This window comes from Phacochoerus africanus, chromosome 11 (genome assembly GCF_016906955.1).
Source record: "Phacochoerus africanus isolate WHEZ1 chromosome 11, ROS_Pafr_v1, whole genome shotgun sequence".
NCBI classification, from domain to species: Eukaryota; Metazoa; Chordata; class Mammalia; order Artiodactyla; family Suidae; genus Phacochoerus; species Phacochoerus africanus.
In genome coordinates, this window is record NC_062554.1 from 41058462 (window position 1) to 41162719 (window position 104258).

Genomic DNA, 104258 nt, shown 5'->3' on the forward strand with positions numbered 1-104258 from the left:
ACACACACACACACACACACACACACACACACACAAACACGCGCGCGCGCGCGCGCGCACGAAGTTATTATAAAGTTTCTGCCAGTCAATTTTAAATCTTAGATGAAACTGACAAATTTCTAATAATTTTCAAAAAAAAAACAAAAAAAACAAAAGGAATAACCACCCAAATCTGAAAACCCTGTATGTATGAAAGAAGCTGAATCTATAATTAAAAGCATTCCTTCAAAACACACACACAACATCTGTGGGATCAGATGGCTTCAACAATGAATTCCTGACATTAACAAAGAAATAATCCTGTCTTATATGAACTCTTCCAGAGCATAGCAAATGAGAGAACATCCCAACTCATTAAATAAGGCAATAATCTTGACACCAAAACTGTGACAACAACATCATAAGAAAAAAAATTAAAGCCCAATCTCTCTCACGAATATACATGCAAAAGTCCTGAACATGGTATGAAAAAAATTCCACATGCATATAAAAAAATGTCATGATCAAATTCACTTTACTCTGGCAACACATGATTGGCTTAATATTAATAATTGTAGGGAGTTCCCATCATGGCTCAGCAGTAACTCACCCAACTAGGATCCATGAGGACACGGGTTCAATCCCTGGCCCTGCTCAGTGGGTTAAGGATCCAGCGTTGCCATGAGCTGTGGTGTATGTCACAGACACAGCTTGGATCCTATGTTGCTGTGGCTGTGGCGTAGACTAGCCACTGTAGCTCCAATTAGACCCCTAATCTGGGAATGTCCACATGTCATGAATGCAGCCCTAAAAAAGCAAAATATATAATATATTAATGTAATTTACACATGAGCAGAATAAAAGACCCATGTAATAATTTTAATAGATATAAAAAAGCATTTAATAAATTTCAACACCCATTCAAAAAAATTTTTTTTAAATCTTTTTAGGGCCACACCTGCAGCATATGGAGGTTCCCAGGCTAGAGGTTGAACTAGAGCTGTAACTACCAGCCCACACCACAGCCACAGCAACCCCAGACCCTTAACCCCATGAGTGAGTCCAGGGATTGAACACGCGTCCTCATGGATGCTAGTCAGGTTCGTTAACCACTAGCCACAATGGGAACTCCCAAAATTTTTTAAAAACTCAAACTAGGAATAGAAGGAATCTTTATCAAATAAGTGGAATTTATAAAAAGCCAACAGCATGCTTAATGGTGAGATATTGAAAACTTTTCCTCTTGATACTGGGGAACAATGACGCCACTATCACCACTTCTACTCAGCATTGTACCAGAGATCCTAGTGTGACCCGGCAAGAAAAAAAAAAAAAAGGTAAAGTGTTGAAATAAAAGTCGTCATTAACAGATAACCTCGTGTATACAGAGAACCTAAAAATATAAGCTATTAGAATTAATAAGCTATTCTTACAGGATTTGTATAAAAACCTCCATTTCTTTCTACATGTCAAATACAAAGGGAATTTTCGTCAGTTCTCTTCAAATTATCTGTAGTCACTGCCAACCAAATCAAAATCCCTAAAGATTTGTGTGTGCATGTATGAAATTAACAAAATGATTTTATTTTATCTTTTATTTATTTTTATTTTTGTTTTTCAGCCTCCCCATGGCGTATGGAGTTCCCAGGCTGGGGATCATTGCAATTCAGGATCCTTTAACCCATTGTGCTGGGCCAGGGATCAAACCTGCGTCCTGGTACTGCAGAGACACCAATGATCCCGTTCTGCCACAGCGGGAATCCCAATAAACAGGTTTTAAAGTTTATACAGGAGTTCCCGTCGTGGCGCAGTGGTTAACTAATCCGACTAGGAACCATGAGGTTGTGGGTTCGGTCCCTGCCCTTGCTCAGTGGGTTAACGATCCGGCGTTGCCATGAGCTGTGGTGTAGGTTGCAGACGCGGCTCGGATCCCGCGTTGCCATGGCTCTGGCATAGGCCGGTGGCTACAGCTCCAATTCGACCCCTAGCCTGGGAACCTCCATATGCCACGGGAGCGGCCCAACAAATAGCAACAACAACAACAACAACAACAACAACAAAGACAAAAAAAAAATAAAGTTTATACAGAATTATAAAAGATCAAGACTAGCCAGGACATGTTGCTATGGCTGTGGTGAAGGCCAGCAGCTGCAGCTCCAATTCGGCCACTAGTCCAGGAACTTCCATATGCCACTGGTACGGCCATAAAAAGAAAAAGGAAAGATAATACAAAAAGACTAGCCAAGACAATCTTGAAGACATTCAAAACCGGACAATTTATTGAACCAGAAATCAAAACTATAAAGCTACATTAATTAGGATGGTGTAATATTGGTACAAGAAGACAAACAGGCCAAAGGAAAAGACAAAAGAGCCCAGAAACAGACCCCCCCCCCACCCCGTCCCGCCCCCCCCACATAGACATTTTATGACAAAAGCATAGCACTGGGAAATGCAAAATGTTTTCAATAAATGGTGTGGATTGGTCCACTAAATGTGTAAAGTAAAACAGTGAAACTTTTGGAATAACACAGAATATCTTCATGACCTTGATAATAATTTCCTCAATAGGGCATGGTAGCAACTATGCCTGAAGGAAAAGACTGATAAATTGGACTACCTTAACATTAAAAACTTGTTTTCAGTTGAAGATCTCAAGAGTGAAAAGCCAGAGTGGGAGAAGATATAGGCAATGCTTATAACCCAAAAGGTTCCATAACAGGAATGTATCTTTTAAAAATTCCTATAAATCAATAACAACAAGGGAAAATAATGGCCAAAAGATTTAAATTGTTATTTCACAATACGTATATTAGGAAATCTTTAGGACACAGGTGTGGACAAAAGAATGTTGCCCCCACCAAGCCATCAGCCACTGCAGCCACCCCTGAAGGTGCACCCTGAGGGGAATTCAGGACAGAGAAAAACAGGACACTGGTACTAGATAATTAAGATCCATATCTAGGGAATAATTTCCGTGACACTCCTCCCCTTCGTAGAAAAACACTAAAATCATTACCTGGTAATGTCTGTTTTTTTGTGTGATTAGTGGTAATCTTTTGATGTTCTACTACATGTTTTTGTTGTTGCTGTTGTTGTTGTTTTGTTTGTTTCTGTTTTTGTTGTTATTGTTTTTCCCCAGGAAAAACTCCTAGGTATTGTGATTCCTCCCTTACCTCTTTGGAACCGTTCCTTAGGACTGAGAGTTGTCTCCAGGGCCATAATCCTCAGTAAGTTCCTCAAATAAAATATAACTTGCAACTTTTAGTTTGTGCATTTTTCTTCAGTTGATTCAGGAAGTACACATTAAAATGATACCATCACATATCTACCAGAATGGCTGACAAAATCAAATCTAGACAAGGATATGGGACAATTGGAATTCATAAACTGCTGGTGGGAGTTTAAATCAGTATGACTGCTTTGGAAAACTGTTTGGCAGTACCTGATAAAGATATCTCTATTCCTATGACCCATATATTCTAATGATCCAGTAATTTCATCTATAATTCCATACCAACAGAAATGCATTCTTGTGTACATCAAAAGACATATACATAAATATTTCTGGTAGCATTACGTAGTACGCAAAAACTGGACACTCTCAAATGACAGATAGCAGAATAAACTGTAAGATATTCTTTTTTTCTTTTTAGGGCTGCACCTGCGGGATATGGAAATTCCCATGCTGGAGGTTGAATCGGAGCTGCAGCTGGTGGCCCACACCACAGCCACAGAAACACAGGATCTGAGCCTCATCTGCAACCTACACCACAGCTCACAGCTGAGTGAGGCCAGGGATTGAACTTGCATCCTCGGGTTCTTAACCCAATGAGCCACAATGGGAGCTCCCTGTAAGATATATTCACTCAATGAAATACAGTTAACTGAGCAAGGGAAATGAATAAATGACAGCTACAGTTAATTCCTCTTTCTATCTCGATTACATCCTAGCCCTTCATTCAATCCTTCTCTTGTTCCTTCATTATTTAAATCTTTCCGTAGTTATGTACCCATTTCACACCTTTTTATTGTGTAGTTGATTTACAGTGTGTCAATTTCTGCTGCACAGCAAAGTAATTCAGTAATACATACACATTTCCTTTATATTATTTTCCATTATGGTTTATCTCAGGATTAGTTTCCTGTGCTATACAGTAAGACCTTATTGTTTATCCATTCTACATGTAATAATTTGCATCTGCTAACCCCAACTCCCTTGGCACCCACAGTCTGTTCTCTATGTCTGTGAGTCTGTTTCTTAGATAGGTCATCTCTGGTTCCACCCATATTGCTGAGAATGGCGTTATTTCATTCTTTTCTTATGGCTATACACACACACACACACACACACACACACACACACACACACACATCTTCTTTATCCATTCATCTGCTGATAGACACCTTTCTAAAAGTGGGTAGGGTAACAATGAATTTATATGCTCCACAGTTCTTAAAAGAGATAAGAAACCCAGCAGAAAAGGACTGCAATTCCAGTTAACCAGGAAAAGGCTAAACCTTGTCTCCAGGGAATTTATGCTGAGGTCAATTACTCTCCCAAACTCTCGAATCATCTCAGGCAAGGGTTGCTTTGGTTCCTCTTCCCACTCCACCTCTTCACCCTTCTTTCTCACAATCCTTTAAACATGTAAAACCATTCTTAGCCTGAGGCAGGCTGTGGACGTTGCAAGAAGCCACGCTGTACCTAAGGCAGCCCCCACATTCTCCTTGATGAGTGGAGTGGATCCAAATCTACCAACTAGTCAAAACTGCACACTACAGTGTCTAGCTGTTCCTTTCCTCGCCAACTGTAGATCATCAAAACCTGAGTGGAGAATAACTAAAGTGGAAAGATACAAAGCAAAGGACTTTACAAGACCAAGTGTTAGTGCCCTGGTTATGCTATTTGGGACGCCTATGACCTTGGGCAACATAGTCTCCATCATGCCAAGGATGTTACACAACTGTGCCTAGTACTCAGTCGTGACAGGGATAACAGAGCGTGTTAAGGAGATCGTGGCCTGTATACACATGACCTGTCACTGTTTTCACAATGAGGGAAACTTCTCCCAACCAGTGAGTGAGTGAACAGTTTGCTCTTTAATAAAATATTTTTTTTTCTGAAAAAAGAAAGAAAAAGAAAACGGCACATGGTGCTATTCAGAATTTTAAACAGTAACAGGTAATCAATATGTAAGAAAACGGATCAGTTTCCCACAAAACAAACCTTTGCAAGTGTGCTTGGAAACACAAAAACACATCTGACTATGAGTAAAAAAAAAAAAAAAAATAGCCTAACCATTACCTTCATCAAAAGATAAGAAATTACGTTTTAATAATTTTTCTTTTGCCTTCTAAATTAGACAAATTAAAAGTGGATACATTTACCTGCCATTCAACTAGCAAACAGATGAAAAGAGATCAGCCACCACTAGGTGCTGCTCAGGAAGCGACTCTTTTAATCTGCTTTTTCCTTTCAAAGAAAACCTGAAACCTGACAAATGCTTACTGAGTTCATTCATTTTCAGAAAAAATATGTTAAATAAAGACCATACTGTACACCAAGGGTAAAACAAATACTTTTATTGCACATTTATAAAATCTGCATAGTTGTATCAAGTGTTCTTCCTGCCCACAATTCCCTCATTAATCTTAAAATTTGGTTAAAACACAATACCCAATCTAGAGCCTTTAAAAATGGTCAACAGGGGATATTTCTCTCTCTACATATACATATATATAGGTTTTTCTTTCTTTCTTTCTTTTTTTCTTTTTTTCTTTTTTTTTTAACAAACCCACATCCCTTATTTTTTAAAGCAAAAAAAGGGGAGGGGTATCAAAATGTTCTTCTGAGCCAGCAGCAGCCTTAGCTGTGTGTTTCTGACAATTTTCAGACACTAGAAAAATTTACCTAAATGGTTAACAACTATGATCTCTTTAGTCAAGTTTCACAATGCTGCTACTCCCATCTAAAATCCTTAACGCTTTCCTTTCTTTCACTTAGGACCGAGTGTGAGGTTTTCCGGTTTGTTTAAAAATATAAAATGAAGGAGAGAGAAGAAAGAAAGGAGAGGCAGTTTTCTTTCGCCTTTTGGGCATCACACTGGCACATGACCTCATGCTCCACCCACAAGTGAAATGGCAGGGGCTCATCAGCCCACTGTCATCTCCTGTCAAGAGCCAGGCAAGGTTTATACGTCTGGCCTCTTGCAGTTAAGAACTTTTTAACGCCATCTATATTTGATAAAATAACTAGTAGCTGTTCATCTGGTTCACGTTCTGATGACTCACCCTTCTATTCTGCTGTCAAAAATATTATGCCTGAAGGATCATTTTAAAAGTGGCAAAGGCTTAGAAAAGCCCGAGCAGTCTCATAGGTACAAGAGGCATCTCAGGTCTTCTGGCATAAATCAATACCTTGATACACTGCCTCCTGCCTTTTTTAAGTGAAATCGCTTTTATGATTCTGTACCTAAAAAGTGCATTTTTATTTTCAATCCTTCTTTACACACACGGCATGGTTGGGGTCTGGATCTGAATCTTACTTTTCTACCTAATTCCTTGCCCAAGGTAAACACTGTGACAACAGACTTCTGTGCAACAGGCAGTCAGCCAAAGGCCAGGATGGGCCTTGAACACATGGGGGCTTATTTCACTGTCACAGTTGACACTCCTTGAATTGACTCCATGACAGCTGCAAATCGGCTGCAAAGGTCATAGGGAGAATTGGGTCGAATAGTTGGAGGCTCCTTCAAGACAATGATTTCTGCAGAAGGATCTAGAAGCCTGGGTAGAAACTCCCCCAAGCACAGTTGCAGATTTTCTGTAGAGGGAAAAATCAATGGTTACTATACAGCTAAATAAATCTCTGAGTAAAAACTAGTAAGTCTGCAATGATATGAGAAGCTCTTTCATACAGCCGTCACCCAGCCTCAAAGGTCAAAGCATCGTTCTGAAGAGCCAACAACAAATGATGAATCCTTCAAGCCAAACAAGGAGCAAAGACCTACTGGCCAAATATACCAAAGTTTTAGATCACCACTTTAAGCCATCTGACATGTGGCAGAATAACACTATATATTCACTTCATTATCGACACTTCTTCCAATCAGTCATCCTTTTAAAATTTGAGAAAGTATCAAAAATATAATGTACTATAAATATAATACTGCTATAGGTGGAAGACTGTTCTTTACCTTCAAATAATTAAAATATACTGATGTGCATACATGACATTAAGTAAAGCTATAATCACATATGGTCCAAATAAAAACTGAAGACATTCAAAGGGAATTCACAGCTACTAATTCTTACAGAACTTTCCAATAAATATTATAAATTTGAGCACTTTAACAAGTCAGTAGAATATCTACACTGGGGAGAAACTAATAAAGAAGATTTATATTAGGAGATGCACCAACTTTCTAAGTCTACCAAACTCAGCTAAAAATGCCTGGTTTTAGGCTCCTTCTCCAAAATGCTTTGGACATGCACAGATGTTCCATTTACTAATTTGTTAACTTGAAGGCATCATAGTTCATGATAACGTTTATGCTTTACAACTTCAAGTCACAGAAAAATTTAGTTACGGCACCAAAAGGTAATCAAGCCATGTAAATAGATTTTTATTTTGAAGCTATACAATTAAAGTTCAGATTCTGGCAGATGAAAAAGTAACAGATGTCTGACATCCCCAGAGAACAGTGATTTCTTTTCAAACTGGGCTGGCTGGCCGTGGAGGTGATTTAGCAGCCACAGAGGAGGTAAGGGGAGACTAAGAGGGAGAGGGGTCTCGGCCCCCATTCCTTGTTTCGATAGAACAGATCTACTTTAAACTCACGCATACGCTAGGGGATTCCAATCCCTTAGGTTGGAACACTGGTACTATAGAGTGAGTCCACTGTATTTTCTAGAATCCTCAATGGCCTTAGAATCACCAGGAGTGGTAACAACAACGCACCTGCAATATCTTGCCCAAGGTAAGAGCACCAATGGTTTCTCATGATCTCAATGGCATCCAGGTCATCCTTGGAGATGTCATTATTAATGATAAGGTGAATGCAGGGAATGATCAATTCATTCATCACATTAATACCCTCTGTTACAGAGTGTTCATCATTTGTTTCAAAGAGAGAAGCCGCTTTGGCATTTAGCTCCTACAGATAAAAAACAGAGTGAAAAAAGTCTGAAAAGGATAGATAACTATTTTAGAAGAGTCTACACAAGTAGTTTCCAAATCACTGTACACTGGAGTTGCCTGGGGATGTTTAAAACTACTGATGCCCCGCCCTAGACACACTGATTTAATTGGTATTCAGGTGACCTGTGCACTGGGTCCCAAAGTGATCCTAGTGCAGCAAAGTTTCTGACCCAGTAGCCTTAACTTATTCAAGATTATATTTAACTGCTTCTATCAAGAGACCTATTCAAGGGTTCTCATCCTTCAGTGAACATCAGAATCACCTGCAGAAGACAAGCTGGTGCCCAGGCCCCTCCCTGGACACTCTGGTTTCCCTGTGTCTGGGGAGAGGCCTGGGCACCACCATGGGAAAGTTCCTTAGGTGATCCTGACACACACCAGAGACACAAAGAATCTGAATCCCTACTTCTGCCTCCCTGTGGAAACTGAGCAGGACATTCAAAATGTCATCTATATTTGGTGATTTAAAAAAATAAAGCATGTCTCTAATAAAATTTAGATCCATCAAATCTATAAGGCCCCCTTTTCAGCTTCAAAATGCTCTGCCACATGTATAACTGATACAGGAATCCAAGTATAAATTAGAAAATGAAGACTTTGAGATAAGTATACGTCATGACTTAATCTTCTCCGTTTGGTATGAACAAGAGGCAGTGGCAGAAATGCTGGCCTGATTCCTCTGGAAAAGGGCAGTCCTCCCAGGCGTCAGGGAGGCCAAGTAAGCACGTGGGTCCAGGGCAGGCTCCTCTGCAGTTTGCTGAAGAAAAAGCACCTGCAGAAACCCCTGGGGAGGCCTAGGGATCTGCATCTGCCTTGCTGAGTGGCCAGGCTAGATCTCCGGGGAGTACGACATCAGTATTAATAGGATGACAGGACCAATCTTTATGGTCCACACTGTTTTTAAAAAGCTAGTCTCTTTAGAAGTCACTAAAACTCTCATCTGCTAGCTTAGCAGGGAACATAGAAAAAACAGACATTTGTTACAAGCTTTCTACATACCAGGCGCTGAATAAGAAGAGGAGTGAGGAGTTCCCGTTGTGGCACAGTGGAAATGAATCTGACTAGTAACCATGAAGTTTCAGGTTCGATCCCTGGCCTCACCCAGTGGGTTAAGGATCCGGTGTTGCCATGAGTTGTGTAGGTCACAGACGTGGCTCAGATCCTGCATTGCTGTGGCTGTGGCGTAGGCTGGCAGCTGTAGCTCCAATTAGACCCCTAGCCATTCGGCATACGGGAACCTCCATATGCTGTGGGTTCGGCCCTAAAAATCAAAAAAAAGAAAAAAGAGGAGGATTAAGCAGAGACACTCCGTGATAAAAGCTGTAAGCAGGTATGCTCGAAGGGCACCGAAAAGGGGTACGTGCCCCTCATCCTTACTTCCATCGGGGGTGGAGGAAGCATGGTATCCACTGAAGTAACTTAACGGCTCTGATGTAAAACCACTCTTGAGAGTTTGAAAAAATCTAAAACCCTGTGGAGATTTTTTTCTTTCTTCAGTTATATTTCTTTATGGCTTCAAGGGGCAAAGGTAAACACAGGACAACAAAAACCAAAAGGCTTTACAAACAGTACAAACCAGAAGGCATTTTCTTCGGTATAAAGCGATCACAGACTCCTTCACGCCGCGGCGAGGCCCCTTCAGCAGCAGAGCGGCATTGCTCTGGTAGGCGTACACCAGGTAGGAAAGCGCCTCCTGGTACCTTAGAAAGTGGTAGAAAATAGCCAGCTCAGGGCTTCTTCCCCAGACCCAGGGCTTAGTCCCCACTCCTTCCTTGTATAAGAATGCAACTGGCTGCAGCTATGGGAAGATCTTAAGGATGGAGGTGGCGTGGTGCAGTGGGACAAGCCTGAGGGCCAGAGACCACAGCCAGTCTCAGGTCTTCTGCAAACTGACTAAGAAACCCAAGGCAGCCCATAGAACTTCCCTGGACTTCTATTCTTCCCAACTTTAAAACAAAGACGTGAACTAGATGCTAAGGTCCAGGCCAACTCTAAAATTCGTTTTCTGAGTTCATTTATCACACACAAAAAACTGGCCATTATCTCTCTCAACTAATTCATCATTAGGTAAGGGATGAAAAGCCACCTGTGATGTTCAAAGCAAAGCTGAAGTGAAACGCTGGGAAAGGGGAGGTGCAGGGCACATGTGAGAAGCGAGGTGGTGTGGCTGTGGTCCTGAGAATTCCGGGGTGGGCGTCAATGAATAACAGTGTCCTGACCAATAATCTTAGTGACATACAAGCCAACTTACTTTCCTTTCTGATAGAGTTCCAGGCCGGTCAGGAGATACACAGACACTTTTCGAAACAAACTATAATCTTCATGCCATTTCTGGAAAGGAATGACAGCCATTTGTGATTATGACTACAACTACTTCCACGCTTTCCATCCCAGGACATTGCAAACTCAATACAAATGTTTATTGAATACACAGAGCCAGGCACAAAAAAACAAGAGACAAAAAGCTTGCTTAGACAATAAAGTACTCAACATTCAGGATAGAAGTCTATTGTTGACCTTAATTTTCCATGTCTAGTTCCTTCAGCTGAGGAACAGAAATATTCATTTCATGTGAGGCTTAGAATTTAGTATCTTAATGTCCAACACCCATGCCAAAGTCATTCAGCTCTGTTTTTTTTTGTTTTGTTTTGGTTTGGTTTGGTTTTTTTGGCCATGCCTACAGCATATGGCAGTTCCTGGGCCAGGGGTTAAATGCACGCCACAGCAGCAACCTGAGCTGCTGCACTGACAACACAGGATCCTTAACCTGCTGCACTACAAGAGAACTCCAGGTTCAGCTCTGGTTTAAACGAATGACCTCAAGTTCTGAGGACCTATCCAGACGTAAGGAAGATGGAGGGACAAGACCATTCCATCCACAGAGAACAACACACAAGTTCAGTGGGAGTGGCAGGCACACCTTAGGTGGCACAAAACACTGTCTTGGCTACAACACAATGCTTTTTTTGGAAATCTAAGAGAGAGAGAGAAAAAAAAAAAAGGAGTTCCCATTGTGGCTCAATGGTAATGAACCCGAATAGTAATCATGAGGATGTGGGTTCCATCCCTGGCCTCACTCAGTGGGTTAAGGATCCAGCACTGCTGTGAGCTGTGGTGTAGGTCACAGATGTGGCTCTGATCCCACATTGCTGTGGCTGTGGTGTAGGCTGGCGGCTGCTGCTCCAATTTGACACCTAGCCTGGGAACTTCCATATGCCACAGGCGCAGCCACAAAAAGAAAAAGAAAGAAAAACTGTAGTCTTATATGCATTTTAACACATACAAATTTAATTTCCAATATAGAAACAGAAAACTCTATTGTTTAAAACAAACCAAAACCATGAATTCAAGAATTTTATTGCCTAGGACAAGACTAAAGTAGATATTTAAGGGAAATGAAGTACTGACTCAGTCTAACAGAACCATAGAATAAAGAACCTGGCTATTCTAAGCTTTAGAACAAATCATTTATTCATTCTTACCCAGCTTCTCTGGGGGGAAGGCGGGGTGGTGGAGTCAGTCTGTTTGTTTTGCCTTAGAAATGAATGCGTTTGCTCTGTAGACGTGGAGAAGACTCACCTTGTACTCCTCCATATTCATGTCATCTGGACCAATCTCCTTCAGTTTCGCTTGAGCCACCTTCATAATGCTGATGGACCTGTGGACAAAGCTCAGAACACCATGAGGGCTCCCCCTCCAGAGGACTTAGTCAGGCCAGACCCAGGAGGAGGGTTGGTTCACCTGAGGGTCCCCTCTCACCTTTCATCGTAGCTAAGATTTTTATCTGCAAACTGTTCCAGCAGGGTCCGCTCTACTACCCTCTTGGGTGCTTCATTTTGGAAGAAGTAGACAAGCACGTGCTGAAGTCGGGGGTCACTGTGAGAGGTGGGGGTCTCCTTGGCAAGCTGATAGAGCCTGGAGTACTCTTCATGGAATGCCTAGCCAAGACAGAACTGGTAGTTACAAAGGGGTGCACTGTGGGTTCAGCAGGCAGACACTGATACTTCAGGGCTCCAGGGGTTTTCCCAACTCTAAGACTTCTAAGAAGTTCTTGCTGAGGTATTACAGAGGCAACTAAGGAACTGGTAAGCTGTTTGCATTTCACAAGGGATGAAAACTCCTCTGGCACCAAAGGCACTGTCCTCACAAGAAATTCATTTTTCCCATAAAGTTCTGGGAAAAACCCCAAATATTTAGTTTTAATTGTTTCAGGCATATCCTTGCGTACTAAAGACCTGAAATTTAAAATTCCACATGACGGAATTTCTTCAAGTGCCTTAAAAAGCTTGGTCTACTTTCCTATGTTATGGCCCCCATATCACAAAGGCATGTCTCGGTCACAGCCGTACTAAGAGACCTCTTCCCATGCACATGGGCGAGCCCTCTAGCAGGTGCGCGGGGACACCAAGGCTGCGCTGGGGCCAGCAAGGAAGGTGCCATTCGTGCTGTGCGATGCCTGGATCATTAGTTGGGCAGAAAAGGGAGGTTTGCATTTTACTTCAATGAAAACCATTTTTCATCCCATTTTGGACTATCAAATAAAATTATTGCCCTACTGTTAGGATACCTGTGGCATAAGGATTAGAATTTTAAAAGACAGAGATACCTTAATAAGCCCTGCTTCAGACCCGTCTCGGTCAAAGGTCTGACGGGCTTTAGCTATGGCCAGGATGACCCCTTGCATGGCAGGGCTCAGCATCACCTACCACAAGAGGGCACAAAACACAGAGAAAAAGGAGAGAAGAAAGGTTCAGAGGAAGACTGCATGAAAGAAAGGCAAAGAGACAGCTGTGGGGAAGCATGGCAGCGTGCTCCTTGGCCAGCATCCGCAGGTCAAGGCTCACACACTTAGTCCTAGTCACCCCCACAGCCCCGGCCCCTCCACGCAAGGTCAAGACCTGGCCCCAAACTAGTTATTTCTCTATATTCTTTTTTTTTTCTGCCTTTTGTCTTTGTTGTTGTTGTTGCTGCTAATTCTTGGGCCGCTCCCGCAGCATATGGAGGTTCCCAGGCTAGGGGTCGAATCGGAGCTGTAGCCGCCAGCCTACGCCAGAGCCACAGCAACGCAGGATCCGAGCCGCGTCTGCAACCTACACCACAGCTCACGGCAATGCGGGATCGTTAACCCACTGAGCAAGGGCAGGGACTGAACCCGAAACCTCATGGTTCCTAGTCGGATTCGTTAACCACTGCGCCACGATGGGAACTCCTATTTCTCTATATTCTAATTCAGCAGATGAAGAAAAATGCATGTCTAAAAACATCTACAATACGGGCACGGCTAATGAAACAAGTTAAATTATAACTCAAAGGGGAAGTGTCTGAGGTAAGAACTCCAATTTAGTTCTGTGGTCTGGGTGTATATCCTAAAAATTTTGGAGTTTTACTAGGATGCACAGCACACTTTAAACAACCTGGAAGCTAGGGGGGATACACAAATAGGACCGTAAAACAAAAAAAATCTTTTTTTTTTTTTTTTGGAAAAATTTTACAACTACTAAAAAATATCCCACTAGAAAAAAACAGAAATCTGAGGACAAGATTCACAACTGTTAGTGTGCAGTGATGATTATAAAGGAGGCAGCCAGTGAACAAAGATGTATGTTTTACAGCTTCTTCCTAAAGTTATAGAACTAAAAGCAACCTCGGTTCACATTTGTTTTGCTCACTAGACAACGGAAACTGTTATATTTGGAGGAAACACAGTGGACTAATATTAGCAAAGACAGAAACTTCTAACTTAAGAGGCAATTTTTTGTTCATAATACCAAACGAGGTGTTCAATTCTACCTTTCTGAGCCCCATGGCCTCTGCGGTGGCTCTCACATGACAGGTCAGGGTAGACAGACACTGGCAGCGGTGCACAGCGGTAACTAAGACAGGCCCTCCTGCCCATCATTTATGTTGGTGAGAAAATATGAACTACTGCCAAACGCCCTACACAACCGTACTTGGTCTCAGGAGAAGGCAAGGTAAGACTGACGACAGACAGCTCAACCCTGCACTCATCTCTGTACCTCCTCATCATATCCATCTGCATCAGATCTAACCAGAATCCTTCCCACACTGGGAATCTCGACTTCAGAGACCTCAGAATTGGGCTGGGCGGCAGACTCTGCGTCATGAGCCTGTGGGGGCTGCTCTGACTGCTCTGCGGGGTGTGTTTCCGGGGGCAGGGGCGTCTTGGGTTCAGCTTCCTTAAGCTGTGGCAACAGAACGGAGAGAGAGAGTAAGAAAAAAACAGAAGAAATAGAGAGGGATTGGTTAAACACAACAGACACAGAGTAAAAGGAATGTGAGAAAACTGGTGATCATTGCCAACAGCCCACCCCTTGTGAACTTGGGCTTCTAAGCCACTCTCACCTCACTCAATGCTGCTTCTACCCCACTCTTCTCGTAGGCGCGGGCCGTGTTTGCTATAGCCTGGGCAGTCTGTTCCTTCACGATCACGGCATGCTCCGAGGATAGGCAGCGAACCCCATGGGAAGAGGCTACTGAAGACTCTGACCAAGAACAGCACAAAGGAATTAGCATCTGATGAGAAGCAAGCTCTAGAACACTCCGCAAAGGCAAGCAGGGAGTTCCCATCGTGGCTCAGCTATTCGTGGCTAGTATCCATGAGGACGTAGGTTCGATCCCTGGCCTCCCTCAGTGGGTTAAGAATCCGGCGTTGCCATGAGCTGTGGTGTAGGTTGCAGACATGGCTCAGATTTGGAGTTGCTGCGGCTGTGGTGTAGGTCAGGGGCTACAACTCTGATTCGACCCCTAGTCTGGGAATATCCATACGCCACAGGTGCAGCCCTAAAAAGACCAAAAAAAAAAAAAGGCAAGCAGGATGGATACAAAGTTTAATGTGCAAACTTTCTAACAAATCTTTTTAAAAAAAAATCAATGCAATTTCCCCTAGAGACTTGTGACTCAAAGAAATGTCTACTTCAGCAAGAAGTCACCAATGACTCTGTAAAGTTTAAAATGGGCTCCCAACATTTTAAACATCGTTGTAGTTCTTTATGCCAAGAAGCCTTCCTACAAACAACGATCTGTTGAGAAGATCACCTCGGGAGCATAGTTTGCATAGAATCTACCCACTAATCTTTCAGTTTCTTCTGCAACTTGGGAAATAAGCAAAACCTATAACAGTGAAAGTACAAGTGGCCAGTCTTTTTGATCACTTCTGCTCAGCAGAAAGGACATTCTAGAGCCTCAAGCTAGGCCGTCAGGTTGTGCAACACAAACTATATCTGAACTCTCCTGTGCAGACCGTGGCCCGACCCACTCAGCACAAGTACACAGGCCTGGCTACAAGGGTAGAGCACAAGAGTCCAGGTCATTGGCATAAACCAGCCCTGCTTGGATACCTTGCGATGGAGAGAACTCCTGTGATGCTGAGCTGGTGGAAGAGTCCATTTGAGGGATTTTGCAAGACTGCTCTTCTTCCCACTCCTCGATTTCTTGCTCAAACCTCCAGTTATCTTCCTGAATGTAATGCTTAAGTTCAACAGAGAGGGCTTCCACCTCTCCTGACATCTGATCCAATTCATTTGGGGCTGACTCTGAGGAAGAACAAAGGACAGAGTTAAAACGGAGTCCCACTGAGCAAAAGGTCTTAAGGGATCAAAAGGTCCTTTCTAGAAGGAAGGAAAATAGGACACTTTGTCTTTCTTCTTACTCCTAATAAATAATACATACAGATATACAAAGTGTTTCAGAAGTACTGACAATATCAGGCCCACAGTCACAGCGCCCCAATGACAGTGCCTGGCTCATTAGTAGGTAGGCGCATTGAACATCTGTTAAATGAATGAATGAATGATAACGAGTAAGGATTTGGAGTAGAGGCCAATCACTGACAAAGTAGCTAGAACAAACCAAACATTTCTTGGAAATTCAGAAAATCACATTAAGTCCACTGGAAATTTCAGTGTAAACAGCTTTATCATTATAGTCACTGCCTCTATTATTGGTAAGAAAATCCATCTCAAGACAGAGACGAATTCCAAGACATTTATACCACCTTGAGGGTCTCACAATCAAGTGCTATCATAGAAAGCAGTTTGGTACAAAGGTTAGATGGTCAACAATACCTGGTTCAATAAAGGCTATGATGAAAAACGGCAAGAATACTAAATCTCCCTTCTAACCTTGTGACCAAAAAAACCCACATAAAAACCTACAGCAGAATAGCACATCCACTTACTAGTTGCTATGAAGTAGTCTTTTCACTAAGCAAATGACAGTTTCTACTTTCTCTGTTTCTGTAATATAAAAACGAGCCGCATGTGTAACAACAAGGCTCCCATATGCAACCAACAGCCAGCACCATCATGTGTACAGTAACTCCCACGAGCAGCTGTTCCTGCTTTCACACTGCAAATGTGCAAGTATGACGACCAGTTACCACTAAGTGATCCTTCTCTCTATCCCCAATATCCCTACAACCACACTAGCAAATCAGAAAGATAATTTCTGCCTGGACAAAATGGCTTATGTGTTTTCTTACCTATGGGACACAGGGAAGTTTGATCTTCTACGATCTCAGAAGTGAAAGGAAGAAAGAGTAATATAAATGGAAAATAGCACAGACTGTGGAATGAGGACTGGACTTGCATCTTGGGTCTACCATTTATTTACTGGCTGTATGACTTTGGACAATTAATGAAGCTCGGCTGGAAAATGTGGGTGATAAGAATTCTCACCCTGTTTACCCTCCTTTTAGAGGTATAAGTTATTACAGAAATCAAGTTTGAGAGCATGCCGCAAGGAGTAAAGCACCAAGAGAAATAATGATTATGACTGCTCTTGGCATTAGTAGTAGTATTATGAGAAGTATGAAATTGTTCAGGTAAATCTATTTATAAAATCTAGCTATTCTCCAAAGGGTGCAAAATTATGTGTATAAGAATGTCACTAAAAAAGGAAAAAATTTAAGTTCCCATTGTGACTCAGAGGGTTAAGAATCTGACTAGTATCCATGAAGATGCAGGTTTGATCCCTGGCCTCATGCAGTGGGTTAATGATCTGGCATTGTGGCAAGCTGTGGTGTAGGTCTCAGATTTGGCTTGGATCTGGTGTTGCTGTGGCTGCAGCTAGGCCTATAGCGGCAGCTCCGATTTGATCCCTAGGCCTGGGAATTTCCATATGCCTCAGGTATGGCCACAAAAAGAAAAAAACAAAAAAACAAACTAGAGGCAATATAAAAGTCTATCAATAAGCGATTGGTTTAAGAAATTACATACATATTCTATGCAGTGGAATTATTATGCAGTTGTTTAAAAGTTGCTTTTATTTATAAGAACATAGAGATCTCTCTGAAAAACAATTAATGAACAAAATGCATAATAGAATGGAAAAATATTCCATTTGGGGAAAAAAACAGGGTGGCTGAGAGATAACAATAAATAAAACCGAGCATTGGCACAGCATACTTCTTGAAGATGACACAAGAAACCTAAGAATGGATCCTTGCTGGCTCAAGGATGGCAATGGGAAAGGTAATTTATTTTTCCTTCTTGTTCTCTTTTACGCTGTTCGTATGTTTTGAATAAAATATTTTCTAATAAATCCTAGTTTATATATATATATATATATATATATATATATATATATATATATATATATATATACTTTTAAAACTGCAAAACTGTTCCCTGCCCTGAGGAGTCCTGACTTTTCCCCATCCCTGGCTTCTGCTTAGATATCTTTACCTGCATGGCAGTGCGGCAGCTTGTCATTAATGTACATCAGACAGTAAGCACTGACGTTTCTCAGGCCCCCATAGGAGTCTCTTTCGAGTTCTTCCCAGGAAGACTCAGTAACGGAGATGTCGTTGTACTTGAGCCAGACCTGTCGGGGCTGATTATAGATGTACGCCCAGTAGTGTCCTGCGTTTGCTTGTCCCTCATGAACAAGAACCGCATGCAAGCGGTAAGGCACCTGCAGGTCAGAAAGCGTTTCCTGAGTGAGGTTAAGTGAAAAAAATCTGACAAGGGCTTAGGTTACTAAAATTCAAAATTATCCCCACCCACCAGACATTAAAAAACCTCCTGTTTATGCAGTGTTTGATATGGGGTTCATATCAAAACATCAAGAGCTAACAAAAACATAGTCCTAGAATCTTCCAGGTATGACTCAGTTACTGAATCTTTAAAACCAGAGCTGAACTAGATGACCCCTTTGAGGCCTCTTTCAACTCTAAAGTTTAGGTAATGAGACCAATTTGTGTCATTCCCTCCCCATTACAAACTCAGTTTATCTAAAAACAAAATCACCACTGACGACTCATATAGAGAATAAGTTTACCACACTTGGGACCTACAAGTTTAGCAGCTCTCCTGTTCTACGCCTATTTTATGTGGCACCAAAATTTAAGGTAGCATATTTCATTATGAGTCAGTCACATGGTCCCTCTATTTCTTCTTGTGAGAAATTATCTACTTATCCGGGATAAAGGCCCTTTTAACTACATACTTGTTTGTTTCAACATGTGAAAACAAACATTTTTCCCCCCAATATGGAGAAAACAGAGCTTAAGTGCCAAATGAGCACTGATGAAAGAAAAGGAAAGTTAGCCATCAAATCAAACTTACATTTAATCAGTACCCTGACATGCTTTCACCGGAATAATACAGAAGAGCAAATGGGGAAAACCCAAGATTTACACACTGCCTTCCTGCCAGGCAACACAACCGTGCCTCCACGCAGCCCTAGGGACAGGGCCGTTCACACAGAAGCCAGCGGAGGGCAGGCCCCTAATGGGAGCCTCTTTACCCTCTCTACCCAGAATTCTACTCTAAACAAAACCATAGGTGGACAGCGGGAACTCCCGCCTGCCTGCCTTCCTTTCGGAGTTCCTAGAGAAACAAAGCACGAAAGAACGCTGCTAAATGAAGGCTCACCAAGGATCATTACTTTGGAAAGGACGGGGAACCATTCCTAGTCAGGTTCCCCCCTGAACTCTTTCAGTTACCATCTTACGATAAATTTTTATTAATGTTTAACAAACTTTCCTACGGTATGAAAAAATACCACGTGGCAAAATCAAAGACAAAATATGTTTTAGGTTCTGTTGGTGACAGAAGACATACTGCTTTTTTTTAAGCTTAAAATACGGAATAATACCTATTTCTTTCCTAAATTTATTTTTATAGCTCAGGGAAGTTCCCATTCAGTTTCCAAGAAAACTAGCAAATGATCTTCTGGTATCTACACAAGTGCCACTGGAATATGCCTTGACTACCTTCCCATCCATCAATTTTCACTCTACCTGGCGGAGGAGAGGATCACAGTACATCTGCTCAATAGTCTGTGTAGTGCTTGCAATACAATTCTTTAGATCTGTTAAAAAAAGAAAACTTCGTTAAAGTGATTTCATTCCACGTCACCCAGGCTGCTTCGGCGCTGCAGAGTCCTGTTTATCCCTGGGCTTCTTGACATTATCAACTTTCCTCTATGAACCATGAAGGACAATGCAGTTCTGAAGCAGCTAGTGCTTTATACAAAGACTGAGTTTCACAGAAGTACATTAAGACTTAAAAAATTATCTCTTATAATTGGCACCAAAATATCTTAGACAGGAAATAGCCTCCAGAAAAAGACCTTAATGGGTCAGTTGGGTGTAAAAATCTCTGTCCCAGAGACAGGACATGAAAGGAGAAAGCTAAGCAAAAGGTTGATTTCTGTGAATAAGAACTTGGGAGGAGTTCCCGTCGTGGCTCAGTGGTTAGCGAATCTGACTGGGAACCATGAGGTTTCGGGTTTGATCCCTGCCCTTGCTCAGTGGGTTAACGATCCGGCATTGCCATGAGCTGTGGTGTAGGTTGCAGACTCGGCTTGGGTCCAGCGTGGCTGTGGCTCTGGTGTAGGCCAGTGGCTACAGCTCCGATTAGACCCCTAGCCTGGGAACCTCCATTTGCCGCGAGAGCGGCCCTAGAAGTCACAAAAAGACAAAACGACAAAAAAAAAAAGAACTTGGGAGAAATCTAGGTTTTTATTATTTGTTTATGTGTCGCTCCCAGAATTAAAAAAAAAAAAAGAAAGAAGAGGAGGAGGAAAAGTCTGAGTCCTGAGGCAATGAGACCAACGGATTTTAGGAAGAGAATGCTGAATACTTCGATTTGATGTTGTGTGCGTTACTCAAACATTCTTTGTCTCATTAACCTTCAATATAGCATACTTCATGTAGAAAATACTTCAAAAGTAGAGATTCAGGAAAGCTAAATTCTAAGTTTGGGTCAACTCAAATCAGAGTTCAGATAAATTCCAAGAAAAGAAATTCAGCAGATTCAGAAAATTCTCAGCCAAAGGGAACTGTCATGAGCTTCCAAGCTTCCAGGAATTCCCAGGAATTCTGAGGAGGGGATCTAGGAGGGATCTTTTCATGGTTGTGAAATGGAATTATGTGAACCAATTGTATAAGGAACAAAAAGTACCAAAGAGGTCACAATCCCCCAACCAAAATTCAACAGTATATCCATGGCAACTGCAGGAACTGTACCCAAGATGCCTAACTTCCATGTTCTCAAACAAATAGAAAAGGTAAAGAGTAACTGTTTGAAAAGTATTAAAACAGCCGACCTTGTATATCTTGTTCAATTTCACTCCTCCACCTCTGAAGGCAGGTCTTTACAAAGTTTATCTCCTCATCTGTGACCGTTCGAGGAGCTGGATGTGCAGGCATTTCCATGGAAGACCGGGAAGGTGGAAGGGGCTGATTCACTGGCTTAGACTTGTGTGCAGAATCTTCAGAAGAAGAAAAGGTACTCTCAGCATCCGGAGACGTGCCCTCTTTGCTTGTACTGAAGGAAGATAGAAAACATGCTCACACGATAACTTCCAAAATATGCCTTAGCCTAAATGAATGTGCTTTTGTACAGCAAGCTGCTATATGGCAAAGTAAAGCTACAATTTAGTGTTTACTCATAAAGGTACTGAGCTAAGCCTTTCCTTTGTATGCATCATCCCATTCAGCAACTTGCTTTGAGGCAGGTACAATAACTATCCCTATTTTATCAGTTACAAACCCAAGCTGAAGAGAAATTAAGCCACTTAGCCAAGTTCACCCAGCTAGTAAATGAAGGACAGAGAGAGATTTAAGTGGAGATCTGCCTGGGTTTTAAGAGTCTATAGCTCCTGTTCTCCAACTACTTGTTATCATTCCTTTTCATGAAAATAGGATGAGAAGGAACATGGAAAAGACCAGAATGGGAATGGAAGAATCAAGGAATCAACTATAGTTACCAAGATGCAACTGACTGAAGTGAGATGGATAGATGGACCCGGGAACAAAACATATAAAAGAAAGTGTCAGCTGAACATCCAACTCAGAGGAATACCAAGTAGGTGGCACCCTGGGAGCATACAGGGTGAAGGACTTAAAGGCAGACAAGCCCAGCTCTACCAGTTAAATACCCAAGGAAAAGCTGGCAGCCTTGAGTAAGTATCCCAACACCTGAACTAGAAAATGTAGACGTCAACTTCCTTGCATCGTTGCTGTAAACTGAGAATAAAGTATGTAAAATAGAAATTAATTTATATACTGATTTAACTACTGCCAAACAAACTGCACAAAGACAAACCAGCAGGAATATAAAGTAAGCTTTTAACTGTACTAAGGTTTTTGTTTCACACCAAAACTGAAGAACATAAACTTCCTTTAGCTTTGACTTAAAAGAAACCTTCACTCCCTACGTCTCCCACCCTTCCTTCTCTCATACACAAAACAATGGAGAAAACCTCTTTTCCCTGAGGACCTGTACCTATGGAAAAATCAGCCCAATATAAGCAAAAGAGCAGATATCTCAATCTCAAAATTAAGATTAGACACACACACACACACACACAGAATAATATTTTTTTCTTTCTTTTTTTTTTTTTTTGCATTTTAGGGCCATACTGGCAGCATATGGAGGTTCCCAGGCTAGGGGTCCCTATAGTAGCTGTAGCTGCCAGCCACAGCAATGCCGGATCCCCCCTTTTTTTCAGACTAACTTTAAAATATAGTATCAGGCAGTACTATTTTATGGAATTAAATAGGCTGCTCAACCACTTTTAAGAAATTTAAACCATTTATATTTTATAAAGGACATGAAAACATTCTACTAAAATCCAAACACATAGGTAGAGTATAAAAGAGAAAGAACCCCCCTCCCCCTGCCTCATGCCACCCCCTGGAGATAATCACTCTTACCATTTGGTGTGTTCACTTCTACATACATAATGAATGACTATTAATATATGTGTGCGGCGGGGGTCGGAGGGATGATTAATTTTTGTTTTAAACATAGAAGTCTAACCGTTTTTAAAATACGTTCTAATGGTTCTATTAGCCAGGACATACACATCAAACTTGGTCCGAGCTGACCCCAATGGTTCCTCCAGGCTACCAAGGCTGCCACATGCAGCGGAGCTGGAGGAATCAAGGGCTCATGTGACCGGGGCCTCCCTGTCTCTTTGCTAGGTAAGCCCCTCTAGGCTGTCCTCCTCAATTTCTAGCCAGGGCTTTTTCATATTTTAATTTTCTCTTTGGGAATACGTCTCCCTGTCTGTGAAGTTTTCTTAGTTGGGCATACTCTGTAGACTAGAGAATGAGATGTTTTGCAGGATCGGGGACTAAGGTTTCCTCTGAGGAAGGCCTTTAGCGGCGGCTACTTCACAGTAAGCTCCAAGCAAGGCGGAGCAGTTCAAGACACCTCTGAAATAATCCCAGCTATCCCATGGGCGTGTGCACCAGGGGGAATTACAGTTTACCCATGTGACAGCTGGCAGAATCCTTCCATTTCAGACTAAGAGCTCACGGCCCTTGATTAGCACGGTGAGTGCTAATCAGGGGGAAAGAGGGCACACAGTTCAAATTCAACCCCAAACCCCAACCTGTACCATTTTAAAAACTTGTTTTCGTTACCTTTCCTCGGATGTCAGGTCAGAAGCTGCGCAGTGCACTGAAGACACTGGTGATGTCATGCATGCGTCACTTTGAGACAAAGTGCTTTCTGAGGCAGGTTTTGTACTAGCAAATTCAATCACGTACTTCAGCATATCCGGGAGAGGGAACCGAGCCGGGCCCGAGCCGTACTTGACATACCTAAGAGGCAGAGACAACAGAACTCTACTGCCAAGTCTGTCTTATGTTTTCAGGCTCGCTGACAAAAGATCTGTTGCATGGAGTGTCAATGAAAAGGCTTATTCCCTAAAGACTATACGGGAGTTCCTGTCCTGGCTCAGCAGTAATGAACTTGACTAGTATCCGTAAAGACTCAAGAGCGATCCCTGGCCTCGCTCAGTGGGTTAAGGATCTGGCACTGCCTCGAGCTGTGGTGTAGGTCTCAGACATGGCGTGGATCCTGTGTGGCTGTGGCTGTGGTGCAGGCCGGCGGCTGCAGCTCTGATTCAAACCCTAGTCCAGGAACTTTCATATGCTGCAGGGGCGGCCCTAAGAAGGAAAAAATCACCTTTAGTCAGGGGTGAATCCTTTCTGGTTCACAGCAGGAGACAGAGTCTAAATAGTATAGCCATTAAGTTGACTCATTGGCACAGGTAAATGCTATAATTCTGGGATTCCCTTTACAAAAGGATAGAGTCATTTCATAAGTTTCTTCTCTGAATAAAGTGAAGGACACGGACATAGAACTAGGAAGAAGGAAAACTGTCTTTTTATAACACGATGACTCAAAAGCAACCACATGTTAGAGGTAAGCAGAGAAGACACTTCATCTTCTCTAATTTGGAGGAGAAACAATGATTTCTCCTGTGGATGTGCCTGCCAGAGGGAGTTAGCTTTCACTGGAAAAGGATGTTCAATACATAAGGCTGGAGAAACTCTGAAGAACTCTGCTATTCCTTAGATCCTTGTCAGTTACTGGCTTTTTTTGAGCTTTCATACATCAGGTATATCTGATTGTATAAAAACAATTTAAAATTTCCAGCCTTATGAATATCACTCAAACCTTAAAAGTGAAATACTGCCGCAGGTATAAAGTCCTGTAAATCACTTCCAGGACAGTACCTGAGGCATCGGTCTTCAGCTGAAGTCGATATTAAGACAACCAGATGATGGGTCACAACACCTCTTGGAGAAGGTCTTCCTAAGTGAGAGGGATGGAGTTGGGGAGGGGCGCCCACAGGTGCAGGGTCTTCCCTGGGCTGCCAAGCAAAGTTCTGCCTCTGCTCCCTGACCTGGCAATGATGTGGATGGAGGTCAGGTGGTGGCAGCAGCAAAACTGCTATGCAGATAAAGGGGAAAAAAGCCAATGACATTGCATGGGATTTCCTTCCTAAGTGACTCCCTAGGAAGTCACAGGGTGATTCCACACAAACAGCCCACACAAAACAGATGAACAAAAGGGAAAGGTCTTTCCACGGGAGAAAGGACGTAGCGTGTCAGAAATACAAGCCCTCAATTTGAGTCAGTACGGCTTTAGGGAGAACACTACCCTTTTACCTTTCCCAGGCACCTCAAAAACTGCCTTCCCAAGACAAGAGGATTAGAGTTTTGTGAGTTACTTCTCCTGTATTTGTAAAAAAGATGGCAAGGGGAGTAGAAAGAGAAAGGGCTGTGAAATCAGAGCTCTTGAGTACACTACCAGGAACTAACTATGTGATGACTACAGCCCATGGATACTATTAGCTCATCTTAAAGACTGCTTCACACTTAGAAATAAACTTTTCTTAGCTATTTTATAAAACACACTGGTTAATACTTAAACTCTGAATTAATTTTTAGATATAAGCAAATTATCCAATTTTAACATCCCACTCTATCTTCCACATTTCTAAGTACAAAGGTGTCTATGACTCACCTTTCCAGTTTTTGCTGCAGAACTTTTATTTCTTCTTTCAACTTTCGAATACACTCCCTCTTACTTCGAATAAGCTCTTTGCTCCTGTACATGTACCTAAGCAAATGATTATCCCACATGCAGTTTATATTTAAAAATATGAATGACACAAAACTGCAGCAAACTTGAGATTCAAGTTAACTGCCTTAATTAGCCAAAAGACATTTATGAAAACACAGAGCTAACATATTTAATGGTGAAAGACTGAACAATTTCCTAAGATCAGGAACAATCCAAGAATGCTCACTCTTGCCTCATCTACTCAATGTTTTACTACAGACATAGCCAGTGCAAAACGGACGGGGGGAGGAAAGAAAAGTTATACAGATAGTAAAGGAAGAAGTAGAAGTGTCCTTAGTTGCAGATAACACAATGATCTACACAGGAAATCTCAAGGAATCTACAAAAATGCATCAGAACTAATAAGTGAATTTACTAAGGTCAAAGGATATAAATTTAAAAAAAGGGGGGAATCCACTGCATTTTTGTATACTCGTAACAACAAATGAAAAGTAGAGTTTGAAAAAAGCTTATAATAGCATCAAAGCAATAATTATTTAGGGATAAACAATCAGATATGCCTAAGAATGTCACACAAAAAAATATAAATCACTGCTGAAAGAAATGAAGACTTAAATAAATGGAGCTATACCATGTTCGTGGTTTGAAGGACTAAAAATTGTTTCAAGTTCTCCAAATTGATTTGTAAGTTCAACACAATCCCAATCAAATTCCCAATAACCTGGGAGTTCCCACTCTGGTGTGGTGGGTTAAGAATCTGACTGCTATGGCTCGATCCCCAGTTTCATTCCCAGCCTGGCACAGTGGGCAGAGTGGGTTAAGGATCTGGTGCTGCCACAATTGTGGCACAGGTTGTAGCTGTGGCTTGGACTCAGTCCCTGGTCCAAGAACTTCCATATGATGTGAACGCAACCAAAAAAAAAAAAAAACCCAATAGTTACTAGGAGTTTTATAAGCTGATTCCAGTATTTAGACAGAAATGAACCAGAATAGCCAAAACAACTTAGGAAAAAGAAGAACAAAGTGGGAGGTTTATACCATGTGATGTCAAAATTTATAATAAAATCGCAGTGATCAAGACAATGTGCCCTGGCATAAGATTACATAATATAATAAAATCTCTAGAAAAAGACTCACAAATATAAGCTCAACTCATGTTTGAAAAAAGTACCAAGATAATTCAATGGGGGAAAGAGAGTCTCTTCAACAAATGGTACTGGAATTAACCAGACATGCACATGCCTCCTTACCCCATGTGGCAAAACAAACAAACAAACAAAAAAAACCCTTTCCTCATACTATATACAAAAATAAACTCAAAAATGGGTCATAGACACAAATATGAGTTAAAATTATAAAATTTCTAGCATTAAAAAAAAGAAAAGAAAACTTTTGTGACCTTGGGTTGGCAGGTTTCTTAGAACACAAAAAAGCCCTAACTATAAAGGGCAACTGACTCCAACGAAACTAAAAAATCCTGCTCTTCTAAGAACATGGAAAAGGTAAGAAGAGATAGAAAATACCTGGATTTGTATCTATAATATATATAAAGCACTCTTACAACTCAGTATGAACACAATCAACCAAATTAAAAAGCAGACAAAAGATATAAACAGACGCTTCACCTAAGAAAATATACAGATGACCATTAATGATGCACATGAAAAGACGCTCAACATCATTAGTTATCATCAGGGAAACACAAATCAAAAGACAATTAAGATATTCTGGAGTCTTCGTCGTGGCTCACTGGTTAACCAACCTGACTGGTATCCATGAGGATGTGGGTTCCATCCTTGGCCTTGCTCAGTGGGTTAAGGATCTCGTGTTGCAATGAGCTGTGGTGTAGGCCTGCAGCTTCAGCTCTGATTGGACCCCTAGCCTGGGAACCTCCATATGCTGCACTCGTGGCCCTAAAAAGCCCTAAAAAAGACCAAAAACAAGACAAACAAACAAAAAACCACACCTAGAATGGCTAAAATTTAAAAGACTAATTCCAAGTATTGGTGAGGATTGGGAGCAAATGCAGCACTTATAGACTGCTAATAGGAATGCAAAATTGTACAGCCACTTTAGGAAACAGTTTGGAAACAGCTTATAAAGTAAAAATATACTTTTCATATGACACCCAGTAATCTTAACTCCCAGGTATTTTACCCAGAAGTACTGAAAACCACACCAAGACTTTTATGTGAAACTCATAGTAGCTTTATTCATAACTGCCTAAAACGGAATACATCTGAGATATCCATCACTAGTTAATGGAAAAAATATTGTGGGGCATCCCTACAATGTATTACTACTCAATAATATTAAGAAAGAAATCACTGATACATGTAACATGGATGAATTTCAAAAACATTATTCTAAGTGAAAGAAAACAGCCACAACAGGGTTCACGCTGAATATTCATGTCCCTAATTATGACCTTAAGAAATGACAAAACTACGGGGCTAAAAACAAGTAAGTATTGTCTGAGGGTCAGGGAAAGGGCCTGACTGCAAAGGGGCAGGAGGGGACCTTCTGAGGGATGGAAACATTCTACCTCTTGACCGTGATGGTGTCTACATTAGCTGAATACATTGGTCAAAACCCATTGGCTGTACACCTAGAAATGGTAACATTTCTTTATATGTAAACTACATGTTAATAAAACAGACTTTAAAGAGATCAAATTCTACAAGTTTGTCTAGGATTTTTTCCCCACAAAAATACAAATAATATTTAGATGAAAAAGAAATACACCGCAGCTACTCCAGATACTGTTTATCACTGGAGGCAAGAGAGCTTTCACCTAAGGCCTAGCTACTCCAATTGTCGTCCAGGGATCAGAAACATCAATAGCATCATCCATCCTAAGATCTTCTTAGAGTTGCAAACTCTTAGGCCCCAACCTAGATCTACTGCATCCAAATCTGCATATCATCAAGACCTCCAGGTGAGTTCTATGTACAATATACTTAGTCACTCCTACTGCTGCAGCACATCAAGAAGACAATCAACACAGGACTCACCTGTCCATATAAATGATCTGAGGAAATTCCAGCTTATTGTGAATTTTCTCTGGCTGACCAAGGGACTGATTAAACTCAAATCTTGAGAGTTCAAAAGTCAACACTGGAGGTAGTTTTGTAAACCAACGCTGTGTCAGGGGTAAAAATGCGGGAGAGAAAAGTTAGTTTTTGGAAATAGCAATAGCCAGACCTAAACTATCCCCCCATCAGACTTTTTTCTTTTGGTATAGAATTTACATTTAAATAAAACTCACATTAGAGTTTTGTTTTGTTTTTTTAAATCCCCAATAGTACAATGACCACTTAGAATCATGCCTCCTTAGAGAATATGGTTAAACACCCCTCAAGACTCCAAATTTACGAGCCAATGAATAACATTTTAACTCATGTATCATCCTCAGAAATGATGACCCTTAAATATGTAAACTGCACGAAGAATCTACACACGAAGTTCCTGCCACGCGTAGTGGGTTAAAAATCTGACTACAGGAGTTCCTGTCATGGCTCAGCAGAAACAAATCTGACTAGGAACCATGAGGTTGCAGGTTCAAACCCTGGCCTCGCTCAGTGGGTTAAGGATGCAGCGTTGCCATAAGCTGTGCTGTAGATTGCAGACGTGTCTCTGATGTGGGCTGACGGATACAGCTCCGATTTGACACCTAGCCTGGGAATTTCCAAATGCCTCAGCTGCAGCCCCAAAAAAAGACAAAAAGACAAAAAAAAAAAAGACTACAGTGGCTTAGGTTACTGCGGAGGTGCAGGTTTGATCTCCAGCCCAATACAGTGGGTTAAAGGATCCAGTGTTGCCACAGCTGCAACTTGGATTCAGTCCCTGGTCTAGGAACTTCCATATGCTGCAAGTGCAGCCATAAAAAATTTTTTTAAAAAATGGAAAAAAAGAAAAAAGAACCAAAGAACCTATACACTATTCATCAGATCATCAGTATTCAAGAAATTTAAATCCTGAAGAAAATGGCTAGCCTAACCTAACCAAATAATTAGAAATTGACTAAAAAGACTAATATATGTATATATTTCTTATACTATTTACAGTCTATCAACCAAAATTTAAATCCCCTTTATTTCTGAAAGAGAAACTTGAAATAGCCTCATAATGAGTTCTCAAGTTTGAGAAAATCCCTGAATTTTAAGAATTTACAGATCTCATAAAAAAACTTAGTCAAATCAACCTATAATATTACCTAGAGTTTTAAGAAAAGAAAGCACTGAGTTATAAAAAAAAGATCTCAATGGTTACTGATCACAGATAAGGAAAGGCACTTTTGCTCAATTCACCTGTACACCAGAGGTCTTATGAACAGCTTTATAATAATGTTCCCTTTACCAAAGGCACGCATAGCTGCGTTCCTTCTATGCACCCTTGTCGGCATGAGGTGAATCCAGATGGCCTGCCTGACCACCTCGGGGATAAATCCAAAAAGGCATTATTTTCTTCTCTCTCTCTCTTTTTAACAGAGAGGTCCCATTCATGAATAAAGGTCTCCAAAGGTCTAACGAACATTCCTTCTGTTTTCTAAGAGCATCATCAGCTCTGCACAGATGGTAGAGACGTTATGCTGCCCCCCAACCAGGAATTAATACTTTCCTTGAAGAGCTCCCTCCCAGTTCCAACACTGCTCTACGCCTAATGCATTTTAACAAGGCTCATGTTAGGTTCCCTATTTAATTCCAGAAAGATTTTCTTCCTCATAAAGTAATTACTGAGGTGGACTCATTTAAGGCACAATTCTGTTTCAAAATACATATGATAAAGGAGTTCCCACTATGGCACAGTGGGTTAAAAATCCAACTGCAATGGTTGAGGTTGCTGTGGAGACACAGGTTCGATCCCCAGCCTGGCACAGTGGGTTAAAGTATCCGGTGTTGCCATGGCTGCAGCTCAAGGAGTTCAATTCCTAGCCCATAAACTTCCATGTGCCACAGGTGTGGCCATTAAAAAAAAAAAAAGTAAAAGAATTATACACACACACACACACACACACACAAACACACAAATATAAATGATGAAAGGAGAACAATCCACGCTGTGTGGTGCTGGCAATTGTGCTACAATTGTAACTCACAAATTTTTGAAAATTAAAGTCTAGTTGATTATTAATATTGTGCCAATTTCCACTGTACAGCAAAGTGACTCAGTCATACATATATATATCCTTTTTCTTATATTATCTTCCATCATGGTCTATCCCAAGAGACTGGATATAGTTCCCTGTGCTGTACAGCAGGACCTCAGTGCTTAGCCATTCTAAATGTAACAGTTTGCATCTACCAACCCCAAACTCCCTGTCCATCCCACTCCCTCCCACTTTCCCCTTGGCAACCACAAGTCTGTTCTCTATGTCTATGAGTGTGTTTCTGTTCTGTAGATAAGGTTCATTTGTGCCATATTTTAGATTCCGCATATAAGTGGTATCATATGGTATTTGTCTTTCTCTTTGTGACTTACTTCACTTAGTATGAGAATCTCTAGTTGCATCCATGTTGCTGCAAATGGAATAACTCAATAATTCTTAATATAACTTTAAGATGTTAATTACTTTTCTCTCCCTGTAACTTCCCTCTTTGTAACCCACAAAAATAAATAAATGAATTTTAAATTTTAAAAAATTTAGGAGTGCCCATCGTGGCTCAGCGGTTAACAAACCTGACTAGTATACATGAGGACAGGGGTTCGATCCCTGGCCCTGTTCAGTGGGTTAAGGATCTGGTGTTGCCGTGAGCTGTGGTGTAGGTCACAGACACGGCTCAGATCCTGCATTGCTATGGGTGTGGTGCAGGTCGGGAGCTGTAGCTCTGATTGGACCCCTAGCCTGGGAACCTCCATGTGCTGTGGGTGAGGCCCCAAAATGACAAAAAAAATAAATAAAATAAAAAATAAAAAAATTAAAGCAACAGTAAATACTATCCTAGGGAAAATATTCTAAATGACATACCATAGGAGTTAATCACTATATTTTTACTCCCCAAAAATATGGAGGCAGGGGGTTCTCACTAATCAAGTATAGGTAGGCTTCAGCAAAAAGAGAGAAACTTGATCATACTTAAAACATCAGAAGCAGCACCTTTATAGGTTGAACTCAAATTCATACAAGAATTTATTAAACACTAAGACTCACTACTCTTATCAACTCATGAGAAACTTCAGACTAGTCCAAGTTCTGTTAAGTGTAAAGTTATTTAACACATGATGTGAAAACAGTTTGCCCTAAAACTCAGTCCAGCCTACTTAGCTGGCTGTATCACTGGCAAAGCAAACAAGAATATCCAGCTCACCTCTTGTCCATACTTCACTGAATGATCGGAAGGAAGTGTCTCAAGGTCACCCTCCACCATGGCCCCTTCCAAACATTCGTCTAAGTTGCGATAACCATTTACCTGAAGGGGGTACTGGCCGAAGGTCTCGTTGTTACAAAATGGCTTTCCTAGACAAAAAAACAGATTGCTTTTTTTAAAAGACATCACACTGCTATCCTAAGCTTTTTCCTGGAATCACAGAAACAAGTTAATTCAGCAACTTGCTGAGAACTGGGTGAAGTATACTTAGCCTTTATGGCTCCTCTAATGAACCAGTGGATCCAGGCACAGATCATTAACAACTGCTAACATCACAAAAAGAAAAGACTATCAGACATTGTATGCCTCCTGATCAAAAACTGTCTGACAACCTGCAAATTAGTCTTGACTAATTAAAAAGCCTTATCTGGAAGTTCCCATTGTGGCTCGGGGTTAAGAACTCAATATAGTGTCTGCGAGGATGTGGGTTCGACCCCTGGCCTCTCTCAGTGGGTTAAGGATTTGGTGTTGCCGCAAGCTGTGGTATAGGTCACAGAGGCAGCTCGGACCTGGAGTTGCTATAGCTGTGGCGTAGGCTGGCAGCTGGAGCTCCAATTTGACCCCTAGGCTGGGAACCTCCATATACCATGGGTGTGGTCCTAAAAAGAAAGAAAAAAGAAAAAAGTCTTATCTGAATCTGGTCAAACTAGATCCAATTATCAATTTACAAAAAGAGAAAGAACATGTTAAACTCTATCAGTTATGGAAGCAGCAAAATTTTAGACTATAGAGAATATAAGAGAACAAACAACCTAATTTCTTAAAAACTACATTTCAAAGATGAAAGAATGAAGGAATAGGTAGTCTGCAGATTCCGAAAAGAACTTAAAAGATATATTAACCAATCACAAATGAACCACATTTGGGTCCTGATTAAAACTGTCAAAAAATATATATGGGGAAGTGTATTTATTTTTACACACATAAAATTATCTACTTATATACCTATAATATTATTAAACAAATTGGATAGGTGAACACTTGACTAGTTATTTGATATTAAGAAACGCTGTTTATTTGCAGTGACAATGGCATCAGATCGTTTTAGGAAGGCTATCAGAGGGGTGGAAAAACAGGGGTTAGATGGAGACGATTGGCCATGTGTCCAACATGCAGCTTAGAGAGGCGCCTATAGTAACAACATCTTTGGCAGTCTCACTCAATGACACCTCGAGATTAGAAACCATGCTGGAAGACATGACATGGAGAAAACTGTTAACATCAGTATCCGGCTGACATTAATACTAGATTTGAGCTGGGCAAATATTACACAATTCAAAGACAAACACTGTGCCCATTTTACAGAGGAAGAAACTGAGGATCCATGACCTCACGTTGTTTGTCCATGATCACACACAATACTAAGAGGCAGAACCAGTATTTGGACCTACATTTGTCTGACACTCAAGCCTTTTCGCAGTAATACAGATGTGGTCACAGGTCTAGAATTAACATGTAGAGCAGAGAACGTACCTTCACGAACCCCTTCAGTGAGGAAAGTACCATAGAATAGCTGCACCATTGGATTTTCAGATTTATTCCTGGGATTGCTACTTTTAAGACAAGGAAACAATTCTGTATCATTTGGATCAGATAAACAATACACTAAACCCAACCATCATTCAAAAGCAAAAATAATACATTTTCATCAATCTCCAAAGGGCCAGATATGGTCTAAAATAAATGACAGATTGGATCAGCTCAAATACTCATTAAACAAGTGTATGCCTGGAACTGTGCTAAATTCTGGAGAGATCAAGACAAAAGGCATGATCCCTGGCCTTACAGAGCTGAAAGTCTAATAGGGGAGTCACACATGCAAATACGTATAGGTCTATACAGTCAATATACATTCATATCGAGTGACAGAAATATACAAAGTATAGAAGTCATATAAAAGTAAGAATGAACCCTCTTATGCAGTTTTACACAAGACAAATGAAATGAAAAGTTTATTTCTATAAGCCCATCTTAGTTTATTATTAATCGTATAAGGTACTATTTGCACAGTTGTATGTGCACTTCTATCTAGAGTTAAAAAAAAATTTTAGGAATCTAATCTCTCTGGCTCTGTATTCAGCAAGGGATATTTATATTCTTTGCCCTGAATTTCATTTCTGTCAGTGACCAAAATAATTAAATCCAATATATCCATATTATACCACCATTTTCACATTAAGGACTGATTTCATTTTTTAGTACCTTTTACAGCACAGGTTATGACTTTAACCAACCTAATAGTTATGGCCCCTTTACTTAAAAGTTGTAGGTTCATATGGTTATCCATAGCCTTAGAGGGGTATAAATAAGACAAATATGCATAGTTACCCCATGGGGTTTGGTAAAAATTGGTAATTACTACATAAGAAGAATTATATCCCCCCTATCATAATTCTCACTGAACCAGAAGGAGGTACGAGCAAATCCTCAACACTCACTTAACATTAACGGCTAGCTGGAATGCGTCCTCTAGCCAATCCAGGAGCTTGTGTGTGAATTCACTCACATCTTGCTACAAGAGAGGCACAAATCACGTAAGAGTTAGACCCAACACTATACTTAGGGAAATGAAAATCTGCCCTTATCCCACCAATGATTAAGATTCTATCTATTACTATGAAAGGATTTCTTTGTCAGGGCCAAATATCATGAAGATCCAAGGAGCACTGGAAGCCAGCTACTGTAGATAATGCAGAAGGCCTTAGGCCACCTCTGCCTAGGAGGAAACTGGAAAGCTACCCCTCCCGGCCACATCTATTTGTAATGAACTAACAAATAAAATCTTCCAGGGAGACCTTTAGAAAAGATCCAAAGACCAGACTGTACTCCTTTAGAACAATATGAGATCTGAAAGGAGAAAGCAAACTTTCATAAAATGTTCTGAGAATTCTGTAGAACTGGAGGACCTCTAGACAAATGGAGAAAAAAAGGAATTCTATGAGGAAGAAGTTTCTCTAAGAGTGACAGCTTTGATTTTAATCAGAGGTTGGAAAAAGCAACAAACTAGTGTCTAGAAGAGAAAGATTGTTCAGAAAAGTCACTGAACTCAGGCTTAGCTAGTTTTAAAATAGGATTTCTATCTGGGCCATCCCAAGACAAAGGTGCAGACGAAGGACGGACTCTCCTTTTCTCCATGACCCTTTGCCATGATTCACTGAGGTTATTTTCCAATCTCCTCCCTTCTACTTCGACAGTCCCTGGAAAATTATATTCTTTCTACCATTTTTTTCTTCCTTCCTTTAGAACCACCAGCAACACCCCTCCCCGCACATGAGAGACACAGACACAGACACACACGTTCTTTTTACCACCTGTTCCTGCCTTCAGCACTCACTCTAAAGGGCAAAAGGAGGCACCCAGAGTCCTGTTTAATCGTGTTCACAGCATATGACACAATTAGAACAAAGCACCATCACAGTACTATTAACAAGGCATCATCTCAAACTCCAAAGTTGAGGCAAAACGAGGATTAAGACTTCCTGTACCTGCTGTTCCTCAGGTGATCGGAACGCTCCCTTTAAGAGGTCCAGGGCTGCTGAAGGGTCTACGAACTTGCGATTTGATCCTATCATCAGAGCAAACAAGTACTGAAGCTCCTGCATAAACACGATATTTCTCTTTTCCTGCAGGAAAGAGAGCGATGTGTGCACTCTTACAACCTCGTGCTTGGAAAGTGGGAACGCATAAAGAGAAAAGCTGTCAGTGATCCCTCCCTGATTTCTGTTTACAGAGATCTAGATTGGAGTCAGGTCTCGAACTTTGTTTTGGGGAAGGTCTGTGAAGGGACTGCCCTAAACTCAAGAACATCTATGGAGAAATAGAGAACACTACAGAAAGAGGCAAAGTGATGATTTTCTAGAGCCACTGGCCTCCCTCCTGTGAAGGTCAAATCCTGGGAAGGGCTAGAGATCTTGGCAGGAGACCACATCCTCTGGCAAGAATGGATGGAAGTCTCTTCGAAGAAGGCCCAGCAGGCCTGCGGCATCGGGTCATCCACGCTGTAATGCTAGTGCGAGGGGCGCAAGGAGCTGGAAGGAGGTGCAGACCAAGCAGGCCTCCTGACTCTCCCCGTTCTCCTCCCAGAGGCAGAAAAGCTGAGGCTGTCAGGGTGACTCACCACTTTCTTGGAACTGTTTATCTGATTTTATTCCTGCTTAACTTTACATTTTTGGAAACCCTTATTTCTTGTCACAAAGAAAGAAAATGAGCCATTTGAAAAGAAAAATCAATGTTGCACAAGCCAAAGAGCATCAAAGGGACCAGCTTTAACCAAAATGTAAAGGCCGTTGGGATGCCAGGGACTGAACAACAGGAAAGATTCCTCAGCACCAATTTACCGCGTGACTTGGACAGTTTTCAAGTGCGTTCTGTGGTCGACTATAGCCGAGGACGAGTCTGCGAAATTCAGGCAACTGAAAGAGAGACTGAAAAAAAAGATATGAATTAACAGCATTTCTGTCAAAATAACGGCAGCAAAAAAAAAAAAAAAAATTTACCTTAAAAGTATGTTTAACTGTCAACTTAGTAATTCTGTCTAAAGAAATAATAATGGCTACGTATAAAAATTTAGCCTAAAGAATGTTAGCCCTTTTAAGGGAAAAACTGGAAACAACTGAATGGCTAACAACAAGAAAAGATTAAATAAACTATAGTACATCTGTATAACAGATGTTCATATAGTCATTAAAATACTGTAGAAAAAATGTTTTCATAAAAGGGACTACTACACAGTAGTGAAAATGCATCATGAAGAGCTACATACATCAACATGGATACATATTCTGCGTGAGAAAAAGGTGCAGAAGAATAAAGAGTGTGATATTGTTTACATCAAGTTTAGTTATATATAAAACATGGCAGACTGCTCAGGGATAGATACAGGTATGGCTGCATCTGTGGGGAAGGAGAACCTAATAGTACAGGGATCAGAATCATTTCTTTCTAAAGTTGGGTGTGAGCAGATCGGTGTTTACTATTCACTGTTCTTTGTCATAAGAATTGTATTTTAGGAGTTTCCATCGGGGTTCATCAGAAACTTATCAGACTAGGAACCATAAGGTTGGCCTCTCTCAGTGGGTTAAGGATCTGATGTTGCAGTGGCTGTGGTGTAGGCTGGCAGCTGTAGCTCTGATTAGACCCCTAGCCTGGGAACCTCCATATGCCACAGGTACAGCCCTAAAAAGACAAAAAAAAAATTATATTTTAAGTTTTGGTTTTTTTTTTGGGCTTTCTAGGGTCACACTCGCAGCATATGCAGGTTCCCAGGCTAGGGGTTCAATTGGAGCTACAGCTGCCAGCCTACACCACAGCTAACGGCAACACTGGATCCTTAACCCACTGAACGAGGCCAGGAATTGAACCCACAACCTCATGTTTCCTAGTCAGATTCGTCCCTACTGCGCCACGATGGGAACTCCTACTTTAAGAAATTTTTTACACCAGATATCTGGTGGGCAGAATTGGGGACGAATTCCTTTTTTTGTTTATAAATCATACATTTTCCAACTATGATTATCTTTTGAAAGTTAATGTTTTCTAAAAAAAAATCTCTTGTGCAGTTCCCGCTGTGGTGCGATGGGATCAGTGACGTCTCTGGAGCACTGAGATGCAGGTTTGATCCTCACCCCCAGCACAGTGGGTTAAGGATCTGGCATTGTCACAGCTGTGGCTTAGGTAGCAACTGAGGCTCGGATCTAATCCCTGGCCAGGGAACTCCATATGCCACAGATGGCCAAAAAAAAAAAATTTCTTGTATGAACGTAACTCCTCACCCCAACATATCCCTCAAATAAAAAACCCTCCAGCCCACAAACTGGAACTCTTTTTTGTTTGTTTTCCTTTTTATGGCCATACCCACAGCAAATGTAAGTTCCCAGGCTAGGGGTAGCATCAGAGTTGCAGCTGCAGGCCTACACCACAGCTTGCAGCAACACCAGATCCTTAACCCACCAAGCCACAATGGAACTCCCCAGATTAGAACTCTTGAAGCAGCATCCTGGGTAGCCAATAGGCCTCTGACCTCCCTCACTCCATCACAAGCCCTACTGGGATTCAGCCAACAGGAGGAGTGCACACCTGGACTGGGAACTAAAGTCAGGTTGGGCTGTGATATCAAAGTTCTGTCTGGAGCCAGGGCTGGGATGCTCAGCTCCAAACACAGCCCACTCTCCTCTCTCCCTATCTCCCCTCTCTACCAAGCGCATCTTTCTTCCTCCAGGCTTCATCCCTACCCTGCTGACTACCCCCTAACATTTTCCAGGACTTCTGTTCCACCCTGAGAAAGAAAAATGCCTTTACGCTTTCAAGTCCCTTCACTCCGCTTCCTCACCTTCGCCAAAATCTGGCTTCCCCCAAAGATGCTGTTACTCTTAAAAACGACCAGAGCATGAGCTAATATTACCCACATTTTCCCAATCCAATATCCAATTGATCCTCTGACATCTGCTTGTATTCTCGTAGTCTCTGTGTCACGAGGTACCTCCTCCTCCTCCTCCTCCAGGCATCAACGTTTACAACTTCAGAATCATCTTCGACTCCTTTCCCTTTCTTAACCACTCACATCCAGTAAGTGAGAAGCCCCTGGAACTCTGCCTCTGGGGGTGATATCTTATTTGTAACTACCTCCTCTCCATCTGTCCCACGACCCGCTCTGATCAAACTCCCCCATCACTGCTCACCTGGATCAGAGCACAGGGTCTTCTGCCTCCAGAACATCCCCTGTGCCAGTTCACTCTCTGCTCAGGCCCTTCTAACTGTCCTTCTAATATGACCCAAATATAGTCCTGATTCACTGAAGACTCTCAAGAGAGCTCTTCTGACTATCCCAAGTCCTGCCACCCTCACTAGGTGACGTCGGTCAACATCCAGTCCATGGGACATCCTGTCAGCTCTGCTTTCAGAATAAATCAAGATTCCACTGACGGCGAGCAGCCTGGTCCCGGCCACCACCTCCCCTCAGGGACAACTGCAGCAGCTTCCAGTACTCTCCATTCTGCTCTCCTCACAGTAGCCAGAAAGAGCCTTTTAGAATTCGGGTCAGAGTCCGTTACTCCTCTGCTCAGAACCCTCAGTGACTCCCCACTTCACTCAGAACAAGCCCAGTTACCTCTCTGACCTCATGCGAGGGACCCTCGCCTCTGCTCCCAGCATTCCAGCCACTCAGGACTCTGATGTCCAGTGAACATGCCAAGCTCACTCCCACCTTGGGGCCGGGGCTCTGTGCTGTCCTCTACGTGGAACGTTCTCCCCGCACAGCTGCCTGGCTCCCCGCTCACCTGCGGGCGTATCGGGCGTGTGCTCCAATCTCATCCCCTCCCGAGCCCGAATCTCAGTTTATGCTGGAACCTGCTCCCGCCCTCCTGCGGCCAGTCCACTCTCCCTCACCCCGCTTTCCACTATCACACCGACCACCATTTAACATACTATATAAACTGACTGATTTAGTTAACTGGTTAGTTTTTCAACAACGTACTGATTCTTGTTTCAATGATTTATTATTTCCTATTCATTATGCCTTGTCTGTCTTGCCTCACAAGAATCTAAATCCCTAAGGGCGAACCTCTGTCCTGGTTTGGTCTGCTCCTAGATGTCAAGGGCTTAGAACAATGCTAAGTATACAGCAGGCATCCAATTCATTTTGGCTGAGGGAACACAGGTACGTTCCTTCTTCAGTCCAGGGACCGCCTGGCTTCCTGAACATCTTACCTCTCGTGACCTGTTCCTCAACTCCATCTCTACACCCACACCCAGGATGGGCCAATACCTGAACAGCTGCCAATTCTCAGGTCACAACTCAGAAAAACCCCTTATGAATCATTAAGCTGTCTGTCCTTTGGCTTCTTTGTTCCATTACCCACAGGACACCTGTGCTTTGACAACATCAGAAACCCAAGCAAACGGACCTCCTTCCTGTCTTCCCAGCCATTGGCGCCTTCCTGTCTTCATTTCTCCCTCTTGCCAGCTCTGAGTCCATGGTCTCTAACCAGCCTTCATTAAATTCTCAAACAGCCCTTCTGTCCTTTCATCATACCCAGAAAATCCTCCAACTTAAATGAATTTAATTTTCCACCTAAGCATTTCCAAGCACTGCTAAAAGAAAAATCCCTGATAAAACAAGACACAGCAATGCCACCCTACGTTTAAGGTCAACACCCTCAAGGAGACCTTCACTTTTTTTTTTTTTTTTTTTGCTTTTTAGGGCCGCATCCGTGGCAAATGGAGGTTCCCAGGCTACGGGTCCAATCGGAACTACAGCTGCCAGCCTACACCACAGCCACAGCAACGCAGGATCTGAGCTATGTCTGCGACCTACACCCAGCTCATGACAATGCCGGGTCCTTAACCCATTGAGCAGGGCCAGGGATCGAACCCACAACCTCATGGTTCCTAGTCAGATTCGTTTCCGCTGCACCACAACCTTCACATTTTTATGAGATTAATGCACTGCCTACTGCGCTAAGAAGGCACTGACCTCCACATTTTTAGAAACTCTACTATAGTATTCTGGTGCCAACTGGTTTCCTGCTGTTTACAGCGACCATTTTAAATTTTTGCTCCTTTGAAAATCCAACTCTGTCACTTTTCCATTCTGTCTCAGAAAATGGCTGCTTATTTCGGAGGAAAAAATGGCTACGAGGAACTACTTCAACTTGAATTTGTAGCCGTCATTTCTTCCTTGTCCTCTCCCGAGACTCTCTTGCCCCTCTGCTGTTGAAGGCCGAGCCCTCCCTACCCACTCTAGGTCCTGTCCCCCATGCTCTCCCAGAACCCCCACTCGGCCAGGGCCTCCACCTGCTAGCCCTTTCCACCATCCCTCTCAGGAGGGAAGTGAATCCAGGGAGGGGTCTCCATCTCTCTCGAAAGCAAAGAACTGACTGATGTCCCTCATTCCACATGACCTTCCTACACGTATTCTCCACACGGAGGCCAGCGATCCTGAAATGGAAGAAGGATCACAGCACTTGTCTGTTCCAAATCTTCCAGTACCTCCCCTCCTCATGTACTTCCTAAATCCTTCTCGTGACCCCAAGCTCTCCCCCCACCTCCACTACCTCTGCCCTCATGGCCATCTGCTCCCCCTCTTGCCTCACTCAGTCCTAGCCTTCTTTCTCTTCCTCAACTTTGTAAGCTCCTGCACTGGAGTCTTTGTACCTGCTGTTCCCTCTGTCTGCAGTGTTCCTTATGTAACTATATGAAATGTTCTTCATGGAATGACACAGCTCATTCCCTTGCCCAATTCAGGCCTCTGACCAAATGCCCACCTTAGCAGAAAGGCCACACCTAAGCTCCCTATATAAACAGCACCTCTTCCCTCTGTTGTCCTCATTCATTCGTCTTCATAGCACGTACCACCACCTGTCTGTCCCACTCTTTCCAAAGCACACTCCATGGGATTAAGGGCCTTGTTTTACCTGCTGCTGTTCCTCCTGTGCTAAAACAGTGCCAGGCACAGAGTAAGCTGAGTGAACCTGTGAATTTTATGTGTGGAAACAGAGGATTCCGCTTTTTGGCTGAGCAGCTGGGTTGGTGACAAGCTCGCAGGGCAGGGTCAAGCACTGCACTGTGGCCGTGTTCAGTGTAAGAGGCAACTCTCTCCTGGGGGAATTCACAGGAAAGCCTGGCTTTATTGCCATCTATACGCTACTGATTCCAGGGATTGTATCTGTAGCTCAAATCTTTTTGCTCAAAGACAGATTCACATAGATAACCGCCTACACGGTCCCTCCCTGTGGACCCTCACATCAGCATGGATAAAACTGAACTGAAACCTATTTCTAACACACACGCACATTATCCCTCCTCCCTGTCAAACGACACTGGTCTGGAACCTCAAGCTTGGAGTCCTTCTCAGCCCCGTCCTGCACACATCCCTACCCAGTCACTCACCAAATCCTACAGCCCTGACCTCCTAAGAGCCTCTAGAATGCTTCCACTCCTCTCCTTCTGCAGCTTACACCGCGCCTCTATTGCAGGCCGCCATCATTTCCTTCCTGCCTGGTGGTTTCTGGGAGCCTCCCAGCAACCGATTTCTCCTTATTCACGCTTGCTCTGCTGTCCCACGGCATATGCACTACATGCTGACCCCAAACACCTCCTCAGCTTCTTTACAACCACAGATTTTGTTTTCAGTACTGTCCAATTTAGACACCAGAACGCCTATGTCCAAAACCCAAGAAAGCAACCAAAACACAATAAAGCCACAGGGAAAACTTTCCAGTTTTATTTATGTTTCCCCTTTTTTTTTAAGCTATGTTTCTAACATTTCTGTTTAATAAATTACAAAATTGTTTCCAGAGGACACAGTTATCTCTTTAAAAATATCATACCTGAATAACAGCACTAAACCAACACGTATTGCCAACATTTTTCAGCCCAACTGGCCAGCCATCCACTCGCCTCCAGTCATTGGGATTGGGATTTTCTCCCCAGACTTCACAGCGTTTTCTCTTTGAGCGTTTAGTTTCTGCAGAAGCTGCCTCGGGCATCCTATATTGTGCCAACATATCACACATGAAAAAGAAAAAAGTTAAACAATATACTATATGGAGTATGTAGGTAACCTTTCATAGGTAATTCAAAATGCCAGATAGATTACTGCTGGCTAGTCACTGGCTATATAATAACTACAAAGTAATAACATAAATAAAAGGTCAGGTTTCAACATAGAGTGGTTAATCCTTCCATAACAGAAATGATTACTAATATGATTCTTAATGGAACTGAGTTGAGACGTGAGACTATTTCTGGCTTCCATATTAAGAGTTTTAGATTTCAACAATAGTGACGTATCTCAGACTTGCCACTGAAAGAGGCAAGAGACACTCTACCAAAGATAAGAGCTCCAGGAGTTCCCGTCGTGGCGGAGTGGTTAACGAATCCGACTAGGAACCATGAGGTTGCGGGTTCGGTCCCTGCCTTTGCTCAGTGGGTTAACGATCCAGCATTGCCGTGAGCTGTGGTGTAGGTTGAAGACGCGGCTCGGATCCCGCATTGCTGTGGCTCTGGCGTAGGCTGGCAGCTGCAGCTCCGGTTAGACCCCTAGCCTGGGAACCTCCATATGCCGCGGGAGCGGCCCAAGAAATAGCAACAACAACAACAAAAGACAAAAGACAAAAGACAAAAAAAAAAAAAGAAAAAAAAGATAAGAGCTCCAAACTGCTTAGCAGACAAACCATGGCCCTATGTTTCCCTGGAAGAAACAACTCAACAGGATGAGGGGATAAACATGTCCAGAAACTGACAGGCCACCACCGGAACTGGATATTTGTGAACAATATCAATCATCAAATTAGCACAAATTCAAAAAACATATCTCCTAATCACTTCTGAGAAAGGGTAGCTTAGTGATAACTTTCATTTTCAAATTGCCAACAATAAAAACCTCAAAGTTTACAAAGGCTCAAAGTTTATAAAGAGAATACATATTTATCCGAGACTTGCACTAGAGGGATTTTGCCCACCCCTAGCAATTGTGAACTACAAAACCATGCAGGCTTCTACTCAAAGACCAGAAGCTACAATAAGACTTTATCCTATTTAGCTTCTTGAAAAGTGAACCAAGGAGTAAGGAAGCTAATGCCAATTCAAATTTTCTCCTAAAAGAAATTGCATTTAGGTGCAATGAAAGAAGTCTGGCAGAACTATTCTTCAGCAGCATTCACAGAGATACTGCCTCTGACCTACACATTAATGTGCAGAGCAAAGATTATAAATTAAATCAATAACCTGTTAAGATCTCTTCCATCAGTTTGAATTTTGGGGGACTCCAAAAGACTCAAAGCAATGGCAGCCTGAAGATCATCTTTGTTATCATGAGTAAGGTCTATAACTTCTGTAAGATAAATAGAAATTTAATTAGTCTATATGCAGGAAACACTGCCCTTATTGTAGGAAAAAAAGGAAAAGCATTCACAAAATTAAGATACACTCCCCAGCTCTCACTACAAGGACTCATGTCAAAGTGTAACATCAACTTTATTACTCTATGCTAGAGTCAAACAAGTAACTTATAGCTACATTGCCACCTTCAGATTATCTAATAAGTACAGTAATAACAACCTGCCAAAATACAATGAATCAAATACCCCTTTTGCAGTCTTACTTCAGAGTCAAAAAATAAATCCCATAGGTTAAACAATCTCTTTACTTACCATTGTAAAATATCAGCAAAAATTGAGTATTAAAAGAATGGATATTTTCATTCCTACTTAAACCATTCTAGAGAAGAGAGAATATACTCCTCAACCCATTTTATGAGGTCAGCAGGGGACCTTGTTATATCTCAAACCAATTAAGAACAATAAGAGAATGGAAAAATGACAAAACCACGCATGATCACAGATGCAAAAAGCTTAAAGAAAATAATAGCAAAGAGAATCCTGCTAACACACCAAAAAAGATTATACATTAAGACCAAGTTGAGTGCATCCTACAAATGAAAGACTGAGTTAGTATTAGAAAAAAAAAAAACAGACCAGTAGTTCTCCTACGGTGCAGCCGGTTAAGGATCTGGCGTTGTCACTGCAGTAGCTGGGATTGCTGCTGTGCCATGGGTTTGATCCCTAGCCTGGGAGCTTCTACATGCCACGAACACAACAACAACAAAAAGAATGAAAATAGAGGAGTAAAATCCACTATCTTAACAGTTAAAGGGAAAAATGATCATCTCGATAGATACAGAAAAAGTATTTGACAGCAATTAGACAAACAAAAGAAATAAAAGGCATCCACATAGGAAGAGAAGAGATAAAACTGTCACTGTATGCAGACGACATGATACTATACATAGAAAACCCTAAGGACTCAACCCCAAAACTACTTGAACTGATTAATATTCAGCAAAGTAGCAGGATATAAGATTAACATTCAGAAGTCAGCTGCATTTCTGTATACCAGCAATGAAATATTAGAAAAGGAATACAGGAGTTCCCATTGTGGCACAGTGGTTAACGAATCCGACTAGGAACCATGAGGTTGCGGGTTCGGTCCCTGCCCTTGCTCAGTGGGTTAACGATCCAGCGTTGCCGTGAGCTGTGGTGTAGGTTGCAGATGCGGCTCGGATCCAGCGTTGCTGTGGCTCTGGCGTAGGCTGGCAGCTGCAGCTCCGGTTAGACCCCTAGCCTGGGAACCTCCATATGCCGCAGGAGAGGCCCAAGAAATGGCAAAAAGAAAAGGAATACAAAAATACGATACCTTTTAAAATTGCACCTCACAAAATCAAATACCTCGGAATACACCTGACCAAAGAGGTAAAGGACCTATATGCCGAGAACTACAAAACTTTAATCAAAGAAATCAAAGAAGATGTAAAGAAATGGAAAGATATTCCATGTTCCTGGATTGGGAAAATCAATATTGTAAAAATGGCCATACTACCCAAAGCAATCTACAGATTCAATGCAATCCCTATCAAATGACCCATGACATTTTTCATAGAACTAGAACAAACAATCCAAACATTTATATGGAACCACAAAAGACCCAGAATCGCCAAAGCAATCCTGAGAAACAAAAACCAAGTAGGAGGCATAACTCTCCCAGACTTCAAGAAATACTACAAAGCCACAGTCATCAAAACAGTGTGGTACTGGTATCAAAACAGACACACAGACCAATGGAACAGAATAGAGAACCCGGAAATAAACCCTGACACCTACGGTCAATTAATCTTTGACAAGGGAGGCAAGAACATAAAATGGGAAAAAGAAAGTCTACTCAGCAAGCATTGCTGGGAAACCTGGACAGCTGCATGCAAAGCAATGAAACTAGAACACACCCTCACACCATGCACAAAAATAAACTCCAAATGGCGTTAAGACTTAAATATACGACAGGACACCATCAAACTCCTAGAAGAAAACATAGGCAAAACACTCTCTGACATCAACATCATGAATATTTTCTCAGGTCAGTCTCCCAAAGCAATAGAAATTAGAGCAAAATAAACCCATGGGACCTCATCAAAGCGAAAAGCTTTTGCACAGCAAAGGAAACCCAAAAGAAAACAAAAAGACAACTTAGTCTAGTGAACCTCCATATGCCACAGGAGCGGCCCTAGAAAAGGCAAAAAGACAAAATAAATAAATAAATAAATAATAAATATCGCAAGGTAAGAAACAAAGCTATCATAATTTACAGATAAACGGAGTTCCCATCGTGGCGCAATGGTTAACGAATCCGACTAGGAACCATGAGGTTGCGGGTTTGGTCCCTGCCCTTGCTCAGTGGGTTAACGATCTGGCGTTGCCGTGAGCTGTGGTGTAGGTTGCAGATGCGGCTCGGATCCAGTGTTGCTGTGGCTCTGGTGTAGGCTGGCGGGTATGGCTCCGATTCGACCCCTAGCCTGGGAACCTCCATATGCCGCAGGAGCGGCCCAAGAAATGGCAAAAAGACAAAAAATAATAATAATAATAATAATTTACAGATAATGATCACCTACAATGAAAACCTAAAATAATCTACAGAAAATAGTTATAACTAATAAGAGGTGGTATGATAAAGGATCAATGTACAAAAGTTAAATGAATCTCTACATATGAGCAATGAAAGTTTAATTTATAAAGGAAAAAAACCACAAAGAACACAAAACTATCCAGACTGTGTGTGACCAGTATAGGAACAAATGTATGGATGGATGGAACAGACTCTATGGAATAGAATAGAATTGACAGTCTAGGAATACAGGTTTTCACAGTTAGTCAACTGGTTTTCAATACAGGTACCAAGACAATTCAATAGGGAAAGAATACCTTTTCAACAAATGGTGCGGGACAAATGGATATCCTCATGTAAAAGAATGGCTTTTAACCTCTCCTTCACATCATTCACAAAATGGAACTCAAAGTGGATCAAGCCCTCAGGAGAAGAGCTAAAACTAGGAAAACTCTACGTAGAAGAAAATAGGTGTAAATCGGTGACCTTGGATTAGGCAATGGTTGCTTAGAAACAACATTCAAAGTACAAGCAGCCAAAGAAAATGTATTTGACATCATTAAATCTTTGGGCTTCAAAGGATACCATCCAGATAGTGAAAAGACAATCCATAGAATGAGAGAAAATTTTTGCAAATCATGTATCTGCTAAGGGACCTATATACAGAATATATAAAGAATTCCTGAAACTGACTTATAAAAAAACAAAGAGCCCAACTTTTTAAATTCGCAAAGAGGAGCTCCCTGGTGGTGCAACGAGTTAAGGATCCAGTGTGGTCATTGCTGTGGCTCGGGTTGCTGCTGTGGAGCAGGTTCAATCTCTGGCCTGGAACTTCTGCATGCTGAGGCTGCAGTCAAACAACAACAACAAACAACTACGATGAGATGAACATTTCACACCCACTTGAATGGCTAAATAACAAGTGTTAGCGAAGAAGTAGAGAAGTGAGAACCTTGTGTATTGTTGGTAGGAACGTACAATGGTGCAGCTGCTATGGAAGTTAGAAGAATGGAGTTTGGCAGTTCTTCAAAAAGTTCACAAGAAAGCTTCATGACATTGGACCTGGTAATAATTTCTTGCATGGGACACCAAAACCATAGACAGACAAAAACCAAAATCAAATGGGACTAAATCAAACCTAAAAATTTAAAAGCATGAAAGGACACAATCAAAAGAGTGAAATCCACCGATTAGTAGAAAATATTTGCCAATCATATATCTGATAAAGGGTCAATATCCAAAATACATGAAGAAATCCTACAACTCAACAACAAAAAATAGGCTAAAGACTTGAATAGATGTTTCTCCAGAGATGATGTACAGGCATATGAAAACACGCTCAAAGTCACTAATCATCAGAGAAAATGCAAATCAATACCATAATGAGGTATCACTTCATATCCCTTAGAATGGCTATCCAAAAAAATAAAAACCAAACCAACCACATACACCAAAAAATAACAAGTATTGGTGATGTTGAGGATATACAGAGATTGGAACCCTTTTGCACAGTTGGTGAGATGATAAAATGGCACAAAGGCTATGGAAAATAGTATGGAGGTTCCTCAAAAAATTAAAAAAGAACTACCAAATGATCTAGCAATCTCAATTCTGGGTAGATATCCAAAAAAGAAAAGCAAGGTCTCAAAGAGACATCTGTACATTCACGTTCAGAGCAGCACTATTCACAAGAGTCAAGAGGTTGAAGCAACCCAAATATTCACTGACGGATAATGGATAAACAAAATTTGGAACATTCATACAACGGAGTATTATTCAGCTTTAAATAGGAAAGAAATTCTGACATGCTACAATCTGAATGAACTTTGAAGACATTATGCTAAGCGAAAAAGGCCAGTCACAAAACGATAAATATTGTATGATTTCCACTTATATAAGGTTAAGTAAAATCATAGAGAGCTTAAGTCAAAATCATAGAAAACAAAGTAGAATGGTGGTTGCTAGGAGCTGGGGAAGGGAGAAATGGGGAGCTGTTGTTTAATGGGTACAGAGTTTCAGTTTTGCACAATGGATGCTTGAGACAGTTACACCGTGCTACCGATGTACGTGATACCACTGAGCTGTACCCTTCAAGATGGTAATGATAGTAACTTTTCCCCCTTTTTCAGCTGCACCCATGGCATATGGAAGTTCCCAGGCCAGGGACTGAACCTGAGCCGCATGTGCGGCCTATGCTCCAGCAACGCCAGATCTTTAACCCACTGAGGCAGACCAGAGACTGAACCAGCAAGGCCATGGAAATGAGTTGGGTCATTAACCTGCGGTGCCACAGTGGGAACTCCAATAGCAGCTTTTATGTGTATTTTACCACAATTTAAAAAAAAATTGGGGAAGAAAAAAAAAAAGGAAAACCTGTCACATGCCAGAGCATGGATGAACACTGAGGACATGAAGCTAACTGAAACAAACCAGTCACAAAGAGATAAATACTGTATGAGTCCACTTATATGAGGCATCTAAAGTAGTTGAATTCATAGGAACATGAAGTAGAAGGTGGTTACCGGGGTTGGGGGAAGAGGATAGGGATTGTTTAATGGGAATAAGAGTTCAGATTTACAGGATGAAGAAGTTCTGGAGATATTTTACACATTAATATAAGTATACCTAATACTTAAAAATGGTTAAAATGTAAATTTTGTTATGTATTTTTACCACAAATTTTAAAAAAGAATTCCAATTAATAAATCATAAAATAATGATAGATAAAATACTACCATTTTGAAATCTCCAATAAAATATAAAATCTAGACACTAGGTGGGGAATTTTATGATAAAAGAATCAAGCTGACAATATCAGAACACACGAACAATTTTAAAAACACAAAAAAGAGGGCAACCAGACATTATTTGCTTCTTGATACAATAAAATAAAAGAAATACACACTACCTATGACACTGTCATGCCAGATAAGCATCTAACTTAATAAGAAAGACAAGGGACAGAAAATCCATTAAAGGATACCACAGGAATGCAATCACCAAATCCCACAATGTGCAAAACATGACAGAACAAAGGACTTATTTCTTTGAACGTCAAATTCCAAAAAAAAAAGAGGGGAAATTTATAGGTAAAAGGGATCTTAAAAGACATTTCAAACATATTTTAATGTTTTAATTTTATGTGGATCATTACTCTCACAAACCAACTGCAAACATACTGTTAATAATGAGTCAATCAGGGAAATTTCTACAGTGGCATTTGATGAGATCAAGAAATGTTATTAATTTTTAAGTGTGATATATTGTTGCAGTTATGAAAGAGTCCTCTTTTAGATTTTTAAAAGTTAAACAGAATTATTATATAACCTAGCAATTCCACTCCTAGCTATATACCCCAAAGATTTAAAAACAGGAGTTCCCGTCATGGCGCAGTGGTTAACGAATCCGACTAGGAACCATGAGGTTGCAGGTTTGATCCCTGGCCTCGCTCAGTGGGTTAAGGATCTGACATTGCCATGAGCTGTGGTGTGGGTCACAGACCCAGCTCAGATCTGAGGTGGCTGTGGCTGTGGCTGTGGCTGTGGCATAGGCCAGTGGCTACAGCTCGGATTGCACCCCTCCCCTAGGAACCTCCATATGCTGTGGGTGCTGCCCAAAAGACAAAAAAAAAAAAAAAAGATTTAAATGTGAAAGTCAAAACACTATAATTTTAGAAGAAAATTTAATAGACTCTCCTCTGACTTCTGGGTATAGGAGTTCTTAAACAAAAAGCACAAACAACAGAAGGTTAATAAATGAAAACCATTTATTAGTTCATCACCACAGTGTTAAAAACACAAGTTATTCTCAAGAAGATATCTGTTAACAAGCAAATCCAGAAAAATGGGTTAATATTATATCAATAAGATAATATCAAGAATCAATATGAAAGAGGCAAAAGAAAAAACCAGCAGAAGACACGAAAAGAAATTTCACATGAAGAAACATGAATGGCCAAAAGGGAAAAGATCCTCAATCTCATTATTTAATTAAAAAAAATTAGAGATTTTTAATTAGAATTTTTCATATCAAAAAGACAGGCAACTCAGGAGCTCCCTTTGTGGCTCAGCAGGTTACAAACACAACTAGTATCCATGAGGATGTGGGTGTGATTCCTGGCCTCACTCAGTGGGTTAAGGATCTGGCGTTGCTGTGAGCTGTGGTGTTAAGTCGCAGATCTGGCAGAGGCCAGCAGCTGCAGCTCTAGTTCGACCCCTAGCCTGGTAACTTATATGCCGTGTGTGTAGCCCACAGGCAACAAGTTTATAATCTAACAAATTTGAGAACAATAGTTACTCTCCAATCCTATTAGTGGGAGTATAAGTAGGTAAAAAATCATATTGGAAAATGTCACTAAATGAACATACCTTAATATTTATCAATTACGTTGCTAGATATAGACACTAAAGAAACTCCTGCATAGGTGCACAAGAAACATGAATCAAAACAGGTCATAGCAACCTTGTTTATATTAGAAAAAAAATTCAAAGCCCAAAGTCAATCAACAAATACGTAAACTCTGTTCTAATTCAGACCCAAAAAATTCTACACGAGTGAAAAGAAATTCCTATAGGTATAACCAACATGGATGTGCCTCAAAATGAAAAATGTCACTATGTGCACCAAAAGACATACACAAGAATATTCAGAGCAGCATTATTCAGAATAGCTCAGAACTGCAAACAGCTAGATCATCCATTACCCCACCTGACCCAGCTGATGCTTCCGCCCTCCCAGAAGGCTCTCTGGCCTCCAGAGTACCACTCTGCTGGTTTTCTTCCCACTTCTCACTTGCATAAGGTAGAGATACAGTTAGGTCCACACCCTGCTCCCCCGCAGCTACACTCTTTCCTATACACGCTTCACAGCTCCAAACATCTCAACACTGGAAGTACCCACTGCAAGTCACTGAACCTTTTCTCTTTTCTAGACCCAATCCCTGGGAGACTTCACCCCTTCTCATAAATTTTTTTTTATATAATGATTGCTATCTTTTTTTCATTATAGCTGGTTTACCCCCTCTCATAACTTTACATGCCATTTATACATCCCAAGTTTATCCAGCCCAGCTCTCTTCTCTGAGCTGGGCACTAGGATTTCTACTGCATTTTGACACGTTACCTGGATGTCTAACAGGCATCTCAAACTTAACATTGCCAAAACCAACCTCTCCATTTTCCACCCCAAATTTGCTCCATCTGCAATTAATCCCATGTCAGCTAAGCGCACCTCCATCCTTTCAGCTGCGAAGGAGAAAACACCTGGCGTCATCTTGAACCCTCTCTTTCTTTCAGAACCCCTATCTCCTTATATGCAAATCCGATACAGGCAGCACTTGTCATCCTTTCACCAGGACATCTGGTCCACACCGCCTTCATCTGCAGGAGCCTCCCCATGCTTGCTACTCCCTCGAACACGGCTGTTCTCAACACAGAGGTCAGAATGATCTTTAGAAAATGGAAAGCAGTTTACATCATTCCTCTGCACGAAACTCTCCAATGGCTAGTCCTCTAAGTCAGAGTAATAGCCAAGCAGTTATGAAGGCTCCGAGTGACCTGCCTCCTGTTCCCTCGATGGCCTTATCTCTTACAAGGCAGAGATTCTCCTCTCTTTTGTTCATCTCCAGTGCCTAAAAGAGTGCTTGGCACATAAGAGGGGCTCATTAAACAAGTGATGAATGAATGGAACCATTTAAGGGTGAGAATTGTGCCTGGCACAGAGTAATGGCCCAATAATAAGCCATTATTACCATTATTTCCAAAGGGTTGATGTGATTGATAGGACACTCACATAAACTCATCCCTCATTTTCTGCTAGTTTAGAGCAGGACCAAGACGAGATATACCTACTTGCTAACACCTCTTTGTTGGCAGCACTGCCCTCGACTTCAGATGGCTCTGTGGCAACAGTGTCTTGGCTGGGCTCTTTAACTCTTTCATCAGTGAGAAGGCTGACTGCCTGGGTGATGTCACCATTACTGGCCTAAAGGGGACAGGAGAAAAAACGCAGAAATTTCAAAAGTAAAGCATCATAGTATTTAAAATAAGCAGCAAGTTAGTTTTTGGTTGTACTACCCTGGTGACATAGTGAGTAAGTCTAGGCCTAATTCTAGGTTATAAAGCAGGAAATAGGGTACAGGGGAGGACAGCGAGTCTATCATGCTTAAAGTGTTGCTATCCGACTCCTAGTTACAGGGAGTTGCCATGTTCTGATTTCTCACAACATGCAAACAAGAATGACATCTTGCCAGAGATTAGTTCCCATTGCTTTGGGTCTGCCTCCTGATTTCACAGAACAGCTAGGGCATGATGGATCAAAAAGGGGGGCTGGCAATTAACACAGAGCTCCTTTTTTTTTTCTTTTTTTTTTTTTGTCTTTTTGCTATTTCTTGGGCCGCTCCCGCGGCATATGGAGGTTCCCAGGCTAGGGGTCGAATTGGAGCTGTAGCCACCGGCCTACGCCAGAGCCACAGCAACGCAGGATCCGAGCCGCGTCTGCAACCTACACCACAGCTCACGGCAACGCCGGATCGTTAACCCACTGAGCAAGGGCAGGGACCAAACCCGCAACCTCATGGTTCCTAGTCGGATTCATTAACCACTGCGCCACGACGGGAACTCCTAACACAGAGCTTCTAAATGAAGTCTGCCCCTACAAAAAAGGTGCCAAACAGTTCTCATATTCTGTAACGGTGACCATACTTCTGTCTCTTTTTTTTTGGTCTTTTTAAGGGCGCACCCATGGCATAGGGAAGTTCCCAGGCTAGGGGATGAATGGGAGCTGCAGCCAATGGCCTACGCTACAGCCACAGCAACACCAGATTTGAGCAGTGTCTGTGACCTACACCACAGCTCATGGCAATGTCAGATCCTTAACCCTCTGAGCAAGGCCAGGGATCAAACCTGTGTCCTCATGGATACTAGTCAAGTTCATTACTGCTGAGCTACAATGGGAACTCCTGTTTCTTTTTAAACATTTTCTTAGGCAAAAATTCCAACATACACAACAGGAGAGGGAATGTATAATTGAAACCCATGTGCCCTTCACTCAGCTTTGATAATTACCAAGCCATGGTCAAACTGATTTTATCTCTTCTGCCTCCCTTCCCCCAGATATTTTGAAGCAAATCCTAAGCATCTTATCAATTCATCAGTCAACATTTCAGAATACATCTTTTTTTTTTTTTTTTTAAAGGGATTTCCCATCGTGGCTCAGCAGAAATGAATCTGACTAGTATCCATGAGGATACAGGTTCAATCCCTGGCCTCGCTCAGTGGGTAAAGGATCTGGCGTTGCTGTGAGCTGTGGTGTAGGCCAGCAGCTACAGCTCCGATTTGACCCCTAGCTTGGGAAGTTCCATATGCCACAAGTGTGGCCCTAAAAAGACACACATACACACAAAAAGCCACAATTCTATCCTCATAACAAATAACCAGTTTAAATTTCTCTGACTTGAATGTTTCTTAGTTTGTTTGAATGGGGATCCATAAAAGGTCCATACAGTGTAAACAGTTAGTAGGTGTCTTCACTCTCTCTCACCCTGTAGGGTCCCCACCCTGTGAGTCTCTCCCTTCCCAATCTTTTTCCTGCTTTTATAACTTACACATTGAAGACCCTGGATCATCTGATCTGCAGAACTTCTGTCTCTATACGTAAGCATTTTCATTTCGGCATAGAAATAGCTTGAACTGACATAACTGTGATGTGAACAACTGTTTTAAAACCTGTGGACTGGCAGAGGCCTTGAAACTAACCTTTAGAGCTTCATGGAGAAAAGAAGGGTCCTGAATGCCTGTAATTTCTCTCAGTTGGTTTAACAGCATTTGGCAGCTCTATAATTGAGAAACAAAGAAACCACAGACGCGTGTCAATCAGAAAGTAAACCTGGATACATTTAAAGAATAGGCAAACATTTTGGGTAAACAGATTGGAGACTTCTATCTTTTACTTTAAAAAAGCAACAAGCTTTAAGCAACAAAGTACTGACTGTCAGACATATTTTGAAATGCCCAATTTATTGTTCTTTTAAAAGCTTAATCACGAAAAATGCTTTTGGCACTTGTGGAAGAAATACAAGTCAATAATAAAACTACAGATACATAAAAGACTTAAATGTAATATTCTAGCCTTCACAGACACTTACAGTGCTTCAGGTTTTTCTCTGTCAGCAGTACGTAAGTAGGTCATTATAAGGAGTCCAGGGAATTTGCATGGATGTGACGATGTGCTATTTTAAGCTTCACTGCACATGCCATTTGTGTGTGTTATTTTTCACCGACAGTAAGTCCCCAATCATGTAATTAACAAATGATACCACCAATGTCATATTTGAAACTTTTCACTGCTTAAAAAGAAGTATAGATAAAGCTAGAATTTTCTGAGTTATAAATAAAAACCCAGAGGGAGTAAATTATGTTTTTTCTTCATTAATGTGAATCATGGAAAAACCTTTCTTATTAACTTCCAGCTACAAGAACAGTTTATAACGCTTTTCAGCCTTAAAGTCTTATTTTTTTTAACTCAATGAATTTCATTACGTTTAGAGTTGTACAATGATTATCACAAGCCAATTTTACAGCATTTCCATCCCAATCAGCCTTAAAGTCTTCATTGAGCATGTTACCCTATTTTGCACAAAGACAAGAGTTAACACAAAACCCCTACTTACAAGTAAGCTCAATTGAAACAACTGGCTGACACAAGTAAAGACCATGTGATCTTTCAGGTGAATATTGAAAATGGAATAGCTGAAATTTAATTCAATGAGAAGAAATCTAATTTATTCTATCCCTAAGGTTATCCTAGAATGAAAGCCCGATTCAATACCTGATGCTTGGCCATTCACTATCTTTCAGTTAGTACCATGTCTCCAAGAGGCAGTCTGCACTCACTGTCCACTGTAACAGTATCTGCCTTCTTCAACAGCTGAGGGCCCAATGCAACACGCGCTATCACACCGCTAGAAATAACAAACTGAAACACCCCTGTGCAGTCCTCGGAAAAGCATCAACGGCCTTTCTGTTCTTGTCATAGGCCATCGTCATAGGCTAGAAATGGAACCCTACCCTGCTGATCCCAGCAGTCCCGGAGGCTGTAAGCTGTCAACGGCAGTCACTGCCTGGGCACTGGGAGAGTGAGTCTCAGATTAAAGAGGGTCCAGATTTAACCCTGGAAAACACTGAAAGCACAGCATATGATTTGTAGAAAAATATAAAGTATGAAAAAGTTTTTCTTCAAATTCTACTTTGATTGTATTATGTAAAAGTGTGTGAATCTACGTATCTCAATCATACCCAATTTTCTAAAAAAAAACCCAAAACAGAGTACCTCCAAAAGGGTAGAATAATTGGGAAGGGGAAATGGGTGGCGTATTAGCCCTGAACTGGCACCAAAAAGGTGACAATGGGATAGATAATCATGTCTTCCCCTCGAGTTACTCTGTGTACCAACAGACACAGGAGTCACAGAAGATAATCCCAGTTAAAGTTCACACGCACTGCTTATTTTTAGTGAGGTGCTGTTCCAAATACTCTATATGTATGAACTCATTTAACTCATAACAAACCTGGGAGAGAGACATATGCCATTTGACAGAAAACTGAGGCATAGAGAGGTTAAGTAACTTACACAAAGTTATTGCTAGTAAGGGGTGGAGCTGGGATTTGACCCCAGGCTGCCTGCCTCCAGACTGCACTCTAACCTCTAGGCCATGCTGTATCTGAGAAGACAAGACAGGCAAGAAGACCTATTTAATGCAAAACAATGCAAACATTTTATTCTTATGATCGCTGCATCTTAAGTTTCGTATTTTTATTTTAGCTCCCTAAATCCCAGTTTTGATTACTCAGTAGTACAATCAGTTATAAACTTATCATTGGGAAGTAGAGAGGTAAACACTATACTAGACGAAATCTAAGGTGCCATCTGTTATAAAAAGGCAGCATTATTTTATGTTCCACCAAAAAGAAAAACTGCTGCCACCTAAACTATGACACAACGCCTTCATGACAGTCCCAGGAGACATACGAACTGGTCACATCAGCTTCCTGTAGCTCTAAAAAGTCTCATTTATGTTGAGAAGTACAGTAATTCTCCCCACTTCCAGGTGCACTGCCTGGCATGCAATAGGCAATTCTTTTGCTTATTTCTCAGCAACAATAACCAAGAAAGCTTAAAACACCTATTGTATCTACCTTGCTGAGGTCCCAGTGTACACTTGGTTGTAGCTTTACAAGGAAATTTGAAATTGCCATCATTCCTCCAATGACAAATATTTTACTTAAAAGAAAATCGATGTGTACCTTGTTCTGTTTCTATGCTTTTTTTCATAGTCTTTTTCATTTCAACGTTGAATCACAGAATGATCTTTTTAAAGCCGCTTTAAATAGCAAGTAAACTAACTGTGTGGTACCAACAGTGCATGTAACTTGACTGCCATGATGGTAGGAACAGCTATGCTGAGCCCATACGTGTGTAGATCGTGATAACTACATCACATGTGCTACGTGAATGAGAGTACATGTAAGGAGCATCTCAATTTCAGAGATCTCAGAATGCCAAATAATGCTAATCAACAAAATACAGTATTCAAATAATAAATAATTTACTAACCATCGCATTTGGCTGTGGACGAAAGTCTCATTCCCCTGCCTCCCCTTTGTAACAGGGAGCAGTGGACATTGACACATATAGACAATATACTCAGAAAAGGAAAATAAACTCTTAGTTTCTCTCTTTTAAAAGCTATTGGAGGGGGGAAAAAAATCATTCTATATAGCTCCAAAAATAATGTTCATATTTACCTTACCTCCTTCAAGAACTCCAATCCCACACCCTTCCCTCCCCTCCCCTTTCTAACCTCCCAAGTTGAGCCTGTGAAGGAATGGGACTTTCTGACTTTAGCTGGTATTTCTCTATTTTAAGCATGAAAATTCTTGCCTCCGCAAAGTCAAGAATCACAAAGCTTGGAGTTCCCGTCATGGCTCAGTGGTTAACAAATCCGACTAGGAATCACGAGGTTGCGGGTTCGATCCCTGGCCTTGCTCAGTGGGTTGAGGATCCGGTGTTGCCATGAGCCATGGTGTAGGTCACATGTGTGGCTTGGATCAGGTGTTGCTGTGGCTGTGGTGTAGGCCGGCAGCTGTAGTTCTGATTAGACCCCTAGCCTGGGAACCTCCATATGCCGCGGGGGTGGCCCTAAAAGGACAAAAGACAAAAAAAAAAAAGAATCACAAAGCTTACCATCTAATTTGAATTATCCACAGAACAGTGCTTTTAATAATAACTAACACCTATTGAATGACTTTCTGCCAGGAATCTTCGGTGTTACCTCATGTACGTACATATGTACGTACATATATATAATCCCTATAATGACTCTAAAAGTTAAGATTCATTATCTTCAGTGTGCACATTAGAAAATTAAGGTTTACAAAACCTATTTTGTCATCCAAATGTCTTGAATTAAAAGATTAATCAAAGATAACTTTTAAAAGTCTGAATAACAGGAGTTCCCGTCGTGGCGCAGTGGTTAACGAATCCGACTAGGAACCATGAGGTTGTGGGTTCGGTCCCTGCCCTTGCTCAGTGGGTTAACGATCCGGCGTTGCCTCGAGCTGTGGTGTAGGTTGCAGACGCGGCTCGGATCCTGCGTTGCTGTGGCTCTGGCGTAGGTGGCGTAGGCCGGTGGCTACAGCTCCGATTCGACCCCTAGCCTGGGAACCTTCACATGCCGCGGGAGCGGCCCAAGAAATAACAACAACAACAACAATAACAACAACAAGAACAACAACAAAAAAGACAAAAAAAAAAGTCTGAATAACAAATTTCATAAGGCTTAAGTTATGTTACTGACACACAGAAACAACTGCAATGACTAGACTCCGTCTTCTATTTAGCTAAACCTAAATTCTCAGTAGTACCCATAACCCAAATCCTAATCGGTTCTGTATATTACATGTAAACTTCACAATGAGATGAGGTAAACTCATTAGGATCCTACCTACTATACTACTCACTCACAGTTTCTCTTGGAACTTGACAGGAAGCTGATGTAAATATTAACTTCACCCTAACTATGATATAAAGTACACACCCAACATGAGACAAGACAAAGCCTGTGCTCCAGTCATAATGAAGTCAAATAACTGGCAAGAGCCAACACGTCTGTATATCCTTAGCTTTACTTTATTTTGATAAAACAAAAAGCACTCTTTTCTTGCCCAGAGGCAGTGAAAAAGACACACACAAATCTCTAGGAAGAAGGAACTCAAGCTTTCTGGCCTCAGCTACTTGGTGCTTTGGGTACAACCCAGCGCTCTTGTCAGAACTGAGGTCTTCGTAAAGCAAAGACAATAACTCACCTCATAATAAACAATAAACAGGATTACTCATAATAAAAATATTAAGCTATCAAGTTTTTGTAATCAACAACTGGCCTAATCCTACTGCAACTAAAACTCTCTTTGATCACATGAAGCAAATTAGCGAGATTACTAATCTCACCATCTTCAAAATACCCAGTTCAGCTTGGTGACGAGGTGCTTTCTAGATTACTCCATCCCTTCAAACAGGGGTGCTATTTTCAACATTCTGATGTACATGTTTCCTGATCTCAATCATCTATTTTTATGAAGACATTTCTAAATTTAAAACTAAGTAATTGATAAAGGTTACTTTACACCAAAGAACTACCAAGGTGTACTTGATAAAACGCCCCCCAGAGTTAAAGATTTGGTTTTCTAAGTTTAAAATCAAACTTAAGTACCAAGGAAAGCAAAGGAATAGGAGTCAAAGAGAACATACAGCAGCAGCTTCAGAAATGCAGTCTATAAAACAGGATCTGAACACAGACTCTGACTGCTGCTAACCTTTCCAACATCCACAAAACAAGGGACGAAAGCTCTGCTATGTCTTCAGTTTTTCTTCCAGTGACATCTCCGTGTTGGTCCAATTTACTCATAAAGCAGAAATCCAAAGCACCTTATGACTCTACAAATGACAAATAGCTTTTTTGTGGATAAAACTAAATCCTCTGAAACAGGCTACTTATTAATTTATTTTAATGGTGCAAAAATTAGCTACAAGATGAAAATCACTATTTCAGTCCATCAACTGGCTTAAAGTTTTTAAAGGCATTAGAAGCTTTTAAAATTTAGCCAATTCTAAATATCAGAGAGGGCTTTAAACTAAAAATTAAAACAAGAAAAAAGGAACTGATAATTATTTACTCAAAAGTTTTCATCTCTGGAGTTCCCATCGTGGCTCAGTGGTTAACGAATCCAACTAGGAACCATGAGGTTGCAGGTTCAATTCCTGGCCTCGCTCAGTGGGTTAAGGATCTGGTGTTGCCATGAACAGTGGTGTAGGTAGCAGATGCAGCTCGGATCCTGAGGTTGCTATGGCTGTGGTATAGGCCGGCGGCTATAGCTCCAATTAGACCCCTAGCCTGGGAAGCTCTATATGCCGTGGGTGTGGCCCTGGAAAAGACAAAAAAAGAAAGTTTTCATCTCTCTTTTTCACATTCACAGAGTGGGAAATTCTAACAGTACAAAAGCATATCAAATGAAAGGGAAAACCTGGTCTTCCACCCAGTCCTATTTCCCAGGGGCAACCACTATTAATAGTTTCTGACATATCTTCCCAGAAATGGTCTATGCACACAAATATATTCTTTCATACTACATACCATGTCCCGCACCCAGTTTTTCTCTTGCTTTAGAATACATTTAGGGAGTTCCCATTGTGGCTCAGTGGTTAACGAATCTGACTACGAACCATGAGGTTGTGGGTTCAATCCCTGGCCTTGCTCAGTGGATTAAGGATCTGGCGTTTTGCCATGAGCTGTGGTGTGGGTTTCAGATGAGGCTTGGATCCCATGTTGCTGTGGCTCTGGTGTAGGCTGGTGGCTTCAGCTCCAATTTGACCCCTAGTCTGGGAACCTCCATATGCCGTGGGAGCGGCCCTAGAAAAGACCAAAAAAAAAAAAAGAATACATTTAAAATAATGTGTGTGTGTATGTATGTGCATGTGTGTGTGTATGACTGGGTCACTTCGTTGTACAGCAGAAATTGGCACAACACTGTAAATTAACTGTATTTTAACTAAAAATAAATTAAAATTAGAACACATTTAAGACATACAAATAAACTTATTTACAGAGACTCATACACATAGAAACTTATAGTCAGAAAGGGGAAATACAGGGAGGAGGGATTAATTAGGAATCTGGGGTTAACATATACACACTACCATGTATAAAATAGATAACCAACAAGGACCTATTGTATAGCATAGGGAACTATACTCAATATTTTGTAAATACCTATATGGGAAAAGAATCTAAAAATATATATACATACTCTCTCTATATACAACTGAATCACTGCTGTACACCTAAAACACAACACCATTAGTCAACTACACTTCAATTAAAATTCCCCCAAAATTTTAAAAACAGGAATACATTAAAACAATATTCTTTCATTTCTTTAAATACATATGAGCCCCAATCAAACACAAGAAACGAGACCAGCAAGCTGTTACAATAAGGCCTTATGAAATGCATCTTCAGGAGTTCCCATGCTGTCTCAGAGGGTTAAGAATCCAATTCAGTGTCCATGAGGATGAAGGTTCAATCCCTGGCCTTGCTCAGTGGGTTAAGGATCCAGTGTTGCCACAAGCTGTGGTGTAGGTCACAGATGTGGCTTGGATCTGTGTTGTGACTGCTGGAGCTGTGGTGCAGGCCTGCAGCTGCAGCTGATTCAATCCCTAGCCCGGAACTTTCATATGCCACAGGTATAGCCATAAAAGGAAAAAAAAAAAAGAAAGAAAAAAGTATCTTCAAAAATTAAAGAAAATGCCATTTAGTAACATACTGCTAGGGTTTATTGAGAAACTAAGAAAACATGGTAAAAGATATAAGAAATCAAGCTTACATGCTTATTATAATTTTAGAAATCTAACAGGAAATTCTAAATTATTATTAGGGGGACCTTAGGGTACGGTTTTCGGTTTTTGGCAGTTTTTTTTGACCGCACCTATGGCATACGGAAGTTCTCCGGTCAGCGACTGACTCTGCAGCTGCAGCAACACTGTATCCTTAACCCACTGTGCCAGGCCAGGGATCAAACCTGCACCTCTGCAGCAACCCAAGCCACCTCAGTCTGATTCTTTTTTTTTTTTTGTCTTTTGTCTTTTTTGTTGTTGTTGTTGTTGTTGTTGCTATTTCTTGGGCCGCTCCCGCGGCATATGGAGGTTCCCAGGCTAGGGGTCGAATCGGAGCTGTAGTCACCAGCCTACGCCACCTACGCCAGAGCCACAGCAACGCAGGATCCAAGCCGCGTCTGCAACCTACACCACAGCTCACGGCAACGCCGGATCGTTAACCCACTGAGGAAGGGCAGGGACCGAACCCGCAACCTCATGGTTCCTAGTCGGATTCGTTAACCACTGCGCCACGACGGGAACTCCTCAGTCTGATTCTTAACCCACTGTGCCATAATGGAAGCTCTTAGTTTTCATGTTTGATAAATAACAGGAACCAGAGAGGTGATGTGGGATTGGATTATGAAGGGTTCTAAATGCTAGGATGAGTTTAGACTTGATCTGATAAACAATGGAAAATCATTACAGCTTCCTCAGCAGGGAAGAAATAGAACTAAAAAGGTACTTTAAGGGGATTAGTCTAGCATATGTCAACAACTAATTCAATGTGGGATAAGACTAGGGAAAGAAAGCTTAACCATGAGTTACAGGGCTTCTAAATAAACCAAATGTGATGAGAAGTGGAAAGCTAGTAGGAGAAATGAAAAGGTAGACTGCATATCTCAAAGAATGAAGAGATGAAGCTTAGTCAAATACTTGAACATGGATGCTTAAGAGAATGTGATCGCCAAAGACACAAAAGGAAACCAGTAAAAACAAAAAGACAAAAAAACAAAAACAAAAACATCACCACCACCAAAAAACTCAACTAATATAATACAGCATACTAATTGAAGGAAAGTGAAAAAAACACAATCATCTTGGTGATGTAGAAAAAGTACTTGACAAAATCCAACACCCTCTGATAAAAACAATCAGGAAATTAAGAACAGAAGGGCATTTTCTCAACATGATAAAGGGTCTTTAATTTAAAAACTCACAATCAAGGTCATACCCAATAGTAAAAGACTAAAAGAGTTCCCCCTAAAATCAGGAATACTACAAAAATGGCCATTTTCATGAATGCTCTTCAACATTATACTATAAGTTTTAGCTAGAGCAATTAGGCAAGAAAAATAAATAAAGGGCATCCATATGGGAAAGGAAAAAGTAATACCATCTCTATTCACAGATGACATGATATATAAAATCCTAAGGAATCCACAAAAAGTTACTAGAGCTGATAATAAATTCAGTAAATTTACAGAGTACGAGATCAATAGGCAAAAATTAGTTGTGTTTCCATACAACAGAAATGAACAATCTGAAAAGGAAAAAATTTTTTTTGGCTTTTTGTCATTTCTAGGGCTGTTCCTGCAGCCTATGGAGGTTCCCAGGCCAGGGGTCTAATCAGAGCTGTAGCCGCTGGCCTACACCACAGCTCATGGCAACACCGGATCCTTAACCCACTAAGCGAGGCAAGGGATTGAACTCAAAACCTCATGGTTCCTAGTCGAATTCATTAACCACTGAGCCATGATGGGAACTCCAGGAAACCTTAATAAAAGAAAAAACATCCAAGTTCATGGATTGGAAGACTGTATTATTCAGGGCTCTCCAGAGAAACAGAACCAGTAGGGTGTGCACGTGCATTTGTGCATGCAAAGAAACCCTGTATTCCTAGTTTCCTCTGTGTGAGAATTAAGAAATTTATTATTAGGAATTGGCTCTTGGGATTATGGAAGCTGGAAGTCCCAAGATCTGCAGTTGGCAAGCTGGAGACCCAGCTAATGGTGTCATTCCAGTTTGAGTTGGAAAGCCTGAGAACCAGGAGAGCTGATGATCTAAGTTTCAGTCTTAGGGCAGAAGACCTGCATCCAGCTCAGCAGTCAGGTAGGTGAAGTTTATTCAGCCTTTTGTTCTATTGAGGTTTTCAAAGAGTGGGATGAGGCCCATAGACATTAGGGAGGGCAATCAGCTTTACTTAGTCTACCAATTCAAATGTTAATCTCATCCAGAAGCACCCTCACAGACATACTCAGAATAATGTTTGACTATAAGTCCTAGCACCATGTGGCCTAGTCAAGCTGACACATAAAACTAACCATCACAAAGACAATATCCAAAGATATCAATACTACCCAAAGTGATCTACAAATTCAATGCAATTCCTATCACAATTCCAATGGCTTTTTTTTTTCTTTTTTTGCAGAAATGGAAAAACTGATCCTCAAGTTCGTATGGAATTTCAGTGGACCCTGAATAGCCAAAATGATATTGAAAAAGAAAAAAGTTAGAGGACTCCCACTTTAAATTTCAAAACTTATTACAAAACTACAGTAATCATGACAGTGTGATACCAGCCTAAGGATAGGCATATAGACCAGTGAAATAAATGAGGAGTCCAGAAAAATCTCATACATCTATGGTCAACTGATTTTTGACAAAGATGACAAGACCACTTGATGGGGAAAAAAGTCTCTTCAAAAAATGGTACTCGGGGAGTTCCCGTCGTGGCTCAGTGGTTAACGAACCCGACTAGGAACCATGAGGTTGCGGGTTCGATCCCTGCCTGCCCTTGCTCAGTGGGTTAACGATCCAGCGTTGCCAGCGTTGCCGTGAGCTGTGGTGTAGGTTGCACACGCGGCTTGGATCCAGCATTGCTGTGGCTCTGGCGTAGGCTGGTGGCTACGGCTCTGATTCGACCCCTAGCCTGGGAACCTCCATATGCCACAAGAGTGGCCCAAGAAAATGGCAAAAAGACAAAAAAAAAAAAGAGCACAAACTTGTAATAAAAATAGCCAGAGACTTAATGTACAGTTTATTGAACACAGATAATAATATTGCACTCTAAGTATGTAATGTGCCAAATAGCACTACAACAGCAACCACATTATAACATGATACACACCTTAAATTTACACACACCACAAAAAAAATGGTGCTAGGACAACTAGGTATCCATTTGCAAAAGAATGAAGTTTGACCCCCAACTTCACACAATATTCAAAAACTAACTCAAAATGGACCAACGACCTAAATACAAGATCTAAAACCATAACACTCTTAGGAGAAAATCAGAGGTAAATCTTCATGATCTTGAATTTGGCAATGGATTCTTTTTATACGATACCAAAAGTACAAGCAACAGAAGAAAAAATAAGGTAAGTGGGATTTAATCAAAATTAAAATGTCTGCTTATCAAAGGACACTATCAAGAAAGTGAAATGACAAGTTACTGGATGGGAGAAAATATTTTCAAATCATAAATATGATAAGGGTCTAGTATCCAGATTATATTAAGATTCTTACAATTCAAATACCAAAGATGAACAAACCTAATTCAAAAATGAGCAAAGGACTTGAAAGGACATTTCTCCCAAGAAGACACACAAACGGCCAATAAGCATAAGAAAAGATGCTTAACAACATCAGGCATTAGGAAAATGCAAATGAAAACTAAAGGAGATACCACTTCATGGACAACAATGACTATTATAAACAAAAATGGGAAATAAGTGTTTGGGAAGGACCTGGAGAAACTGGAACCCAGCCTCGTTGCTGGTAGGAATGTAAAATGGTATAGCTGCTGCGGAAAAGTTTGGTAGTTCCCTAAAACGTTAAACAGAATTACTCTGTGACCCAGCAATTCTACTTTTAGGTATGTACCCAAAAGAATCGGAACAGGTACTCAAATATTTGTACAGGAATGTTCACAGCAAGACTATTCAAAAAGCCAAAAAGTGGAAACAATTCAAATGTGGACCAAACAGCTTTGCCAGGCCTAATATTCCTAAGAAAGTTGTAAAATGATATCAATTCAGAGATGAGGGCTTACTATGGTCCTTCTGTCTGTGATGAGACTACAGCAAATGCTTAAAAACACACTGGAAATTCTCTGAAAAAAGCAGAACAATTGATAATAAGGAGCAATAAAATCAAATGATTAAAAAAAAATCAACGTAAAGTGGCAATGAGGACTCATCACAAATAAAAATATGAAAATGGGGATCCCTGGTGGCCTAGTGGTTAAGGATCTGGCCTTGTCACTGCTGTGGATTGGGTTCAGATCCCTGGCACAGGAATTTCCTCATGCTTTGGACATAGCTGAGAAAAAAAAAGAAGAAAAGAAAGAAAATGGGACCTTCGAGAGGGTACTTAATAACTACGGGAGGATGTAAAAAGAATGAGAGAATGAGTACTAAAAGCTCACTGATCTGACCAGAAGGTGGTTAGTCACTGGTCACCTCCAAGAGATGCATTATTTGCCGGTAACAAATACTGAGAAGCCTAGTGCTGGCAAGGCTCTCCCTGGGTGGCTTGGGAGATGCTGATCATATAAAACCACTCCCTGCCCTACTATCTAACCTACTGCTGCCTGGTCAGCCTTTCTGCAGGCCCCTGAGCCATCAGCCCTCTTCTTGCTAGAGCCTAACCTGATCCCCATGTCATCTTTTAACTGGGCTTTTGCACAAGCTGTCACTGCACCTCAAGCTCCGTGGTAGAATCTGGGAACCAACTCACCCCAACTCTTGGCCTCCCACCAGCCAAGAGTTAATACTGCCTGGATGTATATTTTTCAAATTTTCTACAATGAGTTGGAATTATATTGCACTGGAAAACTGTTTTAGAAAAGAGACAGGTGGATTTAGAACTCTGTTCAAAATGTAAACAAACTGAAAAGGAGGTGGACAAGGCAACAGTTGGACAGAGCAGAAGAGGATTTTGCTATTGTTGCTATTTCTTTTTCTTTTTCTTTTTTTTTTGACTTTGGAGGGCCACACCCACAGCATATGGAAGTTCCCAGGCTAGGGGTCAAATCAGAGCTACAGCCGCTGGCCTACACCACAGCCACAGCAACAGGGGATCTGAGCCATGTCTGCAACCTACACCACAGCTCGTAGCAACGCTGGATCCTTAACTGAGCAAGGCCAGGGTTTGAACCCTCGTCCTCATGGATACTAGTCAGGTTCATTATTGCTGAGTCACGAGGGGAACTCTTGGTGTTGCTGTTTCATTTGAGGATTGAGGACAAGTGGGCGTAGCTGGATGGAAAATGAGAATTGTGTGGAGAGGCAAAGAGCTTCTCAACATTTACCACCCAGGGATCTTGTCATAAGGCAGATTCTAATTCAACAGCTCTAAGGTAGAGGCCCAAAGAGTGGTTTGTAGGGCTTGCTCATTTCCTTCTTAGAAATACTCCAACCGTGGCAATTTCAAGCTACCAACATGAGGTCACTGAACGCAGTTAGGAAGAAACAGTCAGCTGGAGAGGCAAACACAAGCTGGCTCCAGCACACCCATGTTACTACATTTCTAACAAACTCCTAGGTAATGTGGACGCTGCTGGTCCATACTACAGGTGCCGGGGCTTAGGACAGGATAAAGATCTAAGAAAACTCAGGAGAGTGAGGAGAGGCATCATCTAAAACAGGGGTTCTTAAGCTCAAAATTATTGACATTTTGGGCCAGACAACTTTTTGTTTGGGGGGTGGGGGAGCTAGCTGTACACTGTAAGAGGTTTAGCAGCACTCCTGGCTTGTACCCATTAGATGACAGGAGCATTCTCCCACCCCGGGCTGTAGTCACAATCAAACAGGTCTCTAGACACCACAGATTTTGCTTCATCTCTAAGAAGTGAAGGGAGAAGGGAAGGCTACCTCTTGCATTGAGAGAAAAGAGATGCTGAAGAAGGGAAAAAACCCCAAACATGAGACAGACAGCTCTTTAGGTATCAGCAAGCTCAGTCAAGTAGAAAGGAAAGTTAGCTACTTAGAAAAAGCACAGGGAGGACTGAAAGCTTAAAACATCAGGAGGAACGTTCTAGAGAGTAAAGGCTCTGACCCAAGACAATGAGTTCACTGAGTATAAAGCAGGATCAGAAATATCTTGTGCTCTTGAGAGTCAGAGTGTCTGGGTGCAACCCTGGCCGTACTATTTACTAGCTGGTTAACTTTGGGCAAATTATTTAACAAGAAATAAGAAAACTTCCCGAAGTTGTCGTAGGAACTGAGATAACACATGTTATGTTCTGAGCACAGAGTCTGGCATACAGTATGTGCTCAATTAATGTTTTCTACTTCTATTATCAGTATCATTATTTTCCTTGAAAAATACATTGCACTTGTCTACTTCTTTGAATTTCTTTGCTGAAACAAAACATGTGGAAAGATCTTGCCTGGCGAGGCATTACCTTGTCAATGTGTTTTATAAATTGTGTGAGGAGGAACTGTTTGTAGCTGGAGGCATGAGAGTGAAAGCCAACCAAGCACTGACTTAGTGATGTTCCAAAAATCACAATTAATGAGATAAGGTAAGAGAATGACAATCCAATAAATCAAAGGAAGCATTAAATTTTCACCGAAAACAGACAGGTTTTCATAGCAGAGTGTATGATGAGCCCCAGTACTGCTTCCAAGGATGATGGGTTTATAAGAGCCAACCTGACTTTGAGTTGTTTATCCTACAATAACAGTAAACATTGCTGCTCTTTTCCTCTAAGTCAAGACTTGATTAAAGTAGTGCCTTCCTTGAGACTCCAGAACATATTTCAAGAGTTCTACGTTTTCCTCTCACTAAAATTCTTGGGCAGCTGTAATGAGTTCTGCCTGTCCCATGCACAACTGACCAGTAAGGGAGGGGAAGCATTCTAGGTTTTAAATAGCTTCACAGGCTCAGGAGAGGAGAGGAGGGCTCCTGGCAATTAGAACAATGGAAGATCCTTTAAGGGCAATGCTGAATGCTTGAGGGACTTCAAAATAGAGTCCATTCTAACAAGAAACCTAGGAAGATGAGGAAGACGTTATTAAAATCTTTCCTCTGAGATATGAAAGGTTCTTTCCCCATATAGGATTCCTTCAGCTAGCCTGCTAACAAGCATTTCACACTAGCAAAAACAAAAAGGGCAAACATGATAGAGCATTCCAAAGCTTATCATCCGTCTGTAGGGGGCGAATCACCGAGAAGAACAGTAAATGTTCTCACTCCGCAGGTTGCCAGGAATCAGGGTCCCCCAGCCAGGCACAGCCACCAGAGTTCCAAGCTTTCCAAAAATAGCTATGACTTATATACAAAAGTTCATCAAACACCTCACATCTAAACCCTTAAACAGAGAGCTAAGACCATGGTCACCTCTCAAACTCTGGCAGAGGTAAATGAAATGTAGTTGCTGGCTGACCAACAGGCACATGGTCTCAACCAACAAATTTAAATATGACTTGCTGCTCTCCCTTAAAATAGTCTCTTCTCTAAATCAACATGACTGTCTCAAAACTAAGATTTTCCCATCCGTTTTTAAGTCACCGTCCTAAAAACAAATGCAACTGATCTCCGACACCAGAAACAAAATCCTGATGCAGACTCCAACTGGCATTTGTAAACACCTAACAATATTCCTATTAGAAATCAACCCATGAAATGCCACCCGCCTACTTCCATTTTGGAGCCCAGAACCTGGAGGTATCTTTTACTACAGGAGTTTAAAAAAAGGAAGTGCGGTCACTTTACACACTATTGGTCCTCTGAGTGCCTGAAAAGGAAAGGGGAAAAAAAAAAAAAAAAAGGCATAAAAGGTTTCTCACGTGGAGGTATCTGACAGCTTTGTACTGTAAATATTTCATGAAATTCCTCACTTCCAAACTTGCATTTGAATACGTGGTACAGGTTTCCCATTCTGTCTTGAAAAAGCTCAGCACTTGAGGGGGGACCGGGCAGTATTATAAGATTCCAAAGTAACATTAGAAGACATTCTCAAGTTGCCCACTTCCCAAGTTTTTTTCGCACAGACATTAGCCTTTTGATTTTCCCTCAAACCAGTGTTCTTTCACTCTCACCATCTTAGCCCAGAAATCCCTGTATTGATTTCAATCTTCTTAGATTAATAGGAATAGGGAAGCATTATCAGCATACCTTCTATTCATCGCGGTGCTCCTCCCCCTTCCTTAAAAATCTAGAGTGATGAATGCAGCAATTGGGGAGGTTGCTCTCTGCTTAAAAAAAGGAGGGGGGGGGTGTGGAAGATAGAAAGCGGTAACTACGACCCCCGATCTTTCACAAGGTGTTGATAAATCCTGCCTTTAAGTTAGATAACTTCGGTTATCTAACTGCTTTAGACACTTTTAAAACAGCATTGCCCCAAAACAGATTAGAAAACAAAAACAAAAACCACCAAAGCTGCCCCTTTAGGAAGTTTCTCACCCCTGCCGGGGGCCGGGAGAGCTCCCTTTAGAGACCCCTGATGAAGACAGCCCACGTCCAGCCTTTTGTATTTGATTTTTCAAAACAGCTAATCTCCCTTGAACTTCAGCCCGCCCCCGGACCCGAGGAGAGTCCTCGATCTCTGCCTTGCAGAGACTTCAGCCTCCTCCCGAGTCCCAGTCTTCACCCGCACCGGCGCGCCGCCCTCGCTCGCGCCGGGCCCGGGCGCCCTCCGCAGCCCCCTTCTGCCCGGCCCCGCGCCCGAACCCCGCAGGCCCGTCAGCGCCCCGCGCCGCTCCGGCCCGGACCCCGAACCCCCCACCCCGCGGGACCCAGAACCCGCCCCCCGGCTCCTGCCCGCCGCCGCCGCGAAGCCCACCGAGCCGTGGCGGTCCGCTGCTCCGGCCGCGTCGTCCTGCTGCAGCTCCGCAGTCATGGCCGGGGCGCCCCTCCGCGGGTCACTAGCCTCCCGCCGCCACCGCCGCCGCCGCCACAGCCACCCCCAGCCGAGCCTCGCGGGAGGAGGAGGAGGAGGCGGAGGCGGAGGTGGCGGAGGTGGAGGAGGAGGCCCCGCCCCCGCCCTCCACCCCGCTCCGGCCCCGCCTCCGTCCCGCCGCGCGCCTGAGGCTCAGCCCACACGCTCCGCCCCCGGCCTGAGCGCGCACGCCAGGCGCGCGGCCGAGGGCCGAGCCGCTCTGCGTGCTCCCGCGTACGCCGGGCTCTGACCCGGCGCAGGCCACGTGACCCCGGCCCCGCCCGCGCCTAACGGTCAGCGTCGGCGGCGGAGTGGTTGTGTTCCGGGCGGTTGGCTCCCAGGAAGTGGCCTTGCGGAGCGCGGGACCCCTCCGAAATCCCCGTTACCTCCTTCCGTCCCTCAGAACTTATTTCGAGGAGTCACCATCTGCTCAAGACTCCCCACAGACGAGTTAAAGCTATTCATCTTGAGACCCTGTCTGGGGTTTCCCTCGCAGCAGTGGAGCCATTTCCAAGTCTAATTGCGCGAATAATTGATTTATCGTTCCTGAAAAAAAGAAAGCGATAGTCTGAATAGAGTGGTCTGACGTCTAAAGCTAACCAAACAGATCGGAATCTATTCACTGATGCTCAGAATGCTGCTTTAACGCTGGCCTGGGGAGCAGAAATTACCATTGTCCCATTTTAGCTGTTTATGGCATTCAGCCTAAAATTTTACAGTATTTTGTTAAGTTTGAGCCAGATGCTTATGGCATATTAAGCATTAATAGTAAGAGTTGTATTTTCAGCAGTTTGGTGGAAATCGTAACTACGAGACCATATTTCACAGGTATCACAACGACAATCCTCTTAGCACACTTTTGGCTGTTCCAAACCTACATGGAGGCTGGGTGTGGAAGGGCCTCGTTTAGGGGGAACTGCTTATATCACTGCCCTGGTCTAGCCCTTGGGTAGCACCTTCAGTGTGAATTTTATGTGGATGCTGTCCTTTCCTGTGCTCCTGGCATTGTTGGCCATGGGATTGTGATGTTTCACCTGCAGGCCTTTTTAGTCTGCATTGACCACAGCTTGAGACATAAGGGAACAGGTACGGAGCAAGTGCAGCAGCCCCCGTGGGAGACCTGATGACACTCAGGAGCCTGGACCGTGACTGCTTCTACTTCCTTCACCTGAAAGTTCAGGAGGGGGGTCCCCTTTCCCTGGCAGATAAACTGGTGGCATGATCATAATATTCTACATTCAGCAGACTGTGTGTTTGTCTGATGGGTGTAGAGCTTTTTATGCTTGTGGCTTTACCTTTTTTTTTTCCTCGTGAGTAATCAACCTGTGTTCCTGGCCTCAACTTGGCGGTCATTGCAAAATAAGTTGATTTCTCAGTCCAGTTGATTTGTAGCATTGTATACCTCTACATTGTTAGAAAACTCTATTTCTGTCTGTCTTTATCATGTCTCTGTAGTGATTGTTTGCCTTTGCTCATTCATTTTAGGAAATTTCTTATTTACTGGTATAAATGAGGTGGAAAATTGTAACTCTTTCATGACAAGTTCCTTAAAAGACCACCAGAGAGTTTCTCTATCCATATTCCTGAAAGAGTTGTGTATAGCCATTTGAGCAATATTGCCCCCAGAGTTTTGATAAAGTGTCTTTCTGTTATATGGTTCTAAACAGGGCCCTAGATCTAATCAGTTTGATCTGAGGGCGGTAGACCTGATCAATCCTCCTGGCCCATTTGGGTTTAACTACCACCTGGCCCTGGACACAGTCATCAGCTACAGACACCCTGTCCAATCAGAGTATTTAACGAACACTCCACATCATTACTTGACCATCATTTGGCAATCTTCGTGGTGATCAAATATCAAAAGTAAGTATCATGGACATGTGCTGGCACTGCAGAAAACCCCTTCTCATTCCTCCTCAAACCCAGCCTTAGGGCTCCAGAATAATTGCATTATTAATTGATAATCATTCCAAGAATATTCAGGGAAAAAAAGAAATAAAGCCATAGCAAATAATTGTGTTTTTTAAGTTTTATTGAAATATAGTTGATTTGCAATGTGTTACTTTCTGTTGTACAGCAAAGTGACTGAGTTATACATATGTACATTCTTTCTCATGTTCTTTTCCATTACTGTTCACCACAGGATATTAAAAATAGTTCCCTCTGCTATACCGTAGGACCTTGTTCATCCAGTTGTTTAAAAAGGGAGTAGTTTCCAGAGTATTTGCCCGAAGGAAAATTGGAAAAATAGAGTGCCTTGGTGGCTCAGCAGGTTAAGGATCCAGTGTTGTCACTGTTGTGGCTTGAGTCACTGCTATGGCCCAGGCTCAGTCCCTGGCCACATGCCATGGGTGCAGCAAAAAAAAAAAAAAAAAAAAAAAAAGCAACAAAACGAAAAACCTTTTAAAATAATTGGAAAAAATTTTTCCTTTCCTGGAAAACTTTTTGTCTCAATGCTAAATTATTTTATGAGGCAATGAATTTATGTTTCTGTTCTGTTTTACCCTCAAATCCAAAGTAGTTCATAATCATACAACGACTCCTGTTCAATGTCATTGAACACTGGTGTGGAGCTTGTGTGGGATAAATGGGAATGAAGGGAAAATTTTAGAGAAAGGGGAAAAGAAAGAAATGTATACTTATTTTTCTTCTCTGCTTCACTCTGAATAGTTTTTGCTACTGGCTTCAGAGCAACTGGATTTGAAAGCTGATGGCTGAGCCTGATTGACAAGTGTGACTGTTCTTTGAGTTATGGATTCCTTTCCAGGAATGGTCTAGTCAGGAATGTCCTTAAGAGCCAGCTTCTCAGCAGTTAGGAAAATGGCCTCTCTTACTATGGAGGAAGGAGTATGTATATTTCTGTTTTAACCCCTGGATTACAGGGTTAGATCATGTATAAGTTTAAATACAGCTGTTAAAAAATGTCTCAGAAAGGGCTCTCTTTTTGCTAGTTCAAAATAAATGGGTTTCCAACATTTCTGAAATGTGTACTGTAGGCAAATGTAGTTGTGCAAAATTGAAACAACTTTCAGTAAAGTTAATGAGTTCATTTTAATTTGAGAAATATTTGGCCTTGGTATTCAAAATAGTAACCTCAGGTTCCCTTCTTTCGTGTCTCTAGAAAATACAGAGAAATACTTAAAAAAAAAAAATGCTTCTAAAATCTGCTTTCATGAATTCTGAATTCATCCCTTAAATTCTTGGGATCCAATTTTCTTCTAAGAAGGTGAAAATAACTTTAGCCTCCAGATAAAAGGTAATAATAAATAATTAGGAGTTCCCGTCGTGGCACTGCGGAAACGAATCCGACTAGGATTGAATGAGGTGTGGGATCCCTGGCCTTATTCCGTGGGTTATGGATCTGGCGTTGCGATGAGCTGTGGTGTAGGTCGCAGATGAGGCTTGGATCTGATGTTGCTGTGGCTGTGGGGTAGGCTGGCGGCTGTAGCTCTGACTGGACCCCTAGCCTGGGAACCTCCATATTGCTGTGGGTGTGGCCCTAAAAAGCAAAATAATAATAATAATAGATAATTAGAAATAAGATGATTTTTGCAAACTTGATTTTTGACAGCATTGTGACCCAGTGGGTATAAGATAAACTTTTAATAAATGGTCCTCACGAAGTTATCCATATAACAAAGTAATTTTGGACTCTTACATTATAAGCAAATGTAATTAACGGCTTAAATGTAAAAAAACAAAATTTAAAACTTTTGAAGCACTTCATTGGGGAATCTCTATCCTTAAAGCATAGGGAAACTTTCTTAAATCAGAGACAAAAGCACAATCCATTTATGGATGTGGTGCAGTGGAAGAACACTTTTACATTGTTTTGTAGTGTAAATTAGCACAACCACTTTGGAAAACAATTTGACATCAACTACTAAAATTACAAGTTATGGAGTTCCCGTTGTGGTGCAGTGGAAGTGAATCTGACTAGCATCCATAAAGATGCAGGTTCGATCCCTGGCCTCACTCAGTGGGTTAAGGATCTGTGAGCCATGAGCTGTGGTGTAGGTCGAACATGCGGCTCAGATCTGATGTTGCTGTGGCTGTGGCGTAGGCCAGCGGCTACAGCTCTGATTCGACCCTTAGCTTGGGAACCTCCATATGCTGTGGATGCAGCCATAAAAAGACAACAAAACAAAACAAAAACAAAAAAACAACTCCCAAAAAACAAACGTCCCAATTTGATGATTTTAGTGCTTTTTCTATGCATGAAAAGATTCAAGAGTCCAGGCTTATTGAAGTCATTCTTTTGCTATTCATCTTAACTATCTAGGATGAGTATCCTGTTTTTCTCCCTTCTGAATTCCCCTCAGGGTGCGCCATCATGTAGCTCCAGTGGCCACATCATCTTCTGTTTACTGAAATGACAGGTGGGACATTCTTTGTCCACATGTGTCAAAATTGGGGGGTCACTGCCGAAACCAAAAACATGACTTATGATAAAAACCAGAAAGACACCCAGGAAAAGCTAATAGAAACTAGTATAAAGCAGCAAGGACTGGGACATAATGGGGACTCCAGGTGACTTAATTTTTTCACTCAGGACACCACTGAAGTAAAAAAATTTTCTTCTCAAGATATCAGAATTTGAAAGAATAGATGTGACAAAAGTGACATACAATTTTGCCTTTAGAAAGGCAAATTTTTTAGCAATCTGATACTTGACTCTGGAAGGAAAAAAAAACATTTTTACAGAAAGTGATAGCCAGCTTTACTGAGCACTTACAGACTAGGTGGTGTTCTGAGTGCTTTGCGTGTACGAACTCACAAGTAAGTACTGTTATTAATACCTGCTTCACAAATGAGGAAACCACCACAGAAAGATTATTTTGCCCAGTCTTTCTACTAATAAAGACAGAATTCTATGATAAGCAGCCTGGCTCTCTATAGCCTGAGGTGAAAGATAAGAAGACTCTGGTTTACAGGAACCCTAGCTGAGAAAGATGAACAATTAGAGAAGAAACAGCCTCTAGAGACTTCTCTAAGGAGGTGCTATTTGAGTTGAGAAAGACAAAGAAGGCTGAAAGACAATAGGACTCTTAGTCAGAAGACCAGTTATACTTGGGGTAACCATAGATACCAGTTTACCTGGTGCAATTCTGGTTTACCCATATTTTCCCAGCATGATTATTAATAACTTCACCTTTCTCAGACTTCCACGTTTGGATACAAATTACATGTTCACCCTGCTTATGGAATTTAGGCAACAGTCCTAGAGAATCTTACCATAGTATTTCCCAGAGTATTTCAGATATAGCTAAAATACAAGTACCTAGCCAAGCCTGATAAGCATGCATCATTCAAAAGAATTGGTTTTGTTTCTAAAGAACGCAGCCAGGAAACAGAGGGTACCCCGGGAGTGAGCCAACTCCCTGCCTTGAGTCCCATGCCCTTAGGGGACTGTAGATTTTTCACTTTTGTGAGCCAACTTCTATTGGCATTTAAGGCCTAGTTGCCTCAAGGCCCTCCCTGAAGAGAAGGAGACAACATGGAGTTGGGGGTGGGGGAGAATAATTGATGATTTCTGCCCAAGGGGTAAAAACTAAGGGCAAAAGTTGAATGGAGCTCTCTGTCCCTACTGGGGAGGAGAATTTAGAATTTCAGACTTGAGGAGGCAAAGGTGAGAACTCGGAAGCTCTGAAACAATTGTTTGTTGTATTTATTGTCTCTTATGCTTCTCCAGAGTGATCCAGTGCAAGCAACTCAAAACCAAAGGAGGAGTTCCCGTCGTGGCGCCGTGGTTAACGAATCCGACTAGGAACCATGAGGTTGCGGGTTCGATCCCTGGCCTTGCTCAGTGGGTTAAGGATCCGGCGTTGCTGTGAGCTGTGGTGTAGGTTGCAGACGCGGCTCGGATCCTGCGTTGCTGTGGCTCTGGCGTAGGCCGGTGGCTACAGCTCCGATTGGACCCCTAGCCTGGGAACCTCCATATGCCGCGGGAGCAGCCCAAGAAATAGCAAAAAGACCAAAAAAAAAAAAAAAAAAACCAAAGGAACAGGGTGCTGAATAGACTGTGTGGAACCTTCAGCCACTTTTGTGAGGAAGTGCATCCCTATAGGAGTGTGTGTCAGTTGCCTTAAAGAGTACAGGTAAGTATTGCTTTCTCTGGACCAGCAGGTTTAGAGAGTTGATCTCTGCAAATCAAGGAGCTCTAATACCAAGGAGTAAAAAGCTTTAGGAAAGTATCTCAACTTTAAATTGTTGGTCATGTTATTTTAGGTAGAGGATTCTCAACTTTTGTTGGTCAGCTTTAGGAAAAGATGAGCGGTGATTCTAGTAACTTATTTTATGCTACATCTCATTATTTCATTGGCAAGACCAAGTGAATGGCTGAGAGCAAATCGACACTATGGCTTGTGTCTGATCTGGTTATGAGCTTATCTGAAGAACATGAAAATATTGTGACATTATGAAGTGACATTTAAATAAGTTTTGATTTTTACAAATGCTAAATATGCATTGCTTAAGCTGGATAGGGGAGTAAAAAAAACCCCGTTCCATCAGTCTGTGAACATTACCAAATAAGTTTGCACATTCAGAACAGATTCTGGAGATTATTTGAGAGAGATTTCTTGAGGCAAATGTTTGTTTAACAAATGTGACATTTTTATTTCCTTTTATAACAACTAAAAATCTGAACCATTCAGTGATGTAAGATCTCATCTTTGTCTTAAACTAAGCTACCAGATGTTCCCGCTGTGGCTTAGTGGGTTAAGAACCCAACATAGTGTCTGTGAGGATGTGGGTTTGATCCCTGGCCTCAGTGGATTAAACATCCGGCATTGTCATAAGCCTTGGCACAGGTCACAGATGTGTGGCTCAGATCCAGTATCGCTGTGGCTGTGCAGGTGCAGTTCTAATTTGACCCCTAACCCGAGAACTTCTATATGCTGCAGGTGTAGCCTTAAAAAAATAAAAAAGTAGTTCCTGTTGTGGCTCAGCAAAAATGAACCCGACTAGTATCCATGAGGATGTGGGTTTGATCCCTGGCCCTGCTCAGTGGGTTAAGGATCCGGTGTTGCCATGAGCTGTGGTGTAGGTCACAGATGTGGCTCAAACCTGGCATTGCTGTGGCTGTGGCGTAGACCCGCAGCTGCAGCTCTGATTCAACCCCTAGCCTGGGAACTTCCATAGGCTGTAAGTGCAGCCCTAAAATGCAAAAAATAAACAAACAAACAAAAACCTAAACTACTGGAGCTAATTTTCTCTTTTACACATGACAGACTGAAAATAGTTTTATTTTTCTTACAAAAGAATTTGAAAACTTTTTTAAAATATTTAAAAATTATAGTTCATTTACAATGTTCTGTTCATTTCTTCTGTACAGCAAAGTGACCCAGTCAAATATACATAAACATTCTTTTTTTTCATACTATCTTCCATCATGTTCTATCACAAGTGATTGGATATATTTCCTTGTGCTATACACACAATATATATAGCAGGACCTCATTGCTGGTTCATTCTAAATGTAATAGTTTGCATCTATTAACCCCAAACTCCCAGTCCATCCCACCTTCTCCCCTCCGGCTTGGCAACCATAAGTCTGTTCTCCTTGTCTGTGAGTCTGTTCCTTTTATGTTACTGATACAGTGTTGCCTTTTATCTTTTTTTTTTGTCTTTTTTGTTGTTGTTCTTGTTGTTGTTGTTGTTGTTGCTATTTCTTGGGCCGCTCCCGCGGCATATGGAGGTTCCCAGGCTAGGGGTCCAATCGGAGCTGTAGCCGCCAGCCTACGCCAGAGCCACAGCAACGCAGGATCCGAGCCGCGTCTGCAACCTACACCACAGCTCACGGCAACGCCGGATCGTTAACCCACTGAGGAAGGGCAGGGACCGAACCCGCAACCTCATGGTTCCTAGTCGGATTCGTTAACCACTGCGCCACGACGGGAACTCCCAGTGTTGCCTTTTAAAATGAAGTTAAAAAAGTGAATCAAACAAGAGTAAAATTTTTTATATGGAGGAGTAAAATCTCAACAAACCGACTCTCCAACAGATGAATAAAAACAACTACTTGAAGGGTTTGAAGATTGAACTGGGGTTTTATTTTATTTTTTAAAGTTTTATTGAGGTATAGTTGATTTACAATGTTGTGATAATTTCTGCTATACAACAAAGTGATTCAGATATAGATATATGTATATATTCTCTCTGTTTCAGATTCTTTTCCCATGTACATTATCACAGAATATTGGATAGAGCTCCCTGTGCTCTATAGCAGGTCCCCTTGCCCAGTCATTCCCTATACCACAGTGTGCATATGCCAAACCCAAATCCCCAGTCCATCCCCTCCCCTCAGCCTGTCCCCTCTGGTAACCTTAAATTTGTTTTCAAAGTCTGACCCTGTTTCTGTTCTGCAAATGAGCTAACTTGTATCCTTTCTTTAGATTCTGCCTATAGGTAGTATCATATGTTTGTCTTTGGCTGGCTTACTTCACTTAGTATGATTATCTCTAAGTCCATCAGTGTTGATGCAAATGCCATTATTTCATTTTTTTTTTGTGGCCGAGTAATATGTCATTGTACATATGTACCACGTCTTCTTTATCCATTCCTCTGTAGATGGACATTTAGGTTGCTTCCATGTCTTGGCTATTGCAAATAGTGCTGCAGTGGACATTGGGGTACATGTATATTTTCAAATTATGGTTTTCTCCAGATAGATCCCGGGAATGGGGTTGTTGGATCGGATAGTAGTTTTATTTTTAGCTTTTTGAGGAATCTCTGTACTTTTTCCATAGTGATAATACCAATTTACATTCCCACCAACAATGTAAGAGGCTTCCCTTTTCTCTGCATCCCGACCCCCTTCAGCATTTATTGTTTGTAGACTTTTTTTTTTTCTGCAGACCATGAAATGGACAGATAATCACTAATGAACCCACCAGTGAAATACACTAAGGAAAATGAAGCGATTTTGCCACGCAAACATTCTTTTTTTTTTGTCTTTTGTCTTTTTTACACACACTGCATGTGGAGGTTCCCAGTCTAGGGGTTGAATTGGAGCTACAGCTGCCAGCATACGCCACAGCCACAGCAACTTGGGATCTGAACCGCGTCTGCGACCTACATCACAGCTCACAGCAATGCCAGGTCCTTAACCCAGTGAGCAAGGCCAGGGATTGAACATGCATCCTCATGGATACTAGTTGGGTTTGTTAACCACTGAGCCTTGACGGAACTCCTGTTTGTAGACTTTTTGATGATGGCCATTCTGGCTTGTGTAAGGTGGTACCTCATAGTAGTTTTGATTTGCATTTCTCTAGTAATTAGGGATGTTGAGCATCTTTTCATGTGTTTTTTAGCCATCTGTATTTTCTTTTCTTTTCTTTTCTTTTCTTTTCTTTTCTTTTCTTTTCTTTTCTTTCTTTCTTTCTTCTTTCTTTCTTTCTTTCTTTCTTTCTTTCTCCCTCTCTCTCTCTCTTTCTTTCTTCCTTTCTTTTTTTTTGGTCTTTTGTCTTTTTAGCATCACACCCATGGCATATGGATGATCCCAGGCTAGGGGTCGGAGCTGTAGCAGCTGGCCTACACCAGAGCCACAGCAATACCAGATCCATGCCTCGTCTGCTACCTATACCACAGCTCACAGCAACGCCAGATCCTCAACCCACTGAGGGAGGCCAAGGATCGAACCGGCAACCATGTGGTTCCTAGTCAGATTTGTTTCCGCTGTACCACAACAGGAACTCCCCATCTGTATTTCTTCTTTGGAGGAATATCTATTTAGATCTTCTGCCCATTTTTTGATTGGGTTTTTTTTTTGATACTGAGCTGCATGAGCTGGAGATTAATCCCTTGTCACCTCATTTGCAAATATTATTTTCCCATTCTGTGGGTTCTCTTAAGTTTGTTTATGGTTTCCTCTGCTTTGCAAAAACTTTAAATTTAATTAGGTCTCATTTGTTTGTTTTTATTTTTGTTACTCTATGCGGTGGCTCTGAAAAGATTGCTGTGGTTTATGTCAGAGAGTGTTCTGCCTATATTTTCCTTTAAGACTTTTACTGTATCTGGTCTTGTATTTAGGTCTGTAATCCATTTTAAATTTATTTTTGTGCATGGCGTTAGAGAGTGTTCTAAATTTATTCTTTTACATGTACCTGTCCAGTTTTCCCAGCATCACTTACTGAAAATATTTTCTCTTCTCCATTGTATATTCTTGCCTCTTTTGTCACAGATTAGTTGAGCATAGGTGCATGGGTTTATTTATGGGATTTCCATCCTTGAACATAGGTTTTAAAAAGAAATGAAAACATGAAAGAAAGGTCTGGCATGTGCCCCATTTTTTTCAGTTTACTCAGACAACAGGCCATAGTTGCAGTATGAGACAGGGTGGTTAAAGCAGTGAGAGAAAACCAATCAAGTTTCTGTACTGAATGAACCATAAACTAGAGCTTGGAATATTTAAATACAGGCATCCAAAAGTGAGAAAGGGAATTGTGAAAAGGACAGAGGTAAAGAGGATCCCTGGGTTCTTGTGTAGATTCTGCCCAAGGCTTTGGCTGACTATACCATAGACACAAAGCACCTCAAAAAGGTCAAAAGAAATCAGCTGAGCTTTCAGCTGTTACCAGCCTTAGAAGAAAGAGTTTGCAGTTTGAGGATAACAAATTAATTCACTGCTGAAACCAAAACATCAACATATACACACACACACGCACACATCTTGTCTTCCCTTTAGATATGACAGAATTCAATCTTAACAAAATAACATAATGTGCAGGATACAATCAAAGATTACTCAATATATGAGGAACCAGGAAAATGTGACCCATTCTGAACATAAAAGACAGTCAGTCGGCCTGATCAAGATGCTGGAATTATCAGACAAAAACATTAAAGCACCTATGATAACTACACTTGATGAAGTGAAGGAAAGCATATGTATAATAAATGAAAAATAGGAAACCTCAACTGGTAGCTAGAAAATACAAGCAAGAACCAAATGAATAATTTAGGACTTAAAATATTCAATATTTAAAATAAATAAGTAATTGAAGATGTTGCCTTGTGTTACAGAGGGTTAAGGATCTGACATTGCTGCAGCTGTGGCACAGGTTGCAGTTGCAACACAGGTTTAATTCTGGCTAAGGGACTTCCACATGCCATGAGTGAAGCCAAAAAAAAAAAAAAAGAATTGGATTTTTAGCAGGCTACATATTTTTCTTTTTTTTTTATTTTTTAAAGTATAGTTCATTTATGATGTTGTGCCAGTTTCTATAAAGTGACCCAATCTCATACATACACACTCTTTGTGTTATATTATCTTCCATCATTTTCTATCTCAAGAGACTAGATATAGTTCCCACAGTAAGAAGCAAGTTACATATTTCATAGGAAGGTGCAGTCCTATCTCTAAAAGTAGACTGTGGGAGTTCCTGTCATGGCTCAGTGGAAACCAATCTGACTAGCATTCATGAGGATGTAGGTTCGATCCCTGGCCTTGCTCAGTGGGTTAAGGATCCAGCGTTGCCGTGAGCTGTGGTGTAGGTCGCAGATGCAGCCTGGATCCTGCGTTGCTGCGGCTCTGGTGTAGAAAGGCGGCTGCAGCTCTGATTAGACCTCTAGCCTGGGAACCTCCATATGCCACTGTTGCAGCTCTAAAAGGACAAAAGGCTAAATAAATAAATAAATAAAAGTAGACTGTGAAAAGTTAAGAATGGATAGTTTAATCCCTTGCACAACCACTAAGAAAATTATGTAAAAGACATAGCTAAAAAGTTAATAGGTATTCTTGAATGGGAGTTAAAAATCAAACATTCCAAAGGAAGGCAGAAAAAGAGGTCCAAAAAACCAGGAGAATGTAGAAAACAAATGATAAAATGGGAGACATAAATCCAACTGTGTCAATAATTACTTTAAATATTAATGGAAAAAAAATTCCAATTAAAAGGCACAAATTAACAAAATAAAATAAAAGCAAGACCCAACTATGCTATAAACAAGAGGAGCACTTTATTTATTTATTTATTTATTTAATTTATTTGATTAGGAATATTGTTGCTTTACAATGTTGCGTTAGTTTCAGGTGTACAAGAGATCCACTTTAAACATAAAAACACATGCAGGCTGAAAGTAAATAGATGGAAAAAAGAGATATACCATGTGCAATGGACTGAATGTTTCTGTCCCCCTAAAAATCATATGTTGAAATCTTAATTGTCAATATGATGGTATTAGGAAGTAAGGCCTTTGGGAAGGTAATTAAATCATGAGTTTGGAACCCTCATGAATGAAATTATTGCCCTTATGAAAGAGCCCCTAGAGAGTTTTCTAGTCTTCTTTCTGCCATATAAGAATACAAGGAGAGGAAGTTCCCATCGTGGCTCAGTGGTTAACGAATCCGACTAGGAACTATGAGGTTGCAGGTTTGATCCCTGGCCTCGCTTAGTGGATTTAAGATCCGGCATTGCTGTGGCTGTGGTGTAGGCCAGCTGCTACATCTCTGATTAGACCCCTAGCCTAGGAACCTCCATATGCTGTGGGAGCGGCCCTAGAAATGGCAAAAAGGCAAAAAAAAACAAAAAAAAAAAACAAGGAGAAGTTGGTAGTCTGCAGCCCGGCAGAGGGCCTTCACCAGAACTTGTCCATTGTGGCACACTGATCTTGGACATCGATCCTCTCAAACTGTGAGAAATAAGTTTACATTGTTTATAAACCCCCTAGTCTATGGTATTCTGTTTTAGTAGCTCAGAAGGATGAAGACATTGTGCAGAATAACCATAGGAAGGCTGGAGTGTCTATTAATATGAAACAAAATAGATCTCAGTAACACAGAGGGTCGTTTTATACTGACAAAAGTATCAATTCATCAAGAAGACATAATAATCATAAACGTGTCTGTGCCTAATAACAGAACTTCAGAAATACATGAAGCAAAAGTTGAAAGGATATGAGCTCCCACTGTGGCACAGTGGATCAAGAATCTGACTGCTGTGGTTTGGGTCTCTGCTGAGGTATGGGTTCAATCCCTGGACTGGCACAGTGGATTAAAGGATCCAGTGTTGCCGCAGCTGCAGCGTAGGTCAAAGCTGTGGTTCAAATTCAGTCCTTGGCCTGGGAACTTACATATGCCTTAGGTGCAGCCATAAAAAAATTGGAAGAATAAAATGGAGAAATAAAGGATTTTACAATAGTAGGATATTTTAACACCTTGTAGGAAGGGGTGGAACAAGAGACCCAGAATTTTAAAAATTGGTAAAAATATCTGAACACATTTTCAACCACATTGATCTAATTGATATGCACAGAATGTTACATCCAACGATGACAGAATACACATTCCTTTCCATTGTATGTGGTGCTTTCACAACAATAAATCATATACTACACCATAAACAACTCTCGATGAAAATAAAATTACTGAAATCATACAATGTATGTTCTTTGAGCAAAACAAAACTAAACCAGAAATGAAAAACAATATGACATTTAGAAAAAATCCCCAAATTTGAACAACTCATTTCTAAATAATATATGGCTCAAGAAATCACAGAGTGGAGTTCCCGTCGTGGCGCAGTGGTTAGGGAATCCGACTAGGAACCATGAGGTTGTGGGTTCGGTCCCTGCCCTTGCTCAGTGGGTTGACGATCCGGCATTGCCGTGAGCTGTGGTGTAGGTTGCAGACGCGGCTCGGATCCCGCGTTGCTGTGGCTGTGGCGTAGGCTGGTGGCTACAGCTCCGATTGGACCCCTAGCCTGGGAACCTCCATATGCCTCGGGAGCGGCCCAAGAAATAGCAACAACAACAACAACAAAAAAAAAAGACAAAAGGCAAAAGACCAAAAAAAAAATCACAGAGGAAAATAGAAAATATTTAAAACTGAAAGTAGTAAGTATACAACATATCAAAATTTGTGCAATGCCACTAATGCAGTGCCTAGAGGAAATGTATGGTTTTAAGTGCTTACATTAGAAAAAGAAGAAAGGGAGTTCCCGTTGTGGCTCAGTGGTAACAAACCCGACTAGTATTAATGAGGACTCAGGTTTGATCCCTGGTCTTGCTCAGTGGGTTAAGGATCCGGCATTGCCCTGAGCTGTGGTGTAGGTCACAGACATAGCTTGGGTCTGGCATTGCTGTGGCTGTGGTATAGGCTGGCAGCTGCAGCTCCTATGGGACCCTTAGCCTGGGAACTTCCATATGCCACAGGTATGGCCTAAAAAGCAAAAAAAAACAAAAACAAACCAAAAAACAAAAACAAAGAAAAAGAAGAAAGAAAAGGAAAGAAAAAGAAAAGAAGAAAGGTCTTAAATCAATGGCCTAATGTTCCACTGTAAGAAGATAAACAAAGAAGAGCAAAGTATACTTTAAGTGTAAGGAAGGAAATGATAAAGGTAAGAGGACAAGACAATGAAATAATAAACAGTCAAAAAGAAAGAAAATAACAAAGACAAAATGTGGCTCATTGAAACATACTTTAGAAAATTGATAACCAGCTACATTATTGACTGAATTGTGTTCTGCCAAAACTTACACATTGAAGCCCTGATCCCTGCTATGACTATATTTGAAGATAAGCATTGAAGGAGATAATTAAGGTTAAGTGAGGTCATAAGGGTGGGGCCCTAATCCTATAGGACTGGTATCCTCAGACGAAAAGGAAGCAACATCAGTGATATATGTGTACAGAGAAAAAGTCCTATGAAGACACAGTAAGAAGGAAGCCAAGGAGAGAGATCTCATGAGAAACACACTTTGCCTATACCTTGATCTTGGACTTTTAGATTATAGAAATATGCGAACGTGAATTTCAGTGGTTTAAGTCACCCAGTCTGTAGTATTTTGTTATGGCAGCCCTATAAGAGCCATATAAAGGCAGCGAGGGTGGGCCTCTGCATTTAGGAAGTGGGCACCAGAAATCGATCACTTTGGTCTTGGCCTTTCCAGCCTCCAGAATTATGAGAAATAAATTTCTACTATTTAAGACACCAAGTCCATGATATTTTTATTAATAATAAAAAGAGCCTGAGCTAAGACAGATGGGAAAATTCAGTAATTGTTATATTGTTAATTCTTTCCAAATTGATCTACTGATTCAACGTAATTTAGAAATTGATAAGCAGATTCTAAAATTTATACATGTTCTAAAATTTATACAGGCATACTTCATTTTAATGTACTTTGTTTAAATGTGTTTTGCAGATACTGCATTATTATACAAATTGAGTTTGTTGGCAACCTTGTATCCAGCAGGTCAACTAGCACCATCTTTCCAATAGCATTTGATCACTTCATGTCTCTGTGTCACATTTTGGTAATTCTCACGATATCGCAAACTTTTTCATGATTATTATCCTTGTTATGTGATCTCCGATCATAATCTTTAATGTCACTATTGCAAAAATATTACAACTCACTAAAGGTTCACATGATGGTTAGCAAATTGTTGCAATTAAGAGTTTTAAGAGGAGCTCCCACTGTGGCCCAACAGGATTGGGAGTGTCTTGGGAGCTCTGGGATGCTGGTTTGATCCTGGTCCCAGTGGGTTGAGGATCTGGCATTGCTGCAGCTGCAGCTTAGTTCACAGCTATGGCTCAGATCTGATTCCTGGCCCAGGAGCTCCATGCGCTGTGGGGCAGCCAAAACAAAGAATTTTAGGAGTTCCTGCCACGGTGCAGTGGGTTAATGATCAAGCATTATCTTTGTGGTGGCATGGATTCAATCCCTAGCCTGTCACAGTGGGTTAAGAATATGGCATTGCCACAGCTATGGCTCAGCTTCAACCCTTGACCTGGGAAGTTCCATATGTTTCCCGTGTGGCTGAAAAAGAAAAATTTTTTTAAATTAAGTTGTATACATTGCTTTTTTATATTTAATGCTACTGCACACTTAATAGACAATATTATAAGCATAACTTTCATATGCCCTGGGAAACCAAAAAAATTATGTGACTTGCTTTATTGTGATAATCACTTTGTTGCAGTTGTCTGGAACCAAACCCACAATATCTCTGAGGTATACCTGTTTAAAAATGTGGAGGACCTAAAATAACTAATAACTATAGTCTTGAAAAAAAAAGAATTTGGAGGCTTTATACTGTATAATTTTAAGTCATGTGGTGTTGGTAAACGGATATGCCAGTGGCTGCCCCTGACCCCCCAGCCCTCCAGGAAACATTTGGCAATGTGTGGAGACATTTTTGGTTGTCACAATTAGGCAGGTACTACAGACATCTTATGAATAGAGGCCAGAGACACTGCTAAATGTCCTAATGCACAGGAAAAAATTCCCCACAGCAAAGAATTATTTGGCTCAAGATGCAATAGTGCTGAAATTGAGAAGTCTTATGACAGAATGAGAGAGTCCAAAAACAAATTCAGAGTCAACTGATTTTCAGAAAAGTTCCTGATGCAATTCACTGGGGAAAGAAAAGTCTTTTCAATAAATGGTGATAATAAACCATGGATATTTGTATTTAAAAAATGAACCTTGACTTCAGTCTTATATTATATATAACAACTAATTCCATATGGGTCAAAGATCTAACTATGCAACTAAAATTGTAGTGTTTGTAGAGATAAGACAACATAATATCTTTTCTACCAAGATATAGGCAAATATTTGGTTGACAGAACAGAAAGTACATTAAACACAAAAGAAGAAATTTATAAATTGACTTCATCAAAATGAAAAATTTCTGCTCCTCAAAAGACTGTTAAGAAAATGAAAAGGTGTAAGACAGATACTAGGAGAACATATTTACAGTGCATATATCTTACAAAATTATTTATTGCCTGATGTATAAAGAGTGCCTACAAAACATTAAGAAAAAGACAGCTCAATTTAAAAATGGGAAGAAAACTCAAACAGATACTTTACAAACTAAGATGTGTGAATGTCCAATTCATCATTAGTCATCAGAGAAGTGGAAATTAAAACTATAATGTAGTAGTTCCCGTCATGGTGCAGTGGAAATGAATCCGACTAGGAACCATGAGGTTAAGGGTTTGATCCCTTGCCTCACTCAGTGGGTTAAGGATCTGGTGTTGCTGTGGCTGTGGTGTAGGCCAGCAGCTTTAGCTCCCATTCAACCCCTAGCCTGAGAACCTCCATATGATGCAGGTGCGGCCCTAAAAAGCCAAAAAAACCAACCTTCCCCCCCAAAAAACAACAAAAATCTACAATGTAATGGAGTTCCCTGAGGGCCTAGCATGTTAGGGATCCAGTGTTGTCACTGCTATGGCTTGGTCACTGCTTTGGTGCAGGTTTGATCTGGCCTGGAAACTTCCACATACTACGGATGCAGGGAAAAAAAACAACAACAACAACAACTCAAGACACTGCAGTGTGATGTTACTTCACACCCACTAGAATGACTAAAATTTTAAAGACTTTAAAAAGTGTTAGGAAGAAGATGAAGGAACTCAAACTCCCATACGATATTGGTGGGAGTATGAAGTGGTAAAAAATGCTTTGAAGATTGATCTAGCAGTCCCACTCCTGGGCATCTATCCAGAGAAAACCACGACTCGCAAAGACACATGTACTCCAATGTACATTGCAACACTATTTAAAATAGCCAAGACATGGAAACAACCTAAATGTCCATCAACAGAGGAGTGGATCCAGAAGATGTGGTACATATACACAATGGAATATTACTCAGCCATTAAAAAGAACAAAATACCAGCATTTTTTGCAACATGGATGGACCTAGAAACTATCATGCTAAGTGAAGTCAGCCATACAATGAGACACCAACAACAAATGTTTTCACTGACATATGGAATCTGAAAAAAGGACAGACTGGACTTCTCTGCAGAACAGATGCTGACTCACAGACATTGAAAAACTTATGGTCTCCAGAGGAGACAGTTTGGGGAGTGGGGGGATGTGCCTGGGCTGTGGGATGGAAATCCTGTGAAATTAGATTGTTATGATCATTATACAACTACAGATGTGATAAATTCATTTGAGTAATAAAAAAAGAATGAAAAAAAAATGCTTTGGAGAAATGAAGATTTCTTAAATGTTAAGCATACACCTATCCTAATACCCAGCAATCCATTCCCAGGTTTTTACCCAGGAGAAATGAAAAGTGTGCATCCATAAAAAGACTTGTGTAAGAATGTCCATAGTATCTTATTTTTAGGGCTCTACCTGCAGCATATGGAAGTTCCTGAGCCAGGGATCAAATCAGAGCTGCAGCTGCCAGCCTACACCACAGTCACAGCAATGCCAGATCCAAGCCACATCTGCAACATACGCTGCAGCTTCCAGCAACGCTGGATGCTTAACCCAGTGATTGAGGCCAGGGATCCAACCAACATCCTCATAGTGCTTGTCGAGTTCTTTGTTTGTTTGTTTTTTTAGGGCCATACCTGCGGCACATGGAAGTTCCCACATCTTCATGGACATTAGTTGGGTTCTTAACTCATTGAGCCACAACAGAAATTTTGAATGTCCATAGTATCTTTATTCATAACAGTCCCAAACTGGAAATGACTGAGATGTTCATCAACAGGAGGTTGGATAAACAAATTGTGTGATACTCATAAAGATCAAAGAATTATTGTTATGCACAACAACATATTCGAATTCCAGAAACATTTACTTGTGAGTAAGAAGCTTGGTGCAAAAGAGCAAATACTGTGTATAATTCTAATTGTATGAAATTCTAAAAGCAAAGAGTGTTAGGTAGGACAGGCAAACGGCATGAGGGAAATTTTTGAAAATGTAATATATCTTGATTGGGACGTTGGTTATAAAATGTATACATTTTCCAAAATGCATTATCCTGTCTAAGATCTATGTATTTTGCTATATGTAAATTATTATCTCTATTGAAGAGTAACAACAAGGCACAAAAAAAGAAGAAAATAATTAAAAAGTGAGCTGGCCAAACTGAGGGCGAAGGCTAGAGTAAAAGCCTTTTTAAAAGTTGTTTCCAAAAATCACGTGATCATATCAATAGATGCAGAAAGGGCAGTTGACAAAATCTGCATTCATTTATGATTTAAAACTATCGGTAAACTAAGAATAGAGGAAAACTTCCTCAACTTGATAAAGAATATCTACCAAGGGAGTTCCGTTCATGGCTCAGCAGTTAATGAAACCGACTAAGATCCATGAGGATGCGAGTTCCATCCCTGGCCTTGCTCAGTGGGTTAAGGATCCAGTGTTGCCATGAGCTGTGGTGTAGGTGGCAGACGAGGCTTGGAACCCTCATTGCTGTGGCTGTGGCGTAGGCTGGCAGCTGTAGCTCCAATTCAACCCCTAGCCTGGGAACTTCCATATGCTGGGGGTGCGGCCCTAAAAAGAAAAAAAAAAATCTACCAAAACTTAGAGTTAACATTATACCAAATTGTGAGACACTCTAAATTTTCCCACTAAGGTCAGATAGAAGGCCAGGATATTCTTTACCATTCCTTCAGCATCATATTGAAAGATCTAGCTAATGCAGTAAGACAAGAGAAGGAAATAAAAGCTGCATATATTGAGAAGGAAGAAACAAATCTACATAGAAAATCCAAAATAATTGCCAAAAACCATCCTGAAACTAATATGTAATTATACCAAGTTTTCAAGACACATGATTAATATGCAGAAGTCAGTCACTTCTATATGTTAGCAATGAGCAAGTAGAATTTGAAATTATAAAAATATCATTTATATTAGTACCCTCCCTCAAAATTAAATACTTGTGTATAAATTTAACAAAATATGTACTAGATTTACATGAGGAAAAATTACAAAACTGGTGAATGAAATCAAAGAAGATCTAAATAAATGTAGCAGTATTCCAGTTTCATAGATAGGAAGATTCAATATTGTCAAGATGTCAGTTCTCCCCAACTTGATCTAAAGATTCAGTGGAATCCCAATCAAAATCCCAGCAAGTTATTTTGTGAATATCAAAAAATTGATTATAAAGTTTAGGGAGTTTCCATCGTGGCTCATTGGAAATGAATCTGATTAGTATCCATGAGGACATAGGTTCAGTCCTTGGCTTTTGCTCAGTGGGTTAAGGATCTGGTGTTGCCATGAGCTGTGGTATAGGTTGCAGATGTGGCTCGGATCCTGAGTTGCTGTGGCTGTGCTGGTGTAGGCCAGAGGCTACAGCTCTGATTCAACCCCTAGCCTGGGAACCTCCATATGCCGTGGGTGCGGCCCTAAAAAAAATAAGTAAAGTTTATATGGAGAGGTAAAAGACCCAAAATAGCTAATATAATGTTGAAAAAGAACAAAGTTGGAGGAGTGACACTAACCAACTTCAAGACTTAATGTAGAGCTATAGTAATGATGACAGTGTAGTATTGGCAAAAAAAAACCAAACAGATCAATGGAATAAAATAGAGAGTGCCGAAATAGACCCACATAAGTATAGTCAACTGATTTTTGACAAAGGAGCAAAAGTACTCTTTTAAAAATCAGTGCTGTAACAACTTAACATCCACTTTAAAAAAAAAAAAAGAATCCTAATCCTAACACATACCTTACTCTCTTCACGAAAATGTACTAAAAATCTGTTTCTGACCTAAAAGTAAAACTATAAAATTCCTGTACAATACCATAAGAAAAAAACCAGATGATCTTGGGTACTTTTTAGATATAACACCCAAGTCATAATCCATGAAAGAAATAATTGATAAACTGAACCTCATTGAAATTAAAAACTGCTGTATGAAAGACAGTTGTGAACAGAATGAGAAGAAAAAATAAAAAATTTTAAACAGAGAATTAAAAGATAAGCCACAGACATGGAAAAAATATTTGCAAAAGACACATTAGATAATGGACTCTAATCCAAAATATGCAAAAACTATTAAAACTCAACAATGAGAAAATGACAGGACTAAATATGGGCCAAAGGCCTTAACAGAAACCTCATCAAAGAAGATATACAGATGGCAAATAAGCATGTGAAAAGCTGCTCCACATCATATGTCATCAGGGAAATGCAAATTAAAACAACAATGAAGTACACAGCTAATTAGGATGATCAAAATCCAGAATACTAAAGGAGAGAGATTAAGATGGGGAAGTAAGAGGATACTGAGCTTACCCCCCACATAAAAATATAAAAAATACATCTATGTGTGGAGCTTCTCTTGCTGAAAACAACGTGGAGACTAGCAGAAAAGTTCTATAACAAGGCTGTAAAAAAAGATCCACCAGTAGTCAAATTGGAAGGGAGAAGCAATTAAGTCAGGAATTACACTCCTAGTAGGGGACACAGAAGAGGAGGGGGGTATCATGGGCTTGGTGATCCTTCCTGGGGAGTAAGAAATTCAAGCCACATATCAGGCAACCCAGCCCTGGAGTCCAATACCAGGAAAATGAGTCCCCTTAGCTTGTTTGAAAACTAATGGAACTTAGTAGTGGGCTGGAAGAAACCAAGCCTCTGTTAGGAGCGCATGCACACACTTGCTTATTGCCAGGAACAGTATGGAGGCAACAGATTGAAAACTGCCTGGGCTCTGACCAGCTTGCTGGGACCACCCATCATGCACCCCAGTCCACACAGGCTCCCTCTCCAATTCTTCTTGCTCTGGTGCCACTAGGATGGGGGTGCTATTGCCAAGAAGAGCGTACATACTTAAAGGGAACAGAGCTGGCTCAGACAACCTTCAGGGCTTCCACTGCAGCCCCGTGGACTCCACTCCCACCCCTGATAAGGTGACTACTATTGAGCAGAGAAGAAGCCCTGCCTTATACCTGCCTCTGGCCCTAGCCCCTCCATCTTCAGCCTTACCTCCCACCAAATGCTACTTGTCAGCATACTCTGGAGGAAGATGTGGCCCATGCTTGCTTCAGATTCAGCTCTTCCACCAAAGCTACTGTGCACAAGCAAACTACATAAGGGTTCTTTATGTTTCAACTAAAAGAAGACCCCCCTCACCCTAATGAAACAGGGATAAATAATTTACCAGATAAAGAATTCAAAGCAATAGTAATAAGAATGCTAACTGAACTCTGGAAGTGAGTATATGAACACAGAACTCTAACAAGGAACTAGAAAATATAAAAAGTAACAGCTGAAGAATACAATAACTGAAATGAAAAATACTCCAGAAGGAGTTAACAGCAAGCTAGGTGATATAGAAGAATATATAATCCATCTGGAAGATAGAATAATGGAAATCACCCAATCAGAACAACAAAAAGATAAATTTTAAAAATGAAGACACTTAAGGGACTTGTGGGACAACATCAAGTGTATTAGCATTTGCATTAAAGGGGTCCCAGAAGTAGAAGAAAATGTTTTTGATGAAATTATTGCTGAAAACTTCCTGAAGCTGAAGAAACAGATTTCCAGTACAGAAAGCACAGAAAGTCCCAGACAAGATGAATGGAAACAGAATGACACCAAGACATATCATAATCAAAAGGGCAAAAGCCAATAATAGGACATTTTAAATTCAGCAAGAGAAAACAAAGAGCCACATACAAGGGAACCCCTATATGGCTACCAGCTCATTTTTTTTTTTTTCAGAAACTTGCAGGCCAGAAGGGAGCAGCATGATATATTTAGAGTGCTGTAAGGGGAAAAAAAAAACCTACAACCCAGGGCACTCTACTCAGCAAATGGGCCTTAGTTACACTTAAAACTTTTGCACAGGAAAGGATACCATCACTGAAATGAAAAGACCACCTACTTCCTCAAAAAACTAAAAACAGATCTACCGTAATGTCCAGCAATTTCACTCCTGGGTATGTATCCAAAAAAAAAAGAAAACATTAATTTGAAAAGATATATGCTTCCCAATAACATTATTTACAATAGCTAAGGTGTGGAAGCAATCCAAGTGTCCACCAGCATATAAATGGATAAGGAAGGGAGTTTCCTTTGTGGCTCAACAGAAAACAAACCCAACTAGTGTTCATGAGGATGTGGGTTCGATCCCTGGCCTTGCTCAGTGGGTTAAGGATCTGGTGTTACTGTGAGCTGCAGTATAGATTGCAGATTCAGCTCGAATCTGGCCTTGCTGTGGCTGTGGTGTAGGCAAGCACACAAAATAAATAAATAAATAAAATCTGAATAAAAAAATAAATCTGAATTAAAAATTTAAAAACCTATATCCATACTCGTTTTAATTAGAAGATTGTATGCTGGGAATTTACTTATATTTCTGAATTTCTTAGCCTTAGATTTCCTCGGAGGGCTAATCATGTAATTTGGAATTAATTCAATCTCTTAAGATTCTTTGAGCATTACAAACTAAGAATATGAAGGAGTTAGCATATTTAGCACTGATGGAACACCCCAGAGTCTTTAGCTTGAAGGATCATTATAATCAATAAAAGCGAGTTGAATAAATAAATGAATGAATATACATTGCTATGGGCTGAACCTAATCCTTGATCCCTTCCAAATTTATGTGTGGAAGCCTTAACTCCCAGTACCTTAGAATGTTACTATTTGGAGAATATGTGGAGTCAGGGCCTTTAAAGAGGTAATGAAGTTAAAATGGGGTCGTCAGAGTGGCCCTTAGTCCAGCACACCTGGACTTCTCCTAAGAAGGGACGATCAGGACACAGAAATGCACAGACGAAGAGGCAAGCATGTGAGGACACAGTGAGAAGGCAGCTGCCTGCAAGTCAAGGGGAGAGGCCTCAGAAGAAACCAACCCTCTGACACCTTGATCTTGGACTTCTGACCTCCAGAACTGTGAGGAAATAAATTTCTGTTGTTTAGGCCATCCATTCTGTGGCATTTCATTATGACAGCCTTAGCAGACTAATACATAGTATTCTATCTGACAAGCCTCAGGGTTGGGTTCAGCCGTCTTGTGTTGAACATCCATCTGCTATGCGGTTTTCCTGTGCTGCCTGAATGATTAAAGCCTCTCTCCCTTAAGGGGTCTTCAGTTTAGTGAGGCAGGCAGACATGGTGGTGAAGACTGATTCTACACAGGCTCAGGAGTGCCTCTGCACTATCAATTCACATGTTTCACCTAACAAAGAGATTCGGGGGCGCAAAATTGAGCCAGACTACCATTGTCTTAACACGGCCTTCTTACTTGCATGGAAAAACAACAACAACAACAAACCAAAAACACCACAGAGCAGCTCTAAGTAAAAAGGGACAGGGAAGGCTTTTTTGGAGGCCTCAGGGCAACCTCTTGGGAGTGTAGCTGGGCTACATCAGCACCAAAACAAGTTCTTGAAGAGTCATTAGGAATGAAAGCCATTCCTTGGAGTTCCTGTCGTGGCGCAGTGGTTAACGAATCCGACTAGGAATCATAAGGTTGCGGGTTCGGTCCCTGCCCTTGCTCAGTGGGTTAACGATCCAGCGTTGCCGTGAGCTGTGGTGTGGGTCACAGACGTGGCTCGGATCCCACATTGCTGTGGCTCTGGCATAGGCCGGTGGCTACAGCTCCGATTAGACCCTTAGCCTGGGAACCTCCATATGCTGCGGGAGTGGCCCAAGAAATAGCAAAAAGACAAAAAAAAAAGTCATTCCTCTCGGCTGCTCCACATGTTTTCTCATCCTTGATCTCTCTATAGGTCTGTTTTCTTCTCACCCTCTGTCGTCCAGCGTTCTTTGCTTCTCTGCAGAAATAGTGGAAATTGACATCATCCAGCCCTGGGTTCAAGGCGCTTTCCCAGCCCCAGCAGCACAAGCCAACGGGCTAGGGACTTACGCCCAAGTTCTGGGAAAGAGTCAGCTGTACCCTTTGTCCTACTGGCTTTGGTCAGAGTGGATGGGATAAGAGTATACACATGGCCACAGCATTGGAGAAGCAGGCAATTCTCAGAGAAGAGAAATGTAGGCAGGGCAAGTAACACATCCCAACAGTTTCTTTTTATAAGTATCAAAGTAGAATTTGATAATAATTGAATGATGGAAAATTCATTCTATCTATCGACAAGGGAATCTGTTTGTCTTGATTTAAACTTGTGGTTTTCAGACCTGATTGCACATCAGAGTCACCTGTGGAATTTCAGAAACATACCAGTGCCCGTTTCTTCCCTTTTGCCATAACATCAGAATCTGTGGAGATGGGGCCCAGGGAATTTAAAAAAAGTTTTTAAACACTCTAATGATCTTAATGCACTGCCAGGGTTGAAAACTACTTTATTTAATTAACTTATTTATTTTTGTTTTTGTCTTTTGTCTTTTTAGGGCTGCACCTGCAGCATATGGAGGTCTAAATGGGGCTATAGCCGCCAGCCTACGCCACAGCCACAGCAACGCAGGATCCAAGCCGCTTCTGTGACCTACACCACAGCTCATGGCAACGCCGGATCCTTAACCCACTGAGCGAGGCCAGGGACCGAACCCACAACCTCATGGTTCCTAGTCGGATTCGTTTCTGCTGCACCCCGACGGGAACTCTGAAAACTACTTCAGATTTCACCTCATTATAATTTAGACTTCAGATTTTATGATTTCATCTCTTATTCTTAGAAGATGTGATCAAGTTAGGAATCATGTGCCTCTGCTAAAATGTATGTTAAAATCATCATTATCATTGACTATTTTGGGGAGAGAAGAGCTTTCTTCAGGAGGGGTAATATTAATTTGAAGAGAGCTTTTTATATTTCCGTATGATTAAGCTCTGAAAAAGTTAATCATCAGATTCTTTGGAATGTAACAGTCTTCTGGAGAAATAAGAAACTGAGTGCCTCCCATGAATCTTCACTGACCCTACAGTGGAAACTTTCAGTGATCTTCCCAGGTCTTCGCAGATCCATTTTTACTGTTTATGTGCTCTCTCTCTTTGTCTTCCCTATGCTTTTACTTCCAAAGGCCCATACCTAGAACCTTTGTTGAACTTCCCTTGGGCTACTAAAAGCTCTTTTTTTCCCCAGGAAACGAGCAGGAAATGCCTGGGAGTTCACTTCCTGTCACCCCTTCTCCCCAGGCCCAAAGCCAGTGACTGACAGGTGCGAGTATGCCAGCCAGGCTCCCTTAAAGGAACAAACTCAGTGTAGCTTTCACTGTCTGTTTCCCTGAAGTATCAGGCCAAAACCATTGTTTTTCCTTAGCTATTTCTGCTGTAAGTACTTCCATAATTCAGACTTGTTCACACATCCTTATCTCAGGTATCCTTCAGGAAAACCTAGTCTTAAAACATTCAAATTTAAGGAATTTAATCCTTTTTGTCTAATATGAAAATTCTGTATGGCTTTCACAATAATACTGTTTATAACTTAGAGCATCAAGGCTTTATTTATTCCTGCTCTTAGGAACACAGTAGGGAAATTACCCCTTGAGAAGTCACTGAGCCACTGGGAAACCTGAGGAACAGAATTTGGAGAAACAACAGTAAGTAAGCCAGGAGGAACTGGTTGACAGTTGTATGCAGAAATGGAAATAGATTAGACAGGTTGGCATGAGTCAATGTTGGGGACTCTAAAGAAAGATATTCAGAGCAAAGAAACAAGAGTGATGACATGAATAGAGGTGAGTCGTGACTTTCAAGTCATGTAAAAATGGCAAAATGGAATAAAATATAAAACAGCCCGGAGTTTTATGGGGCTGTAGGTATGACAGCTGCCACAAGGCGGTGCTCTGACTACATTTACTTAGGTTTCCGCCAAGCTTTCCATTTTCCCACTCCTCTGCTTGCAGTCTTTAAGGGCTCTAACTAGAGGTCTGTCACACTCCAGCCACAGTCAACCATCCTATTATTAGTGCCAAGCCTTCCTCCTGGAGCAATGACAGTGTAAATTTCAGCAATGGCAGAAAGGGGACAAATACAGCTGTTGTGCATTTTAGAATAATTGCTACGGGCCATTTGGAGACAGCTTTATAATAACAGCAGTTATACAGATTTATACAATATTTCACTTTCCTATTTTATTCTTCCCTCAACACTTTGTATGTAACATGAACTTGTTAATCTACTCGACTCATGTGAATCTGGAACTATCTGCCCCCCACCTCCCATTTTACAAAGTGAGACTTGCAGCCCCCTAGAAATTACCATGTTATCTCACCATCCAGCCTTTTCACGGGCTATTCCCTCTGCTCTCCTAGCTGTCTCCTCACCTAGCTGACTGTCTTTACCCAGCACCAATGCCATTTGTGAAAAACCTCTCATCTCACCTCAAGTCTGAGCTTCCTTTTTTTCCTCACCATCTCCCCCAGTTTACTCATCTGCTGGCATTTATGTCATATTCTAGGTGGGTTTTTTTTTGTTTGTTTGTTTTTTGGTCTTTTCTAGGGCTGCAGCCTCAGCATATGGATGTTCCCAGGCTAGGGGTCGAATCGGAACTACAGCTGCCAGCATACACCACAGCTCAAGACACCAGATCCTCAACCCACTGAGCAGAGCCAGGAGTCGAACCCTCAACCTCATGGTTCTTAGATTCGTTTCCACTATGCTACAATGGGAACTCCTCCCTGAACTTCCTTATCTTTTTTTTTTTTTTTGCCGCTCTTGAGGCATATGGAAGTTCCCTGGCTAGGGCTTGTTTCTGAGCTGCAGCTCCTGGCCTAGACCACAGTCACAGCAATGCCAAATCTGAGCTGAATCTGCGACCTACACTGCAATGTGTGGCTACACCAGATCCTTAATTCACTGAGTAAGGCTAGGGATCAAACCCACATCCTCATGGACACTATGTTGAGTTCTTAACCCATGGAGCTACAACGGGAACTCCAGCCAACTTTCTTATCTTTTTATCCCCAATGTCTACCACAGTTCTCCACAGAGTGAATGAATGAACAAAGCAAGCTCTAAAAGATCAAAGCTCTCGCCCGTCTTGAGTCCATAGCAAAGATAGAAATATCCAGAAATTTAGACCCAATCCAAAATATCTAACTGGCTGCTATGACTGACCATATCCAGGCCTCTCCTCAGTAAGACTTCCAAATGAACCTAAATGGAAAAACTCTGGGTTCTGCATTGAGCCTCAGGCCATGGGGAGATTCCCCAGAGCTGGCACAACAAAACTTCAAAGCTCATGACCTGGGCAGGACACCTACACAGCATGGTGTTCTGAGTAGGACCAGTAGTTTCCTAGGACTAATGTCATTGGGGCATACACAGAAGCAGCATGCCCACAGCTTTATATTCCTCTGGCTTTCGAGGGACCCCTCACTCCTGGTGACCACAAGATCCATGAATTTTAGATACCATCCGAGGAAATCAAAGAAAGGCATGAACTTCATGCTTCTGTTTCCTATGTTTATCCTTTGCGTGGTTTGCCAGCTGGTTCAGGAACAAACCAAATAGAAGTAATCTTCCTCTGAATCCAACTCATCATTCTCACCTATCCTTTGTGAGATGGGTGATGAAAGGGTAGCGTGTTGGATGTGGCTGTGAAAAAGCTGGGTCCTTCTTGATGTCATCTTTCTTTCATAAACCAAAATTTTTTCTGCCTATTTGTTAATTCCTTCCTCCCTCTCCTCAGTCCATCTTTCTCAAACATTAAATGAGCACTCACTAGGTGCCAAGTCTTTGCTGGAGATAGAAAGATATGAAGTGCTCTGCCTTCAAAGAATTCACAGAATTCTGGAAGAGATAGGAGGGTAAACAAATAGTCATAATACACTTGAATAACTACTATAATGGAGGTATCTATGAAGCCCTGGAAAATTAACGGGAGCGGGCATTATTTAGTAACCAGTTGGTGGGAGGGGCCTTGATTTATAATGTTTGCTGATTCCCTTGTGGAAAATACTCCCATCATCCCTTGCTGATTTCAAGGTACCAACCTGATGTCACTGAACACAGAGCTGGGAAGGGATGTGCACAGTTGGCCCTCCTGATGCATTAAGAGCCGGCTTCAGCACCCAACCATGGTTTCTGCTTTGTGAGACTCTGAGCAGAGAATTGATTCTTGTTGTGCCTGGGCTTCTGACTTACAGAACTCTGAGGTCAAAAATAAGCTTTGTTTTATGCTGCTAAGTGTGTGGTAATTTGTTGTGCCTTCATAGAAGACTAAACAAAGCCTATTATACCCTTTTTATAGGTGAGAAAACTAAAGCCTAGAAACAGAAAGCAGTTTGACCAAGGCCATGAGCATCTGGCTAGTGATGGAGCTGGGAGGCAAAATGAGGTGTGTCTGACTCCAAAGTCTGGAACCTTAACTCCTGTATTCTCACGGAAAAGCATGTCACATAGCTACCAAAGGCCAGAGTCATGTGGGACACTATTTCTTTGTGTCTTTGTTAATTTTAAGGGATGAGAAAATGTGCATCATTTTTAAAAAATGAAACTTTGCCAGGAAAAAATCAAATGTTGAAGGTAGCTTTGGACTTGAAGTGGTACCCAAGTGGTTACCTTGATATTAATTTCAGCATTTACAATGCTATGGAGAAAAAGAAATTTCATGTGGGCCTCTACTCATTAAATATTTGAGTTTGGCTAGAGTGTCCATTTTTGCTTTTCTCCTCCAGCCTGCCCAGATGTGCTCAGAGAATTCGGTTCCCCTTGAATATGTACATCTGTCAAAATCCCTGTCAATTTTAGCACGACTGCCAAGGGAGTGAACAAAGAGAGTTAGCGATTTAACTTCAAAGAACTTTGTTGGAGAGGAATAAAGATATTTAAGGCCTATTTTGTGAACTAATTGCATTTGCATATTTATGGGATTTACTGATATCACAGTAATTAAAAACTATTTAGTAGTCTTAAAGGACACATAACTCAGTTGCTGTTTGCATAATAAACACTTCCTTATTATGTTTGCATAATAAACCCTCTCTCTCTCCCCCTACTTCTTCCAAAAGACCCGTCCGTCTAAGAGGTGTCATATCTTACTTGGAAATAGTGGGAAAGCAAAGTGCAAGGGCCCATGGGGATGTAGAGAGTGGACTTCTGAAATAAATATATTTCTCTTTCTCTCTCTCTCTTTTTTTTTTTTTTGCTTTTTAGGGCCACACCTGTGGCTTATGGGAGTTCCCAGACTAGGGGTTGAATCAGAGCTACAGCTGCTGGCCTACACAACAGCCACAGCAACACCAGATCCAAGCTGTCTCTGTGATCTACATCACAGCTCATGGCAATGCCATATTCTTAACCCACTGAGTGAGGCCAGGAATTGAACCTACATCCTCATGGATACTAGGTGGTTTCTTAACCCACTGAGCCACAATGGGACACTGTCTAGGTCTTCTCTTAATGGTAGATTTAGCCTGAACTGCTGCCAGAGAATGGCAGATTCAAACCTAGATTAATAGGTCTTTCTCTTTTTGTTCCTTTGGCCGTGCCTGTAGCATGTGGAGTTTCCTGGGCCAGGAGTTGAACCCACATCGCAGCAGTGACAATGCCAGATCTTTAACCCACTGAGCCACCAGTGAGAGTCCAATAAGTCTTTATTTTACCCAGGTAATATTTAATAAGCATGAATGGTTATCCACTGGCCATTCTGATTTTTTTTTTTACTTTAATACTTGATGTGTTTGAAGGACCTGAATGGAGTTCACCCTGCACTCATCTTTCCTAAAGAGATGTCTAAGGGGGGTAAAATCTTTGACTAATGGATTATAAGAATCAATGTGTGTAAAAAGTGCTGAATTTAAGGAGTGAGAAGTCAGTATTTCATGGAGAATTAAAGGTTGAACAAGGAATACCAAATGTGAAGGCACAAAGTAAACAAACCAGACAGGACAGTAAGGTCAGGAAAAGAAAGCTCTGAGCCAGTTGGTGGTGCAGAGCAGGGCGATCTTGGAAAAATCAGGAAGCATCTGTATGTAAACCACTTTGAAGACAAGTCAGTCACACAAACCTTTCCTATCTTGGCAGAATTCATCTGCCAATAAAGTGCCGCAATGGGCAGGATCACCAGACTGCTGTTAAATTAGCCAGGGAAGGTCATAATGTACCTGTATTCCACACCATTAGCAATGGCCTTCCAGTAACAGATGGGCACGTGAGAAAGTGAGATGAAAGGGTGGGCCGCATGTCCCAGGAGCTCAGACTTAGAGCCAGGGCTTACTAAAATGTGTGGCAAGAAGATAATGTCAATTATCGTCTCAATTAAACCTTTGCATAAAGGCAAGCTTCTGTGTCCCCTGCCTGTAAAAAGGGGCTCTGCTCCCTGCAGCTTGCCTTTCCCCTGTCCTAATTCATCTCACAGGTAGACGGAACAGTTTGCAGTGCAGAGAGGCAGGGATGGGACTTTGATGGCTGGATCAATCCTTGGTGGTCTTACCTCTTGATGAAGCCTCATTTTTTTGGCCACCCTCTCTAAAGGGTGTTTGTCCAACTTTCCATGACTTTGTATCAGATGTCCTCTGCCAGGTTATATTTCATTTCTTCCTTTTTCTTCTGAATATTTGAAAATGCGGCAAAATTGGAAGAAAGATCTCTCTACCACCCACCAGCCTTTTGAGAGTTTGTTGCCAATGTGATGACGGTTCACCTTTGCGTAGGTGGTGTTATTCTTACAAAGAGGGCGTTGTTTTACATAATCTCCATACAATCAAAATCAGAAATCAACATCCCTCTGTTACTCTGGTGTCTTCTGCAGACCCCATTGAGTTCACCACTTCTCCCTCAAATGTTCTTTTATTTATTTACTTATTTTACTAAAGTATAGTTGATTTACAGTGTTGTGCCAATTTCTGCTGTACAGTAAAATGAATCTATATATTCATTCATATATATATATATATATGTAGATATACATTCTTTTTCTCATACTATGTTCCAACATGTTGTATCCCAGGTAATGGAGTATAGTTCCCTGTGCTTTAGAGCAGGACTTCATTGCTTATCCATTCTGCATGTAATAGTTTGTATCTACTAACCCCAAATTCCCCGTCCATCCCACTCCCTCCCCCTCCCTGTTGGCAACCACAGGTCTCTTCTCTATGTCTTTGAGTCTGTTTCTGTTCTATAGATGGGTTTATTTGTGCCATATTTTAGATCCCTATATAGGTGATACTACATGGTATCCAAATGTTCTTTGGTAACAAAAGGATCCACCATAGAATCATACATTACATTGAGTTGTCTGGTCTCTTTAATCTCCTTTTGTTTGATACAGTTTTTCAGTCTTTCTTTAACTTTCATAGCCTGACACTTTAAAAAATTATATGCCTGCTTTTTTGTAGAATGTCCCACGATATGAGGTTTCAACCTGGATAGAGTCAAGTTATGAATTTATGGAGGGCTTCCATATCTTCTCAATTCCTATCTCGTGATGTACAACTCCCATGGCTGGTGATGCTAATTTTCATCATTTGATTAAGGTTTGTCTGCCAGACTTCTCCACTGAAAGATTTTTTTTAACTTTGTAATTAATATTTTGTGTAAATATACTGATCCTCATCAGACTTTCGCCAACTCGTTTTTATCCCCCATTGATGTTTCTTGAGTGAATTAATTTCTCACTCCAAAGATTCCATTATTTATTCTACATTTTTTAGTTGGCACTCTAAGGGAAAAAGCTTTCTCTTCTTCCTATTCATCTCTTTATTTTAATCAGGATGGACTCGTGGATTATTATTCTGTTTCCTGGATTATAATTCTTTGTCATCATTATTGATTTTGATGCTCACAGATTTGGTCAATGGGAGTCCCTTTAAGCTGTGTCCTTTTATCCCACCCCCACCATTCTTTTGGCACTACTTTATGATACAAGAAGGAGACCTAGGCTCTTCTTCTACTTTGCAGCCCTGAGGCATCACACATTTCTCCATTTTTTCCTTATAGGTAGGTATGCTATTTAGAGACCAAGATCTGGGTGTTAGGTGTACTCTTTGCTGTTGGCACGTCCCTGCTCCCAGGCCCTGTAGTGGACAGAGCTAGGAATATATGCACGTATGAACACATGTACACACACATTTATATTTGTATTTATTTAGCTACATGTATTGAAAACCAAGAGTTCACAATGATAACTCAACACCACAGGGGTCATCCTAGTTTTCTCCCTTTCCATACTGGTAACTCCTTTCACCAACACTGGGACACCATTCAGGCTTTTATGGATAGATGAAAATTAAAAAGAGAGCTTCATAGATTCTAAACAAAGGGATCCAAATAATTAGGAGAGCAGGGGTCAGGTATATACTCCCCCCATCAATTTGTTCTGTGAAAACGTCTCTCAAATCTGTGCCTCTACATTTGATTTATAATAAAAAGCTGGCAGATGCTAGAAGTGGTATGAAATTTAATTTCTGTTTCTAGAGCATCTAGGTGTCTACCAATGGAAGGTAGAGTTATGTAGAATGATGCATCTTTTTCCTTAATAATGAAGAGTGAATGGGGCTTAATCAAAAAATGAAAAAATATTTTTATTGAATGATGTTAAACTTCAGTAATTTTCATCTTCAATAAGCCTAGACTATCCTCTCTTATGTAGTTACTTTCTGAACTGTGGGCAGTGAGAATTTAAGAAGCATTTCTATTTATCAAAAATCAATGTTTCTTTTAATGAAAGAGGCTTAGGAAAAACAAAAAGCACTCTTCCTACTCTAAGCAGTTGATGCTCATTTAACAATACCAGGTTTCCATTAGCTTTGTGTAATTCAAGAGCCCAATAATCATTGTCAAATGCTGAAGATGTTACTGCACAAGTCTGATTTAGAACAGCTATTTGGATCTCAATTATTAATGAAATTAGTGTCCTGAATGTCAGCAAGAGCATTGCCTAAGGTAAAGGCTATAAAGGAAATCATATTAGTGTGGAATTTCCCCTCCTTAGGGGCTCCTCTAAGATTACATTATTCACTTAGCTCTCTCCTGTCAGGGAAATTGAAATGTTGGCCATGATCTGATGCTGGGGCAGACCAAATGGGGAAGTTAAGGGGTATTGCAGTGGCATCAAGTCCAAAACATTTGTGTGGTGCTGGTATAGCCTTTGGTCCCATTTAGTGCTTACAAAATAGCGCCAGCAAGGACAGCAGAAACTGGCAGGCAAGAATGGAGTGGAAAGGATTTCTTTGATGAGAAACTGAGTGGCATTTCCTCCAGGAGGCAAGTTGTGTTTCTCGTCTTCCGGACGTTCCCGGGGAACACTGGCAAGTGCCATGTCTCCTCTGTGGCCCTTTGTCTTGGCAGCCGCCTCAGGTGAGTCCTTTCATGTTTTTCCTAGGCATTGAATACAGCTAGAGATACAGTTTTTCTACATTGTGCTATATAACACCTCCCAAGAGCTTGTGTTTATTCACCATATGTAAAATGCCAGTCCTGTGAAGCTACATGAAGACCAACAATTGGTTATGACTTTGCTCCTGTAATTATAGATGCACATACATATAGGCCCACACGGTGGGGCCTTAGACATAGCTTGATAGTCCGCTCTGAAATGTTACAATTGTGAATAAATCTCTGCTTCCTTAGAAATCAAGCTCTCTTTGCCAAAATTGACATTGAGAATTTGGGGCATTCTTTTTCAGATTTAGTTTTATGTCTGAATAGTGTATTTTTATTATCCAGAATAGTCTTGGCTTTTCGTAGTAGCCCAGAGAGAGACTTCTTGGATCCATCATGGCTACAGATACCTGGATGTCATTTTGGTATTGGAGACTTTACATCCCGCCATACAAAGTCTGTAGGGGTGACAAGTGTTTCTCTAAAGATGAGCTCTATAGTTTTGAGTGTACAATTCCCTTTTAAAATACTTTGAAACTAATATATATATATACACATATATATATGTATTTTTTTCCCAAATGTCTGGAACTAAACTTCCATGGTACCAGTATTAACTTTACTGAATTGAACCATTTGAGTTAGGGTACAGTCAAAAATTTA

General features: G+C 41.2%; 1 protein-coding gene across 11 annotated transcripts; it reads right to left on the reverse strand.

Moving 5' to 3' along the window:
• Nucleotides 1-5550: 5550 nt before the first annotated feature.
• USP28 (ubiquitin specific peptidase 28) lies at nucleotides 5551-69704 on the reverse strand. 11 transcript variants are annotated; one of them, XM_047752099.1, is made up of 28 exons: nucleotides 69553-69645; nucleotides 68886-68962; nucleotides 55461-55551; nucleotides 53588-53665; nucleotides 51683-51815; nucleotides 43128-43233; nucleotides 41729-41888; nucleotides 35741-35827; nucleotides 34889-35026; nucleotides 33842-33915; nucleotides 32877-32956; nucleotides 31344-31492; nucleotides 28050-28177; nucleotides 24976-25071; nucleotides 23082-23261; nucleotides 20756-20976; nucleotides 19446-19516; nucleotides 17887-18115; nucleotides 15541-15735; nucleotides 14546-14685; nucleotides 14200-14385; nucleotides 12789-12884; nucleotides 11942-12120; nucleotides 11762-11840; nucleotides 10434-10513; nucleotides 9759-9882; nucleotides 7943-8138; nucleotides 5551-6805 (listed from the first exon to the last, which is right to left on the reverse strand). In XM_047752099.1, exons 4-28 carry the CDS (start codon nucleotides 53654-53656, stop codon nucleotides 6630-6632), a joined length of 3372 nt encoding a protein of 1123 aa, XP_047608055.1. In that variant the 5' UTR covers nucleotides 53657-53665; nucleotides 55461-55551; nucleotides 68886-68962; nucleotides 69553-69645; the 3' UTR covers nucleotides 5551-6629. The 11 variants fall into 11 exon arrangements, with proteins under 11 accessions (XP_047608055.1, XP_047608056.1, XP_047608052.1 ...); XM_047752100.1 differs by lacking the exon at nucleotides 55461-55551; XM_047752096.1 differs by lacking the exons at nucleotides 55461-55551; nucleotides 68886-68962 and having other exon boundaries at nucleotides 32877-32953; nucleotides 69553-69704.
• Between the last annotated feature and the right edge of the window lie 34554 nt (nucleotides 69705-104258).

Excerpts from the sequence above, each read along its gene's own strand:
- USP28 (XM_047752095.1), bottom strand. The coding sequence starts at position 69,609 with ATGACTGCGGAGCTGCAGCAGGACGACGCGGCCGGAGCAGCGGACCGC. Across the intron at positions 14,686-15,540 it reads GGAGTTCTCTCCATCGCAAG|AGTCTTCAGTAGCCTCTTCC; the intron begins GTATCCAAGCAG and ends GTTCTTGGTCAG. Across the intron at positions 10,514-11,761 it reads TGAATATGGAGGAGTACAAG|AAATGGCATGAAGATTATAG; the intron begins GTGAGTCTTCTC and ends ATTCCTTTCCAG.